The 111,130-nt window shown below is 41.5% G+C and overlaps 3 protein-coding genes and 1 long non-coding RNA gene across 8 annotated transcripts; 3 read left to right on the top strand and 1 right to left on the bottom strand.

Moving 5' to 3' along the window:
• Positions 1-7,336: 7,336 nt before the first annotated feature.
• On the top strand, positions 7,337-55,108 carry phlpp2 (PH domain and leucine rich repeat protein phosphatase 2). The gene is made up of 19 exons (XM_053635457.1): positions 7,337-7,403; positions 12,322-12,593; positions 16,557-16,690; positions 21,801-21,991; positions 23,309-23,434; positions 28,471-28,625; positions 31,338-31,484; positions 32,829-33,059; positions 36,966-37,168; positions 37,259-37,319; positions 38,333-38,428; positions 39,551-39,706; positions 41,331-41,531; positions 43,166-43,328; positions 44,285-44,415; positions 45,496-45,609; positions 46,315-46,509; positions 52,439-52,670; positions 53,576-55,108. Exons 2-19 carry the CDS (start codon positions 12,328-12,330, stop codon positions 54,818-54,820), a joined length of 4,047 nt encoding a protein of 1,348 aa, XP_053491432.1. The 5' UTR covers positions 7,337-7,403; positions 12,322-12,327; the 3' UTR covers positions 54,821-55,108.
• A 2,857-nt stretch (positions 55,109-57,965) lies between these two features.
• Positions 57,966-62,894, top strand: LOC128614149 (uncharacterized). Its single transcript, XR_008387000.1, has 3 exons — positions 57,966-60,761; positions 60,888-61,288; positions 61,336-62,894. It is a non-coding gene; the product is annotated as an uncharacterized LOC128614149 (long non-coding RNA).
• An 86-nt stretch (positions 62,895-62,980) lies between these two features.
• marveld3 (MARVEL domain containing 3) lies at positions 62,981-69,688 on the bottom strand. 3 transcript variants are annotated; one of them, XM_053635463.1, is made up of 4 exons: positions 69,564-69,688; positions 64,990-65,334; positions 64,801-64,868; positions 62,981-63,656 (listed from the first exon to the last, which is right to left on the bottom strand). In XM_053635463.1, the coding sequence occupies exons 2-4, from the start codon at positions 65,286-65,288 to the stop codon at positions 63,046-63,048; spliced, it is 978 nt and encodes a 325-aa protein (XP_053491438.1). In that variant the 5' UTR covers positions 65,289-65,334; positions 69,564-69,688; the 3' UTR covers positions 62,981-63,045. The 3 variants fall into 3 exon arrangements, with proteins under 3 accessions (XP_053491438.1, XP_053491437.1, XP_053491439.1); XM_053635462.1 differs by lacking the exon at positions 69,564-69,688 and adding an exon at positions 66,468-66,560; XM_053635464.1 differs by lacking the exon at positions 69,564-69,688 and adding an exon at positions 66,468-66,551 and having other exon boundaries at positions 64,990-65,331.
• On the top strand, positions 69,535-109,382 carry usp10 (ubiquitin specific peptidase 10). Of its 3 annotated transcripts, none has more exons than XM_053635460.1 (15): positions 69,535-69,674; positions 81,378-81,446; positions 82,248-82,293; positions 84,165-84,224; positions 87,391-88,587; positions 91,971-92,062; positions 92,175-92,284; positions 92,649-92,707; positions 92,922-93,025; positions 93,212-93,311; positions 94,649-94,838; positions 97,396-97,561; positions 98,862-99,006; positions 100,957-101,022; positions 104,637-109,382. In XM_053635460.1, exons 1-15 carry the CDS (start codon positions 69,654-69,656, stop codon positions 104,822-104,824), a joined length of 2,613 nt encoding a protein of 870 aa, XP_053491435.1. In that variant the 5' UTR covers positions 69,535-69,653; the 3' UTR covers positions 104,825-109,382. The 3 variants fall into 3 exon arrangements, with proteins under 3 accessions (XP_053491435.1, XP_053491433.1, XP_053491436.1); XM_053635458.1 differs by having other exon boundaries at positions 83,991-84,224; XM_053635461.1 differs by lacking the exon at positions 84,165-84,224.
• The last annotated feature ends 1,748 nt before the right edge of the window (positions 109,383-111,130 follow it).

The following is a 111,130-nucleotide window of genomic DNA, read 5'->3' as shown; positions in this document are numbered from 1 at the left end:
AGTAATTGATTATTTAGTACTACAATTATAGTTACCATTTTAGTACTACATTTTTCTACATTCATCACTGTTATGATTAGGATTGCTGCTATTATTAGTATTATGAAATGATTACTATTTTTAATAGTTATTAGATAATCAGTACATAATTATTATTGCGCCTGCTATTTTTATTACTTTTATTTTTACTATGTATTATAAATATTTTTTACTATTGTTTTCTGACATTACTAGCTCTATTATTATTATTATTACTGTATTCACTTTATTATTAGTAGTAGTAGGAATGATTTTAATATTGCTATTATTAATATTGACCATTTTAGTGCTACATTTTTCAGCTAGTACTATTTTCTAATTTTTATTTGTTAGGATTTTTCTTCTTATTTTATTTTCCTGATTTTAAAACGAATCATGCAGACCGACCCATGAGTCGTAGAGACATGAAAACTGGTCACCAGGTAGTACTCCCTCCCGCTGCTCAAGCGAGTGAGCTGGACCTGATTGGCCCAACGGTAAAGTTTGGGTCGTGGTCATACGTTAGGAGGTGGAGCCAAGGTCAAATAACAGTTTCTCCGGAACCCTAAGTCTGGTTGAGCTGAAATTTGGTATGATTCGTTGATGTCCTAATCTGTAAGTGGGTTTTTAATGATGACCTAATTAATAAAATAAGATAAAAAACATGGCAGCAATCAGACAGCCAGATTTCAGCAAGCATTTGACAGGGTTAACCTTGAGCTGTCAACCAGAAACTTTAATAGTACAGTAGGTTCATGTATGGACCCGCTGATACGTAATGCAATATTACTCAAATTCACTGGGGGGCGCTGTTAGTCTTCATGCAATCAAAACTAAACCTACTCATGGAGCAGTTTATTAGGAACACCTGCATGCCTACTCATTCATGCTATTATCTAATCAGCCAATCGTGTGGCAGCGCTGCAATGCATAAATTCATACGGATACGCGACAGAAGAAAAATGTAATCGGAGTGATTTTGACCATGACTTGATTGTTGGTGCAGGATGGGCTGGTTTGAGTGTTTATATAACTGCTGATCACACAACAGTCTCTAGAGTATACTCCGAATGGTGCGATAAAGGAAAAACATCCAGTGAGCGGCAGTTCTACGGACGGAAACTCGCTGTTGATGAGAGAGAGCTCAAGGGAAAATGGCCAGACTGGTTCGAGGCTGACAGAAAGGTTACAGTAACTCTGTACAACTGTGGTGAGCAGAAAAGCATGACAGAATGCACAGCACGTCGAACCTTTAGGCGGATGTGCTACGACGGCAGAACAGCACGTCACCTCACCAACCGACCGCACCGACACTACAGCTGAAGACTGGAAAAACCTAGCCTGGTCCGATGAATCTCGATTTCTGCTGAAGCACACAGATGGTAGAGTCAGGATTTGGCGCTGATGGCATAAATCTACGGACCCAACTGCCTTGTATCAACAGTCGAGCCTGGTGGAGGTGGTGTAATGGTGTGGGGAATGTTTTCTTGGCTCACTTTGGGCCTGTTATGTCTACTCCCATCATGATAATGCACCGTATCCCAAAGCAAAAGTCGTCTGGTTTCTTGAGCACGATAACGAGTGTGACGTTCTTCAGTGGCGTTCAACTGCACCTGAAAAATCTGCAGGAATGGCGTGATGCGATCATGTGAACATCGACCAGAATGTCAAAGGAATGTTTCTAACATCTTGTGGAATCCATGCCACGAAGAATTGAGGCTGTTCTGAGAGCAGAGAGAGGCCCTACCTAGTATTAGTGTAGGGTGTTCCTTATAAAGTGCCCTGTATATACATATACACACACTCAGCATTCTGTTCACAACTGTTACCATACCCCTCCTGTCAGTTTGAACAGGTTTGTCCATTCTCCTTTGCCCTCTCTCATTAACAAGGTGTGTCCACTTACAGAACTACTGCTTATTGGGTGGTTTTGTAGTGTGTGTTCAACAGTTTCTGAAATACTTAGACCAGCCCATCAGGCACTACCAACTATGCCACGGTCAGAGTCACTGAGATCAGTTCTTCCCCCCCATCTGATGTTTGATCTTAGTACGATCGGACACTCTTTCCCCGTGCCTACACGTGTTTATACACTGAGCTGCTGCCTCATGATTGGCTGATTAAATATTGGTACGAACGAACAGATGTACAGGGGTTCCTAATAAATTGGTCAGTGAGTGTATATTCACGGTATATAACTGATATGATTACACTGACGTATAAATCTATAAAACTTTAACGAATGCAAGTCCAAAAAAAAAGTCCATAAATGAAAATAAAAAAGACTAGCTATTTGGGCAAAAGTAATTGCACCCTTTGACAGGAGAAGGCGTGTGTGTACGGTAGCTGACGCGCCGCAGTGGCTGAGCTGCGTTACTGGAAGCTTTAGCACACGCTGAACTTAGGAGGTGGTCTATTACAATTTAGCCATCAAATTTAATCATTTGCTGTTGTTGTTCTTAATATTTGCCAGTTCATCATTTCCACCTGATCATTCTGGTGTATGAACTACTGACTGTATTTCATCTGTTCATGCACAAAGTATTGGCACCCCTAACCCATTTATCAAAGGAAAGAGATCCGAATAGGATCACTGCTGAACAGGTTATTTATTTGATTTATTCTCATTATGACACTGACGTGTCCCTTACGTTTGCCTCGTCGCAGGCAACAATCTCTCTCTCTCTCTCTCTCTCAAGGTTTCCTTACCTACATTGACTGTACTTTGCTCTTAAATGAATAACAGGGTTGAGCTTTTAGCACAGAATTAGTACATGACATGTGGACATTCTAATGATTTACCTCAAATGTATGATTTTTAAATTAATAATTCACTCTCAGGCTGTAATTTGGATAACAGAGTTGTACTTTCGAAGCATCCTTGTCAGTCACTATCACTATGAGAGAACTTAATTTTCTTCTTTGCATGATCTTCAGGAAATTCAGATGATCGACTATTCTACGGCTTGGGTGAACATGGTCAGGTAACAGGGTTGAGTGACAACTAAAATAATTTTTTAAAAAAAAATTACGTATAATGGAACTTGTGGAAAATAATGTTTCGAGCAAATGTCCATCCATCCATCCATCCATCTTCTACCGCTTACTCCTTCTTCAGGGTCGCGGGGGAACCTGGAACCTATCCCAGGGATCATCGGGCACAAGGCGGGGTACACCCTGGACAGGGTGCCAGTCCATCGCAGGGCACAATCATATACACACTCACACACACATTCATACACTATGGACAATTTAGACACGCCAATCAGCCTACCATGCATGTCTTTGGACTCGGGGAGGAAACCGGAGTACCCGGAGGAAACCCCCGCAGCACGGGGAGAACATGCAGACTCCGCACACACAGCCCTGGCGGGAATCGAACCCCGGACCCTGGAGGTGTGAGGCGAACGTGCTAACCTAAGCCACCGTGCGCCCTTCGAGCAAATGTCTTCACTCATTAATACACAAATGATGATTTGTGTGATGAATAATGATTATTTTTGAAGGTAAAGCATAATGATCATGGAATGGGATAAAGTGCTGTAGATGTTAATCATGTTTTAGGTCATCTGAAATATGCACAAAGGTAGATGTGAAGGAATCCTGTGTTTTAAAATATCGTTTACTTTAATTTGACGTTTGTTAATGTGAGAAACGTAGACACATAGTAATGCACTACACTGCCGCCCTCTGGTGGTGAAATATGAAAACTGCAGGACGTCAGCAAATGATTTAATTACCACGTAAACAGTTTGTTTTTTTTTTTATTTATTTTTTTATCAGTATTAGAGTTTGTTGTGAAAAAAAGACAGTGTCATTATAGCTATACTGGTTTATACCACAGCATTGTTGAATTCTAGATTCTGATTGGTCAGAGTGTGTTGATTAATTGTCTATAACAGCAGCTCTGACAATAGTGCAGGTGCAAATCACACCCTGCCGTGCAAACTCAACTCCAGATCTTTTTATCTCCTTAATTTGTCATGAAATAATGAGGAAACAGGCCACACCTGGCCACGAAACTACTTATCAGTCAAGTGTCCAATTACTTTTGAGCCTGAGAAAATGGAGGGACTCCTAAACGGTTAATGCAATATTTTTGTTAAACCCCTTGAATTAAAGCTGAAAGTCTACACTTCAATCACATCTTGATTGCTTCATTTCATACTCGTCCAATTCATGTCCAATCAAATTCTCTCTTCAAAGCACATGTGTGTGTAGCTGTGGTGGTTGTGTGGCTTCTCCGAAAAGACTTTGGAGTAGCTACAATTCATGCAGGAAAGTACTACATTCAATAAAGTCTTAATCATACTGAATGACTTGTTTTCCAGCCTGATGAGCATCGACAACTCGGTTTCTGAGGACCTCAGAAAAATCCTTTGTCCGTGCCATGATCACTTAAACAAACATGTTGTGAAGATCAGACTCTGATAGATCGCTGTTCTTTAAATAAAACAGGGCGCTCACTCACACCTGATCATCATCCCATTGATCGAAAACACCTGACTCTAATTTCACCTTCAGATTAAACCGCTAATCCTAGACGTTCACATACTTTTGCCACACACAGATATGTAATATTGGATCATTTTCCTTAATAAAGAAATGACCAGGTATAATAGTTTGTCTCATTTGTTTAATCGGGTTCTCTTTGTCTACGTTTAGGACCTGTGTGAAAATCGGATGATGTTTTAGGTGGAGAAATTTAGAACGTTCAAAAGAGTTCGCAAACTTTTAAGTACCAATAAGTAATCCTTTAAATGTGTCACTGGGGACAAATGAAAATGGTCCCAACTGTCCCAATTTACGCTATATGGCCAAAGGTGACCCCTGACCTTCACACCCACATGTGGTTCTTCCCCAAACTGTTCCCACAACGTTTGAAGGACAAAACTGTATAGAATGTGTTTGTACGCTGTAGCTTTATAATTTCACTTCACTGTAACTAAGAGTCCCAGAGAGTCCCACGACGACGCTCCTGTGCACAAAGCCAGCTCCATGAAGACATGACGTGTGAAGGTTGGAAGAACTCGAGTGTCCTGAACAGAACCCTGACCTCAACCCCACTGAACACCTTTGCGATGAACTAGAACTGGAGCCTCACATCCTCACATCAACATCAGAATTCAACCTCATTAATGAATTCAACCTCATTAATGTTCTTGTATCTGAATGAACACACATCCTCACAGCCACGCCCTAAAATCTAGTGGAAAGCCTTCCCAGAAGATTAGGGACAGATTATAAAACAATGGGCTCCTGGACACAGACGTATAAAAAAAAAAACCTTTAATCCGTATAATAACTAAATCAATACTAAGTCAAATATGTTAGGAAAAAAACTGAAAAGACCCCAGACGCCGTCGTCTTCCCTGTACATCCTGTATTGAGCTACAGGAGCACGATCTCACTATCCTCATCGATGGTCGTGCTTAAATTAAATCTAAAATACAATTTAAATGAAGTTTTTTATTATTAGGTAAATATTATATTTCATTGGCAAGCAGAATAGTAAAAGATGCACGCAAATCAAAACAGGCTAAATCTGGCCCCGAACCACACTATCAAAATAGTGAGCCAATATATCTTTAGCTCATTATGTAGAGGCTCTAGCTTTGGGGCCCTCTGACTCCTCGGGCCCCTGGGCATATGCCTGATAGGCCTGTTCGGTAATATATACTTGGTTATAATAACAGCAAAGCGGGAACTAAATCTGGAATGGAATGCTGAAAAAGCACATATGGGTGTGACGTTCATATTAGGTGTCCGCAAACTTTTGGCCATGTAGTGTTTCTAGAGTGTTATAGAGTTTATAATCAAATCAAATCGAATTGAATCATGGGGTCTGTAGAGGTTCACACTCCTAACGCTAAAAAAACCCCAATAATTGATATTTTTCTCTTTTATGGTCATCAGTGGGATTTAGGTGTTCTTGCCCACCCTGTGTCCCGCAGGTACTAGAAGCGTGTCCGGATATAGACATGGGGTGGCAATGAGGGTGGGCAAACACGCACCAAGTCGTAGCCACCACATAAATCCACACCGATCAATAACTTTGACTTTTCTCAGTAATGCTCAGGTGGTGATCAGTGGGATTTATGGTGGCCACCCTATAACTGGTGTGTGTCCTTGTGCAATAACTGCCCTGCAGGTACAAGAGGCGTGTCCAGGTTTAAACATAGGGTGGCAGTGAGGGTGGGTGGGCAAGAACGCAACACTAAGGGGTGGCCACCACTTAAAGTCACTGCGAAGTGCCTTGAAACGCACGGCGCTATGCAATGTGTTGATGTAATTTCCACTGAAACAGGAAGTCAGGTAGCACCTCCACCTTTTTAAATAACCAATAGTGTTTAGCTTACCTCACAGTCTGGGCTAAGCAGTTAGTACCACGGACGCGAGCCCATTTCCTTCTTAACCAACTTACAGATGGAAAACTGAATCAAATTTGTTCGAATGTTCGAACGGCCAAAGACACGTTTACGCCCCATTCTTCCTAACACGGCAAGGTGAACGTCGTGGGCGGGACACTTCAGATTCCAGAGCGCATTTCTGATTGGACAGAGAATCTGATGAGACGCTAAAGAAGTGCAGGATGACGTCATGAAAACGGTCGGTAGAGACAGACGGTACATTTGCGAACGCGTCTACGTCTTCGAAATGCGAACGTCGTCATTGTTTTCATGCGCCCTCGTTTATAGATAACCTTAAGGCTGACATGTTCATAGCCTGCTAAAATCCACAAAACTTCCATTTTGATTTCATGACGACTTTAAATCCTGCTGACCGATACCTAAGTTTGACTTTTCTCAGTAATGCTGTCAGATATACAGAATGTGAGCTGTCTGAATGTTTGTTGTTGTTGAAACAAACAAACAAACAAACAAACAAACAAACAAGAACAGAAAAGAATGCATCAGATGAGGTAGAGGTTGGGTGGCTCATGAATAATAATGATAAGAAACGACATGGCCCCGCCCCTCTTATGTTTATTCATCGCGCGATCTGACAGCCGAGAGAGAGAGAGAGAGAGAGAGAGAGAGCGCTTCTCAGCCGTCATGATGGCGTCTCACCGAGTCGGGATGGGGTTTTTCCGCCGCCTCCTGTGTCGGAATTCAGCAGGCGACGTTACGTGTGGGATTTGTGCGAAGACGCGACGCTACGTGTAGGCGAAGACGATGAAGGACGAGGAGAAAAGCGCCGAGCGAAAAAGCGGCGCCGGGGTGGTGGAGGGCCGGAGCGGCACGGGGACGTGGACGAACCCGAGCCCGGGGCTCCAGGAAGCGGCGGCGAGCCGAGGAGGAGGCGCAGGAGGAGGAGGAGGAGGAGGAGGAGGACGAAGCTCGGCTGCTCCCGCTGCTGCTCCTGCAGGGATCCGGGTTTTAAAGGTAGGTCTCAGTCCCATGTTCTCAATCTAAACACCACCATTTCTACCATTCTGTCATCCTTATTCCGTGCACCTTAAAGCTTTAACCATCCTACGCGTGAATTCCCATCAATCCCAGCAATCCCAGCAATCCCATTTACACCTATACCTGTTTACACTTCTGTGCGTTCAGTATGGAAAATATAGCTGTCTATTAAACTTATTTTATTCCTCTAACCTGTTATCTCTCCTCTCCAAATAAATCTCCGAATCTACCAGAAAGCTGACATCATCATCATCATCATCATCATCATCATCATCCTGGCCTTCCTTCACCGTAATAAATAATCAGTGATCAGTTCAATTAGAGATATTGTTGCGTCCAGCCTGCAGGTGCTGTAGAGGCGTGTCCAGGTTTAGAGCAGTGAGGGTGGGCAAGAACACACACCCGGGGGTGGCCACCTTTAATCCCAGTGATCACATACCTGAGCGTTACTGAGAAAAATACAACTTATCGGTCAGTGCGATTTAAGTGGTGGTTAAGGTGGTTAGTGTTGAGTTCGTGCCCACCCTTATCGCCACCCTATGTTTAAACCTGGACACGCCTCTAGTACCTACAGGGCAGATAGTGGGCAAGAGCACTATCACCACACCAGTTATAGGGTGGCCACGACTTGGTGCGTGTTTGCCCACCCTCATTGCCACCCTATGTCTATATCCGGACACGCCTCTAGTACCTGCGGGACACAGGGTGGGCAAGAACACCTAAATCCCACTGATGACCACAAAAGAGAGATCTGAAATGTTAAGAGTGTGAATCTCTAGAAAACCTGACGATTCGATTTGATTATAAAACAATTCCGTACGCATCTCGATGGATCTCGGATTCTTGGTTTCTTTCTCCAACGTTGTAGTTGTTTTCAGGATGAAATACACCATTAAGCATCACCAGATACCGGTCACTGCTGGAGCACTACACAGATTTGCATAATATTTGCACGTATTTAATCAGTACAAGCAATATATTCACATTTGTTCCGCTTGTTGAAATGATATGTTGCCATTGAAACATAGCCTACATTTCCCAACGTTCTTGGCTAGTTCCCTCTAGTAGCTCTGATTTCATTTTCAGTTTGATATTAGGTCTGTCTTTGGTACAAGATTATAACCTCATTAATATTCAAACTGCTTACTAATGCAAATCCAAACCTGATTTTTTAAAAGGATTTCGTCCACCAGATGTTTATTTTTCCTCAGACATCAGACAGTAATCTGTAAAAATCTGATTGTGTTTTTTTTTATTTGTGCATTGATGCAGAAAATCACATTGAATAATAAGAATATTATTGGAATATTATTATTATTATTATTTTAACGTCGCACAAAGCTTCGCCGGCGTCTGATTAAAACACGTACAACGCCACAGTGATGTTTAAAATCATCGCGAGCTGAACATGACGCTGAGTCACGACATCGTATGACTACAATACGATGATATCAGTCGCTGTGATGTCATCAGGGGGCGGCGCTTTTATAACTGCACCGTTTCGTAACTCCTCACCGTTTCATTTTCTCTCTTATTCGTTAACGTGGATTAAAATCTCTCGACATGTCGTGTTTCATAATAATAGTTTCATGAATCCACTGTTTTATTACTGATTATAAGCAAAACTAACTCCAGCAAAAACTCCAAATACTGCGACAGGTATTGAGTATCATGATATATTTTTTTTGGAGTCTAATGATGATGAAGTGGCCACACCTCTAAAACCTACAGCTCTGGGATCAGTTCTCGCTCTCACTCTATATAGTTTAATAATAATAATAATGAAGGAAAAAAAAAGGAGGAAGAACAGAAATAACAACAACAACAACAATAATAATAATAATGAAGAAAAAGAGGAATAATAATAATAATAATAATAATAATAATAATAATAATAATAATAATGAAGGAAAAAAAAGGAGGAAGAACAGAAATAACAACAACAATAATAATAATAATGAAGAAAAAGAGGAATAATAATAATAATAATAATAATAATAATAATAATAATAATAATAATAATGAAGGAAAAAAAAGGAGGAAGAACAGAAATAACAACAACAATAATAATAATAATGAAGAAAAAGAGGAATAATAATAATAATAATAATAATAATAATAATAATAATAATAATAATAATAATGAAGGAAAAAAAAGGAGGAAGAACAGAAATAACAACAACAATAATAATAATAATGAAGAAAAAGAGGAATAATAATAATAATAATAATAATAATAATAATAATAATAATAATAATGAAGAAAAAGAGGAATAATAATAATAATAATAATAATAATAATGAAAAAGAGGAATAATAATAATAATAATAATGAAGAAAAAGGAATAATAATAATAATAATAATGAAGAAAAAGAGGAATAATAATAATAATAATAATGAAGAAGAAAAAGGAGGAAGAACAGAAATAACAGCAACAACAATAATAATAATAATGAAGAAAAAGAGGAATAATAATAATAATAATAATAATAATAATAATAATAATAATAATGAAAAAGAGGAATAATAATAATAATAATAATGAAGAAAAAGAGGAATAATAATAATAATAATAATGAAGAAAAAGAGGAATAATAATAATAATAATGAAGAAGAAAAAGAGGAATAATAATAATAATAATAATAATGAAGAAGAAAAAGGAGGAAGAACAGAAATAACAGCAACAACAATAATAATAATAATGAAGAAAAAGAGGAATAATAATAATAATAATAATAATAATAATAATAATAATGAAGAAAAAGAGGAATAATAATAATAATAATAATAATAATAATGAAGAAAAAGAGGAATAATAATAATAATAATAATAATAATAATAATAATGAAGAAAAAGAGGAATAGTAATAATAATAATAATAATAATAATAATGAAGAAAAAGAGGAATAATAATAATAATAATGAAGAAGTAAAAGAGGAATAATAATAATAATAATAATGAAGAAGTAAAAGAGGAATAATAATAATAATAATAATAATGAAGAAGAAAAAGGAGGAAGAACAGAAATAACAGCAACAACAATAATAATAATAATGAAGAAAAAGAGGAATAATAATAATAATAATGAAGAAGAAGAAGAAAATGAGGAAAAAGAAGAACAATAAAAAAATTTATATATATATATATATATATATAAAAAAAATTATTCTACTACTACTACTTCTAAGAATAATACCATTCATATATAATGGTATACGCATGTAATAAATAATAATTTAACATTATAATAATAATAAACACATAATAAATTAAAATGATGATGATGATTATTATTATTAAATGAAGAAGAGGAAGAAGAAGATGAACAACAATAATAATGATAATAATAATTATGTCCATATTTATAATAATAATAGTAATAATGATAATAATAATGAAATGAAAAAGAAGAAGGAGAAAAGAACAACAATAACAACAGCTGCGATAATAATAATAATAATAATAATAATAATAATAATAATAATACGTTAGACTTGTATAGCTTCTTTCTAACACTCAGGGAAGAAGAGAGAAGAGATCAGTAAGAAGAAGAAAGAGAAACGTGTTGAGAAAATGTCAGTTGTACTTTAAGTCTTAAGTAATACAATTAATTCTTGTAAATTATTTAAGAATAATTGTTATCATCAGTATGAAGTGAATATATATAAATATAAAGTCACGATTATTCCCTTATCGATTTATCGTACGATACCCAGACGCGACCTGGATCATTTTTGCTCACCTCGATATCGCCCGTTGTGTTTACACGCGTGTTTGTTTACGTCACCGACACTTTAGCCGTTCGCTCTGCTTCCGTCCTCTCGTCCGATCTAGGCCTGTCCGATTCAAATTTCAACCTCGAATATCCGCCGAATTGAAGATGAAAACGCACATTCGAGTGCAAAACCTGCGTGCGTACACGTCGAATTTCCGATGTGTCGCGGCACTAGCACCGACTTTAATTCAGACGTACCGTTGAAAAAAAAAAATGACGCAAGATATTAACCACGCGCTAACAATGCTTTCTGAAGAAGAACAATCTAGAAAGAACGGTTCTAGCGTTTCGAATAAAACAGTCTTAATCTGCGAGAGCTGAAGCTGAACAGTGAAGGAACTAAAAGAATGAAAAAGCGTGCACTTGCGTTATTATGGTGTTGTGTTATCATTATATCAGCGGCATAACATTATCTTAAAGTGACATTAATATCGTTTATCGCAATTATTTCTCGGACATTATATCGTCCAACACATACAGTGCAGTGACGGTGAGGCAGAGACACAGATACTGATATACGGATATAGCGTTATGGTTGTTGTTGTTGTTGTGTGTGTGTGTGTGTGTGTGTGTGTGTATAGAAGAGTTCAGTGTTGTTTGGTGGTTACTGAAGGGGAAAAAATGCTCACCTCAGTGGGAGTTTGATTTCATCAAGCTGAGTAATGACCTCACGCCGGCCTCCCATGTCTGACTCAGGCGTGACTCGCGCCTCTCCTCAACGTTTGTCCTCTGTGTAAATATTTACATCTCTGCAACGAGAAACGCAGGAACTGCTGGTACTAATGCGGGCGACGTGTCCTGTCATGACCCAGAATTCAGTGCTTCTTCACTGAAGAAGTAACTCAAAAAATTTGAGGAAACTAATTCCCTCAGAAGTTGATAAGTTGATAAGTCAGTTTCTTTTAGGTCGTGCTCTTATAGGAAGAGAATCGGCTTAGGTGTAAACAGTGACTCCGCTTCATCACACCTCCCTGTCGTTGATTATTTTTCTATAACATCATCAGATTTCAGTGGATGTGATGTCACATACGGATGCCGTGTTTCTGAAACGGTTTGACGTTTTCCCGCGCTCGCTGTCTCACCCCCGTCTCTCTCTCTCTCCTTCTGCGTCTCAGCGTAACATGAAGCGGAACGGCGGCCGGGCCTGTGTGACCAGGAAGTCTCGCTTCGGCTCCCGTGAGAGGGACTGGCTGAAGGGTGACGCCCAGCGCGGGTGTGTGTGTCTGTACGGAGCCACCGAGGTCGTAACCCCGGGACCCCAGACCTCATCCACGACCCAGCCCGACCTCAGACTGGTGCTCTGCTCCACCAGTACCACGGTGGAGGAGCTGTGTGCCCAGCGTCACGGCCAGGGCCTTTACCTGCAACTGCATGGAGACCTGATCAGGTAACACACACGCACGCACACACACACACACACACACACAATTGTACATTATCAACCTTGGCTTGCTAGTGAATCAGTGTAGCTCCTAAAACAACATTCCTTTGAACTATTCCTTGCTGTTTGATGTCATCATTGTGCGCCTCTGACTCCGCCCACTCCCGAGGCTCCTAAAAAACTCCTTCCGGCTAAATGGTACGGGGTTTAACAATTTCCCGATTTGGACTGATGCACTGATTTAAAAGGCAACGATCATAAATCGATCGTAATTGATAATAATTTGAGCAAGTTCATTCATATTTTACAAACAAGTTCAATCAAATAATTTAACAGGTTAGCAAGCTGATTTGTCTGTAACTCTGATACTACGGTATAATAATTCACAAATGAACGGTAGACCTACGACAGATCCTGAACAAAGCTCGTGACATATCGATCAGCTATCGATCGGCTAATAAATCGCATCGTGTCGTAGCAGATTCAGCGGTCTCGTCAAATATCATTTCATTCCCTTATGGTCCAAAACACTGACCAAATTAGCCTGCTCGATCCAAGCAAATTAATGTAGCTAGCTCGGAACAGCGCCACCTACTGCTCGCTTCATTTAAAATCAACTCGCGAACGTTATAAGGAGCAAGCGTGTTAACCCAAGTGCATGAACGCAGATGTAATGGCCACTATTTAAACCATGGAAACATAAACAGAGCTAAGTAACTCGTTCCGTGACGTCCCTGATCGGTTCGTGTCCGGGTTACTCGTTTCGGGGGAAACGGTATCGATGCATGCCTGGTTATAAGAATAAGAGGAAGACATTTTTTCATGACTCTTCTGCGCTGAGTGTTTGTCTGGTGTGTGAGGATCCAGGTACTGCAGCTGATTTTCATCACTCACGCCCCCAGACCATAGCTCTGTTTTAAAGTGTGAGTCATTACTGTGTCGTATTTTAAGCTTTTGTCACACCTTGTGTGAGTGGGGCCCAAAATTCTTACCAGCTTCCGAGTGTGTGTAAGTTTGTGCACCCTCAGAAAAAGGAGTGTTGTGTGCCAATCTGTACTGCTTTATAAGGTGTCAGACAGACAGACACAAACACAGACACACCCAAGACTTCCCTCTTTTTGTTTATGACTGGAATCACATATACTTTAGTTTCCAAGAAGTTGCCCAAGGCTGGAGTGGGTGTGGGTGTGTGTGTGTGTGTGTGTGTGTGGGTGTGTGTTTTCCACATAACTACTCTATTTAAAGCTTGAACAACAATACATGCAGAATTTTAATTTTTTTTTAATAGTAATAAACAACTTAAAGTAACTCAGGCTGATCTCTATAGATTCAACCTAATTTAAAATGCCACAGACTTATGAATATGCATGAGTATGCAAATTAGGAAACGTCCTTGAGTCCTCCCGCCGCTCATATTGTCCTAATATCACTAACAGTAACGAAGTTATCTTGATTTATATGGTTAGTTCATAGATTTAACAGCAACTAAAACCTGTCAGAGTGTCACGTTAGCATGTTAGCAAAACAACCGACATCTAAGTTAGCCATCTGGCTATCTAGCTTAGCTTAGCATAGCATGAAGGCTTCGTAGATAAATGTTTTAAGGTACAACATACTGTCGACATCCTCTTTCAATTTACGTCCTGGACGTGATTGGTCCAAAGGTTTGGCACTTATTTTGCGACATCACAGTCTGAGCTCAGTCATAGCTCCGCCCCCAAATTGGTCTTGAGAAAGTCTCCGTTTAAAAAAACCCCCCCAAAAACGAGAAGTTATTGATTTAAACGCCATGTTGTGAGCTTTAGGGCACAAAAATATCGAGTCTGGAAAATCTAAGTGAAGCGCATGATACTGTATTATCCTCAGACTCATTGGATTAAAGGAAATGCCATCTCTGTAATGTTTTTCTTTTTCAGAATGACTCAGTGAATATGTGAGAAGGGTTCGGGCGAGAGTCAGAGAGACGTCACTGGGGTTTGTGCAGCGTTGTAATAAATGTGTAATGGGTGTGCACATTAGTATGTTTTAAAGGGATAAAAAAGAGCAGAAGACAGTAGAAAAATCACGTATAATGGAAGTCTAAGGGCAGGTGTTGAACTCAATAAACATTTAAAATATGTGAGTATATAACACAAACTCAAAACTACGACACAATGGAGGTGTTCAGATGAGATGGACTTGAGAGAAAATCTTACTAGAACTGTCCGTATAGAGTTTTATGTAATTTTTCCAACACTGGCGCAATACAGTGAAAAGTAGCTCCGGTTATGATGCTGCTAAACTTGGCTTAATCACAAAATCTTCCCTATGAATAATGCAGTTTTATCTCTGAAAGGTTTAATTCTACAAATTAATAGCTTTATTTACATACAAACTCCATTAAGTGAAGAATTAGACTGACTTCTAAGATACAACATATGCCCTTAGACAGACTTCAACAGCTGCCCTACATGCACTTCAACATCTTCCTTTAGACTGACTTCAACATCTGCCCTTAGAGAGACTTCAACATCTGCCCTTAGACACACTTCAATATCTGCCCTTGATGCACGTCAACATCTTCCCCTCAGAGAGACTTCAATATCTGCCCTTAGACACACTTCAACATCTGCCCTTAGACACGCTTCAACATCTGCCCTTAGACACGCTTCAACATCTACCCTTAGGCAGACTTCAACAACTGCACTGGACACACTTCAACATCTGCGCTAGACACACTTCAACATCTGCTCTTAGACAGACTTCAACATCTGCGCTAGACACACTTCAACATCTGCTCTTAGACAGACTTCAACATCTGCGCTAGACACACTTCAACATCTGCTCTTAGACAGACTTCAACAACTGCACTAGACACACCGCTACATCTGCCCTTAGAGAGACTTCAACATCTACCCTTAGACAGACTTCAACAACTGCACTGGACACACTTCAACATCTGCGCTAGACACACTTCAACATCTGCTCTTAGACAGACTTCAACAACTGCACTAGACACACCTCAACAACTGCACTAGACACACCTCAACATCTGCACTAGACACACCTCAACATCTGTACTAGACACACTTCAACATCTGCACTAGACACACTTCAACATCTGCCCTTAGAATGACTTCAACATTCACCCTTAGACACACTTCAACATCTGCACTTAGACATACCTCAACACCTGTCCTTAGTATGGACTTCAGCATGTGCCCATTGACTTCAGTAACTGCCCTTAGACAGTCTTCAACATCTAATCTTAGATAGATTCTTGTATCTTATATCTGACCTTAGACAGATTTTGGTATCTGACCTCTAGACAGACTTCAACTTGTGGCCCTTTTACTGGTTTCAACATCTGCCCTTAGACGTCCATTATTAGTGAATTTTCAAATTTAGTTGCTAATAAAGTTAAAATGCCACGATGCACATTTATGAAAGAGGTAGTTGATAAGTCAAGATGTGTTTGGCGTCTGACAGTTTTCTTCTATAATTTTGCGCTAGAGTTACGAGGCTTATGTCGCTAACAGGTAACGGACGTCTCTACATCACAATCTTTTCTCTTTTTTTCTGCACCACATTCTACCACATTCTGTACCACAATTCTACCACAGAACAAATCTAGATCTCCACTGATGTCACTGAAACGTTGTGGGGGCAACCCTAACAGCAACCTCTTTTTTATATGCAAGATAAAGGATATTAGATATGAAAAAGATTTTAAGATATCATTCCAGCCCCATAGGCTCCGCCCATAACGTTTGATGTTTGATGGTGAAAGTGTAGCATGAAACTGGACGTGAACTCTGTGAACAAATTTGTTTTGAAGCAACTGCATAAATATTTGAAGGAGATACCTTACAAAAAAAAGTTTGGCTGAGACTTTTGTTCATTGTTCGCTACCACACGTTTTGGTTAAGGAGGAAATGATGCGCAGTCGACTTTTTGGGTCAAACTATTTTTTTATTCGTTGCTCGTCAGGAGGCTGGATTCGTCTGAGCGTCCTCTTCAGATGGTGTACGATTATCTGACCACTATGGGCTACGACGATCCTGTGCGTGTCCAGCATGAAGCGGCGAACTCCGACCTCAGCTGCATGATTCGCTTCTACACCGGTGAGTATTTTGTATTTCGGCAGGTACCCAGCTTTTAAATACAGTCAGATTCAAACCAGATCGGGTCAACATGACGAGAAGATATCCGTGATGCCACGGTGTTGCCGTGGTGATGTTAGACCACACCAACAGGAAGTGTGGCAAAATTCCACTGACTCAAAATTGTCACGTACGTTCAGTGATGCGGCATAATCGTCACCCTTGGTGCTTGGACCCGCCAATCGCTGCTTGGATCTAGATGTGTATTGTATTCATTTATTCCTTATTGGATATTCTTAGAAATGTAATATTCAGAACATTTAGTTTGTTACTCTCCTCTGAGTTAAATCAAGCCTATCCTGTGCTTCCTCTCCCATGTGTTCTAATGTCCGTTGTGTATTCATCATCATCATCATCGTCGTCGTCATCGCCATCTGTGCAATATTCAACACTGACCCAGTCCTTGCTTCCGTCCGTCATCGTTCCTCATTAGTAAAAATGTAGGGAATTCGTCACTGATCATGTGAATCAACCGTATAAACGTTTTAGAACTGAGAATCACGGTCTGTACGCTGAGTTTTCGTTTCCTCACGCCACTAGTTTATCATTCATCAGTTCTTATCTTTACCTGAGCGTACAGCGGCAGCGGCCGTGAGATTCACAGCTCAGCGCTGAGAGAGGAGAGAATGCAGAACACACTGCTGGAGTGTTATTCTCACCAGTTTAGCACATAAATGTGTGGAGATTCCCTGCGGGCTCAGCTAGAACCTCATGGCTCGGGTTGGTACCTGGGAATTCCCTTTCAAATGCACAGCTGAAGACGACAAACTGCCGGTTGAAACAGGGAGTCTTAACCACAGCGCGCTCTAAATCTTCCAATAACGCAGCTCAGCCACTACGGCACTTCCTGTATGATCGACACGCACTCACTAACGCCGCCTCCTTTTACAGGGCGCCATTAGTTTCCTTGCGTCCTCGTTCTTTCAAGTCATTAATATGAAGCGACACAAAATGTTCATTACGTTGGTGCGTAATTGAAATAAATACAAGCTTCATGAAGGTAAATGGGCGGGGCAGGGATGGAGGTGGGCACTCTGGGCACCCTCATGCCCATGTGACTCCGCCCCTTCAGAGCTGACACGGTTGGAGGATGGCGTCAGACGTTGGAAGGATAGTGTGCATGGTCTTTATTTGTATGGCACAGCATGGCAGAATGATGTGTGCTGAGGCCAAGGACACACACACACACACACACACACACACACACACACACACACACACACTTAAACAGCATGTGGCACTAAGCAGTTCTAATGATCCTCTTAAAGCAGTTGAGAGGCTTTCATTTGAGATCAAAAGGAGAAATAGGGGACCTGATGTTCTGTCATGCAGCTCTTATTAATAACCAGACTGAATATAAGTGTGTGTGTGTGTGTGTGTGTGTGTGTGTGTGTGTGTGTATGCTGAGTCAGTGATCCGAGAAAGAATTTTCAGCCTGATCTCTGTTGAAAAAAATGCAATAACGTAACAAGAAACTTGTTTTGATGATGTCAGAGTTTGCCAACCCATTTGACATCACCATCAGCTAGGGGGCGTGGCTTATTTGATTGACAAGCGGTCGTTGCGCTCGTCAGATGCACCAGCCTCATGTTCCTAAGAAACCGCAAAGCGTAAACTCCGTGAACGTTTAACGTTTACGGCTTTACCTCTGACTGTTACAAAGCGCCGACACTGGAGACTCCTTCCATCAACGTTAAATAAACTTCTCCGTACAGGGCGGCGATCACGCGCGTTTTTAAAAATCGGTTTAATTATAACGGAGCCTCCGCCGTACGAGTGCCTGCGTACGAGTTGTTACTATAGAACCGGTGACGTATGAGATGCTTTACGGCTTCGCTGCTTCGCTACGGTCGGAGCTGCTGCTGTAGAGAAAATGAATCGACACCTTCTGACCAATCAGAATGGAGAATTCAACAGTGATGTGGTATGTGAAGATGTAGTGTAAAGACTGGCTTAATGGGTTGAGTTATGATTAGGGCTTGAGCATAAGAGGTAGAAAACTTTAAGAAACAGGAACATTGTGCGTGTGTGTGTGTGTGTGTGTGTGTGTAGGGGACGGAGAGGGTCAGCCAGTGCCCCTGTTGCTCCTGGGGAAAGTGAGAATCGAGTTCTGGCTGAGTTCCTCCAGAGCTCTGACAGCGGCCCGTCGGAAATAAATCATCTTTAGGCCTGGCTTTGGCCATTTAATGAGATATTGATCTTACAGAACGTCGAGCGAAAATGAAAACGAAATGCAGGGTGTGTGTCAGGGGTTTGTGTTAATGTATATGTGTGTGTGTGTGTGAGAGAGAGAGAGAGAGAGAGCGAGAGAGAGAGGAAGTCCAGGGCTGAGAGACAGGAGATCGTCTCCTCTGAGAGTTTATCATCATCAGAGGAGACGAGACTGAAGATCTTCGCGTCTCTGTTTATCTCGTGCACTTTTTATTTCGTTTATACGATCCACGTTATTAATCAACGTCCACGTCTGGGCTGTCTCTTCTGCATAACAAACAGGTAACAAAACAAAAGCGCTTGACGTCAGTCACTGGACACGTTTTATTTTTTGTAAAAAAAACGCAGCGCTTTGTTGGATGTAAACGAGTCGTCGTTGGCCACGGTCAAAATGGCGGCACCAGCGATGAACTCTACGCATCACTTCCTTTTCCACTTCTTTTCCTCCGCCGATTGGTTCTTGTTAGTGCGAGGTCTCAAGAACGAGCGTGTGAACGTTTTTGCAGGATTTATATGGAGTTATAATTATAACCGGCAGGTGAACTGATTAGATTTTGGAATTGATCCCAACAAGGTCAAGGTCACATCAAGGTCAAATGTTTTCGATAGCGTCCATCGTGTTTGAAGGACATTTGAAGGGCGTACAAATGACTAACAAGAAGGACTAGACTAGTGCAGAGGCATCCCCGGCATCAGATTCGTCTTTTTTTTTTTTTTTTAAATCGTGATAACAGCGTTACGGTATAATCTTCTGCTCTGATACGGACACCTTTTTAGTAAATGAGCAACACGTTGCGATTTTTCTTTCACGCGTATGAGACTGTGATTGTGTCCAGTGCTTACTAGAGATTTGCATGTAGGTTCGAGCCGAGACGCGTCACGTGACGTCATCGTGACGCGCGTTCACCCGGAGACCTTTTCCGATTCACGTGCAGCCAAACGGTCTCGTTTACCGACAAACATCACGGCGAAACTTTTCCGTCTGACTGCGATTTCGCCGATTCTCGCCGTGTGTTTAAACGCAAGTAGCGGAGTTAAAAAATCCTGTTAATCAGTGCGATCTTTTATACCAACCGCATTCTAATATACTTTTATTTTATTATTTAGTTACGCTTGCTCATTATAATTTCTTCACAAATGCAAATCCAGTGCTATGCTTCTTCCATGTGACACTTTTATCTTCATTTTTTTTTTTTTTTACATTTGTATAAAGATAAAAAAAAAAAACGAAATGAAAAAGTTCGTACTCTCAGCTGAGGTGGAACGTGAGGTTTCTAAACGTAAACACGGCCTCGAAGGAACTTCCTCCCGAGAAAGGAAAGTTTTCCAGGATTTTCTAAACGAAAGCAACGTGCTTGAAAAAGTGAGGATGAACGAACGGATATCGCAACATTAAATCTCTCTGCTGTTTTGCCCCTTTTCTTCTCCGTACTTTCGGGTATTGTGGTCTTTTGTCCCTGATTACTCGTTTGTCATGTCCTCTTCAGGATTCTCGCATGACTGCTTCAAGGCATTTTTTTCTTCTTCTAATATTGTGAGACGTGTGAATGGAAAGTGCTGCGATCGGTCTCTTCCATCGATCCAGCGTGTTTGTCACAGTCACCCGCACATTATCAACTTTCCAAACAAAAGACACTCGGCTGGGCTTCCAGCCCCGCTTCGATCCGTTCCTTCGTGGCTCCTTAGAGTTTCTAAGAACCGAGAGAGAGAGAGGGGTTAAGATGTGCCTGGTCTCAGGAGGGAAAACACAGACGCTCACGTTTGTAAAGGAAAGCCGAGGGGGAGGGGAAAAAAGTTGCGTACGTCCTTTAGTCTTCGTTTGAGCGGTAATCATCCTGAGTGTTTGACTTGTGGCGGTTCTGGGACCTGCAGCGGTGTCTGATGTGTCCTTCAGAGTTCCTGTATCACAGCCAGACGCCAGCTCCTTCATCAGATTCAAGGAGGTGAGTTTAATGTGGCCAAAGCCTGACATCCATCATGCTGACTGTGTCTTCTGGGGAGGATGAGCTCAGGGCTTTGAACGTCAGCCAATGCTCTGTGTGTGTGTGTGTGTGTGTGTGTGTGAGGGATTGTAGGGAAGGTGCAAGTGTGTCAGGATTATATAAGTGTTCCTTATATAATGACCGTCCCTACGTCCTAAAGCTGTAGAATTCTGGATTCTGATTGGTCAGCAGCTGTTGATTAATTTTCTATAACAGCAGCTCTGTGTGTGTGTGTGTGTGTGTGTGTGTGTGTGTGTGTGTGTGTGTGTATTTGTGTATGTGTGTGTATGAGATAACAAATGAGAGATAAATAGACTAAAGCGGTTTTTACACAGCTGTTTGTTTCTGTGTGAACCCAGTGACCCAGTAAAGTGTGTGTGTGTGTGTGTGTGTGTGTGTGTGTGTGTGTGTGTGTGTGTGATTGGGAACTGACCAATACATGTGACATCATGCTCTGGCAGATTTTTCTTTATTATTTTTGCCTGAACTGTATGACGCACATGGACATAATTAGCACTTGGTGTGTGTGCATGTGTGTGTGTGTGTGTGTGTGTGTGTGTGTGTGTGTGTGTGTGACAGCTGAAGAACAATATGGCTCCGTGTTAAACTCACGTATTTTTTAGTGTCTCATATCATTTTTGTAAAAACCTTTATTTGATGCGTGTGTGTGTGTGTGTGTGTGCGCGCGCGTGTGAGCGCGTGCGTCTGAGCGCGTGTGTGTGATATTGTGACAGCTGCTGCTCAGTATGGCTTTGATCATTGTATTTAGTATCCCTTATTATTTTGTATAATCCTTTTATTGACGCACGCACACATGTGTGTGTGTGTGTGTGTGTGTGTGTGTGTGTGTGTGCGTGCGTGCGTGTGTGCTCAAACAGAGCGACCGGCAAACACTGACCAGCAGGACCGGACCCTCCTGAAGGGCGTGTTCAACGTGCGCAAGGGCAAGACTCAGCTTCACAAGTGGGCGGAGCGACAGGTGATCCTGTGCGGCACGTGTCTCATCGTGGCGTCCGTGAAGGACAGTCTGACGGGGAAGATGCACATCCTGCCTCTGGTCGGGGGGAAGGTGAGACGCCTGTCGTTCTCTCTATAAGAACAGACAGCCACAGCTGGAGTGTACACACACAGCTGTGGATGACATTAGCTAACACTCCGAGCCTGCTGGACATTATAAAGCAGGAGTAGGGCTGTCACTATACCAGACGACATCAATACTAGGTGTAGTATCGCGATTTTCGATACTCCAACGATACAAAGCTTTTCATAAGTTAAATAAAACATTTATCCGAATGTCGTTTCTGTTGTGTTCTGAAAATCACGACCAATCAGGGCCCGCGACGCGCTTTGCTGTTGTCTGAGTGTTTACGTCATAAGCGAGTCATTACAGCACGCTCCTTCTTAATAAAGTGAGTTGTTTACAAATAAAATAAATGACGTCGTTACAGTGTAAATACGGTGTAAGTATTCAAATACTGACATGGACTTCATTGGGGTTATATACACAAAATAGCCCAAGTCGATATATTTTGCAAAATAATTGACGAATAAATTTCCCATTTCTGTGAAACCCCTAAATTGGTTTCATTCATCATTTGAATAGAATTCGATCTGTGTGCAATTAAACCTGTTTTTTTTTTTTTTTTTTGGAAGAACCTAGCGTTTCATAGAGAACATACCTAAACGACAAGCATGATGAAGCCCGAGGAGCTATCAAAGCAAGTCCAGGATATCAATCAGGGTTTGGTTATATAATTATTTTTTTTTTAAAATGATCGCACACTTTGAACATCCCGTGAAGCGATGATAAATCCACGATTAAAAAATGGAAAGAATATGGCGTAGAGAAAGACAGTCCATGAAAAATCACAGACCAGGTAAAGCCCGAATTAGTCAGAGAGACAGCCCAGAGGCCAGGGATAGCTCTGAAGGAGCTGGAGAGATCCACGGCTCAGACTGGAGACTCAAAGCCACAAAGCCGGCCGAGTTGTACGAGATCTCTTTTGGAGTTTGCTAGACGTGGAAAAGGGTGGAGTAAAGTCTGCAGAGACCAGACGTTTTGTTGGAAACCCAACGCTGTCGATCATCCTGAGTACACCGTTCTCCCGGTGAAGCATGGTGGTGGTAGCATCATGTTTAGAGTTACCGTTGGTCTCTGGGTTGTTTCTCCGTCTGATGTCCGTCCCTATTCGTGTAACTCAAGCGCTAAATCAAAGAAGCAACATTTGAGATGATATATATCTTTCTAAAAAAAATTGCGATGGTTCAAATGTCTACGCACAAAACACTGGCACGAACGTACTCAGTCGTACGAGTACGGCATATAACGTTAACCTGGGATACTCTGAAGCCCGCACTGACGTCGTATCCGTTTCTCCATCCGCAGGTGGAGGAAATGAAGAGGAGGCAGCACTGCCTGATGTTCAGCTCGGCCGGACCTCAGGCTCACACCTACTACGTTAACTTCGACACGCTGGCCGAGTATCAGCGCTGGCATCGGCAGGCCTCGAAAGTAAGACTTTGTTTGTTTTTTATCTAATCAGGTCACTCATCAAGAGTTTAAAGATTGACTCGCGTTATTCAACTCTTTTTATTACTCACTCGTCTGTCACAGAATACGTCTGTGCTGTAAACACCGCTGCTTCACTGCTGATCACAACCTGGGTCGAAACCGGAAAAACCCCCAGTGACCGTCCCCATCACTTGTGTGAAAATGTAGTCGTAAAACAGCTTATTGCATGCAAACGCTTTATATTATAAAACCTTACTTAAGCCCTTTCGAGCGTTTCTCAAGGTGGCACCTGTTGTCACGTAATGGAGGTTAGGACGGATGCGAGTGCAGATAAGAGCTTTTTAATAAAGAGAGGCGGGCAGACAAATCCAAATCATGAGACAGTCGTGAGGTGAAGAAACAGGCAATGGGTCAGGCGGTCTGCAAACAGGCATAAACGAGGCGAGGCAAGAATCGAGAACGAGAAACAAGATCAGTGACCATGAAACAAACCGAGGAACAGGGTACAAACGCTCGGTACGGTGATAACACTCAATACTTCGCAAAGAGTGAAAGTCCTTTTAAACTGTGGTGTGATTGTGTGTGAGATTGCATGCAGGTGTGCGTGATTAGGTGTGTTGAAGGTGTGTTCTGGGAATTGCGGTCCATGGCGGCCATGTTTGTAGGCCGCAGTGCAGGATGGGAAATGTAATCACTGGTTTGCTGTGATATGACACCTGTTGTAACATCTCTTCTTTAGAAGACGGATTGCGCGATCTCATTTGCCCTTACCGATAGGATACCCAGATGATATTTTTGTCTTTAAAACGATTTCCTAACTGAGTCGCTTTACAATATACCATAACTTAATAAATACGTAATACTTAAAAAAAAACCCCACGGCTTTAAAAAAAAAAAAAAAAAAAAACTCGGTTAAACACAAAAATCACTCACACTACAAGTATGATAAAGTATAACCATAATAAAATCAATCCGAACTCACAAAAAAAAAAAAAAAAAAATACATTTGACTCTTTATTATGTAAACATTCCCAATTCCAAAAAATAAATAATCCAAATCTAATTTGTTATCGGACTGGATCAGATTCATTCTTATCTTTCTACCATTTTTGCTGGTATAAGTCTGATATCGATGCAGTTTATCTCTATTATAGAATAAAACCCGCACGTACAGTATGACAGATAGATCAGAATTTAAAAAATCTGATTGCATTTACATTATGAGTCTTGGTGAGTTTTTTTTTTTTTACACAGATCTGATTTATTTTTTTGTCTGGTGTTTACATGTACAGCCTTGACCGTGTTTCCATCATTCCCTTTTTACCAGTGAGATGACTGCGGTTTTTAGAAAAGAAGTGATCCTGTGATTATTGCGGTCTCTTCAGGCGTTTAACTGTAATCAGGACCGACTGTGTCCTCGTCCTCGCTCTGTCAGGGACGGCCTGGTTTCTGTAGTTACCCTGGAGCTTTTTCTCTTTCTTTCTTTTTTTTTTTTTTATGTCTGTTTCCCCCAACAGATTGGTGGCAATGTATTTCATCTGGACTCCGTTGACTACCTTCCATGTGTGTCGTTTCATTTGCCAAATGATGAATTTTTTTTGGCTTAGCGTGTATTGTTGCGTAACGTGAAAATCGGACGTGAGCTTATCGCAGATATGTTTCAGATTTAGAACCTCATTTGAACGTGAGCTGCATCCATTGTCTGACACAGGGGGTGGGGCAGAGGCACCTCCACCTGATAGCCCTCATGGTTGAAAAATAAAAGACGCTCCAAATGCCCTCTAGGATGCTCTTAGAATGGAGAAAATTTGAGGTAGTGCCCAAATGGATGGCTTTCAAATGGAAAAATATAACATGGTGCAGTGCCCTCTGGGTTTTCATGCCCTTTTGAGTTTTTTTTTTCCCTTTTTATCTGGAAAAAAACTATAAAAACTATAAAACTATAAAAACTATAAAACTATAAAATCTGACCCGAGTCGTTTACACGCACGCAAACATATCCGAGCTGCGTCAGAAGTCAGGTGGGAAAAAAAGGAAAGTCCTCTAGATTTATAACATTGAATATTATAACGTTTACGGATTAAATAAAAATGCAAGAAGGTTTCCTTTCTTGGAAATGTGATTAAGAAAGAATATACGCGTTCAGTTAAAGCTGCAAGCAGCATTCTTTGGGGGCCAAGCACCCAGACTCGCGCTAGAATTGTTGCATAGGCAATTACAGGAAAGCAGAGCCATAACTATAGGCAAAGGAAATCAAGAACGGCTTGTAGTTTCACGCATTTGCCAGTCCATTATTTGAGAACAGTTTTGAATATCAGAGTTCCTTTTGTTTAGACAGGTCTCAAGATGATTTGAGCCAAATTTGGTGATGATTGGACACAATTTGGAGGAGGGGTAGCAAAAATAGCAGGTAGATGTCAGCATTTTTTACCATGTTATTGTAACTTTTGACCAGTAGGGGGTGAAATGTGTTGCATAGAATCAGGACATGGTCCTGAATATGCCTACCAATTTTTGTGCCGGTACGCAAAGTCGTATGTGAAATACAGCCTCACTTCCTGTTTGCCGGCTTCGCAGTCAAATTTGTTGGCCCATTACGGACCATATGTTGTAGTCATAATTCTTTTGATAACTTAGTGATGGAGCTTGCTAGAGCGTTGGCAGCACTTGGTCAAAGTGTTCCTTAGACCCTTCCCAATCAGTGTGCCAAATTTCACAACTTTTTACCAGACGGTTCTATGGGCTTCCATAGACACCTTAACCAGAAGAAGAAGAATAACAAGAAAAGGTAGAATAACAATAAGGTGCCTATGCTCCATCAGTGCTTGGCCCCCTAATTACGGTATTTTCCATCCCTGAAGATAGACCAGTCAATCAAATTATAAGCCAAGCCTTTAACGTCACATCACACCGTGTCTCTTTCGGGCTGGTAAGGGAATGTTACTTCATCCAGGCGAGCCCTTGAGCACAAACAGGGCCTGTGTGAGGAGAAGAGTTTAATATGATGAGAGAGGAAATAAAATCTGAGACGTCTAACGCGCCACTGACGACTGGAGATCTTATCTCGCCTCTCTGCTCCACTCAAAGGGCGTCTTTATAAAGCAGCACCACAAAGCCGACAGCCGTGCACGCTAGGCGCTAAGTCCACCATACACACACACACACACTCTTGATTTCTCATGTTTCCGTAAATAACATGTTGCATCATGTCATGACACCATAGTTGCCATAATATTGCTAGAGGAATTTGTTGTCCACAACAGTCCGTGGAAAACAGACTCAGACTGTCTCTCTCACTCGAAACCGTCTGCTTCTCAGTCACCTGTCTTACATACTAGAGGTATGTATCGAGATCTCGATCTCACCGGGACCTCACAAACAAAAGAAGTCCTGGGAGTAGGACTGATAAAAATACTCAGCCCACAATAATCACAATACTTGAAGACTTTTGTACAAATACACGATACGTATCGTGATGTATAATTTAGCCGTATTTAAAACGCCTTCAAAACGAAAAAAAGACTTTCTGATTTATACGTTTTATTTAATATCTAGAAAAACATTCTAACACAGAAAAAGGGGGAAAATGTGTAACGCTTTTATTCAACTCCTTTAAGTTTGTAATGATAAGAAAAGAAAACAAAGTTATAAACACCAGCGATATCTCTAAAATAGTTTGTCACGATATTGCTATTATATCGCCATACCGCCCAGCCCTGTGTCCGTTTTATTGCTGTGAATTAAGATGAAAAACCTTTTGTTTTTCCATGCTGAAAACGAAATGATAGCTAAATAAACTAAATAAAATAAATATAATACATTTACGTTTTTGTTCAAAATAAACGACGTAAATTCACTGAGGTAAAAGGTCGAGACGTCAGAAAATGTCAGAATCGGTCTAAAAGTAAAACTTTTTTCTTTCGTTTTTGCATGCTCACCTTCCAAAGATGATATAAATTTTTTTTTATTATTATTTATTACCTAGGAAAATCTACCTTTTAGTATTGTCTATCTTTTTAATATAATATATACTATTATAATATAATACTAGCTAGCTGCAACTAACCTACCCCGTGACCACTTAAAACGAATTTACTCAAAAAAATGAAATTTCTCAAGCGTATACAGTGGAAATAAAATAAATAAACGTGCTCTTTATTCACAGAAGGCTTTAGTAAACCCGTAGCGGCATTTTGCGTTCGTAAACAGATCTGGAATTCCTTTTATGCAGGAATTAAAATTTAGGAAATTTTACGTTTTGGAATCTTAAAATGCCCACATTGGGGAGATTTAAAGGGTTAAATAAAATCTTTCACTTTTATTGACAAAACTTGTTTTTCGTCAGCTAAACTGAACTAAAACAAACGATAACCAAAGCGTCTGAGTTCTCATCGTTGTTATTACAGCTGCTAGCTATTTACGCCGAGAGACTCGGATTAAAACAAAAACTTCAGATACGAAGCACGTATTGTATGCCTGAGTGGCAGGAATTGTCCTGATAATGTCTTTGGATTCTTGTCACCTGATATTTAGCGTGATTTTACATCTCCTTCCCGTGATCCAGGTCAGTTCTGTCGCTTTTAACGTCCGACACGGCTTCCTGTTCACTATGTACGCTCACGACGTATAATGTAGCAAGTACAGTATGTTCAATAAAATGCGGTTTGAGATCTGAGCATGGGAAAATTGCGTTGCGTTGCCTTGTGGTGTATGTTTAATGTTGTTAATGTTAAGTATTGGCACCCTTGGTTTCATTTAGGTTGCTCACTGCTGCCAAGCGAACTTATCTTGTATTTAATAGTTCACCTAAGAGACAAGCAACAGCAGAGACAAGGGGTTTTAACGTAAAATAAGTGAATTGTCCGTCACTGGTCTCCGCCCACACGCCCCAGAGAAACCCCTCCTACTTTCACAGGTTATTTGATGAGACGTAGAGACTCAGGGTACTGAAAGTTCTGGGTTTTTGATTGGTCTCATGACGTAGCACACTGAATTCTTTTTACTTTGGTGTGTGTGTGTGTGTGTGTCTACTGTAGGTGGTATCTCAGACCATCAGCTTGGTGGATTTGTCCTGCTACAGTCTGGAGGAGGTTCCTGAATATCTCTTCTACGGCCAAGACGTCACACACCTCAACCTGCGCCACAACTTCATCAGTCTCGAGGGTCCTGGAGGTCTTTGCAACTTTAACAGGTAGAGACCTTAAAGATCACGCCAGCCTTTTCGAAACCATCTCACTGTCCGCTACCATTCTGTAAAACCACGCCACTGCACGTAAGTGTGTAGTGTTGATAAGATAACCGTGTAACGATGCTCAAATTCCAGGTTACGTAATGCTTCAATAAGGCTGGTGAATGTTCTGTGTTATATCGAGTCGTTCTGGCGAAGCGACGACGCGTGGAGCGTTCGTGCCAAGCAGAAAGTGAGAACAAAACCTGACGAGACGACGCTATTGATGTTAATAGTCAACTTCTTGTATTGGTGTTTTACTGTTTGAGTTGTAAACAGCGTGTGTTTATGTGCTGCGAGGGCGAGCGTCATAGCGAGGTTTTAAAAGGGGATAAAATCTGACGGAAAAAATTGTTTCGACTTTAGAACCTGAACAGAAAAGAGAAAAAAACACCCCAAATCATGGCTATTCATTATGACCTAGAGGTTTAACACACTGAAGCGATCCAAATCTGTATATGTATTCGGATATAACACTGAAGTGGGCGTGGCCTAAACCAGAAGTTTTTAAAAATTTATTCGTTTATTTTTAATTTTATTTTTTGTTTGTACCTGCCTACGATATTAAGGGCGATTTCTACGCAAATGTCAACTTTATCATTGAGCAGAGGTACAAAACTTCTTTTTATTTATTTAATTTTTTTAGATAAATGTTTCGCTCATATTTCACTATATTTAACTTATCGATGGATTGTAGAGAAAATCTCGTCGTTTATACAATGGATACTAAAAAGTCTACACGCCCCTGTTAAAATGGCGGGTTATCGTAACCTTTTTATTTCTTCTATTTGTCCCTAAAATGTTTGATTTTGTTTTTCAGTACATTTTTAAAGGTTGTAATTAGAGATGCACCGATATAGTTTAAAAACCTCCGACGATCGGGGCCGATTATATCCTGTCAGTCGAAAGAGGGCGGGAAAACAGGTGGATTCGGTGCTGTGTGTAAAGATGATGTCTCTCGTGTGGAATGAGGACAAAACTGCAGTTTGTAATCTCTGTAGTCTCTGCACTGATAACATTTTACACCGGAAGTGAGCAGCAGTGAAGCGGGAGTTTCGGTGTCGAGTCTAATTTTTTTTTCCCCTGCGAATTAAAGCGCCAGTACACCGTTGAAAGATTTAAATGAAGACGAGTTGACAAAAAAGTAGTATATATTGCACAGAAAAATATATCTGTCGAGTAGTACATTTCATATCCAGTTAATGTTAATATATAAAAATGTTGATATTATATATGACCAGTTTGATGTTCAGTGATGAAGTAGAAATGCTTTTGTTTGTGGAGAGTGAACGTGAGACTAACAGGAGGGTTTTTACAATTCAGTCAATGTTAATATGAATTAATAACATTCAATAAGTTAATAATCTTACTTTAATCTTCAAGCTTTCTGTTTGAGACCAGTTACTGTGAAACAATTTGCTGAAATGGAGAGGATAAAGTTTTTATTTGCATTTCTTTCAGAATTGTGGAATTAATTATTATTCATTTATAAGGAGGCATAAAAGGCAGAACTATCGGTATCGGTATCGGTATCGGCCAATATCGCTCTGAATAATCGCTTATCGGTATCGGCTGAGAAATTTAGTATCGGTGCGTCTCTAGTTGTAATTTCACACTGAGGGTGTAAAAACTTCTGACACGATTTATCAAAAAACCTGCCATTTAAACAGGAATGTGTAGACTTTTCATATCCATTATACATCAAATATATGGAGTGCTGACTGGTTCAGACACGTCACATCCCTGTATATCCCACGTCAATCGTTTACTGATCAGAAGGTCGGGGGTTCGAGCCCCAGCACTGTAGAGCCGCCACTGTTGGGCCCTTGAGCAAGGCCCTTAACCCTCTCTGATCCTGGGGCGCTGTATCATGGCTGACCCTGCACTCTGACCCCGGCTTCCTAACATGCTGGGATATGCGAAGAAAAGACTTTCACTGTGCTGTAATGTATACGTGACCAATAAAAGACTCCTCATCATAGGATCTTTTAATTCCCATTAAAATATTATTGCATTTTTAACAAGCAATTACACCAGGCGCTGCAATTCAATTCACTTTTATTTCTTTAGTGCTCATAACAGTGGACATTGTCACCAAGCGGCTTTACAGAAATTCAGAATGAATTCAGGATATAGATTTTAAACGTATGAATTCATCCCTAATGAGCGAGCGCGAGCGCGAGGCGACGGTGACGAGGATAATACTCCCTGAGACGATACGATATGAGGAAGAAACCTTGAGCGGAACCCGACTCAGAAGGGAACCCGTCCTCATCTGGGTGTCACCGGATTATAAATAAATAAATAAATCCCTTCTATAAAGGTACGAATACTACATGGTCAAATAGTGCAGTCGTGTGAGCAGGAAAATTCATTACAGTTTTCACATGAAGTCTGTTTTGTGATGGTGCAAAACCGTTTGTGGTAATTGCAGTCCTATAGCTAGCATAGCATTTGTAGTCTTAGCCATTGTAGCAAAACTGCGAGTCATAACGAGTAAGGTCGAGATAATAACCGAGAAGAGCGGCGGACTGTATGTCCGCCACAGAAAAGATGGCATCTCTTTTATTGAAATGAAAAGATCTCTTGCTCACTAAATATCACGGACTGTGTGAGTTAATCATTGTACATCTTATCTTATCTTCTGTGTGTGTGTGTGTGTGTGTGTGTTTGCAGGTTCACTCAGCTCAAGAGTCTCAACCTGTCTCACAACCGACTAGGCGTGTTCCCCGAGGCTGTTTGTGAAATCCCGACTCTATCCGAGCTCAACCTGTCCTGTAACGGTCTCGGCTCCGTGCCCGCTCGCATCGGCAACCTCCAGAGGTCCGCTCACATTCCCACAAACCCACAATTCCCACAATCTCACAGTTCTAAATGTTTATTTTTTATTATACCAACAGTATAACAGACCTGATAAAGGTACAGTGTACGTGCGGCAGTGATATCACTAGCCACACCCCTAATCATAAAAATGAGCAATAAGTAATAAAAGATTTGGACAAAGTAGAGCATCTTAAAGCAGTATGATGTGATGTCACTGAATTAACTCGGACCAATCACATCTCGTATGCAAATTATTAACATAGGATGTATCTGAGCCAATCACATCTCATATGCAAATTATTAACATAGGATGTATCTGAGCCAATCACATCTCATATGCAAATTATTAACAGATCATCTATCTGAGCCAATCACATCTCATATGCAAATTATTAACAGATCATGTATCTGAGCCAATCACATCTCATATGCAAATTAACAGATGATGTATCTGAGCCAATCACATCTCATATGCAAATTATTAGAGGAGGATGAAATTTCTGGAAACTTTCTGCAGCTAGCTAGATAATTAAACTAGGCTTCTGTTAAATGAATCAGTGAGTGATTAAACTAATTATTATTCGGAGATTAACAGGTTTTAAACCTGTTAATATGTTTATTGCAGATTTTTACTTATTAATAAAATACTGTTTAAAAAGAAATTTAATTTTAATTTTAAAATAAATAGCATTGTTTTCTTCTTTTTTTTTTTTTTTGGATGTTTGAAAATCACCTTAAAATGATTATTAAAAGCTTTACTATAAATAAAAGTCAGTGTTAAAATACTCTCCAAATATTGACAGTTGGGTCTTTCAGTTTATCGTGGATTTAAAAAAAAAAATTAAAATAAACAAATGTTCACAAAAGAAAAACCAGCACCACATGTCTGATGGTGATATTTTTTCAATAATATTTTTCTAACAGTATTTTTATATATTATATAAGAGATTATGGGTATGGAGAGATTAATGTGAGCCATAAAAAAAAAGTGTATTTCATGGTATTTAAATTTTTGATCTATTTATTTTATTTTATTTTATTGTAACGGGGAAAAAAAACCTAATATACAAAATAATATTAAAAAGTGATTAATTATACTAACAAAACAAGGAGGACAAAAATACAGAAAATAAATATTACGTAGACTGATTAAATAAATAATAATAATAAATTAAAGTGGTTGAGATGTTAAGAGAGTCCATTTTTTTGTTGTTGTTGTAAACGTCAAAACAGGTTGCCAGATCTTGTAAAATTCTCTCCAACCATTTCTAGGTTATTGTTTTTTTTAGCTTTATACAGAAGTCTCAGAAGGAAGTGTTTTCGTAGTGTTTTTCTCTCTCCCAGCTTGCAGACTCTCTCTCTGGATGGGAATCACTTGAGCTCTCTGCCTGATGAGCTGGGGGATCTGGTGCAGCTCTGCAGTCTCGGGCTCTCCTTCAACACGTTCCCTCACATCCCCGCCGTGCTGGAGAGGCTCAGCGCTGTGGACCGGCTGCTCATGGCCGGGAACCGAGTCGAAGCCTTGGAGCTCTGCAGCCTGCTGAGGATGAGTCACGTCAAGAACATCGATTTACGGTGAGCCAAGAGCGCGTCAGGGTGCTTTATTTACAGCACGACGAACAAGCGTACACTTGCAGTGCCACTGGTTGGAGTGGTAACTAAAGTACCAGTACTGAATATGGTTCTGGTTCCTGCAGAGAACCAATAGTACTGAACATGGCGCGAGAAACAACCCCGATCTCTTATTTTGCGTCGGCTTTATGATGAAACATCACAATGTTGTCATATAATTCGATGTTTTTGATTCCTTCTTCACCCCGTCATGTTTTCTTAGCTCTTAGTCACTCATCTTTAGCTACATTTTGTGATCCATGTCAATCTTTTAGAAAACGGCTTCACTATATGTGCTCACTATGTAGGGTGTAAGAGTGACGCCGTAGACCCGCTGTCGTCTACACAGGGAAAAGAAATGACAGAAAATAATAAACTCCTTGTAGTTGGCACTCAACGTTCTTTCTTTTTTTTTTTTAACTAAGGTTAAAATATTGGCACCCCCGGCTTTGTGTAGGTTACTCACCACCGTTAAAACAAACACACAGCAAGAACGTTGCATACATGACAATAATATAGAAACTGCAGGTCTGTTTATTTCAACACTGATCTCCGCCCTGCAACAAAACTCCGCCCACTTTCACACTGCTGTCTCTGTATTATAGAAAACAATCGCAGGATTGTTCATCGCTCTAGTTCCATCGTGCAGCACCCGTATCAAACGTAAGGACAATTGGGATTTTCAACAGAAATGCGTTCACTCTGTCGTGTCCCAATGATGCCACAGCCATCTACAGCAGGGAGTCCAAGAGATCAGACCACCAACACTAGCCAGTCATGACCATCTGTGAGCTCATGTAATAGAGGAGAGCTGGCTGATGGATGGGAATTGTCCATGACTAAATGAAAAGAACATTTTAATAGCTGTTAGCTTTCCGTGTAGCTAAATTAGCCGACGTTAGCGATATCACGCTGTTAGGGATGGCAGGATGATGGACGTTTCCTAATTTGCATACTCATGTATATTCATAGGTACTGCTCTTTTTAACGAGGGTGAATGTGTCGAGAACGTTTCCAGTCATTTTCAGGCACATATCAAACGGTTTATCTTTCTGCACAGTTAATTTTTGTAATGATTGAAAACGACGCGTTCCGGACGACTTTAATGGCGTTTCTCATCTGATGTCTCTCCGTTCTTGTCGGAGAAACGCAGACAAACACCAGACGTGAGCAGAGGGATTGGAGTTCACGCTGGCTGAGGGATGGGAATTTGCCATAACTATATCACGGAGAAAATCTGAGGAAAAATTCGTCTTAAAAACCGTCAGCTTTACCGTGAGAAAGCCCGATGGCGTCAGACGGCACCACAAAACGTCATGTCCTGCAAGCCGTGCACTATATAGGTCAGGGGTGTTTACCTCAAATTTGTAGGCCGTTTACATAAAATGTCAAACAAGCGATAAACTTCACGGGATCGTTTGGAAGAAATTCTTTTATGTGAACATAAAGCTGTGGTTATGATTATGAGCCCCGCCCTCTAAATGAGCCCGAATGAGCGGATCTCGGTTTTGTCTGTAAATTCACCCTGACCTGAAAAGTGCTACGTTAAAAGAGTTAATAAACTCACATTATTGCACCTCTGTACTGGCACTAAAGCTGACTCGGGCTGTGGAGCTCATCCTGTGAACGATATCACGAAATAAATGACGTCCCGTATGCAAATTATTACGCGGATAACGTCGTACATGTAGAACCTAGTGAGGAACGGATCGTGGTGGCTCGTTTGCGCTGTAAAACAAATGACTGAACGGCAATAACTTTTAGCGTTTAATTTTGAAACATTGAATGACTAGTAATAATATTTTGTAACGTGTGACTAGTCCATGGAGTCGGAACAGATGAGGTGAGGTAGTTGTTTTTATTTCGAAGCAGAGAATACCCACACCCTTCTCAACTGTTCTCATCTGCGACTCTTTTTTTTATTTTTTAAACAAGCAGCACTATTAGTCGTGTCCCCTTTCTGAGCCAACGTCTCTAGCTCTCTTTGCAGCCAGTCTCTGGTCTCTCATATTCTGCCAAATATGTTTGTAATATAATCGGATAAACCGCAACAGATGATCCGCTGTAATACTTCGCTGGGGTCGCATCCGTACTGACGGCTGAGAGAGTGAATAGGGCATCGTTCGGCATAGAGCCTGTCTTTTTGTCTAGCCTGTCTTTAATCTTTATCTTTCACTCCCTGGCTTTGTCTGTGAGTTAATGCTGCTGTCAGTCTCTTTATGTATAATGCACAACCCATAGACAACAGTAACGTAACAGGATCGTCCACTGTTACAGAACAGAGACACTCAACGATCTAGATTTAACGTTTCCACTCTCATCTCACCCGACACGCCGATATTCCCATCAGGGAAAACGGGTCAGTCCCTGGTTTGGGAGTTTTCTGTCACTTTTTGTCTGCCGTTTTAGTTAATATCATCCTCGGCTTGACTTGTTCTCCGTGTGGGGTTATGGCTTTACGGGGTTTATGAACAGATCTATTTACAGTATATTTTATTAAATATCTCAGAGTAGACCTCAAATCCTCCATCTGACTTTAATAAGCGTAATCAAAATGAGTTCAATCCTCGACTCGGGCATTTTTTTAAAAATAAAAAACCAGCACCCAGTGAACTTTTAAAAGGAGTTTTGAAATTCACCCTGACCTCAAAAGTCCAATATTTGAAACATTTAAATCTTCCGGGATGCCGATTCTAAAGAATTTGAGTTAACGAAGTCACATTTTTTCTATTTTAAAACACTTCGTTTCGGTTAAACCGATTTGGGGGCGGAGCTACACCAGAGCACGGTTTGTGATGTCAGAAAATAAGTAGAACGGTCACATCCCGTATGCAGCGTTTGATGAGGTGGTACGTGTAGAATCTCGTTAGGGAGGAACAGATGATGGTTGTCATGGTAATGTTATAGACAGTCTGAGGACTTTTAATAAACGTTAGCTTTCCTGGTAGCTCAATGAACCGATGTTAGCGATATTACGCTGTTAGGGATGGAAGGAAGAAGGGCGTGGTTTGGGGGGGGGGCATTTTCTAATTTGCATACTCGTGTATATTCATAGGTACTGCTATTTTTAATGAGGGTGAATGGCTCGAGAATGTTTTCTAGTCATTTTCACGCACTAAAAAAATCAAACGGTTTATTTTTCGGCACAGTTCATTCTTGTAATGTTTGAAAACGACGCGTCCTGGACGACTTTAATGACATTTCTCCTCTGGCGTCTCTCAGTTCTTGTCGGAGAAACGCAGACAAACACCAGATGTGAGCAGAGGGATTGGAGTTCACGCTGAGTTTTCGGGTTCATGAAAAACGCAACCCCCCCCCCCCCCACCCCCCCACCGGAGAAGCTGTTTAAGCAGCTGTACATGCGTCAGAACATTAAGGAACATTAAAGGGCGGGTTATCGGGTCGTTTCGTTGTGAACAGCCAGACTTATGCCGCTCGTCTGAGGCCGCAGTTTCAGTTCCCTCTTCTCAGTGCAAAGTTTTCTATATTCATGCCGCCCTGGTCGTGTTCGAGGCGTTTGTCTTCTGTTTGTTCGAGTCAGAATTTCCATTTCCTGTTATTTGGCGCATTGAATAGGGAGGATGAACACGGTGGTGTTTTATTTTAAGGAACGAAATTCTCAACGATCATGAGAGTTAGACGTGGGAAAGTTTAGACCCCGCCTCAGATTCGGTGTTATTTTGATTCAGGGCGTGGTTATAAAACCAGTCCATCTATTGGCATATTTTGGGGCGTTGGGAGGACGAACATGTGGAACCCCATCCGGACATTAACCCCAGCTCTGAATCTAACCCTTAGTCAAACCCACAGTCAGTTTTCATGATGCTTCCTGTACATACCCTTCTCACGTCACGTGTGCATTCCTTTCAGACTAAACGGGCTCCGCAGTGTGAAAAGTGAGACTCTGGAGCCCATAAAGCAGCTCATCCAGCTGGACCTGAGGGACAACCGGCTGACCGAACTGAACCTGTGCGCGACCTGTAACCTGGACACTCTGCACTGCGAGCGCAACCAGCTGGAGGCGCTCACGCTCAGCGGCTTCACGCTACGTAGCCTGTACGCCAACAATAACCGTGAGTATCGCCGTCTCTCTCTCTCTCACACACACACACACTGAGCGAACATGTAGAGTGTGTTACATTGTCTAAAATTTTTTCTCACAGGTTTATCTACAATCAGCATCTATCCAGTTCCTAATCAGCTGACGCACATGGACGTGTCCTGGTGAGTTCACGTCATGTGTAGTGTATAATTAGCGGATGAACCGATTTACTGCATGGTGTTGCCATATGGCAACAATTCATTTATCTCCATTTTTACATTTTGTGTTATTTTTGACTACACGATACTTTCCACAATTGCACTTTGTTGCCATACGGCAACAGTTTACCAACTAATAAACTAATTCAAGTAATACAAACCAATAAAAACTTTTTTTTTTGATGTAAATGTAATCCTTCAAGCAGTAGAGGGTTAACGCTGTGTGTATTTGCACCTGAGTGAACATAGCGGTGTTCAAAATTAGTACGCCCGCTTTGATCACCATTACCCAAGCTGCTTTAATGGTGCAAAGTAAATACTTAGCTTAACCCAAGTTACCTTTCCAGCATTAGCTATCCAAGTCAGCTAACATTTGGCTAACTATTATGTCATGTTATTTAAACCACTGTAAATGTATGCAAGCTAGCAAACGTTACGCTCGTCTCATAAGCGTTCATTAGAGTGTCTTCGTCGTTTCTTTGTTTTTTGGCGATGATTCACATCATTATTTCCTTCGTATTGGCACCATCAAAACCGCCTAGTTTTCTCATTTACTTCAGTCAAAAAGTTTGTTAACTTGCTGATGCGAATAGGCAGTTAGATACGAGGAGCGTCCAAGGCTGAGGCTAAGCTAAGTTTAAGCTAACTGGGATCATTGGTAACCCAGTATCTCTGTCTAATATTATGCTATGCTTTGGCTAAGATTAAATTAAACACTAGCTAACATTAGGCTAGCAACTTTGCAGTTTAATTTGCAAGTTAGCTAGCAGCAAGACGGCATAAGCTATGTATATATATATATTGTAGCTATGTTTGCTAGCAAGCCTTACCCTGGATGATTGGTGGGAAGTTGCAATAAATTAAAAAAAAATTGTGTCTAATTAACGTCTGATTTGAATTAATTATGTGACAGAGAGCTCAGAATGTGTAACAGAATTAAGCATTGTGGAGGTTTTTTTTTTGTGATGATGGGACAGGAATGTTCTGGAATGCCTGCCCGACTGGGTGTGTGACAGCAGAAAGCTCGAGGTGCTGGACGTCTCCCACAATCTTCTGCTGGAGCTCCCGGCCAGGTCGGTGACGTTTTTATACTTTCATTCAGCTGTGTGTCCTGAGGCGCAGCAGTAAGAGGTCTGTAAGTGTCCATCGTATCATTGCGTCGTATTAATGCGATTTCCATCGGCCGGCTGTGATAAAAGAGTCCGGGACACCGCTGCAGACGATGATGTCACTCCGGAAGAGTTGCGGAGATGAAAATGTCAGCGTCGTGAAGATATGGATAGAGCACTAACACGGGTGAATTTGAACGCGTGTATATTTCTCAGCGGTGTAGTAGAGAGCACTACTCTGCACCCACTGCTGCATTACACACACCAATTAAACGTGCGATCTGGCTTTTTATACGAGGTACTTTTTACTCGCTATATTACTTATAGCGCACGGTGGCTTAGTGGTTAGCACGTTCGCCTCACACCTCCAGGGTCCGGGATTCCCGCCGTGGCCCTGTGTGTGCGGAGTTTGCATGTTCTCCCCGTGCTGCGGGTACTCCGGTTTCCTCCCCCAGTCCAAAGACATGCATAGTAGGCTGATTGGCATGTCTAAAGTGTCCGTAGTGTGTGAGTGTGTATGTGAGTGTGCCCTGCGATGGACTGGCACCCTGTCCAGGGTGTACCCCGCCTTGTGCCCGGTGCTCCCTGGGATAGGCTCCAGGATCCCCCGCAATCCTGAAGAAGGAGTAAGCGGTAGAAGATGGATGGATGGATGTTTGCTAGACTGTATGAGTGAGGGTGCCCTCTGGTGGTCATGGTGAACGTGACAACTGGACAGCACAAACACTCTTCTTTCGCTGGAATGCTGGCACCAAACTGTCAACGTAAAGCATTTAAACAGTTCATCGAACAAAAATGAACATCCTTAGAAGACCACAGCCGATATGTTAGACAAGAAATACGTTTCGCCTTTTTGTCGAGGACGCGTCATCACCGCAGACGTATAAATAGTGCTATTTATTAGTTAAATTATGTCCGTTTCCACTGTTTCGCCTCGTTAATAAGGCTTCCAGGCAAACACACTGGAGCTTTGACTTGTCCAGTGAGCTAACTATTGAGTTTACACGTGTTAGTGTGGACTGGGTTTTAGTGTCAGAAGTATTGAAGATGACACGGTGTCTCTTTCCTGTCTGTGTCCTTCATTAGACTGCTCAGTGGTCTGAGTCTGAGGAAGCTGCTGGTTGGCAGTAACGCGTTACAGTGTGTTCCTGATTTACTCGATCACATCCCTCTGGAAACCCTCGACCTGCAGCACAACAAACTCACTGAGCTCCCGGAGAACTTCTTCTCCAAGGCCTTAAAGTAGGTCTCACTCTCTCTCTGTCTGTCTGAGTCCCTGTCGCTCTCTCTCTCTCGCTCTCTCTCTCTCTCTCTCTCGCTCACCTCCTTGGAAAACAGTACCACACAGACAGTGGAGTGAGGACATCGCTATCTTCTCTCTCTCTCTCACTCTTTCGCTCTCTCTCTCTTTCTCTGTTCCTGTCTGTCTCTCATCCTCTCTCTCTCTGTCTCTTCTTCCATCTCCCTGTCTCTCTTTCTCTTTCTCCCTCCCTCCCTCACTGTCTCTCTCTATGCTTCTCTCTGTCTCTCTTTCTGTACCTGTCTTTTTTTCTCATCCTTTCTCTCTCTCTCTCTCTCTTTCTCTCTCTCTTTCTCTGTTCCTGTCTGTCTCTCATCCTCTCTCTCTCTGTCTCTTCTTCCATCTCCCTGTCTCTCTTTCTCTTTCTCCCTCCCTCCCTCACTGTCTCTCTCTATGCTTCTCTCTGTCTCTCTTTCTGTACCTGTCTTTTTTTCTCATCCTCTCTCTCTCTCTCTCTCTCTCTCTCTCTCTCTCTCTCTTTCTGTCTCTGTCTCTCTACCTCTCTCTCTCTGTCCCTGTATCTGTCTCTCATCCTCACTCATCCACTCTCATCCTCTCGCTCTCTCTGTCTCTCCCTCCCACTCCCTGTCTTTCTTTCTCTGTCTCTCTTTATCCCTCCCTCCCTGTCTCTCTCTATGCTTCTCAGTTCAATTCAAACTTCTCTCTGTCTCTCAATATCTGTCTCTCTTTCTGCACCTGTCTTTTTTTCTCATCCTTTCTCACGCGCTCTCTCTCTCTCTGTTTCTCTTTCTCTCTCTCTGTCCCTGTCCCTGTGTCTGTCTCTCATCCTCTCTCATCTTCTGTCTCTCTTTCTCTGTCTCTCTTTCTCCCTCCCTCCGTCCCTGTCTCTCTCTATGCTTCTCAATTCAATTCAATTCAATTCAAACTTCTCTCTGCCTCTCAATCTCTCTCTCTTTCTGTTCATGTCTTTATTTCTCATCCTCCCTCGCTCTCTCTCTCTCTCTCTCTCTCTCTCTCTCTCTCTTTCTCTCTCCTCTGAGCAACAGTACCCTAGAGAAAGTGGAGTGAGGACAGCGTACCAATCTGCCAATAGAAATGTTTAATCCACTCTGGAGCCCCTGGAGTCAGGTCTCCCGTGTTAGCGCGGAAAAGGAAGCAGGCGTGGGGTGTGGGTGTGTAACACGAGCACACAGAAGTAATTTCCTGTGGGCGAGGTCATCGGTCAGTCAGCCTTTACCGAAGCAAATCTTTAATAACTTTGTCTCTAGCAGCGTGGAGTCTTTTAGAGCATCTCCTCTTCTTTAGCTGGGAGATATTTTTTTTCTCGATAAGTGTTTTCATTCCATTAAGCAATGCGAGCCTATCGATTTCCTGTTCCTGTCCTCTCTCATCCATTTCATCCTGAGATCGGTGATGAGAAGCTGTTATGTTACAGCCATTATTGCGGGGAACTCAGCAGTATATATTCGATATGTAATTGTCTCTCCATTAATCTCACTCATCATGATCATGCTGGATATTAGGACAATAGAAAGATATTTTTAAACGCACTCACAGCCTGTTTTTACAAAAAAATGTAAAAAAAATGTTTATATCTTCTTCCAGTTTAAAATACCTGAACGTATCCGCCAACGCGCTGGAGACAATCCCGCCGAGTAGCCAAACCGAGGAGAGCCTCAGCACCCTCCAGGAGCTCTACCTCACCGGGAACAACCTGAACGAGAACTGCGCCGCCCTGCTGGTGGGACACCAGAATCTGCGGGTTTTGCACGTGGCCTATAACCAGCTGCTGTCATTCCCTGCCAGGTATCAGAGACTCTGCAAGGTTTCGGGTGGGCGATATAGCAAAAATATCATACCGCCACACTTGAAGACATTTTCACGATACACAACAGGTATCATGAGTTCCAGTAGAGCTGCGTTATGAAAAACTATTAGTATGAGAAGATTACGCAACGCCTCACACGTCCTTCCACCATCTCTAATGACCTAATACGACTGACGTTAGCTAAGACTTTAGTCACGTGACTGTGATTTTCAATATCAGAGACTCGATTTCATTCATTCACCTTCAGTAATGTGTGACGCAAAAGAAAGATGGCAGGAGGACATGGGGCGTTCCCTTATTTGCACATTCGTGTCCGCTTTTAATTTCTCGAATTTCCCGTTCAAACCAGTGTGATGGTTATACGTTGTTTCATACATGGGGTTCTACATCTCCATAGGTTAAAGCCTTGAATATTACGTATTACATGCGGTGTATTAATGAATTAATTATTAATGAGGTATTAATTATTTAATAATTATTTAACTAGCTAGTTTATTTGATTATTTATAACAGCAGCAACAATAATTATTTAAACAAGAACAATACTACTACTACTACTAATAATAATAATAGTAATAATAATAATTGTTGCTACATTTATTGTTGAAAAATAAATTACCGAAATAAATAAATAAATAAATAAATATTAATAAACATGTATTTTATTAATAATACATTTATATGTTGTTGTTGTTGTTGTTGTTGTTTTGCTCGACCTCACATTAATCACATTACCATCATTCTGTAAATTCTGGATTTTTTATATTTTTTTACATTATGATAGAAAGTATTACATTTGCATATTAAAAAATTTTCATAAATGTTTGCTCGCTGCAGATTGTTTCTAATATATGTTTTTGTGCTTTATGGAAATATTCTAGTTTTTTCTAGTTTCACTAATTTTCCCTCTAAAGTGTTATGAGATTTTTTATCACGGAGGAGCCACCGCGATAGGATTTACAGCCGCCATTTTGAGACGCGAACACCATCAGGACAGGACTTAAGTTCTCGTACATACTCCAGACCTACCAACTTTCACGCTTTCTCCACAGAAGTTCACATTTTAACGTTGGAGAACCCTAATACGAGATATTACAAAAAAAAAATTTACATCCTAAAAGAGGAGGCTTTTTAATGACCCTACAAGCCCCGCCCCCTCCCAGTATAACGCATTAGTAATTTCTCGACCTGACTTTTCCTCCTTGATAGTTCCGCCCGGATTTCTGTGACGATCGAATGATTGACGTGAAATCATTTCTATCAGTGTGTGTATATGACGTGGCTAACGTTAAACACATTACATTTCTGTCTGAAAATGGCCATTTTAATAACAATGATAGTTAGAAAGGGATTAAAAATGCCGCGTCAGTCATCACTGACACGCTTAATGGAAATATCAGCCTCGTCATGGTTTCCACAAGATGGAGTAGACAAGCCATTTGTAAAAGGACTATATTGAAAACTGTTTTTGTTTTTTTTGACTCTTTACCTGACTCCCCCACCCCCCACCCTTCCTCGGTGCGACTCCGCGTCGTTCCTCGGCGGGGTTTTGCCGTCTGCATCCTCTCCTGTCCTCATGTCTGTTTTTCTCTCACGGTGTTGATGATGTCAGTAAGCTGAGCAAGCTGGAGCTGCTGGAGGAACTGAATGTGAGCGGTAACAAGCTGAAGACCGTCCCCTCCACTGTGTCCAGCTGTAAGAGACTTCACACCCTCATCTCACACTCCAACCACATCAGCGTCTTCCCCGAAGTCCTCAACCTGCCCGAGATAAAGGTCAGTGCGAGCCACATGTAGGAGCGTGCACATGTGTGAAATTTCTTCTGTCATCCACCACCAAAGAGCTTTAAACACCAAAGACACGGACGCTCGTTCACCTGCACGGGTCACGTCATAGATTTCTAAGCTGCTTCAGCCAGGAGATTAAGACTTTCCTGTAGATCTTTTCACTAAATAATTTGCCCGAATGAGCAGAGATCCAGATCAGCCTCTGTGTTTGAACCCTACTGAAAAAAACCTGTGGTGTGAATGGAAGTGGACAAACTTGAGAATGTAAAAGAGTTTGACATGTTTAACGTGCATGGAGAAGTGGACCAGGAGCATCTCCATCTCCTTGTTAGACGTTACCAGGAGATGCTACGTGCTCTTTATATCTCCAGGGACAGCTTTACCACATGTTAATCAATCGGGTGCCAATAATTTTGAAACCAGAATATTAGAATATAATAGAAGCCTAGCTCTTGGCTGACAGGACAGGAACCTGATGTGGTCTTCTGCTGTTGTAGCCCGTCCACCTCAAGGTTCGGTCTGTTGTGCGGTCTGAGATGCTTTTCTGCTCACATCGGATGTAAAGAGTGATTATTTGAGTTACTATAGACCTCGTGTCAGCTCAGACCAGTCTGGTCATTCACTCTACAGACTGTTCTGTGTGAAAATCCCAGGAGATCAGCCGATTCTGAAATACTGGCACTAACATCCATGCCACGGTTAAAGTCACAGAGATCACACAGAGCTTTTCTTCATTCCGATGTTTGATATGAAGCTCTTGACCTGCATGATTGTATGCACTGTGCTGCTGCCACATGATTGGCTGATTAGATAAGCTCATGAATATGCAGTTAAAGTGGACGGTGAGTGTGTATAAAGAAATCCAAAATCAAGTATCTGCATATATTTTACACACATGTATTGTTGTGTGTACGTGCTCTGTGTGTGTGTGTGTGTGTGTGTAGCTGGTGGACGTGAGCTGTAATGAGCTCACCGAGATCCTGCTGCCCGATTCTGTCCCGGCCACGCTGCAGGAACTCGACCTGAGTGGGAACAGCAGCCTGATGCTGGAACACAAAACCCTCAACCTGTTCAGGTGAGCCGTCACAGCAGCGTGGAGAGCAGAGGACACGCAACATAGTACGAGCGTGTGACAGGGAACATCTGATTCACCGATTGGTCACCTCGGAAACTAGTCCGTTTTGGTGAACCGTGGCGCGTTCAAATACAGACGTTTTACTGTGTTTAAAAGAAAATCCCACGCAAGTGAATCGCCTTTCTTGTACTCTTCACTTTCCTGAACGCCGTAGCAACGTTGTTAGCGTTTGATGCTGTAATACGTGCAATAACCGTGTTTTTATTCGAGTCTTTTCTTAGTCGGTTTCCTACACATCCGAGGAAATGAGGAAAATATCGTTATTCCAGCTAGTTTCGTCTCGTTTACGCGAGGACGTAACGGCTACGTACTAAATCGTTCTCATTTATTAGATTTATTACGTAATTCATGGTTGGTGTTCTGATTTAGACCACGCCTTACGTCCGTGATGATATAACTCTTTCCCGAGTCGTACAATATAAACAAATAAACGTATATGGTTTTTTTTTTTGTTTTGTTTTGTGTTGTTTACGAACACAAGAAACAAATGAATTGACTACATTAAAAATCCACATCAACCAGCCAAATCACTTTAGAAAGCGTTAAAGTGAAAGGTACTTTGCTTTCGGGTGCTTTTATGTGAGGTGAACTTTAACCTTTGACCTTTACGAATCAGGTTGCACGTTGAGGGGTGAGAGAAACGAACCGAAACTGAAAAACATCACTGAAAGTAATACGTCTCGTCTAGAAATCAAGCTAGGCTAGTTAGTTAGTCGATGCTGGCTAGGACGGCGAAGAGTCATGAGACGCATGAGACGGTTTTTAAAAAATACATGGTGTGAAAACAGGCTTGATCATTAAGGAGCAGTCACACCGGGTTCTCTTTATCGTCATGTCTGATAAACTATAAAAATCATCCTGGCACACAACTCTGTAATTATTTAAACGACGATTTATTGTTGTATGAATGGAAAATTCTTAAGATATTTGATTATACTGGTTCTGAATTCAGGCATTACAAATTCAGGTTCAGGTTCTGCTGACTCTAATTTCACGTTATCCCGAATGTCTTTCTCTCAGTCATATAACTACTTTGAAGCTGGACCAGAAGCCGTCTCTGACCGCGGCGGACTCGCAGGGCTCGTGTGTACTTTGGGATCACGGCTACGCCGAGATGAGCGGCCAGAGGAACAAGTGAGCACAGTTCTACGAATGATCAGCGTTAATCCCTCAGCATGCTGGCAGTGTGTTTCCTGCAGGTGCTCGGAGTCACCTCGCTGTAAGGTTGCGATGCCCCGTGGATGTAAAGAACAGTTTTCATATTTAATGAGGCGTTAGTCCCGTGCTCCCCCTCAGAGGGTCGTCACCTCCACTCTGTCTCTACTATCAGTGTCATATATCTGTCCTTTCTTCCGTCTGCTCGGTGTACACCACAGTGCTGCTGAATTCTCAATTCTGATTGGTTACGAGGCGTTGATTAAGTTTCATTAACAGCAGCACTGACAGTAGTGCAGCTGCAAATCACAGGTTTATGTGTGTGTGTATATATATATATATATATAAAGTGATGATGAAGACGATGAAGGCTGATGAAGGAACATGAACAGGAACATGTTTCATGGATGCTCCACAAATGAAGTATAACTACGAATGGATAAAAAGTATGACATGTCGCTCTTTAATAAATAAACAATTGTACTCATTGGCAAATAAAAGACTTCGGGATGTGTGGTTATATATTGGATACTAATCCACGTCAGGTTAATGACACTAACTCTGCTGCACCAGTTAACACCACCCTGTCACTGATTATTTTCCTATAACAGCACGACACACAGTGTTTGTTGTTTTGAAGTTGTTTTGCTCTGTGATTTATTTATTTATTTTTTGTCTGTGTAGGCTGTGTGTGTCCGTGCTGGCCATGGATCGATTCGGGGACAGCGTGGAAGCGGTTTACGGGATTTTCGACGGCGACCGGAATGAGGAAGTGCCGCGGTTGCTGCAGTGCACCATGGGAGACGTGCTGGCTGAAGAGCTGCAGCACAGCAGTGTGGACAGCGTGTACATGTGCAACACGTTCCTCACCTCACACAGGTACACTTACTGGAAATTATATATATATATATATACACACACACATAATGATATATTGAATCATCTTTGGAAAATGCAACTCTTAATTATAGACATTATGATATTTCAATTATTTATCACCATATATGGTAATATTGGTTGGGGCATGTTTATTTTATATTCTAATACAGAGGGATTAAAAGTTAAAGATTAAATAAAATTTCTGGTGTATCCCATAAAACCACACATGTCCACATTTCTACACATTTCTACAATTCTTTATTGTCTGTGATCACAAGTAATAGAAATATTAAGTCTATACAGTAATTTTCTCCACATATGGTCATGCTCAATGGGTCATATTTATGATGCATCACCCAAACCCGGGTAGACACTGTCCAAATTTAGAAATACTGCACATGAAAGTCATTTCTGTCCATCATACACACAGTATCCAAAAATAATCAGCACATGCCGTACACGAGACACATCAAATTTATTGTTCTGTGTATTTGCTGTCCATTTCACAATGCTGTGTATATTGTACTTTATGTAGTCTTGCACGCTGTTATTTGTTGGTCCTGGAGAAACAACATTTCGTTCCAATGTATACGGGCTATATAGAGGAATGACAATAAAAACCACACGTGAGGACGATCCAAAAGACTTTAATTTGTTGTATATATGTCTTCAAAAGGACTTTTTCACTGCAAGAGAGACTGTGGCTGTGGGTTCATTGTATATATTTGGTGGCTTTCGTTTGTATAATACACAACAGACTTGGTGAATGTTATTTGTGGATTTTGTTGGGCTTTTATTCTATACGCTGTCAGAGCCCAGATCTTAATTGTAACCAGGGGCTCGCCGAGGTGAGTGGTTACGTAGTGGTGGCCGTACGGGGGCTCTTTCAGTGCAGTATTAATATTTTATATAAAAGACAAAAAAAAAAAGGAGTTCACTAATGATGTCGTTAACACTGGTGATTGTACTACTGAAGGTTACAGGCTAGATCAGGATGTGGATTTTACTGCAAGCTCGTTCCTGCGGGCTGAAATTACACCTATGCTCAGTTCTTTGTACATCTCTGATGATGATGATGATGATGATGATGTTAATGCTGAGATACCTGCTTCTGATGTGTGTAACATGCATTCAGTGCAGACAGAGTTTGAACAAATGAAAGGTGATTTATTGGCCCTAAAAACTCAAATTGAAACTCTAGATGCAGAGCATAGACAGTTAATTAACAGTACACTTATAAGGGAAGCGGCTTTAAAGGAGGCACTGGACACCGACTTGGAGGCATTGCAAGACTCTTTCCAGCAATCCTTGGAAAAACTCGAGAGGGAAGTGGTAGATTGCTTTCTTCTGAGGGATGGTAAACTAGTACACCTACCCTTGATAGATTGCATACTCTTTTCTTCGACTACCCCCCATACTCCCTCTATACACCGTCCCAGATCCCAGCCTACAACTATGAGCAGTACATACACTGAAAGCCAACCCATACATACTCAGGCACCCACCACCATACCTTCTCACGTCTTGTCTGGTGCTTCCTCATTCTGTGCGAGACCTCCTATACATTCCTTCCATTCATTCCCTTCCTTCTATGACTCTGCAGAGACATCGGATATCCTCAACTTCATAGATCAGTGCGAGAACTTTTTTGACATTCGGCCCTTACCAAACGCCGAGCTCATGGGAACCCTCAGCACAGTATTGAGAGGACCTGCGCTGAGCTGGTGGAAGGTGGAGAGAGAGCCAAAGTCTATGATTGGAAAACGTTCAAGGATGGCTTCATGACAGCTTTCCTTCCTGAGGACTATCTGGCAGAGGTTGAGGACAAGCTCAGGGCAATGGTACAGCAGCCGGGGCGAAAACTACGAGATTTCGCCTAGCATTACCGTGCTCTCTGCTTAAAATGGAAGGCAGACATCACCGAGGAGGAGTTGGTAAGCCGCATCCTGAACAACATCAACCCCAGGGTTGCAGGCTGCCTAAGATGGACAATAACCATCATCGAACAGCTGGTCAAGCTGGGCTCCAGGGTAGAAAAAAACTGCATTGGGGCTAAGGACTACTGGTAAAAGGTGGGGATGTTGAACACCATCGGAAAAGGTTTGAAGAAACCACCTGGAATTGAGGTCCCAAAGAGCAAGCGGCGATGTCGAATACACAGCCTCATGACATCAGGCTTATTACTCCCTCCCCACTCCAGGTACCATTAAAGGTTGCTGGGGAAGATATGAGGGCAACTATTGACACCACCAGCTCATATACCTTAATGCAGCAGAATATCTGGAGGAGACTGACAAAGAACACAGTCCACACAGACCCAGCAGCAGCAAAAATTCATTATGGCGTATGGTAAAGTACAAGTCTCCAGGGCCAAGACTCCAATACCGTATGAATGGCACGATTCCAGCTGGACAGTAGACACCTAAATCATGGATGATGCCCATCTGACCTTTCCAGTTCTCCGAGGGGTGGGTTTTGATCATGAAGCCAGCAGCAGTACTCAATGTGGCTAACAACCGGTACGGCCTGCCTTCAAGTTAAGGGTATTAGTACCATCCTTTCATCCTTCATCAGTGGACAATAGAACTGACAAAGATCAAACAGCTAGATTACACAGTGACTCAATGTTACGTCTTACCACCTGAACCAGTACTTCCATGCCTGACAGCATCCTGCGTCTTCTTCCCAATGGGACAAGCATGGCTGTTTGTCACCTCCAGTGCACTGGGTCAGACCGCTGTGGTGAAGCACTGCATCTCCACAAATGGTACCGGTAAAAAGCAGAGCATACAGAGCATCACACTTGAAAAAGAACATAATAGAAGAGCATGTGGACAGAATGTTAAGAGATGGTGTATAGAGCCCTCCTCATCACCATGGTCCTCACCTGTGGATTTAGTGCTGAAACTGGACCACTCGTACCGGTTTTGTTTTGATTACAGGAAGGTGAATAGCAAGACCATACCGGAAGCTTATCCAATGCCCATGTTACATGACATACTGGAATCCTTGAAATACGCCTTCTGGTTCATGACCTTGGATTTGCAGTCCGCCTATTGGCTAGTGGAAATATAGGAGGAGAGCAAGCAGAAAACAGCATTAATCACCACCTGTATCAATTCAAGAAAATGCCATATGGACTACGAAACTCAGCTGCCACTGTCCCAACAGCTGATGGAATGAGTAGTGAGCAGGCTGAGAGGAAAGATCTACTTTGTATACATTGAAGACATTATCATATACTCCCACCAACCTGAAGCACCTGAAAAAGAAAGGGGTTAGATGGGAGTGGTCACCTGAATGTCAGACCAGCATTGAAAGCAGCACTACAAAATTCTCCAGTACTCGCACATCCCAAACTTTCTCTACCTTTCCAAGTAGACTACAATTCCCATCAGCCACTGCACTGCAAAAATTCCAGCTCGTAGTACCACTATCCTTGATCCCGTGCATCCTACACTATTTCCATTCCAGCCCACCAGGGGGGCCATCTCGGATGGTTAAAGACCCTGCTATGTGTGCTATAGGTAGCCTTTTGGCCAACAGTGTGAAAAGACGTCTGGGGGTATGTGAACAACCATGAGAACACCAAGCCTTCTGGATTCATGCAGTCCACTGAGGTGCCAGAGGCAGGCACACCTTGGGAATTGAACTCACGGGACCTTTCACCACCAGCAAAAGACGAAAGACCTACCTGCTGGTAATCATGGACTTCAATAAATAGGTATAGATGTTCCCTTTATGAGGCAACAAGACCCCTAAGATCCCGAAAGTTCTTAGGGACGAAATCTTTACTCGATCAGGAGTTCCTAAATACCTGGTCTCCGATTTCGGGCCCCAGTGTATATCACTGCTATTGACAGAACTTTGCTAAAAGGGAGAAATAATACAAAAACTCACCACAAGCTACGACCCGCAGACCAACCTGAGTGAAAGGATGAACAGAACCCTGAAGGTCATGATTTCTTAATACATGGGAGACCAACATGACACCTGGGCCCAGTAGATCCCTGAGTTCAGGTTTGCCGTCAACACAGCCCAGGCATGAGACAATGGGAATAACTCCAGCCGAGCTCATGACCAGCAGAACCCTCAAAGGACCACTGGAGCGATTAATATATCAACCCCCAATGCCAGACCAAGCCGTCTATCCAGTGATAGAAAAACAAAAGGAAATGACAGAGGAGGTTAAGCACAGGATGGGGTTGCATCGGGTGAGACAAGCTAGATATTATAATGTCAGGAGGAAAGATGCACCCTTTCACCCTGGAGATCTAGTCTGGCTCCGATCACACCCACTTTCTAGTGCCACCACCAAATTCTCTGCAAAGCTAGCAGCCAAGTGGGAAGGACCTGTGGAAATAATAAAAAAAAAAAACTAGGCCCAATAAATTACAACATGGTCAATCTAAAGAGATGGACTCTTACCTCTGCCGCCATAGGCTGGGGGGGGGGGGGGTCTATGTAGCACCGCCATGTATTGTTCCTGTTATATATATGTGTAATAATTTTAATTATTGCTACCTGTTATATATTAGTGCTGTCTTGTTGCCACCATCAACATTGTGTTTGGCTCCGTTCTCACGAGACTGTACGTAAACACAGTGCAGATACGTTGTCACGTAACGGTGCACGTGTTTACAGAAGTAAACGTAACCCAAGAGAGAGACAGCAGAAGGAGCGCATTTATTTGATTTACTCTCCAACGGGGTGGATTATACTCACGATTTGCCAACGATAATGCTGCTGAGGAAATACTGGGACTATTTCTTTTTCTATTTTTTATGCCGCTCGGGAGGATTCACCAGCGGGATTTATTGATCCGGTGGAAGGGAGGATCCGCCCACCTTTGGACTGAGAAACGGGTGAGGACGATCCAAAAGACTGTAAACCATTGTATATATTTCTTAAAAGAATTTTTTTCACCGCAAGAGAGACTGTGGGTGTGGGGTATTTGTATATATTTGGTGGCTTCCATTTGTATAATACACAACAAACTTGGTGAAAGTTATTGGTGGTTTTTGGTGAGCCTTTTTTTATACGCTGTTAGAGCCCGGATCTTAATTGTAACCAGAGCCTCGCCGAGGTGAGTTGTTACAACTTGACTTGAATTTTTATATTTAACTCGTATAAATAAAGATCCACAAATTTCACACAATTGTATACACGGAATATTATTAATTATTATCCTGTGCATTTCATTAAGGGCTTATAATCTCTTTAGTTTCTATCACATAAAATGTTGGCTAGCATATATATGAAAAATGTGTCTTTTTTGCATTTAGCTCCGCCCCCTGGTTAGACTCTTTGTATTTCTGCATCTGTTTGAAATCCCCTTTAAAACTTAAGCTACTCCAGCATGTGAATATTTCATCCACTCAGTTTTACAACGTTTTTTTCTTTCTTTGCTCTATTATTATTCATCAAAGCAGTACAGCATTACAGCACCAATGCCAATCACTGAGAATAAGCCCTGCCCCCTTTTCTGTTTTGTAAAATTGTCCTGTCACCCATATGCACTAAGAATTTCTCAAGGAAAATGCTATGCACAATTTTTGAGGACCTGTTTTAGTGCTCTACAGCGCCTCTAGTGGTCAAAAGTTACATTGAATAACTTTAATATACAGTTTAATGAGAAAACATTATATATATATATATATATATATATATATATATATATATATTTCTGAATGCCTTCCTAAATATAATCTGAGAGCTGTGAGTTCACATTTTTTGAAATTGGAAGTTAGGGAAGGAGCATGTCATAGAGCTTGACTGATTTCCACGATAGCCAATAGCATTCAAGAGATGCTACACCCCAAAAATGGAAGCTGAATGATGCATCCAAGAGTCTAAAGGAAAACATTTAGACTTAATTGAAGGTAAATGTATTCTCAGTGCCTCTTTTTCTCCACCGTATTCTTTGTAGAAAGCTGGGGATGGCGGGGCAGAAGCTCGGGGCGTCGGCTCTCCTCTGCTACATTCACCACGAGTCCTCTGAGTCGAGCAGCTACTTCAGCCTGACCGTGGCCAATGTAGGAACCTGCCAGGCTTTGCTGTGCCGCGAAGGCCAACCGCTGGCCTTGTCCAAAGTCCTTAGCCTGGAGCAGAGTGCTGAAGAGATGGAGAGGGTCAAAACAGCCAAGGCAATTATCACTGAGGTAGATTTACTAGCTACATGTTGCTAACACTTGGCTTTTGTACATAAAACAGAAACTTACTCAGTACTTACTGTATATAACTGATTTCATGTTGTGGAAAAGTTTTAGCCACAGATCTTGAGTGATAAGCTAAAAACATCCCCAAAAAGAAGATACAAATTAAAATTGTATCGAGATGTTGATCTGTTGATCTGTGACAAATATGAGCTAGTTTTCTCACATTTAAATAACCTCCTAACTTAGCTAATCTTGGTGTTATTATGGATGAATGGCACTTGGGGTATTTCATAATGTTTATAATGTGTTTATAATGTGGCTAAAAGTGTAGAGATGTTCCTTTTTTTCATCATTTTTAATGATCAGGGGTTCCCAAACCTTTTGGTCAAATAATCCCCAATGTACATTCTGCGACCCCCAAGCCTTAGAATTTTGGTTTCTCCTTGTTATTCACCTTCACGGTTGCATTTTTTTTTCATATTTGTTTACATGGCTTATTGAGTTAGAATCACTCAATGTTTTCGAGGAACTAAGGTAAGGTAGATGGACAGAGAAATTTGTCCATTTTTATTGATGAACTCCTACACTAATTCAGCATGAGCTCAATCTGGCTTTATTGGATGTGTCTGCAAGTAGCATTTCAAAATAGTAGCACAGAATTTCTGTCTTCATAATTAGACCAATATTAATTTGCCACAAAAAAAAGGATAAGGTAAGTTTTGCTCACGACCCCATTTATAAATTAAATGACCCTACATAAAGTCCCTAGTTTGGGAACCCCTGTTCTAAATAAATTATTTTTAATGGTTTACTTCCCACTGTGATCACTTGCTAAGTAGTTTCATCCTACTGTGATGTTTACACATGACTGTATTGACTGAAAAGTTTTTTGACCCTTTGCGCTATAGGACAACAAGGTGAGTGGTGTTACCTGCTGCTCTCGGCTGTTGGGATGCTCCTATCTGTTCCCCTGTGTCCTTCCTAAGCCCTGGGTACGAACTGAACCGCTTTGCGCTCAGGATGAGTTCCTAATCTTGGGCAACAGGGCACTTTTCCAATATCTGTCTTACCAAGAGGCAGTGACTACTGTGCTGGCTGTCCGAGACCCTCGAGCCGCTGCCAAAAAGCTTTGCACGCTTGCCCAGAGTTATGGGTGCAAGGACAATGTCGGTGCAGTAGTTGTAGCTCTGCGCATTGGCGAGGACAGTTGTACTTGTGAGCCTACGCTCTCCACAGAGGTCCGAGGACCCCCCATACCAAACCCCATTCCCATATCTGTGCCACCTCTTGACCCGGCCACTCCTTCTTCAAGTAGTGGCATTGCCTCAGAATTCAACAGCGAGACCTCTGCGTCTGAGGTGGGAAGTGAGGCTGGATCCACGGCGTCTGATGAACACACTTCTTCGGGTCCAAATGCACGACATGAACGCCGCTGCAGCTTGCACCCAGCTGCCACGATTTGCAACACTGGAGGTCCTGGAAGTCTAGGGGTTGGAACTCATCCTGCTCTGTTCCAGCGCCAACCATCCTCCGCGACATTTTCCAGCAACCAGTCTGACAATGGTCTAGACAGCGACGATGAGGCTCCACTGGAGGGCGTCATTTCCAATGGGAGTAAGTTGGAAGTCGAGGTGGACATCCACTGCTGTGCTTTCCAGCTTCGCTCTGGGCGTCCGGAAAGCCCCAAGGAACTAGATATCCGCGGCACCAACTACACCAATAGCAAGATGCGCCGTCAGAACAGTGTGGTGGTGTCAACCGCTAACGGCTGCCTTCTTGCTGTCTGTGGCCGAGAGATCTCGGACCTCAAGAAATCTCCATCTACGTCCAGTTTGTTTGGGAAGAAGCTCTCTAATGGTTCTGTTGTGGCACTTGAGGACAGTCATAACATCATTGAGGTAGCACTCGAAGCACCGAAGAAGAAGTCTGGTTACTTTGCAGCACCTGCCCAACAAGATCCTGAGGATCAATTAATCATACCTCCCAGTCTTGAACAAGATGTTCGGGAGCAGCTGAGGGGCCAAAGTCCTGTGGTTTCTGGCCCTCCGCCACCCTTACCACCTCCCACAAGCAGAGGTTCAAACTGGGATCACCCTCACCCTGGTCTCCCTCCTGCTACCTTTCAACAGGAGGTCTACGACACTGCTCTGTAGTGGGTACTACCCGCGGTGACCTAGTGCCATATTGTGGAGGTGGATGTGGTTCATTTTGCTTTGATTTTTATTTTCCAGTTCTTATTCAGCTCTGACATTGTGTGAAGACCTGCATGTGCTATGTGGTGACATCCCACTTACCTGGAGCGGTCTCTGGTAAACCTAAGAAGTGGAAAATATTGACAAAAAGTGCACAAATTTCAAGAACAGTAAAACAAAATCTTGATAGTTGGCTGTCTAGCAAAAACCACATGAACTAAAATACCTCATACACAACCTTGCATAACTAATGAGCTACATAGCCCTTTATGATATCATTTGGCAGAAAGGTTCTTTGGGCTTAAACCATGACCAAAAGGTAAGAAAAGTGCCTATTGCAGATGGTTCCGGCTCTCCAGCACCTCCATTGGTCTGGTGCGCTTTCACTGTTACTGAGAAATGCCAATTTGTTTTTCCTGCCTAAAACTACTCGATCATTTTTAGTTGATGTAAAAAGCTGAAGTATGATTGGGAAAGCTCAGCTTTCTTCATCCTGTCTGGTGGAGTGCAAATTGCAGAACAAACTTCTAAAGCCATGGGAAGGATGGCACACACTGTTTGGCTTCCTCCAGCCTTTCTGGAACCTTCTGCACAAAATATGCACCGCACGCCACATCCTGTTGTGGTGTAATAGTGGTGGTTCTCACCAAAACTGTGACTGAGAGGAGGAACTAGACCAAACTTGATATCTCATATCATTTCATGATGCATCTAAGATGCAGTTGCAGTCTCGGCCAATCAGAAAGAGACAGTTATTAAACGTAACTGGTTGAAATCACGACTTAATTGTGAGTTATTAGGACTACTTGAAGCGTGCCATTAGAGACTGAATTATCAAAGCACTCATGCCTAAAGCTTTTGAGGCTTAAATACTGTACATACTTGGTCTTTGCACTAAAAGTGCTGCAAAGTAACACTGGTACTGATAGAGCATGAATGGGGTATTTTTCATCCTATATCTGAACCGCTAAGCTAATTAACTGCGAAAAAACTACATTATATCCATATGTTCTCCTGAGTGTGTTTATGTCTGTGCGCAACACCTGATTTCACCTGATTTATGATGTGATTGTTCTTGCCCCATACCTTGATATGGGTTGTTTTTTTTAAAAAAAAGAAAATGACGATGAATGAATGCAGAGGATGCCTTCACAATGTGATTCAGCTTTGTGTGAATGTAACATGCACTTATTTGTTATATCTCGAGTTATATATACGATTTACACTAGGGTTTCTCAAGGACCAGATGTGATCGCTGATGAGAATACACGATTGGAGACAGTCGTTCAAAAAGCGCAAACGAGGCCACACCCACAGAATGTGTCCAGATTTCCTGGAGGAGTAACGTCTTCAGAATGGACATTTAACTGAACCGTTTTCACGTCATATTTGGCGACGTTTCAGCCTTCCTGGTATATATCCTTGGTACCGAGGGCTGTAAGAAGGCTCACCGTTTTAATGAGGAGATTAATATGTGTCGTAGTTAATATTTTTTACAATGCTGAATATGCACAACATCTGAGTCTGAGGTAAGAAATGAAAAACAAAACCATCTGTCCTCATAACTAGTTATAACCGTGATGGTACCGTTGTCAGTCCCCTGTCAGTCCTTACACTGATGTCTGCTTAGAAATTTGTTTGTTTACCCTTACGATCCCACCCACCTTCTCAATCAAACGTTCTCGCTAGAGATCACATCTGACCTTTAAGAATAATCCAGTAGGGAAAACTTAAAACACTGTTAAGAACTTTGTTGAATACGACATGCACACAGGTGGGGCTTTGGGTCGGAGGAAGTAACCAGATATGGTGTTTTTATTTTATTCAGTAATCACTTAAGCACTTAATCCTTCGTGGAAAGAAATGCAGAAAAAAAGAAAGTATTGAAGACTAATAACTGGGAAGACGTAAGACGTCCTTGCTGGCATTGTGTCACATGTCAAACTGTCAAACATGCTGTAATTGTTATATTTGGCACTGAATGCAGAGGTGGCAACATTTATGCATTTGCTATTTTTGATCCATTGCTACCGAGATATGGGAGATGCTAGAAAACAAAATTTTTTTGCTTTTTTTTTTTTTTTGCTAAACGTGAATAAAATTCACCTGACAGAAAAGAAACTTCACCGAAAGGGAAAGGACGCAGGATGTAAATGACCGTTTGTTTTTGATTAGCGTTTACTTTTGCTTCAAGTTGAATTTATCTCCGTGAACTCGGTGGCATGTGAATTTGCGAAACTTACGAGCCAATAGTAAACAAATGGGGTGTATTAGTCTTGTTAGCAATGTTGGCACCTCTGCTGAATGTGACGTTCCACTGTTTCCCAAAAAAAAAAAAAAAAAAAAAAAAACCACACCGGAGTCATCTGGAGGTCAAGACTCTGTCTTTAACTTCTTGCTTCTTACTCAGTGGTCATTTATTCACTAATCACTTTGCTCAGTGAAACACCCAGTCAAAAAAATATCCTGAATTATAGATTTTCAGATTTTTTTTTTTTTGGATGTGGGTCAGATTTAAAAAAACAAAACACAGGACAATCAGAATGCTTAGAAAAGGTTAGAAAAAAATCCCCTGCCTGTAAATGCAGTTCCATCCATCCATCCATCCATCTTCTATACTGCTTTATCCTTTTCAGGGTCACGGGGAAACCTGGAGCCTATCCCAGGGAGCATAGGGCACAAGGCGGGGTACACCCTGGACAGGGTACCAATCCATCGCAGGGCACAATCACATACACATTCACACACCCATTCATACACTGTGGACACTTTGGACATGCCAATCAGCCTACCATGCATGTCTTTGGACTGGGGGAGGAAACTGGAGTACCCGGAGGAAACCCCCACAGCACGGGGAGAACATGCAAACTCCGCACACACAGGGCCCCGGTGGGAATCGAACCCCCGACCTTGGAGGTGTGAGGCGAACATGCTAACCGCTAAGCCACCGTGCGTGTAAATGCAGTTAAAATATTACATTTTTTTTGCCTTTACATTTTGAAAGCTGTATTACGATTACGATTTATAAGCAAATTTTTATGGACTAGGTTTATTCGTCATTCTCCGTGCCAACACACACAAAAACAACTTCTTTTAGGCTGCTTTCCCAAACACTTGGTGTTTTTTCTCAACCAGCGCATGTTTTACATGCAAATGGCCACTTTTAAAAAGTGCTGCCAGGGTTTTTTACGCCACAGCGTAAAAACGTCCGAAGATGGGAGAAAAAGTTTTGTTTTTTCAGAAAATTGCCGAGCGACTAAACCAATCACGTCCCAAGTTGCGCTTGAGCGTGAAAAACAAACATGGAGGACAAAGTAGTGAATAATGAGTGAATACGAGGAGGTTTACGACATGTCAAATCGAAAATATTTCCACAATTCAAAATTTGCGATTTAACTAAAAATAACGTGTCTGTTTTCACTGTTAAGTCGCACAAACTCTTGTGATTTTCTGCTTCCAAAACTACAGCATAGACAAACAGCTTCCTCATTACCCATCTTTATTGCGTCTGCATTACTGGGAATAATAATAGCACGTTCGAGTCATGTCGGAAAGATCATATTTATGAGTTGAACACACACGAACGCCACCACAAAGTCGTAATTACGAGTGGGAAACTCTGGATTTTCTTTGCGAGTTTCCGAGTGGAGGTCATCAGTAAGAAAACATGGCGGAATCAGTGGATGCAACGTCTGTGGTTGATGGTAAATTTGTTCAAATTGAATGTTTTCTCACCTCAGAAGCTGATTTCAGTTATTCCCCTGGGATACGGTGCGAGTTAAATGTCAGGCTTTTTTATTGACAATAAAACAAGCTAATTTCCGTCACAAAATACGATAGAATTGTACAATTACCAAATAATATGTAACGATAAAGTTTACACTGGCTTCATACATTTATTAAAAACATTAAAAAAAAAAAAAAAAAGCTAATCACACCTGATGCGCATTCTTTGTTCTCTTTATTTTTTACAAGTACAGTTAATAAACCTTGCTGTATTTTTTTTTTTTGTCGTTAATTAAGAGAAGGCCATCTTGCTCTGAGCACTGCCTTGAACACACCTGATGTCGTAATTAAGACTTCCCAATTCGTAAAAACGTACTTTTCAGGAGGACCCGAACGCACAGTAAATCTAATCTAGAGAGTGAATTCAGCTAGTTAGTGCGCCGATACCGTACTAGCACCGTGGCCAACTCGATTTTTTTTTAACCAGACAAATTTGCAGTTAGAATAAATGACCACTGATTAATATATTACTTTTATTCATGTTTAAACTACATAAAAAGAAAAACAGGAGCAGTGATCGAGAGTAAAAAAGTCTTCAATTTGATAACGTCGCTACGATTGTCTCATTTGCAAGCCGTGTTAACTTCAGAAGTATTTTATTCAACCTTGAGGATTCAGTATGCTTTTATTTTATTTGCCTGCCTGTAAGTAATTCATTAACAATATTCAAACACAAGACGGTAAGATTGCTGATGTATTATGCGTATTATGGTTTGTTTTTGTTGTTGTTGTTTTTTTGTTTTTTTTTTAAAAAAGTTTTACCTTGAATGTATATTTTATATCATCTTCCAAATGAAGGCGTGTTCTGGACAGACAGCCATTTTGAAAGATGTTAGCTTGTTTGCCATGTGACCAAAGTTCAATCTCTATTATTTCTGTACATTTATGCTTTTTTTTTTTGCTTTTTTTTTTTTTCTAGAGACACTTATATTTTCTCTCAATGCCAAGAAGCTGAGGTTTATTTTTATACGTCATTGATTCGTGCAGATTTATTGGTCTTTCAGTACAGAATCGAGAATTTGCAGTCACCCCCATCGAAATGTTTTACTTGACACAAATTATAAATGTATTAAATGTCAGAAGCATGCCCTATATCAATAACTACATATAATTAAAGATATAAATATATATGGACCGGTTACTTTGTACAAAAACAACCTATCTGTTTATAAGAATTGTTTTAAATATCCAAAGCCTAATGTATATGATATTTTTATGTTTTGTTTTGGGTCTTTTTTTTTTTCTTTTTTTTTTAAGCATGCAGAAATCTGCTGAATAGTTTATGTTCTATATTTAATGTAATGAGTTCTAAAGGAAAAAATTGTTGTTCTGTTGATTTAAGAGAAGGATTAACGCAAGCACTTTTGCTGTTTGTCAGCTAGACTTTAAACCTCTTCGGATTTCGAGGGTGGGTGATGGTTCATTATTTCATTTGAGATGCTGCTATGACTAGTTTGGAGCAGAAAAGCTGTATTTTTAATTACTTTTTCAGCCAAGTAGCAATAAAAATTTATACTGTGGAGTGTGTTTTAAGTCATTTCTTTCAGAAAAGACAGAGAGGCGACCATTCCAGAAAATTCCATTCGCATCAAGTCACTGCATCCTTAAAAGACATTCATACTGTGGCAAAAGAGAAGGTTCTCCGTGCAAGTAACGTCAGTAAGTAAATAAAGTAAGGAAGATGTCGGTAAGTAATGCAGACTGTAAATAAAGTCAGTAAAATAATAAAGTCAGTAAGTAAGTTAAGTCAAGTCAGTAAGTAAAGAAAGTCTGTAAGTGAAATAAGCCATTATGCAAAGCAAGTAAGTTCAGTAAGTAAATTAAGAAAGGTCAATAAGAAAAGTACGTCATTAAGTAGTCAGTAAGTAAATTAAAACATTAAGTCGGTATCTAAATAGAGTAAGTAAGTAAATAGTAAATTAGGTAAGTCAGTCAGTAAGTAAATTAAATTAGCATTTAAAGTCGGTACATAAAGTTAGTAACTAAATAAAATCAGTAAGTAAAGTAGGTGAAATAAATAAAGACAAGTGAGTGAAGTAAAGTCAGTAGGTAAATAATGACTGTAAGTAAAGTAAGGTCATTAAGTAAATAGTCAGTAGATAAATAAGTAAGTCAAGTCATTAAGTAAATTAAGTAATCCATTCATAAGTCATTAAGTAAATAAAGTCAGTAGGTAAATAAGTCAGTAAAGTAAGGTCCTTATGTAAATAAAGTCAGTAGGTAAATAAGTCAGTAAAGTAAGGTCATTATGTAAATAAAGTCAGTAGGTAAATAAGTCAGTAAAGTAAGGTCCTTATGTCAATAAAGTCAGTAGGTAAATAAGTCAGTAAAGTAAGGTCATTATGTAAATAAAGTCAGTAGGTAAATAAGTCAGTAAAGTAAGGTCCTTATGTAAATAAAGTCAGTAGGTAAATAAGTCAGTATAGTAAGGTCATTATGTAAATAAAGTCAGTAGGTAAATAAGTCAGTAAAGTAAGGTCCTTATGTAAATAAAGTCAGTAGGTAAATAAGTCAGTAAAGTAAGGTCATTATGTAAATAAAGTCAGTAGGTAAATAAGTCAGTAAAGTAAGGTCCTTATGTCAATAAAGTCAGTAGGTAAATAAGTCAGTAAAGTAAGGTCATTATGTAAATAAAGTCAGTAGGTAAATAAGTCAGTAAAGTAGGGTCCTTATGTAAATAAAGTCAGTAGGTAAATAAGTCAGTATAGTAAGGTCATTATGTAAATAAAGTCAGTAGGTAAATAAGTCAGTAAAGTAAGGTCCTTATGTAAATAAAGTCAGTAGGTAAATAAGTCAGTAAAGTAAGGTCCTTATGTAAATAAAGTCAGTAGGTAAATAAGTCAGTAAAGTAAGGTCCTTATGTAAATAAAGTCAGTAGGTAAATAAGTCAGTAAAGTAAGGTCATTATGTAAATAAAGTCAGTAGGTAAATAAGTCAGTAAAGTAAGGTCCTTATGTAAATAAAGTCAGTAGGTAAATAAATCAGTAAAGTAAGGTCCTTATGTAAATAAAGTCAGTAGGTAAATAAGTCAGTAAAGTAAGGTCCTTATGTAAATAAAGTCAGTAGGTAAATAAATCAGTAAAGTAAGGTCCTTATGTAAATAAAGTCAGTAGGTAAATAAGTCAGTAAAGTAAGGTCCTTATGTAAATAAAGTCAGTAGGTAAATAAGTCAGTATAGTAAGGTCATTATGTAAATAAAGTCAGTAGGTAAATAAGTCAGTAAAGTAAGGTCCTTATGTAAATAAAGTCAGTAGGTAAATAAGTCAGTAAAGTAAGGTCATTATGTAAATAAAGTCAGTAGGTAAATAAGTCAGTAAAGTAAGGTCCTTATGTAAATAAAGTCAGTAGGTAAATAAATCAGTAAAGTAAGGTCATTATGTAAATAAAGTCAGTAGGTAAATAAGTCAGTAAGTAAATAGTAAGTAAAGACAAAGTAAAGTAAGGTCAGTAAGTAAATAAAGTCATTAAGTGAATTTATAAATTCGGTCAGTAAAAGTCAGTGAAGTCCAGTAAATTTGCACGGAAAGTGTTTCTGAAGCGGTGTACTCGTCTAAGTGAATCCTACAAAAAAGATACACTTCCAATTTAATCAGAGAAATCCACACCAGCATCTTACGGACTTAAATTTACTTGCTGTAGTTTGCATCACTTACACTGTGTCCTCACTGGGAGCCTGTTATGAGAAAAGGGATCGTAAACCATTATAATGACTGCTGCATGTGGATTACAGATCGAGAGAGGAGCATAAAGCTCATCATAAAGCGCAACAGTAACTGGACACTCGGAGGGAGAGTATACCTGTATATCTGTAAAGTGCGAACTAAATTCTTCTTTTCTGAGCCTGTTCCTATTTGTGTAAACTGGCATCAGTTTAAATTCTCACTCCCACTCCTCAAATGTATGTCACCCTTGGTCAATTTAAAAAAATCTTATCTAGAGACAGAAATCGTTATTAATGAGCCAAAAACGACACACAGAAAAACACTTAAACCGAGTGTTAACATGTCAGAAGCTTTTCATACAACCACTGAGGAAGTGCTTACAGGTGTGACATGCTGACAAACCGGCTCTACCAGATTTGGGGGTTGATACGACAAGAAGGATTTAGTTGAAGGTAAATACAACACCCAGAAATAATTCACGTTAATGTTTATTGAAAAAATATATATAAAAAGTGTAGTGCCTTACAAATCTCTTTAAAAAAAACATCAAATTTTGGGTAGTTTATTTTGTAATCATGTCCTTTAAGGGTCCGAAACTGACATTCACATTAAAGGAACGGTTTAATCACGTCATGCATAACTAATGGAGTGAAAAATGTTCCCAGGTAACATGATCCGTTAATCCTCTGCATCCACTTGCTCCTCGACTAGAAGCGGCGATAATTACAGCGGTAGTGTTTACACGTAGTTATCCTCTGCCTCCCTCTGCTGCTTCATCTGTCTGACGGCTCTGAACGCTCTCACAGTGAACACCGCGCTCACCATGAACACGAACACGCCCATCACGCCGAAAAACCCTCCTGCGATGTCCGTCCCACTCAGACTGCACTCATAACCCTTGATGCCTTTGCTCAAGTACATGTCCTCCCTCTGCTTGCAGATCGGGTTACTGTACGTCTCCTTGAGTCTGATGAAGTAAAAGGCCACGGCAGGGATATACCCCAGGCTGATCAGTGCGTCCAGCAGGGCCTCGGGCAGCAGCACGACCGGGCAGCGGTACGGGACGCGCAACACCCCGAGTGCCAACATGACTAAAGCGTAAACCATCAGCGCTCCACCGCACGCCATGGTGAAAATATACGGAGGGAGCTTGAGCTTGTAGAAAAGATCGCTCAGCTCGTTTACTTTCGCCGCCTCCTGCGTCGTGAACGCCTGCGCCCCGCCGTAATAGTAGTAGTACAGCCCGCCCAGGCCGGCCAGGTCCTGGTATCGACCCTTGTTGCTGTACGGAACGCCGGCGCAGATCACGATCAGCAAGTTCACCAAAAACTGCATTAACTGGCAAAGGCCTGCAGACGAAAGGTTACACAACATTAATGCTAATTCATTAATCTAAAGCTCAAAAAAAACCACACAAAGACGTCATCGTTGATATGGTGCAGTTTTCTATTAAGAGACGTTTATATAACATTTAAGGAAGGAGTCTCCGGTGTCGGTGCTTTGTAGCAGTCAGAGGTGAAGCCGTAAGTTTTCCGACATCTTCAGGACAGGGGAGTTTATGCTTCTTCGCGGTTGCTCGGTAACAAGACAAGCTGCGATTTATTCATTTTTTGTCATACAAACGTTAAAAGAGAGGAAAACAAAAAATTCATTAAGGACAAGAACCGACTAATTTTGCAGAGAACGTTAAATGTATCTACAAATCAATAAAAAAGCGGGACGCATCGTTCATTAATAAATAAATAAATGGTAATAGTTGACAAATTGCTGCGGTGTAAGAGAAAATAATCAACAGAGGAGTGGTGACAGTAACTCCAGTTCGCGTCAGGCCGTATCACACCACCCGGGTGTGGATTATTTTCCTATAACAGCACGCCTCGTCATTTCGTACTTACATAATCGACTATTTGGATAAATCCGCCTTAAGAAAACTCCAGACCTCTCAATCAAAAAATAACTAGCTATGGAGTTTTATTAAGAATGAAATGAAATAGAATTTAATATTAATGAAATATAAGTATGCAAGAATGAGATATCAAATTACAGTATAAAAACTTAATTTTTTTTTTTTAAACACTGAATCAGACCACGCTAGGCTAATTTTACCTAGTGTTGTCCAGCTTTACCAATGTTTTTTTTTTTCTATTTACTGTACCTTGCTACATTTATTGAAGCCATGTTTTGTTTTTTTGTTTTTTTAACATCAAACCTTAATCAGGGATTTATTTTATTTAAAAAAAAAAAATTGCTGCTTCAGGTGAATACTTTTAGCACCTGATTTTACAGTAAATTGAATGATGCTGTTATTAATTACTACAATATAATCACAGCAGTGTTACTGTAGCTGAACAATACGGTGCTCTGATACAGTATAATCTACTAACACTGTACATATTTTTCCAGAATTCCTCATTTTCTCGTACAAAAGAGTGAAGCACCTTTAAACTATTATTACTGGCTGGAACACTGTGTTTTCCTGCATAAATGACTTACCTCTGGCGGTGGGAATATACTTTAGGTTGTAAAGAGCTTCTTCATTTCTTGACTCGTAAGGTGTAAATCTACAGATTAAAAAAAACAAAAAAAACCAAGTGATTTTGATGATAAGCTGTTTCGAATAAGATCCTGAGTCAGGAACATGATTAAAACCACAGTAAGAGATGTTTAGGTGTTTCCTCCTACACTTCCTGATCTGGTTCTCCGTAGTTCCTCGATCTCTCTTTGTAATGACAAACCGTGCTCCTGTCCTCCCTGTAGGACTCATTTCCTCTGTCCCAGTCTCTGTCCTGGCCTCTGTCCTGGCCTCTGTCCCGGCCTCTGTCCCGGCCTCTGTCCCGGCCTCTGTCCCGGTCTCTGTCCCGGTCTCTGTCCCGGTCTCTGTCCCGGCCTCTGTCCCGCTCTCTGTCCCGCTCTCTGTCCCGGTCTCTCCTTTCAGGCCCAGGATAGTTCTGGTTCCTCGTCTTATGGTCCCGGTCCGGCATTGCCACTCAAACTCACACACTCAGAGAGTGAGAAGACTTCTGACTACTGACATGACAGGTGAAAAGACAGATATTAAACGTAGAGCTTTAATAATGACGCTTCATTGAGGATGCTGTAAATAAAACACCCCGTATCTGTGAGATGTGAAAATATTCTTCACAGACTCCCGATGTCTTTTAAATCTTTGAATGTCTTGCATTCTTGCCATGTCATTTTGTTGAGCAAATTAATAACAACTGTACTTCTAGTCAAAATACCTGTCTGGTTATCAAATTAGTCGTTATTTTCCAGACAAGTGATAAACAATTATACCAGTTCGTGCAAAATTTCTAGCTGAGTATGCAAAAACAGATGCAGCATTTTTCAGAATATTGAATTGTTAATCAAATAGATTCATTAATAAAGGACCACACGTATATAATGTGACATTAAAATAAATAAATAAATAAATAAATACATAAATCCTTTTAAAGGTAAGCTGTCAATACACCCATCAAAACTCAGAGAGCTCAGTGATTGGTAGAATTGTTCCAATTATTGTTCCATAAATCTGATCGCCTTTAGCATTCTCTGATTCACAGCTTCAAATACTTACGTCGTTTATTTATAATACGTATTTACAAAACCGACAGTACAGAAGCGCCCAATCAGAGCAAGCAGTCACCAGTGATGCACCAATCAAAAGCAGTGCTGACGAAAGTCCCGCCCCCTCAACGTTCAATGCGGAAGTGATTTCTTGAAGTTCAAGTCGCATATCGCGTTATTAATAAATGAACATACATAAATCTCTTGTGCTGTTTTTTTTAACAACTTAAACTAATTTCTTGATATTATTAAGCATTTGTAATTTCACACAACATCACTACGCAGTTATTTATAACTTTCAATGCGCTGTTTATTTATTTATTTATTTTGCCAATACTGATTAAGTCAGAAATCTTCCGCCATATAAAACGTTATTTATATCTTAAATATCAAGACTTCAACTTCCAGATCATCTGGGTTTAGTTCACGTCTACTTCTAGACCTCTTTGGCCTAATCGAAACATATTTAAAACAAACAAACAAACAAACAAACAAGCAAAAAAACAACAGCAACTGTATTCATAAATGAATCTGAACCATTGCATTTCAGACTCCACTTAAACCAGCCGACTGAAAACAAAAATATACAGTACCTCCAGTGGATTTAATGATCCTTCTTGTTTTGCTTATCGATTTGTTTCACTTTGAACTTCCACATTAAACCCCGCCCCCTTACCTGTCTCAGGGGTGGGGCTTTACACGTCAGGTGTTTATTCCTTATAGCCGTTCGTTTATGCAGCTTAATAGTAAAACATATGAAAAGATGTTTTCCAGTGCCCATTAAATGAGGTTATTACACTATCTATCTATCTATCTATCTATCTCCACATCTTACACTTTGCATGCAAATAAATGTATTTGTGGTTTGTTTATTTTCTGTTTTTTACAGTCTCTGCGACTGTATTTGTTAAAAACAAAGAAAGGCAATAGTTTATGTGCTAACATGTGACTACTGGTTAGTTTGTCCCTTATCTGCTTTCTTCTCAAATAAAAGTTGAGGTTATGTTTTTCCCCTCTGTAAGGTTCAATGCTGTGTCACATCATCTCCACGTTCCCTATACAGACCTATTAATACATTTGAAATGACTGTGCAATTTATTTCTACAAAAATCTTATTTTCATAAGCAGACATTCTTGAAACTTCACAATATTTTTAAAACAGAAATGAACCTATTGGCTAAAGTTTTAGAATATTTAAAAACAAGCAAACAAAATATATCTACACTCATCTATGCATTTGTTGTTGTTGTTGTTGTTCCCAGCTATTTTCATTGTGGTCGGTTTTAGTTATTTTTGCAATACTTGAAAGAATGTGATATTTGATATATTTGTACATTCTGATGATTTAACATAATGCTGTTTTGGATATAATACTAGAATAAAACGTGTTTATATAGTCTACAGTATATGCTAAATAATGGTTTGGGTAAAACAAGGGATGTTTGCCTCCTTTGACATCCTTTTAAAATCACCAGTTGGTGTGGTGTGCTTAATAATTTAATAAACCACACACACATTATCAGTAAGACAACGATAATAGCATCCTACTAATTTGTTTCTGCTAATGAAATTTTAATTTGGTCCCTAGTGATTTACATGCCTAAAAGTATGTGAATATCATGAGATTACCCATATGCGCCCATTGAAAGACCACGGAGTTGGTCCACTTTTGCAATTATAATAACCTCCGTTCTTTTGGGAAGGCTTTCCACTAGATTTTGGAGCGTGGCTGTGAGGATTTGTGCCTATTCAGCGAAAAGAGTGTTAGTGATGTCAGGTAATGAGGAGTCCTGGGGTGCAGTCGGCGTTCCAGTTCATCCCAAAGGTGTTCAATGGGGTTGAGGTCAAGGCTCTGTTCAAGACACTCGAGTTCTTCCAACCTTAACACATCATGTCTTCATGGAGCTCGCTTTGTGCTCAGGGGCATCGTCATGCTGGAACAGGTTTGGGCCTCTTAGTTCCAGTGAAGGGAAATGATAAAACTACAGCATACAAAGACATTCTATACAATTGTGTGCTTCCAAATTTGTGGCAACAGTTTGCAGAAGAACCACATAGGGGTGTGAAGATCAGGTGTCTACATACTTTTGGCTGAATAGTTATTATACATGACTTGTGTCTTACCAAATAATAAAATGATTACGACTAGTAACTTGCTATATAATGTTTTATTTCCTTTTCTCTTTCATAAGTGAAACAATAATGATAAAACTGCTCTGCTGATCCCCTCCCCCGGATAGAAACCATCACGGATATTTTAATGGTTTCCACTACAAGTACAAATATTAAAACCATTACCATTATTGGTCCTTAATAGTATCCACTAGACATAACATACCACCAATAGAACACAACAAATTACCAGTAGAAACCCACAGGGACCATTACAGTTTCCATTAAAACCAATACAATCCCCATTAAAACCATTACAAATTCTATGGATGTTTCTTATTGTTGTTTTTTTCTCTTTTTTTCAGCAGGGCAAGAGACATCTTTTCACATTCACTTGCATCTAAGGTTCCAGGAAAAAAAAAGTTTACTCTAACAAAGACCATGTTAATCCATAGCAAATTAAAAACAAATATGTTAAAAATGAATTTAAAAAATAAAATAAAAACAACACAGAAATAATAATAAAAACTATGTAAGGTCACATGTAGGCTAAATAATACAAATATACGAAATTCATAATCTTAAAATATTTTCCCTCAGCTTCCAAGCTCCATAATGGCTGCTCTACTGCACAATTTTTAAGAATATAGTTAACATTTTCTTAATTGTATTTTATAATCTCCCCTACTGGAATAAAGTTGGTGTGACGTAGGAGGTTCGATATTCGCGGACATGCGGAAATTAAGGGACCGTCTCTAAAGTTACACACGACATTGTTATACACGTTTCTAACTTCAATAGCATTCGAAGGGAATGACTTACAGTCATATAACCAACTGGAAAATGTTCATCTAGGTGTCAGCTATAACGCACACCTTTTAGATTTCTGATATTTAACAAAATAAGCTATTAAACCATATGTAAATTAGACATGTATGTCACTACAGAATGGGCCCATACACAAAATATACCATAATTTAAAAGCTCAATAGCATTTGAAGGGAATGACGTACAGTCAAACAAACAACTGTAAAGTGTTCATCTAGGTGTCAGCTATAACGCACACCTTTTAGATATTTATCAAAATATGATATTAAATCACATGTAAATTAGATATGAATTTCACTACAGAATGGGCCCATACATAAAATTAGAAACGTGTTTAACAATGTCGTATGTAACTTTAGAGACGGTCCCTTAATTTCCGCGAATATCGAACGTCCAACGTCACACCAACTTTATTCCAGTCTCTTCCCCTCCCCTTCATCCTACCCGAAAATTGTATATTATTTATTATTATTTTGAATGTGTGCGCGCGCCGTCTCTCTGTCTCTCGATCTCGTTCTCGCTCTCGCGCCGGCCCCTCCCACCCGCATGGGAAACGCGCATGCGCCACTTGCTGCACAGAGAGTGTAGTGCTCAGGCAAGACAAAGATGGCGGCGATGGCGGGGGAAGCAGCGTGATATGTTGGGGGAGTTTAGTAGCACACGGACACGAGTAACAGCGCTACAAACACCGGCGATTAAGCACCATGGACGGCATGTCAGAGTAGGCGACTGAGCTTGAAAGCACTTACCGTTAAACCAGAGCGCTTTGTCCGCGACAGGACGGCCATCTTTCTGCTGAAGGAGACGGACGGGAAAAGAAAATCCATCTCACCGGGAGCATGGCTGCGCACGGCAACCAGGTAGCGACTTGCCAAATAAACTCGCTCAAGTGTCAGGAAAAACGTCTTGTGTACAAACTTAACGCGTGGTTTCGACGCATTAGCACACTTCCTCGTGAAAGCCGGTTGTGTCCGGTGTGTTATTATGATTTTAGAAACGCGAAATCCTTGAATTTGAATTAGTTCCTTCCCCCCCCTCTTCTCATTGAAACACTTCAGCGTGGTGGTGCAGGCCTACACGCCTGCCTTATTCCGTTTGTTATTACAGTTCACTGAAATGAAGTCGCACTATCACGCAGACTTCGTGTACAAAAGTTTTGCACGTCCGAAAAGCTTTAAAAAATCAATACGAGTCATTACTGTAAGGGGAACATTTTATAAACTCTGAGGTTATTGAGCTCGTGAGGGCGTGTGTGTGTGTGCGCGCGCGCGTGTGTGTGGCAGCAGGCCCGCTCATGCGCGTGAGCACATTTTATTAACGGTCGCTAGCTCAGATAAGCTAGCAAGCTAACCCTGGTTAGCTAACTCGAGTTTCTAATCATTGTGAATGTACGAGGTGACCTGTAACGACGTGATTAAAGTTGGAAAGGAGCGTTTTTAATCTTAGGAAGCGTTAAGATTTGTAACGGACTTGTTCAGATTTTAGCCGCTGTGTGACTAGCTAGCTAATGACTTGACACTGTTTCGGGCCTGTTGATTTAAGGGGGCGGGATTATTTCCCTTCTTTCCTTTTCATTCCAAGTTTAAAACTAAATAAAGAATTACATCGATATAAATGTATCTCATTTTATGATACATATCTGTGTAAACTTTTTTTTTTTTAAAGGATTTTATCCTGCGAGTTAGCTTTTTACTGACGCTAGTGCGCTAAACATGCTCTCTTGTTTCCTGAGGAAATTAGACAATCTCTCTTTAGCAACTTTATTACTCAAAAATTAGGCCTTTAAAGTAGACTTTAAGTTTCATTATTTTATTTAAAAAAAAAAAAAAAAGTCCAGCATCACTTTTCGTGTCATGCGGTTGTTAAGAACGTAAACGTTTTTCTGTTAGTCACCACAAAAAGTATTTTACATGGTGCTTTTGCATAAATGCAGCATAATTCTCTTATTATTTTAATTATTTCTCAGTCTAGACGTAATTAACTTCATTTAAATTGTACCCCCCTCCCCTTAAAAAAAAAAAAGGACAAAAGTTTAGTTGATGTCAGGTTTAAAGCGTCTCTGAAGTCAGAACTTTTTGTACCGTTCGCCCGTATACTGTATCTAGTGGGAAAAAACCCCCAACAAAATTAGTTTTGTAGTTCACCACTTCTAGGAAAAACACTTCACAATTTTTGATGACTCATCCTGTGCTGATCTTGTGTTCGTCCAATAGGCTCTCTAGAATGTGTTTGTCCCGCCCCCGGGGGCGTGTCTTTCTCTAAAAGTTCTGACTTCAGAGACGCTTAAAACCTGACATCAACTAAACTTTTGTCCTTCTTTTTTTTTTTTTTAGGGGGAGGGGGGTACAATTTAAATGAAGTTAATTACATCTAGACTGAGAGATAATTAAAATAATCAGAGAATTATGCTGCATTTATGCAAAAGCACCATGTAAAATACTTTTTGTGGTGACTAACAGAAAAACGTTTACGTTCTTAACAACCGCATGACACGAAAAGTACACGGTTGTCAGCAATGAAGTTTGTTTTTCAGCACGTGTTAACACACTGGCGTGTCTTTTTCCGTCCGTCGCTTAGCGGAGGTTAAAAGTTTGCCGTCTCTTCATTTGGAAGAGTGCGGGGTTATGTAACTTTTTTTTTTCCCCAGAAGCATGTTTTACCATGCCTTCAGCCTGTTCCATCTCTGAGTCAGTGATATTAATTTATTTACACCACTTAGATGCGTGTCCAATGTCTCTCCACCTCATTGGCGCCACCAAGAGGTTCGATCTTGTCTTGAACACGTCCGATGTAACGTCAAAAACACGCGGCATGTCGTCGTCTCTGTATTTAGCTAGCTCGCTAAGCTACCGTCGGGTTTGTTTAGATTGGACGGGGGGAGGGGTATGACATGGTGTGGAATATCTCGAAACGCGGTTGGCTGTCAAGCACCTTAGCGCGCCATCAGTCCGACTTACTGATTCAAAAGGAAACGCGTCAACGTGCGGAATGAAATCTTGGCACTCGCTGGAAATTGGTCATGCGACAATTCATCACGCGGATTAGAGGCGTGGCTTATTTGAATATTTGACAAGCCATAGGAATGATGACTATTAATCAGTAAAGCAGACAGCAAAGATGATGTTTCTTTGAGTCAGTTTTGCTTCTAAGCACCTGATAAGAAACACAAACTGGGTCTTTAATGTAGTATTTTCACGTCTCTTGGGTTTACCGTTTAGCTCAGAGATGCCATTTAGGGCAATAAAGATTCCCTGCGATTCAACTTTGTGTAAACAGTAGCGTCTGCTCTGCCCCAGTGAGAGCCTGAAATGCTCGCAGGGTGTCGCATACCTCAGCTCTGTCGTGAGCTGGTTGAGCTTATGTATCTATTAATGGTTGCATGACGGTTTCAGTTGAACGTTTTTTTTTTTCCCCTGCCAATGATGGAGCAACGCCAGAGTGTTTCCGTGTCTTATTAGAAGGAGCGATGGGTTCACCGTGGGGTCCTGGAGGGGGAAAAAATCCCCACAATGAGCTTAGGAAAGGAAATGCGTCTGAGTGGTGTGCTAACAGCTAACAGCGCTGCAGTGTTGTAATGAGGAGTCGATGAGGCTGAAGGTTTAATTTGGTCCGATAAACTTTCACAAAGCCGCATTACAGGAATCTGGGTGTAGATTGCGATTCCTGATGAACAAGCCAGAGGTGACTGGAGCGAGGAAAAACACGGTGAAGCAACAATTACGTTTAAATCGAGATTTTCTCAGTTCTATGCAAATTAGGTATGTCTTTAAGGTCCAAAAGCCAAAGGGTTCCTCGGAACAATCATGTCGCACGTGGGATGTGATGTGTCTTCAGTTCCCCGCTCACAACTTGCAGTTAGTTCCAGTTTCCTATTTTTTATCGAGTCACATACGACCTCGTTAAAATTGTACAGGAACGAACGTAGCAGAGATCGTCGGTGCCTCTGTCGAGCGTACGTAGCTAGTACAGTTAACTTTGCTTTGCTAGTCAAATCTGACAATGAAACTAGTACGAAGCTGAGGATGTAACATGTAAATCAAGCATTTCTTTAAACCCAAGCGGTGTGTAAATCCTTTTAAAAAAAATTGCTAGACAGGACACGCCCACAAGTGACAACTGTAGCTGTTGCCGAAACGAGACACGCTACATAAATGACGTGTCGCTGACGTGTAACTTTTTAAATGAAGTTGGGGGAAATACGTAACATTTTCTTTCTTATTTATTTATTTATTTTTTTAAACATAGTCTGTACTTACAGTGCCCTACACTAATATTGGCACCCTTGGTAAATAGGAGCAAAGAAAGCTGTGATAAATTGTCTTTATTGTTTTAACCTTTTGATGTTTTGTAAAAAAAAAAATTCAAATACTCTGCTCTCGTAGATAAACAATTGCAAACACAACACAGGTTTATCCAAAAAGATAGTTTTAAATATAGCTGTGGAACAATTTAACACCCTTTTAGTCTATTTTGTGCTACCTCCCTTTGCCAAGATAACAGCTCTGAGTCTTCTCCTATAACGCCTGATGAGGTTGGAGAATACATGGAAAGGGATCTGAGATCGTTCCTCCATACAGAATCTCCTCTTCAGTTCACCTCACAGGTTTTCTGTGGGTTTCAGGTCAGGGGACTGGGATGGACAGGGCAGGACCTTGATTTTGTGGTCAGTAAACCATTTTTGTGTTGATTTTGATGTACGTTTTGGATCATTGTCCTGCTGGAACAGGATATTTGATAAAGTCCATGATGCCATGTATCCTAACAAAACATCCAGATCCTCTGGCAGAAAAACAGCCCCAAAACATTAAAGAGCCAAAACATTTGGAGACTTTCTGACCCCAAGACGCAACTAACTTCTGGAATTCTCCAGCTGTGATCCTTGGAGATGTTTTGGTCACTCGAACCGTCCTCTTCAGTGTGTTGAGACGATATAGACACACGTCCAATTCCAGGTCGATTCATAACATTTCCAGTCGACTGGAACTTCTTAATTATTGCCCTGATGGTGGAAATGGGCATTTTCAATGCTTGTGCTATTTTCTTATAGACACTTCCCATATTGTGAAGCTCAACAACCTTTTGCCGCACATCACAGCTATATTCCTCGCGCTTACCCATTGTTATGAATGACCAAGGGAATTTGGCCTGTGTTACCTCATATTCATACCCCTGTGAAACAGGAAGTCATGCTTGAACAATTTCCTGTTCCTAGTCACTCAGGTGTACTAAAAAATGTACATCATCAATGGGAATATACGACAAATATATTATTCTCATTTTAATTCATAGGGGTGCCAATAATTGTTGCACACCTAGATTTAAAAAATAATTTTTTGGATAAACCTGTGATTGGTTTGCAATTGTTTGATATCCATGAGAGCAGAGTATTTTGTGAATTTGTTTTGATCAAAAGGTTAAACAATAAAGACAGTTTTTCACAGCCGCTCATATTTACCAAGGGTGCCAATATTAGTGGAGGGTGCTGTAGATAGCTTTATTTAAAAAAAAATAAAATAAATATATATATATATATATATATATATATATATATATATATATATATATATATATATATATATATATATATAAATAATATATAAAAATAATCTTATTTATTTATTATTTATTTATATATATAATCTTATATATATATAAATAATCTTATTTATGTATATATATATATAAATAATCTTATTTATATATATATATATAAATAAGATTATATATATATATAAATATAATATATATATAAAAATAATCTTATTTATTTATATATATATATAATCTTATATATATAAATAATCTTATTTATGTATATATATAAATAAATAAGATTATTTATATATATATAAATAATCTTATTTATATATATATATAAATAATCTTATTTATATATATATATATAAATAAGATTATATATATATATATATATAAATAATCTTATATATATAAATAATCTTATATATATATATATATATATATATATAAAAGATTATTTATATATATATATATATATATATATATATATAAAAGACTATTTATATATATATATATATATATATATATATTTATATATATATATATATATATATATATATATATATATATATATATATATATATATATATATAAAATATAAAATATAAAATTATATAAGCAGCCTAATGTTTTGCAGGATTTAAGCACATTTCTATAAGCAGAAACAATGTAATATCACCATTCTGGATTGGTATCGTTTTCTCCCGTTCAAACGTGCGCTTTCACCTATTACCACTTCCTGTTTGCTTCTCTTCCCACTCAGATCTTTTGTGCACTTTTCAGGCCACAAGCTTCAGGATCTTTAAGAGTGCTTGAATCTGATTGGCTCCCAGCACTTTTTCATTCGCTGGTTTTGAAAACTTTGATCCTTTCCCCCCTACACACACACACACACACATAATCTGCCCTGTCAGATTTAGGAATTCTCATTCACAAAGTCATTAAAGATCGCTTGAGTCTAAACGTAGCACTAGGGTTGCACGACGCATCGAGTTGTTCAAGTGTTTAAGACGACAACGAGCATGCAGAGAGTTATTAAAGTTTCTGCCTCGACTAGCAGTTTCTGGTCAGAATAAAGCCAGACTAGTATGGACAAAATGTTTTTTAAATTGCTAATTATTTACTATACTAATAAATACTTAATTAAATGAATAACGTTAAGTTGTTATTTTTAATCAGTGCAATAAACGCTGATGCAAACGGATAACTGGTAAATTTATCTTTTAGTAAAAAAAAAAACATCGACACGTAGTGTCATTAATACCGAACGTCACGATACTAAAGTCGGTATTGGTATCCAAGTCATAATTCCGGGCTTGTCACAACCCCCAGTCGTTTCTGCTGATGCTCCGTCACCACGTCGGCGAAAGGAGGCGATTCCAAGCAACGCTTATTGCTGAAACATATCAGAACACGAATATGAGATTAAGCCCCGCCCACTTTGTTGGAAGGCGTTAAGGGTCGTCTGTAGGGGTGAGGCCACTGCGTTCGTGTTTTATCAGTTGTTGCCGTCTGATAATCCAGTAACGGCTCTCCCTGTAGGCCTAGATAACCGTGTGTGTGAGAGAGTGTGTGTTCAACGATAGATCTCATGTGGCAGAACTTTTGTGCGTCACCATTATATATGGAAATATGTGAATTTCTTTATCAAATCAATCGCCGGTACAGTTATGCAACTTTTTTGGGGGGTTCCTAAACTCTGGTTGGCCCGAAAGGTGTGAACTTTGCCCCCGGCCACGTCTGCGTCGTTCACGGTGTCGTCACCTCAGCATGTCGAAATAATACAGATGGCCAATTTGTGTTAATCCTCTCTCCAAGCGAGCAGCGAGAGGGGAGCTTAGCGCGGTACGTGCGGCACGCCTGCGGAAAAGAAGCAAAGTGAAATTCTTTCTGTTGTGCGCCGTATTAGCGGCGTCGAGGCTGTCGGATTACAGCGTCACGCCGTTGTGCCGTTTTCAGCAGAGCTCCGTCTGCGTCAGCTGCATTCTCTTTTCTCTCGCTTTTCACACGTGTTGAATGCGAAGAGGCCGGGGGATTATTGTCATGTGTGCGGAGCCTGTTTCACGTTTCTCTTCCAACCTGCTGAAGCTGTTCATATATATATATATATATATATATGAGTGTGTGTGTGTATATATACACGCGTGTTTAAGTTTATTTCCGAAAGAATTATTCCTGCCTTGCCCACGTGCAGAAAATTTTCACACCGAGTAAATAACTCTCAGCACCCGCCTCTTGGTGTGCATTCTGCGCTCGGGAGATTTTAGACTTAACGCCGGTTAGTGCAATCAGGATTAAGTTAATTATAGCCCGCTGGATGAAAGCAGGTTAGCTGCAGAGGAGCGGGATCATCAGATTTAGACGGGCGAAGGTCGGAGAAGCTCGAGTTTAGCCGTCGGTTCGGTTAACGCGTAGACAGGACGCTGTATTTCAGGGAAAAACTTATTTCAGGATTTTTTTTTTTTTTTTTTTTTAAAGCCGAAGTTTCCTGTGCTTCGTTGAATAAAGTTTCAGGGATTAAAAGTTGATGTATTAAGCAAGCTTAGTGTGTAGGTGACGAGTGCGAGGAGAGCAAAGATAATTCGTGGTATGTAATGCGAGAAGAACGAAAAAAAAAGAAACGACGAAAAGATTTTAACATCCATTGAGCTACCGGTCCCAAAGCCGGACTGCTGTTTTAGCTAGCGCTTCTGCTGCGTGTCGTCAATAAACTTATCCAGGAACCGCCTGCTCTTACAGAAAAGTGTTTTCCTGTAGCCCCTCAGCACCGACACAACTTGTTACTCATTTCCTCACCACTAACTGCTTCAAACACACTCTTTAACGTTTAACTTTTTAACCCCTCCCCCCCAGGGTCCGGTCCCTGGTCCTCCTGGTCTGTGGTTCGCCTCGACTCAACCGCTCTTGGCGCCGCATGCCGAGTAACGTGTTCCGTTTGATTTGTCGGGTTACTTCCTGTTTCTGCTTTTGCGAAGCTGGGTAAAGAATCGTGATTATTGATGTATAAAACCAGATTTTCCCAGGACCGGCGCACCAGTTTTTGCTTTATGAGGTCGGTTCCACGTTCGCAGACGTTTCTGGGCTCATGCATTCAAAAACACTGTTTTTCACCACTTTGATTGTTGGCACTACAGCAAAATAATATGGAAATAACCCCAGCAAACAGATGAACCTGGGGCAAACCTGCGTGCCCAAACCTGCGTGACCTTTAACATTGCGTTCATCATTCTGGGACAGATCTCACGTTTGTGGGCGGGGCTCAGCGCCGCTTTACTCTCGTTGGCTAGTGAGATTTGGATCGATGGCTCGTGTGTCCGGTTGAGGAGGAGGAGGAGGACTTAAAAGGTCATCGTTCGTACATTCCCTAAACGTAATGCGGAATAAATAGTTTAAAGGATAAGAGGAACAGGGTAATGTTTTGTCAGGACTGGCAGAGTTAATAGAACAGCTGAGATACAGAGTGGGAAAAGAAGCACATATGTAACTGCATGCTGGAGCACATTTGTTCCATTAAGCATCCAGTTTAACAGGATTGAGCAACATGGGGGCACACACACACACACACACACACACACGGTGTCTTTACAGGAATAACCTGTTCATTTTTACCAGCATAGAATACGTTAACACAGAACTTCTCAACCCTTTGTAACTAAAGTCCTCCCAAGCTTCCCCTGTCACGTGGTGCACCCACACCCCATCCCCCAACTGTAGGAGACCAGGTATAATGATTATCTGTTCTATGTGAAATCTTTCCATGTATAACTTTATCTATCAAAAACACAAGATGGATAGCTTTTTTAAATTTTTTTTTGCTTTTGTGTTGTTTTTACTTTTCTTTAATTACTTTTCATAACTTTTATGGGTTTTTTTTTTTATAAAACTATATAACGGACAGGTGTGCAACACGAGTGATCAGAAATGTTTCTGAACACTGTAACTACTTTGAACAAGAGCACTAGGCTGTAATAACGTGGACTGTTTTACATGTAAAACATGTCGCGTTCCATTCGTCTTGCGCTCTAAAATCATTCGCATACGAATGATGTAAACGTGGAGGAAGGGCGCGTCTCGTTATCCATGACGTTGTTACATCTCCGGCGCTCGTTTGGAAACTCACTAAGGTTTGTCCTGAAAGTTGCTAGATTTGTTGTTAGGCACTTTTTTTTTTTTTTTTTTTGGCCAAAAAAAAAGTGTCTCTAAAGGGTCCTGAGAAATCTCTAAGTTGGCAACACTGGTCTGCACTGACAGCTCGATAAAAGGCTAAGCTCCGCCTCTCCCCAGCAAAAAGAAAATACAGAGGTGGAGGGATCGCGGGGTTTTTCATTTATGCACGTTCTATTTGAAAAGCAATAAAGTACCCAAATGACACCCTGTCTGTGTGTGTTCTTTTTCTTTTTTTCTTGAAAACAATTTGTGCCCCCCTCCCACTCTCTCCGCCCCCGCCGGGTTGAGAACCGCTGCATTAATGATTAGTAAACGTGTATTTTTATAAACACAGTTTGAAAAACCACTTACCAACTGCAAAGATTAGTATCTTAATTTTGATCGAAAACGGCCTACAGCCGGGCGATACGATGATGCGATATTAATACCGGGATAAATTGTCACGGTTTTCTGCGATATTAATACCGGGATAAATTGTCACGGTTTTCTGCGATATCATTTTAAACAATTAGATTATAAACCTAACTAACAATTACAAACTGCTAGTATTTTTTATATATATGTATGTATATATGTGTGTGTGTGTGTGTGTGTATGTATATATATATATATATATATATATATATATATATATATGTATGTATATGTATGTATGTATGTATGTATGTATATATATGTATGTATGTATATATATATATGTATGTATGTATATATGTATATATATATATATGTGTATGTATATGTATGTATGTATATGTATGTATGTATATATATGTATGTATATATGTATGTATGTGTGTATATATATATATATATATATATATATGTATGTATGTATATATGTGTATATATATATATATATGTGTATGTATGTGTATGTATGTGTATGTGTATATATGTATGTGTGTGTGTGTGTGTGTGTGTGTGTATATCTGTTTAAAATATATAAAATAAATTATTCATAATATTAATTTATACATTCCAAAAAATGAATAGTAGACTAATAGTATTATTTATAACCGGTTTTTAACACGACGTGTATCGAAGTAACGACTCGAGTAACGTCCAAAGATTTGCTTGTACGTTATGAGGAGACGATTTGCATTATATAAATCAAGCGTTTGTTTATTTAGTCTGTCGGATAACATGCACATCCGTAGTTCATATCAAAGCCCTTAACTAGCTAGCTAGCTAAACCTAATGTAAAACAGAACTGTTAGAGTAGCTAGCGTATTTTTTAGTATACTTAATACTAGAGACGCACCGATACTAAATTTCCCAGCCGATACCGATACCCGATTATTCAGAGCGATCTCAACCGATACCGATAGTTCTGCCTTTTATGCTTTCTTATAAATGAATGATGATTAATTCCACAATTCTGAAAGAAATGCAAATAAAAACTTTATTCTCTCCATTTCAACAAGTTGTTTGACAGTAACTGTTCTCATCAACAGAACACACATTACTCACATGAACATGAACACATGAACTCGATTCTGAAGATTAAAGTAAGATTATTAACTTGTTGAATGTTATTCATTCATATTAACATTGACTGGATTGTAAAAACCCTCCTGTTAGTCTCACGTTCACTCTCCACACACACAAGCATTTCTACTTCATCACTGAACATCAAACTGGTGGTATATAATATACACTTTTTTATATTTATATATATATATATTAACATTAACTGGATATAGGCCATATGAGTAAATATCATTAAAAAAGTTTATATTAACATTAACTACATATGAAATATACTACTGTACAAATATTTTGCTGTGCGCTCTCTCTCTCTCTCTCTCTCTCTCTCTCTCTCTCTCTCTCTATATATATATATATATATATATATATATATATATATATATATATATATATATATATACATATACATATACACCTTTTTTCAACTAATCTTCATTTAAATCTTGTAACGGTGTACTCGCACTGTAATCCAGCGCAAGTAGTGGGGGGGATTAGACTTGCTGGTGCTTCATGAGCAAACCCTGTTCAAAATGATTGATTTTTCACGTATCTGGATATATATTTCATAGCGTCCACCCCGACATACACCCAGCGTGTGTACGATATAAAACAGTCAGTGTTTTACAGCGTGTCATTTCTGCCCCATTGCCGTCTTTCTTGGTCTGGAGATCTGGAACACCGGCGACTCGAGCGGTTTAACGAGGGGAAGGTTGTGAAATCGATGCACGTCGGTCTTCTGCAGTCTTTCACGTTTTCTCCCTCGCGCCGTTCCTCGGAGCGAAGGCCGAGTCACACGTCACGGCCTCGTATCGCCGCGCCGATCCTTCATGACTCATCGCTTTCAGGCTCGTCCTTTCCCCCCCGAACTGATAAACGACTTTGACATCACCTTTCCCCTTTATTCCTCATTAAAAGCAAACACGGAGCAGTGAATCACTGCGTCAACACTTTGCTGTATTTAAAATGCTCCCCTGTGTTTGCCTGCATGGAAATTCAGCTTTATAAACACATGAACGGTATTATGTAATTATACAGTTCACCTGCGTGTTGGGACAGGTTATTATTTTTGTTTCCCGAGCACTCGGTCTTGATTTTACTGCCTCGACAAGGTAAACTAACCAACTGTCCTTAATTTACTCCACTGCATCATTATGCTTTGAAGTAGGGCTGGGCGATATATTGATTATAATATCCATCATGATAAACGATTACGTGATACATTTTTCTGAAATATCGTTGGTATGGTGGTGATTTTTATTTATTTATTTTTAATCATTTCAAATTAAACGGTACTGAATGGATGCCGTTGATTTGATGTAATTAAATTACATATAATAAATTATAAATCTTTCTGTTTGTTTCCACAGTACATCTTCGGGGAGTTCAGCCCGGACGAGTTCAAGCAGTTCTTTGTGACGCCTCGCTGTTTTGTTGAGGTAAAAAAAAAAAAGATTTTGTTTATTAGATCCATCTCCATGATACTTTAAGATTATTAGTGACATCAGAGTCGACTGTTATCCTTCAGCTGTAAAATGGCGGCCCCGTGCGTCCTGCGTTCTAAATGTACGTCTCGAGTGACTGAGTAGGAGTAACTAGAAAAACGGATTTAACGCTGAGCTAAGTGAAGAATTCCTTAGCGCTGGGTGCGGCTTCGTAATTTATCGCACCATGTCCTCCCGAGGCAGAGCATAATCTCCATCAAGACAAAAGTGAAATGGACAAGAGTACTTAAACACGACTTTCGAGATGATGTATAGGTATCTGTCTAAATTAATTCTCGTTCACGCGATTATCCAATCAACCAATCATACGGCGGCTTGGAAACAGATTGAGATTTAGTTCACGTTCACATCAGGACGGCGGAGCTCTCGACCTGATCGACGCCGTATCGGCAGGATTTAATACGCTAGCATGCGCCGCTGCCGTCACGTGATTGGCTGATTGGATAATTGTGCGGATGAGCAGGCGTTCCTGTTATTATAGTGGGTGTATATTCTGCGATATAAGTACAGCGTTTCTCCTCTTAGTTTTAAAAAAAATAAGAATAAATAAATGTACAAGAAAGAGTGCGAGTGTCCGTGCTCGCTTCGCCGTATTATTGTCGGCCATTTTGTTGCCGCGTAAATTAAGATATTGAAACTCCTCCTTCTTTGGTGTACATGTTGTAAATGAGTATTTGATGCATTTATATACACGCACAACCAGTATGATTTTTCTCTTTGTTTGTAAACACACAGCTTCCCCCCTTCAATGAGAGAGCCTCCTGTGTCAGTCATAACTCAGGTAAGATCACTCGGGTCATTTACACCGCGTTCAGAACGCATCCTCGTTACTCGGCCTGTCACGATAATCACGTTATCAACTTATCACGCGATATACGGACGTGACCGGGATCATTTTTGCTGACCTCGACATTGCTCGTCGTGTTTACACGCGTGTTTGTTTACGTAAGAGCGAACGTTAGCAGCGTTGCGTCTGATCGAGGGCTGTCAGAGTAAAACATTCAAATATTCGTCGAAGTTAAGATTAAAACGCACGTTCGAATGAAAAAACTGCGTGCGTTCGAGTTTAAGCTGCGTAACTAGCGGCGCTAGCACCGATTTTGAACTTAAAAACAATGTTGATATTATCAACGCACTGAATGTTTTTAGCGTTGATTACAGTTGTAGCGTTTCGAATAATCCAGTCGTAGTCATTAATGCCAGGGATCGAGCCGCTTGAGCTGCATGAGCTGCAGCTGAATGATCAGAGCTTTACTAGCGGGTTAATGAACTCGCCCAAACGCATCCGATACACATACGAGACTAATCAGACATTTACACACAACATAAACCTACAGTTTCAATCAAAATGATTCAGCCCCACTGCAAATCAGGTTTAATGTCAAATTTTACAGACTTTCAGCTGTTTGCGATGAACAAATCAAACAAAAGCAAGTGAAATAGTTCAACACGACGAATGCTTCAAATGGTTTCCCCAAATTCAGCTGAAAATGCAACTTATAATGATTTCTCCAGTCACAAAATTATTCAACCCCTGCATGGCGAGCATCTTTAGTACTTAGTAGAGCTCCTTTTTCTGTTATGACCTGCTGCAAACGAGATGCAGAGCATCTGTCAGCGTTCCTGAGGAATCTTCTCCCGTTCCTCATGAGCAACGGCCTCCAGATCAGTAATATTCTTGGGTTTGCGTGCTGCGACCGCCTTCTTCAAATCCCACCAGAGATTTTCTATGGGGTTCAAGTCAGGTGACTGTGATGGGCCTGTAGAATCTTCCAGAACTACTTCTATTTCATACGTTTTCTACCCCTAGCCAGTTCAGGTATTTCATGTGTTCCAGCTCAAGCACACCTGCTGCAACTAATGAAGCCCTTGATTAGCTTGAGACAACACCTGTTCTGCATATTCGTGCTGTTGTGAGGGATTCTATTCAGGGGGGTGAATACTTTTGAGACTGAAGAAATCATTATAAGTTGCATTTTCAGTTGAATTTGTTGAAACCATTTGAAGCATTCGCCGTGTCGAACTATTTCACTTGCTTTTGTTTGATGTGTTCATCGTAAACAGCTGAAAGTCTGTACATTTTCACAATAAACCTGATTTGCACTGGGGGATGAATCGCTTCGATTGCAACTAATGTTACAACTCGCTTCTGCACAAAACGGCACAAACGCACACGTGAGCTTGATCTTAAGTAAGGCGTTCTTTCCGTAACAATGCCGTAGTGAATAACTACAGCATGAAGAACTAAAGCACAGTGTTGTATTATGATGTCGGTTAAAAGTCCATCCCTCTCAGTGGAATAAAAAGGTCTTAAAATGACAATTATATTGTTTATCGCAGTTACTTCTGGAACGTTACATCGTCTAACGTAAGTAGTTTATTGTGACGGGCCTAGTCCTGAAAAACATGATGGAAAATAATAATAATAATAATAATGGGTATCCATACTTCTTCTTCATCTTGTTCCACAACCTCCAGCGTTTTGTGAGAAGTCCGTCCTTCATACCTGGACTGTAATCGATAAGAATAAACGTTCATGTTTTTTGTTCATGTGTGATTTTGAACCTGTTCCTGCACCACAAAATAAAAAAAAAAAATCAATAAAATCGAGCAGTACTGATATATTGACCCTGATTTGTATTAATTATTCAGGAGGTTACTGCACTGTTGATGTGCCGTACATTACGGAATCAATGAGACGGCAGGTCTGCGGTGAGTTCTGGGTTCCACGCACGTCGCCTTTTTGTTCTTCTTGTGTTTCGCTGCAGAACCTCGATTTCTAAAACACGCACACAAGCACAGACACACAGCTTTCTCAACTCTCCAACCCTTCCCTGTCATTTCTGCCTGCTGGATAATCTGTGAAGCTTTGCATGCTTTTAAAAAAGAAAAGAAAACAATAATAATAATAATAATAAAGCACCGGCAGGTTTCTCTCTGGCCTGAGAACTCTGCTTCAGATGATTAATTCTTTTTTTTTTTTTTTCCTTCAAAAAAAACCAAAAACAACAACCGATAATTACTCTTGGCCCTGTTCCCTCACTAATAACCCGGTTTGGACGAGAGCTGCATAACGGCGGTGTTCGAGAGACGAGATCTCTCCTGTCCTGCTTATCTCTTAATGACTGTCCTTCGCTGCTGCCCTGGAATGAACCCTTTCAAATAAATACTAACAGACAACATGGCAAATCACGGACTCGACTGAAAGCTCTTCACGATTTTAATGACTCTAATTGTTTTTATGTTTTTTTTTCTTCTCCCCCTGACTGCTTTTGGTGGCTTGCTGTTTTGTTGGTTATTGGTATAGTATTAAATGTTGCGTTTTGAGAATAATTAACGCCATTCTTGTTTTATTTCCAACTGTCTTCACTTACTGCTTTGGATTTCCACAGCGCAGCTCAACAGCCAGCTTTCAGTCTTATCTTGGGGTCGATGGGGCATTAATAAGAATGATGATGATGATAAGAAGAATGGTATAAATGTCTTTTATTATACAGTGCCCTCTGCTCATATTGGCACCCTTGGTAAATATGGGCAAAGAACGCTGTGAAAAATTGTCTTGGATGCCATACAAATGCAAACACAACACAGGTTTATCAATTAAAATAATCTTTAAGTATAGGTGTGCAACGATTACTGGCACCTTTGTGAATTCTTATGAGAGAAATGTATTCGAAGTATATTCTCATTGATGTATTCAATTTTTTTTTAGTACACCTGGGTGACTAGGAACAGGAAATTGTTCAAGCATGACTTCCTGTTTCACAGGGGTATGAATATGAGGTAACACACAGGCCAGATTCCCTCAGTCATTCATAACAGTGGGTAAGGATCAAGGAATATAGCTGTGATGTGCGGCAAAAGGTTGTTGAGCTTCACACAATGGGAATTGGCTAGAAGAAAATAGCACAAGCGTTGGAAATGCCCATTTCCACCATCAGGGCAATAATTAAGAAGTTCCAGTCGACTGGAAATGTTATGAATCGACCCAGAATTGGACGTGTGTCTATATCGTCTCAACGCACTGTGAAGAGGACGGTTCGAGTGGATAAAAATCTCCAAGGATCACAGCTGGAGAACTGCAGAAGTTAGTTGCGTCTTGGGGTCAGAACGTCTCCAAAACTACAATCTGAAGTCACCGACATCACCACAAGTTGTTTGGAAGGGTTTCAGGAAAAAAGCCTCTACTCTCATCCAAAAACAAACTCGAGCGTCTTCAGTGTGCAGACACTACTGGAACTTCAAATGGGATCGGGTTCTATGGCCAGATGAAACCAGAATAGAGCTTTTTGGTAATAAACACCAGAGGTGGTTTTGGTGCACACAGAGAGGTAGCCATGTGGAGAAGTACATCATGCCCACGGTTAAATATGGAGGTGGATCTTTAATGTTTTGGGCTGTTTTTCTGCCAGAGGACCTGGACATTTTGTTAGGATACATGGCATCATGGACTCTATCAAACATCAACAGATATTAAATGAGAACCTGACTGCCTCTGCCAGAAAGCTTCAAATGGGCCGTGGTTGGATCTTCCAGCAGGACAATGATCCAAAACATCAACAACATCAACACAAAAATGGTTTACTGACCACAAAATCAAGGTCCTGCCACGACCCTCCCAGTCCCCTGACCCGAACCCCATAGAAAACCTGTGGGGTGAACTGAAGAGGAGAGTCCACCAGCGTGGACCTCGAAATGTGAAGGATCTGGAGAGATTCTGTACGGAGGAACGCTCTCAGATCCCTCGCCATGTGTTATCCAACCTCATCAGGCATTATAGAAGACTCGGAGCTGTTATCTTGGCAAAGGGAGGTAGCACAAAGTATTGACTAAAAGGGTGCCATTAATTGTTGCACACATATTTAACAAAGATTTTTTTTAAAAATTGGACAATGTGGTTTGTTTGATATCCATGACAGAATTTTTTTTATTTTCTTTTTTTAAACAAAATATCAAAAGTTTAAACAATAAAGACAGATTTTCCCAGGCTTCTTTGCTCATATTTACCAAGGGTGCCAATATTAGTGGAGGGCACTGTACATTGTGCACAGGGTAACTGTAGGTCATTAAAAAAATTTTAATCACAAATATCCAAGAACACCACAAGTATTTCCAATTTTAAAAACGGCTCATCGTACAATACATCAGTTTAGAGTTGTATTTAATGTAACCTGAAACGGATTAGTTCCTGTTTACACTTGTTATAGCAGTGTCTCTTCTTCTTCTCTGGATCTTAATAAGACCAAAAAAAGCACAGCTTGTCACGTTACTGAGAAAAACTTCCCGTCGTGAAGATGTCCGAAAATCCTAGTCACAAAGCGCTGTCACTGGAGACTCCTTCTGCAAGCGTTAAATAAACATCTCTTTACAGATCGACGCTTAGACGTTTCTCAATAACCGCGTCCGCCCTACAAGTCCCTGCGAACGAGCCGTTACTATGGAAACGATAACGTATTCGCTATTAACTCTCGACCAATCAGAATCCAGAATGAAACCCTGCTTTGGTGCGAATATTTATTTTTTCCTCATTTAACTGAAAGTTCTTTCGTAGTCTGATGCGTCGTATCTTTCATAACGTGTAAATATGTATAGGTGAATAAACGGGCATCGTCGAGTGAAGTAGCTCGCCGTAAATTAGCGTTCGAATGAAGTTAATGCAAGATAGACACTTTTTCCGCTTGAAGCCTTTCTAATTTCTCGACGTGGCGTTCGGAAGGTCTGGAGAAAACCTGCAGTTGAATGGGGATACCCTGTGTACATGGTTAGCAAGGCTAAGAGGCTAGATGTTTTTGCCACAGTGTTGATCAGGAATTCGTTTATATTTGAAATGCGCCCGTGTGTGAACCGTGGTGTGCTAACGTGACCGTGTCGTCTGCAGGAGAGGACTACCAACACATCGAGTTCGGCGTGGATGAGGTGATGAGTTCGGAGCCTGTGGTGGTGAAAGACTCCTTGTACAAAGTGTCCAGCACTCTGAACCCTCAGGCTCCCGAGTTCATCCTGGGCTGCCAGCCGGCTCAGAAACCTCTTCCCACGGCCGCCCCGGTCTCCTGCGTCTCGCCTGGGGCCGATTTTAACTCTGTGGACTGCGCCGACTCCGAGCCCTCGGCCCTGGACGGCCAGCAGGCCTGCTCCGACGTGGATGGCGTCTCCAGCGGCCTGGGCCAGCGAGAGCGCAAGAAAAAGAAAAAACGACCTCCGGGATACTACAACTACCTGGAGGGTTGTGAGAGCGGCGGTGTGGCGGCGGACGGTGTGACCGGCACGGGGCTGGTGAACGGACACGGCCTCGGCACTCCGGCCCTGGGATCCGAGGACACTGGCACCGATCTGATCCCTTCCACACATTCTTCCACATCATCCACAGTTCCGCCTGGCCCTCCTACCAATCAGAGGACTTGTGATAGCCCTGATGAATCCTCTGTGGACTTGACGAGCGGAACCGCCTCTTTGTTGGACGGTAATGCTGCGGCTTCCTCGTCCTCCTCTTCCTCCTCCTCTTCCTCTTCTTCTTCTTCCTCCTCCTCTTCCTCTTCCTCCCAGAGTGGTGGCCATGCTGAAGGGGCCAGGACTGCAGAGCCGCACTCAGAACCCCCCGCTCTAGAGAGCCCTGAACTGCAGGGCAGTGACGGGAACGTCCCTTGCCCGACCTCCTCACCTTCTCCTCCGCCTTCTGCTGCTGTGCTCACCGCAGATCTTGCTACTACTGACGAGGACGGGCGCCAGGCTAACGGGACGCCGGAGCAGTCGCCTGCCACCAGACTCGACAATTCCGATCCTCAGGCAAGCGCTGCTCCGGTCCCGTCTCCCACGGACTCAGGGGTCCAAGCACCTTCGCTTTCTCCTCTCTCTCCTGCCACGGCGCCTGTCCCCAACACCCCCAAATCCTGGGCTAGTCTCTTCCACAACTCCAAGCCTTTGCCTGGAGGCCCTCAGGCGTACGTCGAGGTGAAGGCCACAGCTGTCGCAGTGCCTGCGACTCCCACTGCTGCCGCCGAGCAGCCCGAGAAACCATGCGACGTCCAGGAGGGCCCAGTTCCCGTCTCTGAAGACCCCATGGCACCGAAACTGGCAGGTACTGTATCTATAACGAAGCAGGGTGTAATCAAGAATTTCGAGATAGGGAAAAAAAAATGAAACTAACCTTTTAAAAAAAAAGAAAGAAAGAAAATTGAAACATCCAGCATTCATTTCAGTTAGCTCGGCTTACTCTGCCTTTCTTTATAACTCTCTTTAACTTAAGCATAGGACTAATACGGCACACACACACACGTGCGGTAATGTTTATACTGCCTTTGAGTGTTGCTATTGGTCAGTTAGTGATTAAATTCATGTCATATAGAAACACAAATATTGCTGAAAGGTATCGATGCTAAAAGGTAATGACTTAACCGCTGCACTGACTTTCTTTTTAACCGTCCAGGTTCCTGCAGGTATGTGTTTTAATCCTAAATGTGTTTAAGCCACTGAAGGTGGCCGTAACAGCCTACCGATAACAGCATACACAATACATCAGGTACACAATTTATATTTTTACATTTAAAGACATCATCATGGCAGTACAGTGGTTCCATCCTTATCTCAGTGTTCTCGGACGTCCCCAAAACGTGGCACTGGGTGATGGACCGGGAACCGGTGTCTCAACCAGGCCTCTGAATTCGCACCTCACACCTAGTGTTTCTTGGCGAGACTCCGGATCGACCATGATGAAGCCCTTGCTGCTGAAGATGGATAAATGAATATAAACTTCTTATAAACAGAGAGCGAAAGTGATGAGACTGTCGGCTATGATGAATGAATGAATTAGGAGAAGAATCGAAGCCAGTTCCACGGAGCTGCTGTGCTTAATAAACAGCACACGGGTTCTAAACTTATCACACGTTGAATTGTAATCAGGAAATCATTTAAGAAATCCCACTGCAGTGTGTGGTGTCGTCCACAAGGTGGCAGTAGAAACTCATTCTGCTCTCATTACAAGACTTCTAAGAGCCTAGTCATGTTTTTATTCAGTCATTTATTTATTTATTATTAGAATATGAAAAAATGGCATGCATACAGTTGTTCTTTTTCACCAAATACAATCTGGGATAAAATGAAAGACAGTGGTTTTGAAATAAACGCTGAGATCGGCACCAAAGGCCCATGTGGCGGAACCGTGACCCGCTTTTGCTGTGTACGAGGTCGAAGCGGCGGCGTCGCAGATCTGCGGCTCTCGGATGCGGTCCGATATTTACTCTATTGTCAGAGCGTGCCGTTTTCTTCTGCTGTTATCGCGAGTCCGAGCAAAACAAATTCCCCCAGAACAATGAGTCTGGTGGAAAACTTTTTTTTTTCCCCCCTCAAAATACTTCTCTCTTCGATGTCCTCCTATTTACAAGCCACACACTACTTTTTTTTTTTTTTTCCCCCTTGTTGGCTCATCATAAAAAAGTGCAGCGTGTAAATATTTTGTCCCTGTTTTCCCGTCTCGGCGGTCCGAAACCCTCGGTCCCTGTGCGCGCTGTGGGTTTTATTGTGATCGAACACATGTTGGCAGTATTTTTCTGACCTTTACGAGTGTTAAGGTCTGTGTCTCCTCCCCCCCAAAGTACAGTAATGGCTCTAAAAAGCATGCGCACTTAAACGTTAAAACAGTGATCTTTTCCATTCCCAAACATGAAGCTTGGACTAAAGCCAGGTTTTGCGTTTTAAAACAACTCTTAAGCCGCTATCCTGGTGTCTTGTGGTCTCGGTGTATCCCGCCTCTAGAGGCCGCTCTCGTACCGTATGACGACAGCGGACCCTTCTTAGTCGCTCACGCAGCGGTCGCAGCCGAGAAAAATTTAGCGGAGTGAATTTTTGGCGTTCCAGTAACCGGTTATCGGTACCGATTGATCAGCAACACCGTTCGACCTCCTGTCTTTATGATCGTCGTGTAACAACGTTCTTCTCCCTCAAATCGCTCATCACACCCCGCGGTGCACCACGTGCCGTCCGATCCTCTAGCACCGCTCGACTGGTCCCACCGTCTCTCGGGTTAACGGGAAGGCGTGCATCAAGACTCTTCTGTGTTCTGGCACCTCGCTGGTGGAATGAACTTCCCCTGGATGTCCGAACAGCTGAGTCGCTTCAAACCACGTCTAAAGACCTACATCTTCCTGAAGTACTTAAATTAGCACTTTTCATTTAAAAAAAAAAAAAAAAATCTAATTTCCGTATTATGTTCGTGTTAGGAAGTCAGTACCTGCGTGCTGTTTTCATTTGAAGATCGTTCAGAAACATTGTAACGGTGACGTGTCCTAGATCTGGCTGATTCATTTATATCGCGTTTTAGATGATTGTTTTCCGGCCTTGAAATTAGCCCCGCCCCCAGCCCGGACAGTTATCTCGCCTCTCTTTAGATACATTTGTCTCATGCGGCAAGTGGCTAGGGTGTGTTGGTGGAGGGGTTAACATTATCATTATCATTATCATTATTATTATTATCATTCCTTCTATACTTCGATGGGTCAGAGTTTTGCCATGTTACCATGGGAGCCGTGTCTCTATGGCGATCTCCCTTCCTAGGCGTGGCACAGCACAACACCGCCCTCCGTCTGTCTGCTCGAGCCTCGCGCGTGTCCGTCGTGTGCGGCAGGTAGACGGCGGCGGGACATTTTGTTTTTGTTTAAAAACGTTTGTTTTGTTTTTTTTCAGCTTGAAGCAGCAGTTAGTTTGAGGTTTTATTAGGGCCGCAGCTCACGATTGTCTTCATAATCCGCAGTGATGTCACAGACCCGACTAATCCATAATGACGTGTGCTGTGGAGTTGAAGTATTGATTCTATCGACGTTGTTGCATCGATAAACGTGTTTATGAGCGTTTATGGATCATGGGGTTGTTTTTATTAGTGTTACTCAGTCTTTATATTTCCGCAGTGAGTTTTTACAACGTTTCTAAACGGGAAACTTTCCAAATTCACCTGTTTATTCACTATTTTATTTATATATATATATATATAACACTCTTTCTCTAACACGATTGGTTCCTGTTCAATTTGTTTTCAACCAAAAAAAACCCCCATTTGTCTGATTTTGCTTAATTGGCGATTTCATTCAGTTATGATGTAACTTTGCATTAAGGTTTTCTTAAAAAAAAACAACAAACAAACAAATAAGCAACTTCATTAGTTGACGTTTAAGTTTAGCTGTAATAAACCGTCAGTGATGGTTTTTCAGTGGAACAGAAACTTGCGTTGATGCTTCACATTTTGGTTTCAATCCATTTCATTAATTTAACATAAAACATCCCATAATAAACATTTTTTTTTTTAAATGTGTAATAGTTTTTATACTTTTGTTGTTGTTAAACAGCCTCTTTAACCTATTCATTACTGTCCTTGTACAAGTAGAAACGAAATGTAAAGTTACTCCAACGCGATCAGGAAGGATTACTAGTATTATTATTCGTAAAGTTTCAGTTTGTTTCATTTCTCGTCAGAACTTATCGACAATGTGAAACTGATCCACAAGCCCGTGTCTCTGCAACCCAGAGGACTGATCAACAAGGGGAACTGGTGCTACATCAACGCCGTATCCTTTCAGACCGCTGACCGCGCGTCTGCGCGCTCGCCGAGTTGCTCTGCCGGTTCTCCTCCTGCCGTGTTGTTCTCACTGTCCCGTTGTCCTTGACCGTAAGCACCAGACCCTGCAGGCGCTGATCGCGTGCCCGCCCATGTACCACCTGATGAAGTCGATTCCCATCTTCAGCGACACGCAAAGACCCTGCACCTCCACGCCCATGATGGACAACTTGTGAGTTGTGGTTTCCGCTCGCGTTCGGCTCGGCCGCCGGGTTCATCCGAGAGGTTTCCGAACGAAGGGCGTTTGGTGTCCTCCAGACGCGTGTATAGTTATAGACACGCGAGGGGACGTGTTTTGATTTTCTTTCTTAACGACACGTTTAGTGTTAACGTTTCATCTCCAGACAGGAAAAGACGAGAAAAAGAAAATCCTAAGTTAGAATTTCACAGCTTTCGCAGAGTAACACGTTAAGTCCCGTGTTCCGGGTTGGATCTGGGTTAGTGATGGGAAACGGATACGATTCCACAGAGATGAAGTTTCTGTTCTTTCCCCTTTAATACATGTTTGTGTTAACTGTGAACGTCGTGTGCTGCAGTGTTCGGCTCGTCAACGAGTTCAGCAACATGCCCGTTCCCTCGAAGGCCAAACAGCAAGGTGAGTCTCTCTCTCTCTCTCTCTCTCTCTCTCTCTCTCTCTCTCTCTCTCTCTTACTCATTCACCTTCACTGACTCACTCTCTCACACACTCACGCTGTCTCTCTCTCTCACTCGCGCACACATACACGGGTCGCCCTGATCGACGCAATCTTTTGTGGTTGTTTTTTTTTTTTTTTTTCCGCACGAGTGAATAATTTGTTTGTTCTGTGCAGCTGCAGGAGAGAAGGTGATCAAAGATATCAGACCAGGTGTTCCCTTCGAGCCTACGTATATCTACAAACTCCTCATGCTGATTAAATGCAGCCTCTCGGAGAAGGTAAGGGGTTCGTTCACTGGCACGCGGTCAGTTTGTGGTTGTAACTAGAACAAAAACAGCTTGTTCAGTGAGAGAGTTGTGACCGCTTTCTTCTGTTGGCGAACCGCGAGCGCTTCGTGTAATGCCATGTAGAGTTGTCGAGTCAGCGGTTAACAGCGCGTTCACCGCGTGTCGTTTTTCCGCCAGGGTCGTCAGGAGGACGCCGAGGAGTATCTGGGCTTCACGCTGAACGGACTGCACGAGGAGATGCTGGCACTCAAGAAGCTCATCTCTCCACCGGACGAGAGTGTGTTCACGTCTCCTGTTCTTTAAATTCGCTGCACGGTCACGTCAGTTTGTTTATTCGTAACAGGTCTCTTACTTTTTAGTAAGGTTTATGTTTCGGTAAAGTAATATAGACTCAAGACCGGGGATTAGAAGCGTTAAATGCATCGGATGTTTTCATTGAACGCAAAACGGAAGACAAACGAGCAGTATCGCTGGAACGTTTTTCTAGAGGAAAAAACGCTATTTTAGGAAGTTTAGCCCGTTCAGAGCGCCTGGCTTCCTGTACGCCGGGCTGAAGACGCTCCGATGGCTGTTAAACAGCGTGGTGTGGAACGCTGGAGCAGGAACGTATAAACATATCGGGTTCTGTCCTGAACCAAAACGGGAAAATAAAGCTTTTCTAATTCGTTCTCAAGGCAGTTGTGAATCGGGCGTGTTTAGACGTTGCGTTAGTCTCCGCCTCCATACTGAGAATTTTTAAAAAAAATCTAGAATAGAAAGCAATGTGGAATATGATTCAGATTTTTATTTATTATTTATTCATGAATGAAAGGGAAAGAATAAAATGAGCAAATTCTGGCTTAAGGCTTTTGGGCCCAATGATGATAGTTTGGTGAGATGACACGTAAATAAATAGTATTTGTTTGTTTATTTCATTATTTGGTTAAGGAATGTGTAGCTTTTTTTTTCCACAAGACACACTTTGGTCTTTTAGCTTTTGGACTATATATTAAAAAAAACGTTGATAATTTAGTCAGCAGGAAAACCAGTACTGTCGTCGTCCGTCTGTCTGTGGCCGTGGAACATCCAGGTATTCCCGAGACACGCTTTTAGACTCAAAGATTTTGTAATAAAAATTGGATGAGGAACATGTGACTCTTTCCAAGACATGAGACACCCTTTGGCTTAGAGCTCTTGGACACAAAATGGATAGTTTGGCCAAAAATTATTATTATTTCTAAAAAAATAAATAAATAAAATAAATTCCAAGCTGAGATGGACTGTGTATCTATTCCTAAGACACAGTTTGTCCTAAAGTGCGTGGATGTCAAATTTTGGGAAAGGGGGAGTCAACATTCAGCGTTTAGCCCAAATGTCATCCATCATCCAAAACGTGTTTTTTACACTAACATTCGTTTATCGCCACGGCTACGAGACTAATGTAGCTACCAGGTACAGAAAGCTTGCAACCTCCTCTTTAGAATCCTTGTGTCAAAACCATCCGAGGTTCTCGTGACGCTAAACTTGAAGACTTCACACACCTGTTATTTAATTTAAAAAAATTTTTTTTTTTTTATGTCTCACTCGGATAAACCGTTCTTTTAGCCGCGAGTTAATTAGCTTGTTTGCGTGCAGAAGCGTCCACACCGAACGGGCCGGGTTCCCACGTGGGCGCCGAGGAACCCACGAACAAGGGGGAGGACGAGGAAGAGGAGGGCAGCGAGGACGAGTGGGAGCAGGTTGGACCCAGGAACAAAACCTCCATCACCCGGCAAGCAGATTTCATCCGCACCCCCATCACCGACATATTCGGAGGACACATCAGGTAGGAAATGATCACGACTTTAGATTTCGGTCACTGTTTAATTAGGATGCCCCCCCCCCCCCCCCCCCAATGACTTTAATATGTTTTGGCCCAATCAAAGGGGCTTAATTTGAATGTTTCTTTTTATGATGTAACAATTTGACAAAAATGAACACCATGATGTATGTCGAAAGGGAAGTTTTCGGCAGTCCCCGAGCAAATCGTGCACCGCCGTTACGTTACCGTATGTAGGAAGCCATTTTGGATCGCACACAACACTGAATTATTTTCACATGAAGACCCGTGTAGAAACATGACCCCACACTCCCGTCTGTTCAGTACCGATGACTAGACCTGATCTATCGATTGCGTAAGAGCACAGGATAGCGTCGTGTTAGCACTCGTTCATCCGTCTTCCGTTAACTGCTGTATCCTGTTTACCACGCTTCCGCCGTCTCGTCCGTCCTGAGGGTTTTCCTCTCTCTTTCTATACGTTGGCGATATTAGCACCCGCAGTGTTTCCTGTCTGACTAAAGACAACTGTTTGGTGGAAGTCTTGTCCAAACCGTGGAAAATCTGAAGTTTCGCGCATCGCGACGCGTCCAATAGTCGGATTTCTTTCCTCTTCCAGCGCAAAAGTCGACGGTGCGTCGTGGGCTTTCTGCTCTTTTCCATGAGCGTATTTTTCCCCCCGTGTCACGTTTGGCACGGGTTAAAGCCGAGCTCCTCTTCGTGTTGGTTCTGCTCAGTGTTTAATGGGACACGCGAGTGTGTGTGTGTGTGTAGTAGATCTGACCCTCTGTGCACAGCGTAGCTGCTTCTCCAGCTGTGCTTATGAAAAGCAAAACCCGTCCGAGCCAAAAGACTTACACGAACCCAGTCTCGCACAGTGTGTGAGGTTACAGCTTGGCATCGTTCATGACTACATTTGGAGACGAATTTGCCCGAGGTGGTGATGTTTGGGTAACCGGGTTATGAACTGAATTCATTATAAAAGAGGATTGCCTTTAAAGCCTTTGGAAGTCTTAACCAATGCCTAATTTTCATATTCCTGGAAAAAATAGCCCCCCCCCCCCCTTTTTTTTTTTTCTTTCTTTTCTGAAGCCATTTATTTATTTATTTATTTATTTATTTATTTTAGATTTAACTTGGTTTGAGCTCTCCAGAGAGACGTTTTTTGAGCATTTGCAGAAATCAGGGGACGTGTGCGTGTTTCATATTTTAAGAGAAATGTTTTTTAGGGTTGTATATAAGAGAAGCTTTTAGTCTTTCACACGGTCCTGCATGAAATACAGCCCAATTTTTAGTTTTGTTTTGTTTTATTTTTAAGGTTCTCACTACAGAATTTCAGGTGCCAATATTTCTGTACTGGTACACTGCTATAGCTGGTACAACTCCATGCTAGTGAACATCACAAGACCTTTTTTTGGAAATGTCGCACCACTGATTTCATAACTCGCTCCTCGATCGGTAATTTCCTTGATTACGCGGCCCGTCCAGGATTTTACGAGCTCAAATTTACGCAAGATCGAGGAAACTCCGCGATTTTGATTCGTTGCGGATTCGGTCCAAGACAAGTTCAGCCAGAGCCCTCTTCGAACACGAGTAAAGCTAAAAAAGGTCTCATTTACCGGCATCAGTGCGAAAGACTTTCGCGCAAATCAAGTAGTTTTCCGCCAGTTTTGGGAAGAAGCCTGAGCAGAATCGCGTTTTTGGCCGCGGCGATCACAAAAAAGCAAGACTTTTTGCGAAATCCTGCAATGTGAACGATTTTGCTGGCGTCTTGTGAAGGTAATGATTCTGCAGAATCGTAGAAAGCTGTTGTCATGGCACCCTTTATAAAACACAAGATTAGGCTACTTATGTGAACTGATATGATATAATATTTCACCAAAGCGTCAAGCTCATTGTTTACCTCCAACAAATAAAGTTTAAAGGTGAGTCAGCAAAGATGCATTTATTTTCCTTCCAATATTAAGGTCTCCATTCCCTCGTACGCTTGCAAAGCTCTGCCCTCATGATTTACGCCGTCCCGTATAGTAGCGTTGTCTCTAAAATGGCTGACGGGGAGGCCCGTCCAAACACAAACCAGCATTCCGGACCGAAACGCAGGTTTCCAAACGGGCTTAAAGCTATTTCACCTTTTTAAAACCGAGTAAAGAAGATGATAATAATAATAATAATAATAATAATAATAATAATAATACTTCACAAACACGCATCACACCAGTCCTGGCTAGGATCAGCTCGCTATTGAAACCCCCGAGCATGAAGGCATCCTGATACTAGAATGAGCGTCCTGGATGTTGACCGAATGCCGAGTTGTATAAATGACCATCGCTGACACTTTTTTTTCCTCTCTCTTTCTCCCTGTGAAAAAGGCTTTTAAATCTAAAGGACAGGGAATCTGTTTTTCCTCCCGTCATAGCAGAGCGCTGTTGAAGCAACCCAGCGGCGGCTCACGAATAAAGAAACGCGTCGCTCATGCAAACACGAAGCAGCTGTCGTGCACAGTTAATGTGTGTTCTTGTGTTTGTCTACATGGTGTGTGTGTGTGTGTGTGTGTGTGTGTGTGTAGATCGGTGGTGTACCAGCAGAGCTCGAAAGAGTCGGCTACGCTCCAGCCGTTCTTCACCCTGCAGCTGGACATCCAGTCTGAGAAGATCCGCACGGTTCAGGAGGCGCTGGAGACCATGGTGGCTCGCGAGTCTGTCCAGGGCTACACCACTAAAACCAAGCAGGAGGTGCGTTTCCACAGCTCTCTTCGACTCTCAAATCTGATTGGTCAAAAGGCGTCGATTTTGAAAAGCCGTCGAATCGCAGCTCATTCCCAAGCGACGTGTACGGCGGATTAATAAAGAGATTTTTTTTTTTTTTTTTTAAATTTGCGTGATTTATCGATACGTTTTCAATAAGGAGCTTCCCGTTTACGGAAGGAGTCTCCAGTGTACAGAGGTACGGCTGAAACGCTACGTTTTCCGACATCTTCGGGACAGAAGAGTTTACGTTCAGCGATTTCTCTGTGACACGGGTGGTTTATTGCTGCTTATAATGTAACGTGGCATAAGTAAGAACTTGTTTCGTGGACCTTCCACAGCATTAAATGTAACTAGAATCGGATAAAAAGGTATGCCTCGTTCTTTAATTAAAACTATTATCATCATCCTGCTGTATTAGTACGAATAAATCACTTCAGGACGTGCCGTTATTGGAAATAATCAACGCCAGGGCGATGGCCGCAGCTCCGCTTCATAGCTCCGCCCTGTCGTTGAGGATCTTCCTGAGATAGTAGTACGTTAAGCAGCGGTTAACTGACGTCAGATATCAGTTTTCATTGACTTGTGTGCGTTAAATCACAAAGAACACCTGTAAATAATTGTTACAGTCGTGATTTCCATACAAGGTAAACGAAGCATGATTAGCGATCGCTATTGTGCGGTCCTGGCGTTAGCGACGTTATATTGTTCAGTTTTTAAAAAAAAAAAATCCGTTATGAGATCCCTTGCATGGTCCAGCGTTTCCACTTTCAGGCCAGATTCGGAGTAAACATGTTACGCACAAAAACACGGCGTGTTTAGTTTGGCCGCAGCGGTCAGTGTGTGATGGATCACCTATCCTCAAACCTCCAAAAACACACCACTGTTGTGTACATGCGGTCTGCACGGCCTCGTTTGTAATTTTATGGACTCTCGGTCGGTTCCTGTTTGAGCACTTTAGACCCCAAACAAAAAAAAAAAAAACCACGATGCTCCGCAAACACATTAACCGCTGTCTGTTAAACGTCTCGAATGCTGGTGAGGAGGAACATCTGTTGCACATGTGTGCTTCTCGTCAGTCAGCGGTCTTTGTGTTCCTGCCGTTTTCTTGGGACACGGTTTGTGGGTGTGTGACTAAAAGCAAAGTGTTGCTGAGAGTTTGTTCAGTCCTGTTTATCAGCACTGTGTGTACCCGAGAAAGGACGGGTTTGGGGGAATGGGACTCGTTCCGTTGTCTCGTCTCTCACACACACTGTTCTTCTCTCGTTGTGTTTTGTCCTGGCCTCAGATCGAGATCAGCCGAAGAGTGACTCTGGAGGAACTTCCTCCTGTGCTCGTGCTCCACCTCAAGAGGTTTGTCTTTGAGAAGACCGGCGGCTGTCAGAAACTGGTCAAGAACATCGATTACCCCGTGGACCTGGAGATTAGCAAAGGTGCGCCTGTTTAGATGTCATTCAGTTGAGTGACGGGGTTATTGCTGCACAGGTTTTAGAAACGAATCTCTCTTAGACGAATTGAGTTCTCGTTAATCACAAAGAGCCTCGTTATTCGATATTAATATTCTGTATTGTTATATTTAGTGTGCGTGTATTTATATTATACTGCCAATGATTTTTACAGTTAAATGGACCATTTAATATTTTATCATAAACCTCAGTGTTTCAGATGATGTCAATTTTTTCCAAACAGGCCCATCCATCCAAACAGCCCATCCATCCATCCATCCATCCATCCAAACAGCCCATCCATCCATCCATCCATCCAAACAGCCCATCCATCCATCCATCCATCCAAACAGCCCATCCATCCATCCACCCAAACAGCCCATCCATCCATCCATCCAAACAGCCCATCCATCCATCCATCCACCCAAACAGCCCATCCATCCATCCATCCACCCAAACAGCCCATCCATCCATCCATCCACCCAAACAGCCCGCCCATCCATCCAAACAGCCCGTCCATCCATCCATCCAAACAAGCCATCCAAACAGTCCATCCATCCATCCAAACAGTCCGCCCATCCATCCATCCAAACAAGCCATCCATCCATCTATCCATCCATCCAAACAGTCCGCCCATCCATCCATCCAAACAAGCCATCCATCCATCTATCCATCTATCCAAACAGTCTGCCCATCCATCCATCCAAACAAGCCATCCATCCATCCATCCATCCATCCAAACAAGCCATCCATCTATCCAAACAGCCCATCCATCCATCCAAACAAGCCATCCATCCATCTATCCATCTATCCAAACAGTCTGCCCATCCATCTATCCAAACAGCCCATCCATCCATCCATCCATCCAAACAAGCCCTCCATTCATCCATCCAAACAGTCCGCCCACCCACCCAAACAGTCCGCCCATCCATCCATCCACCCACCCACCCAAACAGTCCGCCCTCCCATCCGTCCATCCAAACAGTCCGAACAAGCCCGCCCATCCACCAATCCATCTAGCCATCAAACCAACTAAGCTTGTCCATCAGTCCCACCAAGCCAATCCATCCATCAAATCATAATCTAGCCAACCAAGCTCGCCCATCCATCCATCCAAACAAGTCACCTCATCCATGCAAGCCTGCTCACCCATCCATCCAACCAAGCCTCTCCAAAATAGTGAAAATGAATCCCAAATTACTTCTTAACTAACAAAAATGCTCACTACTAGGATACAGCATAATGGTGCAAAAGTCAGTCACACAGGATGACCATCCCAACCGAAATGATTATTTATCATTGGTCGATTAGGTAACGGATTCCACACACACTGTTTTGTCAAAAGGGGAGAAGTCATTAAAACCCCAGCGAGAACGAGTATGTTTGATTGCGTCCCAGCCGTCTGACAAGTTATTGATCCAGGCCTCATCACACAACCTCTCTCAGGTTCACACCTCATCAGTCTTTAACACACCCGTAAACGCTGTGATGACTCACCCTACAGATCCTAAACCTTTATAGCCAACAGGTCACTTCTCGACACTCTCCAAAACCCCATCATTCTTAGAGTTTGGAATAAAGCTCTGGAACTGGTTTGGTGCAGTCCTGGTTTTTTTTCGTTGGCTTTAAATCTCCAGCGGAGTATAGCACGTACGAAGATGAACAACAATAATAGAGAAAGAGAGTAGCGTGAGGCATTCTGTGGGGGAAAAGCAACAAAATATTGCTTACAGCCCGGTTAATAATGCATCATCATCTGGTTAGAGAAGCGAAAACATTTCCCTTCCTTGGACACACTTTAAGGCTTAGTTAAAAGGCAATCTGGAGTCAATCTGACTAGAACGTTCCTTCCCTTTCTTCTGTAACGGCGAGTGTGTCAAGCAGCTGATGTTTACAGCTAGCATGTTTTATGTAATACGAATCCTCTTCTCTGTGCAGATCTCCTCTCACCGGGCGTGCGGAGCAAAACTATGAAAGGCCAAAGAACCTACAGGCTCTTTGCAGGTACGTATGCACATCCACCTCGTTACCACGTACCGCGTCACAACGCGTGAATCACGTACGGGATAATAAAGTAGAGCTTGTCCTTTTTGGAGCGAACCAAAAAAAAAAAAAAGCCGAGTCATCGCCGATGGCCGTGTGTTTGAGGCAGCCCTGGATTCAGGGTAATGAGATGAATATGGAAAAGTTCTGTCACACGTACGTTGGCGTGAGCAGCTGCTTGTGGTGAGGAGCGCTTCAGGTCTTAATAAAGTAACACGGTCGCAGTTCCAGCTAAAATAGCATTCGTCAGGTCTATCACAGGACCGCAGTCTGGATACGGACCCGGACGGTATCGCACCGGACCGACCCGAGTACTTGAGTAAATAGCGTAGAAGTCAGAGACGATCAGAATACAGGAAATCAAACTGCCCGTGGTTGAACATGGACTGTCATGGCTTCTGTCTCACGTTCTCCGTTTCAGTTTATAGACTCGTGTGTGTGTGTGTGTGTGTGTGTGTGTGTGTGTGTGTGTGTGTGTGTGTGTGTGTGTATATTTGTCAATCATTTAGCTGAAAGCAACCAGCTCATCCACCAGAGAGCTAGAGGTCCGAACGCCATCGATAGATAAGCGTGCGGTTGTTCTCGGCGTCGACAGACATCAGTAGTCGCAGAAATGGTTTTTATTTTGGTACAAGGGGTCAGATATGAACCAAAAAAAAGGCCATGTTTATAAACACGCTGCTCATGCGGTTCATTTTTGCTCTATGCTGAGTCATGGTGGTTTAACGAGCGAGCCGTATTGGTCATACCTAAGCGTTAAACGTATCCGTGGTCGTCGTTCCGTCACGCGTGTCTCGTATCCGGATCTTCGTAAGCGAGGAGTTCTGTGTAACTGGACCGGTGCTCTAGAAGCTTCCTTACTTCTGTAGGTTCTAACAAGACCTCGAGTGCTGAGACGCTCTGTTTATTTAAATCTCATCCTGAGCACTTGTTTGTGTACATGTTTATCAGCTCCGTTTACACAGGACTCTTCAGGACTCGGACTCCGTTTACGTGCACGTGAGAAGTGCGGTTTTGTGTGAGCCATAAACGAGAACCATCGAGTGTCCGGTTCGGGGTGTAACGTTAGTTTGGGATAAGTTTTTGTTCGAGTTATGTTTGTAATTTTAGCGCACACGAACACTACAAAACCTCTCGACAAAATGTGACCCTGACAAAATATGAATTTACCCTGACAAAATATGAATACGCGTACATGGGCAAATTCGGAAACGCCCCCTCGTGCTGTTTAGCCAGCTGCTAACGGGCCAGTAAAGCATCTTTTATGTTTTTGTCACACGAGTGTCCGAGATGCTAGATTTACGTGGTTGTTTTCCTCAGTGTTTTATTTAACGACGTATAACGTTACCATGGCAACGGCTGATTTGTTCATCGCTATCGTGGGCCAGGTTAATCAGCTCGCTTGATACACGGGTTCTCCGAACTAAAAGCTTTCGATTAGCACACTTTTTTTTTTTTTTTTTTTTTTTTTTTTAATGTCTAATTTTAAACATGTTTGGTTCAAAGCCGTTGAGTTTAATTAGTGACATCACAAGCTGAGCTTATGCGAAGCCCCGCCCATGAATCAGCCTTCTGTAATATGAATGAAGTACTGAGGGGGAAAAAATGAGTTTTGTGCTGCGTTAACAAATTCGATCCAAGAGGATTTAAACATCACTGAGGTTGGGGAATACAAAGTCTAGCGTTGTGTGTGTGTGTGTGTGTGTGAAGGTTTTTGATTCAGATTAAACCGTCAGACGGATTATTAATGGATTATTAGTCTGTATATAAAGCGTGCTACCCTTCATACCATCTGTCTCTTTTTTCTCGCTCTCTTGTTCCAGTGGCTCGTTGTGTTTCCTGCACAGCTCGCCGATCTCTTTGAAAACAAACACACACACACACGCGCGCGCGCGCTTCCCTCGGGGGCCGCTATTAATCTTTCCCCGGCCCAGGAGCGAATTACCTCCACTCCGTTTATTTTCCTTTCGAGAGAGAGGAGGGGGGGGGGAAAACTTGTCAGAAACTCGCTTTTTCTGTAACCCTTAGCGGAGGCTTGCTCTACCAGCGCTGTAAATTTCCCCAGAAACCTGACTTTTCTGCTCTTTGGTAAGATCTCCTGCTCTCGTGCAAACATCTGTATTTATTTTGGTAGCTGATGTTCTCCGTAGTGACGATATTCTCGCTGTCGGCAACAGGAACGCGGGGAATTTCTTTAGTCATGTTTGCTTCTCGTAAACGTCGCTTCACGCTTCACGCCTCGTCTTTGTCCCGGGTTCGTGTCACATGTTTGTTGTTCCCGGAAGGAGTTTAAAAGTACACTGTGTTTACTCCGATCTGGCCGTGTCGTGAATTTTCTGTTTTGTTGGGTTTCGTTTAAGTGTGTGTGTGTGAGAGAGAGATGCATTGATGTAGATTATTAAACCCTGCCGATGCGCTCGAGGCTCGTTCACACCGTCTGTGTCGAGTCCGAATCGAAGACAAATCCGGTCTTTTGATTCATACAGAAGTGAGAGGTTTGAGACTCGGCTGCAGATCGGTTCGGTCAGGTGACGCGTGTCGTCCCGTGGGGGGACGTGAATCGAAAGCAAGACCTGTCTGTCTGTCTGTCTCACTCAGCTTATCTCATTAGTGCTGTTTTCTTTCTTTCTTTTCGTCATCTTTTTCTCTCTCATGCCATCCTTCCTTCTCCCATTCTTTAATTTGTACTCTCTCTCTCTCTCTCTCTCTCTCTCTCTCTGCCGCCATTTCTTCTTTCTTTCCGTTTCTCCCATGTTTTCATTTGTAGTCTTTCTTTCTTTGCATTTCTCCTACCATTTCTTCGTTTTTAGTTTCTTTCACACGTCTTTCTTTTTCCGTTTGACGTGTTTACTTGTAGTCCATTTCTCCCACTTTTTCTTCACGTGTAGTGGTTTGCTTTCTTTTCTTTCTTTCTTCCATTTCCAGTTCTTCTTTTATTAGATTCATTCCTTTTTTTCTTTGTTACATTCACTTTTTGCTCACTTTTTTTCTTCTTCTTTTTTTTTTTTTTTAAATTTGTAGTCTTTCTCCCACTTTTTCATGTGTAGTTGTTTTTTTTCTTTCCTTTCTTCCCTCCCCTTCACTTTTTCTCCCGTTTTCTTTTGTATATTCATTCATTCTTTCTTTCGATGTTTCTCTTGTTCTTTTTTTTTCTTTCTCCAAATTTATTGTGTAGTCTTCGGTTTTCTTTTTTCCCTTCTTTCATTCTCTTCTTTCCGTTTCTCCCAGTCTCTTCTTTTGGAGGTTTTCATTCTTTCTTTTCAACACCCCCCTCTCTCTCTCTTTCTCTCTCTCTCTCTCTCTCTCTCTCTCTCTCTCTCTATATATATATATATATATATATATATATATAAATAAATAAAATTGCAGGAAACAATTCAAAGTGCTCCTGGTTTTTCGGCCGTCTGATTGGCCACTGATTAACCAGAGATCTGAAATAAACCAATCGGGTGTAGCTTCTAAATGGGTTCATTTGAGAACACACACACAATGACGACAAGCTTCGTGTAGACAGATGTATAACTCCGGTCTGAGCTGTACGTCCTGTTCATAACTGTTTGTGACCTTCCCCACAGTCGTCTATCACCACGGGAACAGCGCCACGGGCGGCCATTACACTACGGACGTCTTCCACATCGGGCTGAACGGCTGGCTGCGCATCGACGACCAGGTGGTGAAGGTCATCAACCAGTACCACGTGGTGAAGCAGACTGCAGAGCGCACCGCTTACCTGCTTTACTACCGCCGTGTCGACCTGCTGTAGAAACACACACACACACACACACACACACCCCCACACACACACACAGAGCGCTCATACATACGCACACACTTTCTAACACAACACATACTCACACACCTCAACAGGAACACTGCCCAACTTCTTCGCATGTGAGTTTCCTCCTTCATCATCCCTCGCTTTTACACACACACACACACACACACACACACACACACACACACACACACAGCCGGCTTTTCCACATTTTTGTCATCATTTCGGAGGAAGAGGGGAAAATTCTGGTATCAAATCTGGTATCTAAAGACTTCCATGAGGTGGCGCTCCCTCCCACGCGTGTGGAGACGTTTAGAGATGGACATTGCGGAGTGAAGGACACGACGGACCGAGACGCTTTAATCCCCACGGCCTCGTTCGAGACGGAACCCGAGGGACTGCGCGATATTATATATATCTATTTTTTTTCTTTGTTTAATCTACTTTTTTTTTTTTTTTAATGGCATAGTCCGAGAGCAAACAATTGAAGTGTTTTGCCTTTTCTCGAAGGGGTTCGACGGATGTTCTGCCGGATGAAATCGTCGACTTTTTTTGATGCCCCGCACCAGCAAACTTTAAAACCGCGTCGAAGGCGCAGAACACGAGTTTCCTTCCGAATCCCAACGACGCAAGACGCTCTGGTCTGGTCTGGTCTACCGCTGCCACCTCTTTTTCTCCTCCTCCTCTACTCTCTCGTCTGTTCTTCACGATCTCGACACTCAGGCCTAGCTGAGGGGAAACAAAAACACTGGAGCCATCGGATTATACGGAGACGTCGGACTCGGGAGCGGGGGAGCTGTGGAGCTGCAGCGGGAGACATGAAATAAATCGAAATGCTTTTTTTTTTTTTTCTTTTTTTTTGGCTTTGCGAGAACCTTGGGTGTGGTTTCTGGGTGTAGATTTAGACTGATTTAACAATTTTAACGCGCTTTAGGACATAATGTTGATTTACAAGGATAAGAAGCTATTGTGCACGTAAAACCCTTTTGAAATTTGATCAATAAAAGTGAAAGATCGAAACGCGCGGCCGAATATATGCACATTTTTCACCGAGAGATCGGACGCCTGGGGAAAGTGCGCGCGATGGTGAACGATGTTACATATTTTTTTTGTTTGTTTGTTTGTGTCCCCCCCCCCCCCCTTTTCTCCACCATCGACCCATGTTTCGGTCCTGTTTTGGTTTTTAATCGTACAACATTTAAGGGGTGTGTCCAGGGGGCGTGTCTCACTTTGGCTCAGCCAGTCCTGGGCCTTTATTTAGAGGAGGACGCTGCCGTTACTCCACGTCCCTGCGTTCGGCAGCCTCGGCCTCTTGGTGTACTGTATGCTTTTTGGCGACGGTTTTCGATATCAGAGTCGTGTGATCTTTTCAGTGAACAGCTGGGAATCCTGCATGGCTATACGAGCTAATAAACCCCTAACACACACACACACACACACACACACACACAATCATGTTCGCTTTTGTTTCATCGACCATTCATCAAGCTTATACACTGATTGATTTGTATTAATTTTTTTTAAACAATCCCCCCCCGTTATCCCTTAATTTAGTTTTGATTTTTTTTTTGTTTTTATTTGATTTTTCATCTGAATTGATTTCAATTGAAAAAGAAATTTGACCCGACATTAAGCACAATAACCAATAAAGTTGTACAAGTTCTACAGTGGATCATATACGTTTTATTATTATTTTTTTTTTAACAATAACACAAACGGGAGCTGCACACCAGGACAGAAAAGAAATGTAAGATTGTTTGTTTGTTTGTTTGTTTTTGTTTGTTTGTTTCCTCTTTCCAAATGTTTTGGCTTTTGAAATGATCTCATACGTTTATAAGTGTGTATAAATGTCACAACTCTTCTGCCAGCTGATGCAAAAAAAAAAAAAAAACAAAAGAAAAAAATCTTTAATGCTATCTAAGTAATCGCTGTTAGCTGAGATTCTGGTGAATTTACACGCCAGCTTTTCTGGAAGTTTCTGAGCCTCTGCGAGAATACCCAACATCGCCATACGTTTGAACAGAAGTATAAATCCGTGCTAATCAGGGGTGGGCAAATCCTGAGTTCTCCTTCTTTACTATTGGTTGCCTGGACGCCTTATGATGAAGATACTATTTAGCCTGATATGTAGTGAAGTAGTACGCTAGCTGTGCGAGTTAATATAGTCTAAGAGCGAAACGGAAATATGATTTCACGATGCCGTGTTTTTGACCCGACGGACGACGTTTTGTCCGCACCGTCCACGTGTAAAATCTGTTCTCCGAGTCTGCCTAGCGTCTTTCAGTTTCTGCTAGGGCTGGGCGATATGACCCAAATATCACATCACATCACGATACGTGAAGACATTCCTACAATACAAGACGAGCATCACGAGATAGAATTTAGCTACCGAACTGTCGGCAAAACGGTAATAAAATAAACAAATAGTACTTTTTTTTTTAAAAATAGGCGCAGCGGTATCCGTTCAGTATGGTTCAATTTGTGATTATTGAAAATAAATAAATAAATCGCCATACCAATGATGTCTCAGAAAAGCGTATGGAGATATCGCCAGGTCTAGTCTCTACCGATGTGTTTACCACCGAGGCGACTGCGTGTAGCGAGGTTTCGTCAGTCTTTCTTTAAAAAAAAAAAACCCAAAACAAATCAATAAATAAAGTGTTCATTCGTTTGACTCGATATAAATAACCAGTCCGGTTTGAATTAAAGCGCACGCTTGTATCACGTTACTGTCGGTTAAATTTACGCTTTGTTTATACACAAAGCCCCGAAAATCCACCGCGGTAATTCTTCACGATCGACGCCGTGGATCGTTGCAGCGCTGACGGTCCCACAGAGGGCTGGGCGATGTGACGCTGCTATCACATCAGCGTACTCCAGGACGTTTCTGTGGTGCGCGATGTGCATCACGATGTGTAATTTAGCTAACAAAACGGTAATACGATGAACTAAAAAACGTTCAACTGAGTGACGATACTTTTCCTTAACTCCTACAAAGACAGAAATATTTTTTTCCGTCAAATCGACGGCATCCGTTCAGCACCGTTTCATTTGTGCATAACTATACCAAAGGTATTTCAGAAAAGTATCGCTCAGTCATTTATCACGATGTCGATATATCGCCCAGCCCTTCTTCCACATACCTGCGTGGTCCTGATTTTGGGGAAGAAAAACAAATCCAGACGTTCTTCAACCAGCTCGCTCTTTGACCCGTGTGTGTGTGTGTGCACGCGTGCGAGTGTGTGTGTGTGTAGTGCAGCGCAGCAGGTGGTGGGATTCAGATGGTGCGAGTATAACGATCCTCGCGCATGTATGTAAACATGGCTACATATCAAATGGAAAACGTTATTTATTTTTTTATTTTGCGAAAGCCAGAATCGCTCAAACTCCGCCCCCTGCTGGTGATTTGTCCATCCCTGAGCCAAACACAGCGTCTCACAACTGTGAGAGTTTTCTCCATCTCGTATGCTTGAACATCTTCGTCATCTCTCACGATCACCACTAAAGCCGTCGTTTTATTAAATAACGACACGCACACACACACACGCACACGCAGCTGTTCAATAAAACTGAAGTTTCCCAGAGCAGCTCTGCTTTTTCGAGTTCACACACCGTTTATATACCACTCTTCTTCTCTGCAGCATCTCGTCAGAACGATTCGAAATATTCTCATTTCCCGAGACGGCGTGAATTCGGCGCGAGTACGTCCGAGTTTTAATTTTTAAATTTTTTTTATTTTTTTAAACCTTTTCTTGTCGTCCGTTTTCATTCCGACGATGTACGGAAAGACGAGCGTTTCCCGATAACGAAAACCAGCGTACGCAGAACCCGTACGCACGCGTCTCACGAGCGCTGCGAGAAACTTCCGCACGGAGTTCGGTCAGCGTTCCTGATTTCAGTCGTCCCTCGTTTGAAGAGGAGATTTATCATTATATTATAATAATAATAATAATAATAATAATAAAGCAAATCAGAGCTAATCCTCGTAAATGTTGGTTCAGACGTCCTGATGATTTTGTTTGTTACTGTCGCACTGTCAGTATTTGTTGCTTTTCTATTATTTTGGAAAATAGAAAAAAAAAAACTTTTTTTTTTTCTTTTTTTTTTTTTTTTCTCTTTTTTTTTAACCACACTCATCCAAACGCTTTATGTTGAACATTTTCCTCTTTCTTCTTCACTCGGTATAAATGTCAGAGAAATGTCCTGACGTTTATATAAAAAAAAAAAAAAAAAAATTAAGCGAAAGCTTCTCTGTTTGGTTTGTGCTTCCTAACAGAATACAGCGTATTTGTCTCTCACCTCAGCTTTTTTTTTGTTTTTGTTTTTTTTTGTTTGTTAAATTTTCAAATAAAGAAAACTGTGACAAAGCTGTTTCGACTGTAGTTTAGTACTAGGTCTGAGTTCATCATCATCGTAATAATAGAAACCGAAAAGGCTACTTGTATTTGAAAAATGCGGCCTTTCCCTCTCGGCTCTGGGCCTCCTGTGGGGAGGAATGTGCACTGTAACCGGAAAGCAAACATGAAATAAAGGAGGAAGCAATCTTCTCTGTCTGTGTTGGCGTGTGTTGTAAGGATATCGGATTGCGGACGCACTCGCTGCACCGTTTAACGTGCCCGCCCTGCTTCTCCCGCTCTCGGGCCGACCGCGTCGCGGCGTTCTTGCGGCTCGGCTGGCTGTCTGCTCGCCCGAGGTGTGTAGCCTTCACCCTGCGCCGTTCGCCGGAGGAGTTCTCCCGTTGCACTCTACTCGCCTCGTTAATGTCACGGAGTTTGTTTCCGCACTCTCTCAGGCGGACCACCTAAAGGCAGAGAACGCTCCTCTTTGTGCTCCACGCCACCTCCGGTGTGCTTTCATAGCCTTCAGGGCATCTTTTAAAACGTGCCCACGGCCTTGGGTGGTCGTGGAGTAGTAATAATAATAATAATAATAATAATATTAATCCTATGGAGTGCATGACCACTGCCCAAAAAATGTGAGCGCTCTAATTGTCCAGTATCTTACAGCTGAAGACAAAAGTTTGCACGCCCTTTTGGACAATACGAAGGATGTCGGAGTTTTGTTTTATTGTTTCGGGTTTCAGACGTTATTTCAGTATCACATAATAAAAATTGTAAAACGCTGTTTTGTTTTGGTTTGTTGTTGTTTTTTTGTTGTTGTTGTTTTTATTTGCTCGCCAATTCCTGTCCACTAGCGACCCCCCCACCACCAATTCATGCAAGTAAGTGAAAGTCACTACACGGTTGTTTAAAAATGTCTTCAAGTTCGATTAAAATGCTACGTGCCCGTCTTCATGCTAGCGAAGTGCGCGCACCAGAGGCACCGGCGATCCCTGCTGCTTCTTCGTAGTGTCTCTATACACGTTTGATGAGGTGTCGTACAGTATAGCCGTCAGGGTGAGACGGAACCACGCTTTTCTTTTGTTCTCGTACGTCAGACGGTAACTGGGAACTGACTGAAGAAACGTCGGACCACGCGGTCGATAGGATCGCTCTGAGGAATCCATCATGACTCTTTGGATTTGTCGCGTCATACCCACGCTATATCACTGAAAGTTTGTGGACGCCTGAACAGCACATCCATGCGGATTTATTCCCCCTTTTACTGTTCTAATAAGCTCCACGGGGTCTTCTGAGAAGGTTTTCTACTAGATTTTGGGGCGTGGCTGTGGGGATTTGCGATCATTCAGATACAAGAGCGTTAGTGAGGTTGAGTTGATGTGAGGACGTCTGGGGTTCCAGTTCATCCCATTAAGGTGTACAATGGGGTTGAGGTCAGGGATCTGTTCAGGACACTCGAGTTCTACCTTCGCACGCCATGTTTTGTGCACAGGAGCGTCGTCATGCTGGAACACGTTTGGGCGTCTTAGTTCCAGTGAAGGGGAATTGTAAAGCTACAGCGTACAAAGGCATTCGATACGATTGTGTGCTTTGAACTTTGCGGCCAAAGCTTGGGGATGAACCACATACGGGCGTCTGGTCCAGGGTCTGCATGCTTTTGGACGTATCGTGTAATTTTTTTCAAAATTTCAATTCAAATGTCACAATGTGATTGAAATCGTGGTCGTTTGGTTCCACACACACACTATTATTTCATTTGAGTTTTAAATCCTCTCGGTTGGAGGTCGTGTCTCGGATCCCATCCCAGTCGTCTGCCCATTTTTCTTCACGTCTCTCTCTGCCTTCTTCCAGACTCGAATCGAAAGTTGTTAGGGTTTTTTTTTTTTTCAACCCCTGGATTACACCTCTCGTATTACACCATGGTGGTTGTTTTTTGTTTTTTTGTTTTTTTGGC

This window comes from Ictalurus furcatus, chromosome 10 (assembly GCF_023375685.1).
Source record: "Ictalurus furcatus strain D&B chromosome 10, Billie_1.0, whole genome shotgun sequence".
In the NCBI taxonomy this organism is placed as follows: Eukaryota; Metazoa; Chordata; class Actinopteri; order Siluriformes; family Ictaluridae; genus Ictalurus; species Ictalurus furcatus.
The sequence above is the reverse complement of the archived record's forward strand: the minus strand, read 5'-3'. Positions and strand labels throughout refer to the sequence as shown.

What these genes read in the sequence shown, in the direction of transcription:
- marveld3 (XM_053635463.1), bottom strand. Translation starts at nt 65,288, where the DNA reads ATGCCGGACCGGGACCATAAGACGAGGAACCAGAACTATCCTGGGCCT. An exon ending in GGAGAACCAGATCAGGAAGT is followed by an intron (nt 64,869 to 64,989) that starts GTAGGAGGAAAC and finishes TTTAATCTGTAG; the next exon opens with ATTTACACCTTACGAGTCAA. An exon ending in GTATATTCCCACCGCCAGAG is followed by an intron (nt 63,657 to 64,800) that starts GTAAGTCATTTA and finishes TTTCGTCTGCAG; the next exon opens with GCCTTTGCCAGTTAATGCAG.
- phlpp2 (XM_053635457.1), top strand. Translation starts at nt 12,328, where the DNA reads ATGAAGCGGAACGGCGGCCGGGCCTGTGTGACCAGGAAGTCTCGCTTC. An exon ending in TCAACCTGCCCGAGATAAAG is followed by an intron (nt 43,329 to 44,284) that starts GTCAGTGCGAGC and finishes GTGTGTGTGTAG; the next exon opens with CTGGTGGACGTGAGCTGTAA. An exon ending in CCAAGGCAATTATCACTGAG is followed by an intron (nt 52,671 to 53,575) that starts GTAGATTTACTA and finishes TTTGCGCTATAG; the next exon opens with GACAACAAGGTGAGTGGTGT.
- usp10 (XM_053635458.1), top strand. Translation starts at nt 69,654, where the DNA reads ATGGCTGCGCACGGCAACCAG. An exon ending in ACGCCCATGATGGACAACTT is followed by an intron (nt 92,285 to 92,648) that starts GTGAGTTGTGGT and finishes CGTGTGCTGCAG; the next exon opens with TGTTCGGCTCGTCAACGAGT. An exon ending in AATGCAGCCTCTCGGAGAAG is followed by an intron (nt 93,026 to 93,211) that starts GTAAGGGGTTCG and finishes TTTTTCCGCCAG; the next exon opens with GGTCGTCAGGAGGACGCCGA.